The sequence below is a fragment of the Phoenix dactylifera genome, chromosome 10, assembly GCF_009389715.1.
Source record: "Phoenix dactylifera cultivar Barhee BC4 chromosome 10, palm_55x_up_171113_PBpolish2nd_filt_p, whole genome shotgun sequence".
In the NCBI taxonomy this organism is placed as follows: Eukaryota; Viridiplantae; Streptophyta; class Magnoliopsida; order Arecales; family Arecaceae; genus Phoenix; species Phoenix dactylifera.
The window spans coordinates 11,960,757-12,104,935 of NC_052401.1; the positions used below are offsets into that span (position 1 = coordinate 11,960,757).

Consider the following 144,179-nt stretch of genomic DNA (forward strand, 5'->3'; position numbering starts at 1 on the left):
AATCAGGAATCTTCTATACGTGCGACCTCATAGGTTCGAATCTAAGCCGGTAGTATAGGAACGACTTCCTACACTAATCAATGTGACCATCTAGCAATGGTACCCGATATTCGTATAGGCCGAATATATGCAAAGCAAATATTCTGGAACCCTGAACTATGGTTACTGTATAATTCAATCCCTTTGACTCCTAATGCCAGGATGACTTAGAGCTCACTGTCAACTCTATAATTAGTACATCCATTATGTGATTAACTTTAGATATCCTGTGACTCCTCACTGGGATTATCCTGGCCAAGATTTTGCTAAATTAATCACAAGACATTATCTCTAGTTTTCAGGAGGAGTCAATTCCATCTTGACTCACAACTAACTACGCAAGTACTTGACTGCACCTAGTGACCTTCCGTCACTGAATTAGAAATCCAGATAGTCTGGTACCAAAGTACAGTGAGTTGCTTGCTAGTCACAGGTTGCGGTCTCAGGTTAGAGAGCTAAACTTATACCCATATCCATTCGGAACATCTCTCGACAGTAGAGCGTTCCAGAATTGGTCACGTTCAGTGAAATGTACTCCTACACTTCACCTGTGTGGCATACCAGTGTCTCCACACTCTTTGGTTAAGAGGACAACCAATGTATATATCACACAACGACCTAATCTCGATAATGCTATCGTCCCAGTAACAACATATCATTTGGTCGCGAATCAGTTTAAAGACTCCAAGATAAATCCTCCTTTATCATAACATAAGTCCTAAGGACTTCATCATATAAGAGTTTATTTGAAGATGAAATGATGAATAATGCCAAATAACACTTTATTAATTTGTCAATTCATTTACAAAATTCAATCATCAACATGCTGACGATTGACATTTAGGATACAATTTTCAACATAAGTGTAGTCCTGTTTCTGGCCCGTCCACAGGGTATAAGTGTGGTCGTAGTTAAAGATTGTTGAGTTGAATGTGATTTGTCTCGAATTGGATTTATGATTATGTATATGGATATTTGAAAGATACGGATTTCAATAAAATTGTGTTTGAAAAGAAATTGATTATGTCATTATGCTGATTTGTCGTAATTTATATTTTATTTTATGTTATTATATGGATTGTCTAGTTATGGTATTTATTACTTACTGGGTTGTCTAGCTCATTATACAATTTTTTGTTGTTTTACATATTCCGAGAACTAACCTATCGAGGTTCAAAATGGAAGAGCGACTAGAAGGATAGTAGCACCAGCTATTTTAAATTAGAATTTATTTAGGTTGAACTGTCACCTTGGACAATTATTATGATTGGTAGACATTGCAATTTTTTGTTATTTAAAGAACTAAGTTTTGTATGTTGCTAAATTTATTATTCCGCTGCGTATTTAGAACTGTGAGATTTTATGACTTGAGTTAGTCAATGGAATAAGATTGCATTTATTTAGTTGAATTATTTTATATATTGAGATATTTAGTTAAGATGCCTTGCATGCTCGTAGGAAGAGTATCCTACAGATGTGCGGCAGTTGGCGCGGACCTCTGGCTCGCGATCCCGGGCGGGGGGTGTGACATTTAACCTTTTTGAAAAACCATTCAAAGAATAACTTAACCAACCATCATTGCACAATCTTTGGTTTAGGACGCTATTATGGTTGACCCGTTTCTAAGCAACCAAAAGTTCTTTACATAAACATTAAATCTTTGGATAAGAATATTATATGTAATATGACATTAAAATTTAATCATCTTATAACCATATTATCCTATGATACTCAGGTATTATGTCACTATGAAGTAACATATAATGATGTATTTGTGACAAGTTCTCAGGAACAATACTTTCAACCTTTTCCAAAACTCTTCCACTAGATGAGAACGTGTAATCTTCTGCATTCTCTACAATATCATGATTTGTTTGAGGTTGATTGAATGCAATCTTTATACCTTCAAGATAATTTTTAAACAAAATGTCAAACACTCTTCGACAATATATCTATTGTGGTTCAAATTTGGCCCCAGGGTGACCATGCCGGAGGAGTCGGGGGAGCTATCGGTCGAGATGGAAGAAGGACGTTGCTTCATGCATGCCGGCGGACCTGCACAAAGTCTCACCGGTGGAATTCTGATGAGAGCCCTCCGATGATTAAGTTAGGGTGGGTCTTAGCTGGTCCAGTCAAAAAAAGGTCCTCAGACGTTACCTGATGGGACTATTTATAGTCTTCGTGGAGGTGCCCAAGTGGCGGAGGTATGGCCCGTCCTCATTATGGGAGAGAATGGCATAGGCCAGGTGGCGCATGACCACGGCTTGCTTGGGGCATAGGTTTTGGATCGTTCTTGTGCATGGTATGGCATTGCGGGCGTTAGCAGGGTATAGCCCTTGGCAACAAAGTATGGCCCCCGGTCATTATGTCGTAGAATGGTCAGCAAGCAAAGCATGGCGCGGTGAGGTTGTAATATACAGCCACGTATACGGACGTAGGGGCGTGCATAGGTGCGCTCGTGGATGCGGCCGTGGGTGAGGTCGGACTCGCTTGGAGGCTGCAGCATTTACTTGGTGAAGTCAGCTTGGTGAGTACTGAGGTCAAGCCAACTTATGGGCCACGACATATATTCTGTAAGGTCGGTTCGGCAGACGCTGGAGTCGGCCTAGCTCGGAGGTCAGCTTGGCAGGGCGCCTCGAGCTCGACCGGTGTGTCATTACGGATACTTGCGATTGGCGGGGCCTCTTCAGCTTTTAGTCGATCCTGTAGGGCGCCCCGAGCTCGGGCCCGGGATGTCGTTATATTACAGGCGGTCGATGGGGCCTCTTCAGCTCTTGATCGATCATGCGGGCTCATGGCGACGAAGAGATCTGGCCGAGGTCGGCTTGGCCTTTGGGGAGGTCCGAGGTCGGACTAGCGCTCAGCAGGACCGAGGTCTGACCTACTTGGTGCTGAGGTCTATTTGGCTGAAACTGGGTGGTCCCACGCTGAGGGAGGATGATCCATTTTGCCTTCCATCAATATCCTTCTACAGTCAAGCCCTTAAGATTGGCTGTATTGCGTACATAATCTTTTAAGCACACAAGATACCTTCAAAAATTAAACAATTTTTGAAACATCAATATTAGTATGACATTGTAGAAGCTAAAAGTTTCTAAATTGTAACTATAGAGTTTAGCACCATTACTTTTCAATAGGATACATCCATCCACAGTGTATCGGTCTACCAAGTTTAGATTTCGGAGCTAAGTGAATGAGTAGATGAACCATAATAGTAAAAAATTTAGAAGAAAAGATCTTTTCTATATGACAAAATACAAGGACAACACAAGACTCTAATTGATCAAGCTCTTGAAGATTAAGGACTTTGCAACATAATACCTTAAAAATAATGATAATTGAGAAACAATTGCAATAACTTATTTTGGCATTGACGATCTTAAAGGCAGTGGAAAGATATCTTGTATCAAAATATGACCATTATAACTTTTAAGATTTAAAAATTTTCGCTCTTTGAAATTTACATGTTGTAAAATATTTGATGTATACATATTAGGAGCCTTGATATTTTTTAGAAATATTAGAACAAGATCTTTTCTCTCGAATACACATTGTGACACATGTAAAAGGTATATAAATCCATTCAAAACGATGCTACCGAACAAGAAGAAAATCCATTCTAAGTGGTGCTACGAAACAAACACCCATCACCAACAGCCATTAGAAATTAATAAATAGAGGCGGCCTTGGCGAGCTTCAACCGCGGAAAGCCCCCAATTCAAGCATGTGACCGTGGACTACGTGGTTACTTACACGTCAATCATACACCAAAGTGTGTTGTCTCAAGCTACCATTTCCAACTTTACTCCTTTTTCTGTTTCTCCTGAGTTTTTTTTTTTTTTTTTGCTGAAAACGGGTATTTCATACAATACATATACGAATACATCCAAGAAAGTCAAAATACAACAACTCACGGAGAGCCTGTGGAAGCTCCCCCTCCCCTGCCCAAAGAGTGTACCCTGAGTGGCGGGCCGCATGGGCCGCCACCCAGTCGGCCGCCCCAATAGCTTTCCTAAACACATGCTTAGCCAGAAAGGCCCTCCCATCTCCCATCATCATCCCTATATCACGGATCAAGGAATGGTCTGTACCATCAGCCGTCACCCCCCTCTGGATCCACCCGATGACCGTGGCCGAGTTGCCCTCCAAGATGATCGAACTAGCCTGCAGGACCATCCTCGCATGGCGCATGCCCGCCCAGGCAGCTCGGAGCTCTGCCTCTGGAACCGATATGTCAAACAGTTGGCAGCCGCCTGCTGCCACTACCCTAGAGTGCGGGCCTCGTATGATAAAGCCTGCACCGCCCCGCGTGCCACCATCCAGCACCGACCCATCAAAATTAACCTTGAGGAAACTCGGGGGTGGGGGCTCCCAGGTGAAAAACACCATCTGGTGAACTACCGAAGCAGAAGGGGGGCCCCAGGTGTCCTGAGTTATCAAAGGCCTATCTGAAGAGTGGGTGGGCATAATCTCTGAAGTCCGTACCCGAGCTAGCTCCGCAGCAAATCTCGGTGACACCCTGCGCCCACCGAGAGTACGAGCGTTCCTTGCCAGCCAAATCTGATGCGCTGTGCAAGTCGCTCTAATGGCCTCCTGACACGTCCTCGTACTGGCTAGCCACTGTCGTATCGTGTGAAGAAACTGTAGCCTCTCACTCCGGGCCTCCTGCGGGACCCCGGCCCACTGCCATGTTAGCCTCGCCCATATACACTGGAAGAGCACATGGTCCACTGACTCCGCGGCTCCACATGTCTCACACTCTGCGGGGATCACCCATCCATGCCTGCTCAGTGCTGCTCTCGTCGGAAGGCGGTCCAAGAATACCTTCCATAAGAAGAGGGCTGCCCGCTTGTGGAGACCGTACCTCCAGATCCAAGCACAATCCGGCCCCCTCTCCTGCTCTGGCTGGATGACACGGGTAAGGTCTCCCAGCCTGACCCTGGCCCGGCTCGAAGTACCCCATACCCTAACATCCGGCCCTGCACATCCTGGTAACGGGAGGGACCGGATCCTCGTTGCTAGATGTACCCCAAATAGCTGTCGAAGTCTGGCATCATCCCACTCTGCTCCACCTGCTGCCAAAAGGTCGCAAACCCGTAGTCCCTCTGCTGCCCCTACACCAACCATGGTCGGCCAACTCCTCAATGGAAGGGTGTCCACCCACGGCTCACTGGTCACATCAATGCTCCTGCCATCACCTATCAGCCACCTGGTGTTCGCTGATGCAGTCGGCAGATACCTCCCAATCTCGCGCCACATGAAAGAGGCTCGGCGACCCCTCCATGCTCCCTCTAGGCCCCCCTTGGCCATATCTGGTTGCCATTACCTGACTCCAAAGGCTGTGTGGCTCAAGCAGAAACCGAACCGCATGCCGAGCGATGAGAGCCTCACGCCTCCCCATCAGGGACTGCACCCCCAGGCCACCCTCACTAGTAGGACGACAAACCTGCTCCCAAGCCACCAAATGCATGCCATGGCCCCCACCGTGTGATCCCCATAAGAAGCTCCGAAGAAGACGCTCGATCCTCAACAGAGTCATCTTTGGCATCACAGTGTTAGCCATGAGGTACAATGGTATGGAACCCAATACTGATCTGATCAAAGTCAGTCTCCCCATCATGGATAGGGAAGACGCTCTCCATCCCTCAAGCCTGCTCTGGACCCGCTGTACCAGGCTCGAGCACTCTGCCACTCGTGGCCGCCGGCCACTGATGGGGACTCCCAGGTAGGTCAGCGTCCCCTCCTGCTCTGGTGTCTGCAGTATCCCCCAGATATCCTGTCGGATTCGGATCTCCATGCTGGGACTGAAAGTGATAGCTGACTTCAGGAAGTTCACTCTCTGGCCAGACGCCATGCAGTAGTCCGTCACCACCCTGCAAAGAATCCGTGCCTTCGTCACTCGTGCCCTGGTCAGAAGAAGGCAATCATCAGCGAAAAATAAATATGAGAGAGGTCGAGCCCACGGTGCTGGACTGTACGCCTCCAGCTCCCGGTCGGCGCAAACTCTCTGTAGAGAGGTCGAGCCCACGGTGCTGGACTGTACGCCTCCAGCTCCCGGTCGGCGCAAACTCTCTGTAGAGTTCGTGATAAGATATCAGCACAAATAATAAACAGATATGGGGATAAAGGACATCCCAGCCGCAATCCCAAAGTGGACTCGAAGAACAGTGTGGGTGTGCCATTGACCAAGATAGAAAACTTTGGTCCCCGAATGCACCCCATGACCCATCCAATCCACTGCCTGTGAAAACCGTACGCCTCCAGTGCTCGCTCGAGAAAGCTCCACCTGATCCTGTCGTAAGCCCTCTCCATATCCAGCTTGATGGCCATTAAGCTGCGCCTCTTCGATGCTTTTTGAAGATCCCACATCATTTTCTAAGCTAATAAAATATTATGTGAGATGTTTTTACCAGCTACAAATGCCTTCTGCTTATGGCTGACGATACAAGGTAAAAGGGGTTTTATTCTGCCTTTTCGACCTTCGGCATGGCGGAGGAGTGCTGCTGTTCAGGCCTTCGCGGGAGACTGGGAGAGCGACGGGTTTGTTTGTTGATACAAAATATATTAACCAACAAAGATATAATACGCAAGCTGACGAGCGTTGCACGGAACCTTTCCCAAAACGTAGCATCAAAAGAAAACCACGGAAGAGCTGCCCCAGCCGTGCACCCTTCACATGCAACCCTGGTCCACCGCACTGAAGACAACGGGAGCACCGAGGATGACCTCATCAAAATCTTTCCGACCGTTGGATCTCTGTACCGTTGGCAATTTGGCATAGGCACAGGAATTTAAAAGTGACTTACTGTGGCTCATGTACCAAAGAGAGGCTATCTGGGACACCATCGTCTTTTTCCTCTCGTATTTTGCTGCTCGGATCTGGGCAATCAGAGCGAACTAGCGGGCCCCACAGTATTTTTATATTTGCACGACGCCATGAGCCACGTTTTGGTTTTGGCGTACAAGTTGCACAAGGAAACCTCAAGCAACAAGGCAGGCAATACAGATATTTCCAAAGAGATAAGGACACGTGGCAATCATCCTGTGGTCCAAAACCCTCCAACCAAAGCCCGCAGTTGAAGATATAATGGGAATGGGGGGGGGGGAAGACCGCTCGGCTCCAGAGAGAGAGAGAGAGAGAGAGAGGGAGAGGGAGAGAGACGTACCGCAGATGGATCGCCGTTTCCTCTCCCTTCTCCTCCTCGTCGTTGTTGCACTCTCCTCCCCCGTGGCGTCCTCATCGTCGGCCGACGATGACCCGCTAATCCTCCAGGTGGTCCCGGACGCCGAGGACGACGAGCTGATGCTGAACACGGAAGCCCACTTCTCGAGCTTCCTCCGGCGATTCGGGAAGTCGTATGCGGACGAGAAGGAGCACGCGTACCGGTTCTCGGTGTTCAAGGCGAACCTGCGGCGGGCGAGGCGGCATCAGAGGCTGGACCCCACCGCCGTGCACGGCATCACCAAGTTCTCCGATCTCACCCCTGCCGAGTTCCGGCGTAACTACCTCGGTCTCCGCGGTGGACGGCGCCTCCGGCGGGCGCTGGCGGCGTCCCACGAGGCGCCCATCCTCCCCACCAACGACCTCCCCACCGACATCGACTGGAGGGACCACGGCGCCGTCACCGCCGTCAAGGATCAGGTTCGGCTCTTGCCCTTCGCCTGGCCCCTCAGTTCTGCTCTTTTTCTGGTTTGATTTTTTTTTGTGTGGTGATTTTGGGCTTTTTAGGGTTCTTGTGGATCGTGCTGGTCTTTCAGTGCTGCGGGGGCTCTGGAAGGTGCGAACTTTCTGGCCACTGGAAAGCTGGAAAGTCTTAGTGAGCAGCAGCTCGTCGATTGCGACCATGAGGTTTGACATCTCCTCCCTACAACCCATCTCGCGCTCCCTTTTTTTCTTTCGATTCTCTTAATTAGATATAATCTGGAGGGTTTTTTTTTAATTATATTTTGATGTTCAGTTAGATTGGGTTTTTTCCTTGTTTTTTCTTTTTTTTAATTATTCCTTCCTTTTTAACAAATGGTTTCGATTTATTCCTTCACTCTGGCTATAATATTGTGAAATTTTGTTTAAATAATTGTCTAATTGGCAGACTATGAGATGCCATCATCTGGTGGAGAAAGGATTTTTTTTTTTAAAAAAAAGAATCAACATCAATAAATGGACTTGGCAGTTCGTTTATGAAGCTAGGGTTTCTTTTTGTGGACCGGAGGTTCAAGGATGTAAGAAGAAAAGTGCATATTATTATGAGGTGGGGTAGTGTTTTAGCAGGCAAATGAGAGTGGGGAAATACAGGCTTTGTAGTTATGAAAATAACTTGCCATGGAGACTGGCTCACCAGTAAGTGCAGTTCGGTTAATTAGTTTACAAATGGTCTTCGATGTTGGACAAACTATTATTCGAGCCAGACTTGCTCTTTCTTTTAATTTAGTTTCCTCTTTAAGAAAAAACAGAAACCAATGCTGTTTAGATGGGCAGTCATTTTTGTTGGGCTGATATTGGCCGTGCTTGTTAGTTACTCAAGTTCACATATCTGGACCTTAAACAGATCCAAGTCAGGTCCTGTATCATGATTTCAAATAACTTTGGGTGAAGAAAAGAAAGCTAAACTGGTGATACTTGATGACTGCTGATCCATTCACTAAGTAATTAGTTGCTTCTAGTTTGCAAATCCTTGTTCTTTGAGTCAAATGCCCATTTCAGTTTTATTTGTTAGTCTTAGTTCTTGATGCAGATCTTTTTGATATCATAAAGCGATTACTGACATCTATTCTTCCAAATACTTGCTTCAGAAGTCAGTCGTACTAGGGTGCTAGTTCCAGATCCAAGAGTATGTGTTGACATATGTCACAATTTAGACATGCATATGATAAATAGATACTTCTCAAATTTTTTAGTTGCATATTCTAAAGGGTGCTGAATAATTGGATTCTTTCAGCAATTACTCTGATATTGTTCTCAGGAATTTTCTACCATAATGGCATTAGAATGAGCAACTTGATTGAGGATGGGTGTATCAAAATTCTTTGAATAACTCCATATATGTTGTATACATTAGTTCAGTTTGTAATTTGGATGATGAACATGGGTTTTTATAACAATACTATTGGTAAGCTGTATGGTGCTAAGCTTTTATCCCAAGACCTGCAGTACCAGTACTGCCACCTATGCCATTTGGCCAGCAGTATGGTATGGCATGCTCCTGTGCCGCGCCGTTCCAGCACGAATCAATAGGAAAACTGGCAATTGTGGGAGAGAGGGAGAAGGAGAGGAAAAAAGAGGGATGGAGCAGAAGAGGGAGAGGGAGGGACAGAGCTACAGGGGCGGCAAAGAGAGAGAGAGAGAGGGAGGGAGGTGGAGGGAGGGGGAGGGAGGGGGAGAGCGACAGGGAGGGAGATGGAGACGAAAGAAGGGAGTGGGAGAGAGGGAGAGGGTAGCGGTGCCGGAACAAGGCTAAGGGAGGGGGAAGCCCAAAGCCCTCTCTTCTCCGTGCGTTAGAATTGGGGAGTGCCCTTTTTTCGAAAGGAAACGGGGGCGTTGGCCCCTTTTATATTTTTTTGAATTTTTTTAAGTAATGTCGGAGCTACTGCCGACTTCGCTTTTTTTTTAATTATTATTTTTAAGTAAAGTTGTCACCTATGGTTACTTCGAGCTTCAATCAAAATCTGCCGGCCTAAGAATATATTTTGGATGATTTTGAAATTTTCTGATCATTTTTCTTTGATTCTTTGTTGTATTTCATGTAATTTCTAACAAAAAAGACTGAAAAGAACAAACTGAATTTGCTGAGAACATTTTGGATAAGATACTTTCGTGCTTGATAAATGTACTTTGGCTCAGCTGGAGGCCATCGTGAGGAGATATTTTGACACATAACAGTGCTATAAATGAACTCTGTGGTCAAGTTCTATGATGAATTGCACTCTCATACATGACATTGCTAATTATTTTGTAGTGTGATTCGTCCGAACCTGATTCATGTGACTCGGGATGCAATGGTGGGTTGATGACAACTGCCTTCGAGTATTTACTAAAAACTGGCGGGCTTGAGAGTGAGGAAGATTATCCTTATACTGGGACAGACCGTGGTGGCTGCAAATTCGACAAGTCCAAGATTGCTGCTTCAGTTAGAAACTTCAGTGTTGTCTCCACGGATGAAGATCAAATTGGTGCTAATCTTGTGAAACATGGCCCTCTTGCAGGTGGGTAGTAGTTTCTCGAAGTCTCTTCTTAAAAGCTTTGTTCATTAGATAGCATCCTTGCATTATTTTTTATTTAACAACTAGGAAAGATGAAAGATTAAGTTGCATGTAAACCTGATAAACAGACACACACACCCACACGCACGCGCACACACACACCCACACGCACGCGCGCATGCGTGCGCACACACACACACAGAGAGAGAGAGAGAGAGAGAGAGAGAGAGAGAGAGAGAGAGAGAAACTGTCTTCTGCTTGTGCTTACTATTTTTAATTCTATGACTTTACTTTCTATCAAAGGTATAGGGATTCGTAGTAGATAAATTAAATTCAGACAGCTGAATTCATATCGGGCGCTGATACATAGAGAAAGCTAAAAAAAAAAAAAATCAGAGTGGCATAAATTTGGTGGGTTAAAGTTGGCTATGTGATATGTCTAAGGGATGGCATATGGGATGTGAACTGCTCTGAATGTGCTAGGCTGTAGAAAATATTATCCTCTGGTGTTTCATCTGGTAACAGAATGGCTGCTGATCTCGTAATCACTTTGCATGCAGTGGGCATCAATGCGGTCTTTATGCAGACATATATTGGTGGTGTCTCATGCCCTTACATATGTGGAAGGCATTTGGATCATGGGGTGCTGCTGGTGGGTTATGGATCCGCTGGTTATGCTCCTATTCGTTTCAAGGATAAGCCATACTGGATCATAAAGAACTCTTGGGGTGAAAATTGGGGAGAGGATGGATACTATAAGATCTGCAGGGGTCATAACATCTGTGGGGTTGAGTCCATGGTCTCTACTGTTACAGCTATTCGCGCCTGATAAGAGGCTCTTCCATAACATTCCTTAGCCCCTGTGCTTAGTGTGATACTTGTATTGCTTGCCCAGCAGCAGATACATGTATTCTGTTATGTTGTGAGATTGAACATTCTCGCTTGTCATATGATATTTGGGAACTGGATATCATCATTGTAAGGTGTCTGACTTTGCCTAGGTCTATATGCTGATAACTGTATACTGCATATGGTTATTGAAACGTTATCATCTGCCTTTGATATGTACAGTGCCTGTAAGCTACTTGTACGAGTGATAATTTAATTTTTATAGCTTTCATTTTGCTCAGCCTTGCTTCTATAATACTTCGGATTTTGAAAGAAACTTGATGATTTTAAACTGCATGTCAGTGTCATCCTTTTGCTCATCCTATACTTGCATTATATCACTAGATGAAGCAAAGTTGGTAAATTATTCGTAAGGTAAAATGCTATATTTGCAAGCATATCTAAGGAAAAACTCTATGCATGCTTTATGAAGCACGGCCTGTCTGGTTTGTACCCTCGTGGCAAGATGTGAGGCCTGTGCTATAATTGGTTTTCAGATGGCTCACAATATGTTAAGGGGACCTTTGTGGACATCCAGCTTCTCTCTATTGTTATTATGTCCTTCTGATTCTTTTTCTCTTCTTGTTCTTGCTCATCTTTATGTTACTGTATCAGTTCTCTTTTCTCTCTTTTCCCTGACAAGAAGCTCGGCCTGCTGTATTGTTATTAAAGTGGGTATTTGTCTGCCCAATTTAGATTTGCCTGATCATAACTAATATTACAATATTTCATTATCTAAATTATCATCAAGTCAACCATGTTTCAGATGTTCGAATGGCACTTCAAGTGGGTTCTATATTTCAACCTATCAAATGCAAGGTTCCTTTTCTAGTGGGGTTGGCGTGCAGCAACCTGCTGCAGTAGGAAATGGTGCGGAGAATATTTGAAGATTGCCCTTTTTATTTTCCGTGACTCGTAAATGGGCGAAGGAAAAACCATTGAATTATCATTCCAAGGAAAAGGGGGACTAATAACTTGAGGCGCTGTTAAACAGGTTAAGGTCCCTGTTGAAGTTGAAGTGGTGTTGGGTACCTGGTAACTGCCTTATTGTGGATAAGAGATGAATAAAAAATGAACGGAAGAAAAGAACAAGGGGGATAAGATTTGGTCAGGTGCATTTAATTCTAACATTTTACGAGTGTGATGGCTAAAAGACTAAAGAAGTCTTTGAAGGCCATAAAACTTTATCCTAACCATGGAATTTATATCTTATTAACTCTTTATTCGTAAATAATCTTTTATTAAAAATATGTGCATGACCCCGTGCATTCTAACTCATACGGAAGAAGGCTAAATGGACAAAAAAAACTCCCAAAAAGAAGGTAGCCCTCTTAGAAATACCCTAACCTTTCAAATATTGGTGACGATGAGATTTGAACCCGTCTCCCTCTAAGTCTATAGTAAGGTCCCATCGCGAAAATTTACCAAATGAGCACCAGTTTCTATCGTACGCATCTCTATGATATAGATTATGTAAAGGATTCCAACTCCTGTTGAGCTAGTGGGGTATTATGAAAGCGAAAAAGAATTTTTATGGCGCTGGGGAATGTATAAACACTCTCTTTAAGGTGATGTTTGCCCCAACTTGAATGAGCTTGCTACTGAGATTGTAGCAAATCACCTCGAAGATATGAGAAAGCCCCAAGAAATCGCTAGACAGCAATTCTGAGTTTCCACTTTGACAACTTCTCTAGGAAACTGCGCACTTGACTATGAAAGAAGAGAGAAGGAGATGAAGAATGAGTGAGTGCTCTGAAATTTGTGATCAAGAGCCTCTATTCATAGATGTTGACACACCTATTCATGAAACAACATGACTGTTTGGAAATATTTATTCATGAAATAATATGACTATTCATATTGAATTAATACTAGTTATTTAAGAATTATATACCAATAGTCACATTCATTCCTAATAGTCACATTGTTTCCCAAGAGTCATGGTGGTTGCCAATTTCACATTGGTTCCCAAGAGTCATATTGTTTTCCAGGAGTCAAATTGGTTCCCAATAGTCTCATTGATTAATTGAACCATTGTGTCTCTTTACTAAAATGAATAATTAAATATTGAATATTCAATCATCATCACACCCATTCACTTTCATAAATTAATATTGGAATCTATAAATTATTTCAACAATCCCCATTTAGATTGTAATATTAATTTTTCAAGTCAAATACTAAAAGGTTTCAAAAATACAAGAAGGTATTTTTCGATTTAAACCTTCAATTAGTGTAAGTATTTCAAAGTTCTAATGAAATCATTGGTGTCCTAAGCTTAAGCCATGATTTCTATATATTAGAACTAGAAATACCACACACATGATTTTATCTAGTTTCAATGAGAAGCTCACTAAAAATTTTAGCACTATTTTGGCCTTCTGCTGCATATTGTTTTCATGAACATTTATACAAGTAAATCCCAAAAGTTATGCTCGTGCGACACCACTTGTTATGTTCATATAGGTGAAGTTCCCTTTTTAGTGTCCTTGTAATTACAAGCAATTATATAATTTTGAACATCATTAAGAGTATACTAATCCTAAAAGAACATAATGGTTAGCACCGATTCTCCTAAAATGGTACAATTAAACTATAAATTTTAGTGCTAGGGCAATCACCTATCAATAATTTGTTGTCACCCATTCAAACTTTTAGCTAGTGGTCGTACTAGAAAAGGCTGGGCCCATTACTGGTGAGAGAGGTTTCAAACCTATTTAAATTGATTTAATTTTCACCATACCTCTCAGGAATCCCTTAGTAAATGGATCTGCCAAGTTATTACCTAACTTTACGTACACAATGATGACTATTTCTTTCAGTATCAACTGTCTGACATAATATATCTCAAACAGATATGTCTAGACTTACCATTATATATTTCACTAAATGCTCTAAATATAGTTGTTTCACTATCACAATGCAAAGACATGGCTGGTTTTGATTGTGGCTACAACTTTATATTGAATAATAAATTTCTGAGCCATTCCATCCCTTTGCATACTACTGCCAATGCTAGAAACTTAGCTTTCATTGTGGAAATCATAACATATGTTTGTTTCTTAGAAGCCCATAAAACTGCTCCTCTACCTAAGGTAAATACCCATCTAGACATAGACTTGTTATCCTTGGACTAGTTATCCTACCAGCATCATTGTAACCATCTAGTACTATAGAAAAATTGTTATAAAAAAGCCAAAATTTATAGTTCTTTTAAGATATGCAAGAACTCTTCCAATGGCTTCCCCATGATTAATACTAGGATTGCTTGTGTACCTAGAAAGTTGGCAAACTGCAAAATGCAAATTGCAGCATCTGGCCTAGTTCAATGCATGGCATACATCAAGCTCCCAATTGCACTAGTGCATTCAATTTAAGCAATTGATCTACTATAATTTTTAGTTAATTTACATGAAACATCAAATTGGGTACTTACTTCTTTAATTCCTAAATGTTAAAATTTAAGAATCGCTTTCTCAATGTAATGAGACTGATATAAAGCATAACCCCAACTAAATTTCTTTACTTTGACACCTATATAAGACAATATCCACTTCATTTAGATCCTTCATTTTGAACTTTGAAATTAGATACTCCATTTAAAAAGGAAGTTTTGACATCCATTTGATGTACATATTAATTATAAATTGATGCTAATGCCAAAAGTACTCTAATGGATGTTAATCTAACCATTGGTGCATATGTATCAAAATAATTCATACCCTCCATTTGCTTAAATCCTTTATCTACAAACCTGGCTTAAAATTTGAATGGATTAATTTGCATTGTATTTTTCTAACCTCAGGGCAAATCTACTAAGGTCCAAGTATAATTTGATAATACTGAATCCATCGCATCGTTTATTGTATGTTTCCAAAATGCCAAATCTCTAGAAGCCATAGCTTCTTTACATGTCTTTGGATTATCTTCTACGTTCTATAAGATGGGTATCTTATTAAGTATAGTAGTAATATTACCTTCAACAAGATAAACAATAGCTTGGGAAGATGCAAATTCAAGATCCAAGTGCTTTTCTTTTCCAACTCTTTGACTTCTCCTTGGTTTAGTAAGAGGTCCTAGCATTTTCTTTTTAATGCTAGAAGAGAGGCTAGGATTTGAATTAGTTTCCTATGTTTCAATAGGATCTAAAATAGAAGTGGAATCATTGCAAAATTTATTTTCAATAAATCCATGTCTTTTGATTCGACAATGACATTAGAGTCCAAATCCAATAATCTATAGGCTTTGGAATTTTCAGCATATCCTATAAAAACACTTCTAAGAGCTAAGTTTTGCATTTAAAATCATAACATTTACCATATTAACAAAAGTTCCATTATCCATTTGGTTCAGGGGTATGTGGAGAACTAGTTTGGAGTATAAAACAATTTTCTTCAAAATAAGAAGAAAACTCAGTGGAAAGATACTCACCACAAAGATATTCACCACCACTATCACTATGCAAAATTTTCATCTTCTTTTCTTTTCGATTTTCAACAATAGATTTATAGCAATTGAACATATTAAAAGCTTCATCTTTACTTTTTATTAAACACACACACACACACACACACACACACACACACACACACACACACATATATATATATATATATATATATATATATATATATATCTAGAATAATCATCAATAAAACTAATAAAATACCTTTTTCCACCTCTAGTTGAAATTCCATTTAGTCTACAAATATCAGAATGTACAAGTTCGAGCAACTCAGAATTTTTCTCTACATTAAGAAAAGGTTTCTTAGTCATTTTTATTAGAATGCAGATTTCATATTTTCTTTATCATCATGACTATATAAAATCAAACCATATTTAGCCATAAATCACAACGATCTAAAAATTTACATTTGCTAAATGACGATGCTATAGAGAAAAACAAGAAGTGATGCAGGATGAATGCGAGGGATTTAAACATAAGGATTATCAGTAAGTTATGTTGATTAACTAGCCTAATAGCAGCAGGAAATTCAGTCACATATGGGATAAGAAAACATTAACATGAGCATAGTAATTTCAAGACTAGTTACCCGCATGTACTAATTCATTTAGGACTTAGAAGAATGGACCGTTGTGGTTGAGAAACCACTTGATTAGGACACTTCCTTCAATAAATCAGACCTAGAGTTGAGGTTTACCAAACATTGAACTTCTGGAATTTTTTTTTGGAGGAGGATCCTTGATCTTACTCTCGAAGGTTGATGATTGGATGACCAAGCTTCATCTTCCGTTGCAACAGGGCCCTTTTGCTATTGGTTTGGAAGGAGAATTGACCCAATGACATAGAGTACTTTAAGGACCTGGAACAAGGGCCTCACGCCCAACCTTCTCTCAAGGTGACGAAGCAAGATTGCTAAGGAAGAAAGAAGCACTTTTTATTCATTCATCAATTGACATTACAAGATGTCATGAGGAGGTATTTATAGACTTTCCTCATGATTTGAAATTTAAACACATAATGAATGGCGCCCCACATTTGAAGGCTTGATTGCTAGAGAAAAGGAAGGAAAGTTGGCCAGCTTTAAGGGGAAGGTTTGAAGAGTTGTTGACTCCCATTTGAAATTTTCTTGCATTTGAATTGTGGCCGACCTCTTGGACTTTGAATTTGGGTGACGTGTCAACTTGTATGAGGTGGCGTCCCAATAGGTGGCACATAGCATGTTGCATAGGGATTGGTTCTTCTGATGAGGTGGTGTGACGTTGCATTGGTTCCTTTGATGAGATGGCATGATGTGGTCGGCTCCTTATGCTTGACTTCATCCTGGTTGGCGTGCTTCCATTGGTTGGAGTAGTGGTGAGGTGGCTAGCTGATGTTGATGTGGATGCCGAGGTGGTGCTCCAAGGGTGTGCAAAGGTGGTGGTAGAAACCTGACTTGGCTTGCTTTCTGACTCAATGATTTTATTTACAGGACTCGATCAAATTTAAATTAGCCACAGTGACCTTGAGTTAATTGATTGGAGTCTTTTCCGAATTCTAGTGCCCGCACCAATTCTCCCGGGGTGGGAAGAATTCGACTCTGTCGAACAGGGGTTGGTTTGGCTGTGGTACTTTTCTAGTAGATTTGGGTTGAGTCTCTATAGGTCCTCTCGAGTAATCCATGAATCATCAGATTCGGGTCGACCCTCCCAGTGAACCAAATAGCGTTGGTACCCTTTGTTCCGGGTGGTGATAGCTTGATCATCCAAGACATGTTCAACCCTATCTCTCGGTTCTGGAAATGTGGCTGGAGGGCACTTAGGTGTGGGTTCACTCTCAATGGGAACATGATCAAAAGGTTCACTAGGTATCAATGTTGGTCCCTTATACTCTATAAGGTCTGAGATGTTGAAGGTCGAGCTAATACCAAAATCAAGGGGTAAGTCAACCACATAAGCGTTAGGTTCAATTTTCTTTAGTATCCTAAATGGACCTGCACTGCGGGCATGCAATTTTTTCATAGTTCCCGGGGGAAACCTTTCAGGTTTTAGTCTAATCATTACATAGTCTCCTTCAATGAATTCCTTAGCCCGTTTGTAACGATTAGCTGCTTGCGCATAAGCTTTGTTACTCATGTCAATTTTCTTACTGATTTCCTTATATAAATCTCTGACATGTTGTGCATATGATTCTGCTGTCTCTGAGACTCGTGCATGTGATGGTAATGGAATAAGATCTACAGGTTTCCTAGGTTTATATCCATGGACAATCTCAAAAGGACTCTTTTCTGTGGATCTATTAACTGAGCTGTTATAAGCGAATTCAGCGCGTGATAATAGGAGATCCCAGTTTCCTAGGTTATCACCGACAAGGCATCTCAATAAGTTCCCTAGACTCCGATTAACGACTTCAGTCTGACCATCAGTTTGAGGGTGGTAGGCAGTGGAGAATTTGAATTTGGTTCCTAGCATATGCCAAAGGGTCTTCCAGAAATAGCTAGTGAACTTAACGTCTCTATCTGATACGATGGTCTTGGGTAAACCATGTAGCCTAACCACTTCATTTAGAAAAAGTTTAGCTATTTTTGAGACATCATAAGTCTGGGAACAAGGTATGAAGTGTGCCATTTTGGAGAATCGGTCTACCACGACATATACTGAATTATGTTTTCTCAGAGTTTTGGGTAATCCTAACATAAAGTCCATGCTAATATCTTGCCAAGGGCATTCGGGGACTGGTAGGGGAGTGTATAGACCGGTGTTTTGTCGTTGTTGCTTTGCTGTGGTGCAGGTTCGACATCGGGCTACTATTTGGGCAACGTTTTTCTTTAGACCTGGCCAAAAGAACTGGTCTTCGACTTCTAAGATGGTTTTGTTCCTACCAAAATGACCAGCTAGGCCTCCTGCGTGGATTTCCCAAACTAGAAAGTCTCGGGTGGAGGTGCGGGGAATGCACAACTTATTTTCTTTGAAGAGGAATCCATCGTGAATGGTAAAATCGGGAAATTGGCTCGAAGGTCCTTGACGGATTGATTGGTAGGTTTCCTTAAAGTCGGGGCAATGTTTATACTCCTCCTTGAGCCTTTCAAAACCTATGGCTTCGGTACTAACAGAAGTGAGGAGCATATATCGTCTACTAAGGGCGTCGGCAACACGATTTTCTTTTCCAGCCTTATGTTTCAGGACGAAGGTATAGGTCTGGATGTACTCTACCCATTTCGTATGTCTAGGGTTCAACTTTTTCTGAGAGTTGAGGAAACGTAGGGCTTCATGATCGGAGTATAGGACAAACTCTAGTGGCAGAAGGTAATGTCTCCAGTACCTTAGGGCTTGGACCACTGCATACAACTCTCTATCGTAGGTAGAATACCTTAGCTTGCCGTCGTTTAATTTCTCACTAAAGAATGCTACTGGGTGGTTTTCCTGACTTAGAACGCCTCCAATCCCGACTCCTGATGCGTCACAGGCAACCTCGAAAACTTTGGAAAAGTCGGATAATCTCAATATAGGTGCTTGTGTCATCTTGTCTTTAATCTCTCTAAAGGCTTTCTCAGCTGCCTTGGTCCACTCAAAATTTCCTCTCTTAAGGCAATCAGTAATGGGGGCGACAATTGTGCTGAATCCTCTAATGAATCTCCTGTAGAATGTGGCTAGACCATGAAAGCTACGAATGTCATGAATGTTTTTAGGTACTGGCCACTCAACTATGGATTTGACCTTTTCGGGATCGGCAGATACTCCTTCAGTGGTCACGACAAATCCTAAAAAGATAATCCTAGGTGTCATGAATTCACATTTCTTTCGATTAGCATAGAGGCTATCTTGTCTAAGTGATTGACAAACTTGTCTAAGGTGATTCAAGTGGTCATCTTTTATCTTGCTATATATGAGAATGTCATCAAAATAGACTACCACAAACTTTCCAATGAATGTCCTTAAAATTTGGGTCATGATCCTCATAAAGGTACTAGGTGCGTTGGATAAACCGAAAGGCATCACTACCCATTCAAATAAGCCGTCTTTAGTCTTAAAGGCAGTTTTCTATTCATCCTCCGGCCTAATTCTTACTTGATGATAGCCACTCTTAAGATCGATTTTGGAGAATACCGTGGCTCCGGCCATCATATCTAACATGTCGTCTAGACGGAGAATAGGAAAATGGTATTTGACGGTAATCTTATTGATGGCACGACTATCTACACACATTCTCCAAGTGCCATCTTTCTTAGGGGTCAGAAGGGCAGGTACTGCACAAGGACATAAACTCTCCCTAATGAATCCTTTCCTAAGTAACTCGCCAACTTGCTTTTGCAATTCTTGGTGCTCCGAAGGATTCATCCTATAATGGGGTAGATTGGGCAAGGTGGCTCCTAGAACTAGGTCTATGGCATGCTGAATGTCCCTTAAAGGTGGTAGGTTGTCAGGAAGGTCTTTAGAAAATACATCTTTGAACTCTTCTAAGATTTCAACCACTTCTTGAGGGTGTGCTACTGGGATTTGGTATTGGGTCTCCTTAACAGTCAACATCCAAATGGGTGAACCCTTATTGATCTCTTGCTCTAATTCCTTAGCATTGATTAGGTTCAATCCAGGTTTCGTTTCCTTCAGACTACTACTAGCTCCCCTCTTAACGTTGTCCTTAGATGGGGTAGGGTGAACTACAATTTTCTTTCCATTATGATTGAAGGAACATGAATTTGATCGTCCAAACAGGGTAGCATCATGATCGTATAGCCATGGTCTGCCTAGGATAATGCTACTTACTCCCATAGGAAGGACATCACACCATACCTTCTCCTGATAGGATTGAAATTGTATCTGGACTTGGCATCTAAGTTTAATGGGTAGTGAGGTCGAATTTATCCAAGATACTTTATAGGGATGGGGATGGGGTACGGTAGGCAACCCTAAACTCTTGATGGTGTTGGTTGATATGGCATTGACACAACTTCCACCATCTAAGATGATTTTGCAGGCTTTTTCTCCTATTTTGATAAAGGTTTGTAGGATGTTGGTCCTACGCCAATCTTCTTGTTCTTTAGCCTGGGTCAATATACATCTCACAAATCCTAGAAATTCAGACGTCTCAATGATTTCTTCCTCTTCTTCATATTCATCTACCAAATTGGTCTCTGCTTCGTAGACTTCTTCTCCATAATTCTCTAGGGTCTCAGGATCTTCTTCTTCTACTTCTCCTATGTGTAACGCTCTAGTGGGGCATTGGCTTGCATAATGTCCTATTTTATGACACCTAAAACAAGGGACATTGTTTTTCTTTCTACCTTCAGGGGCTTTTCCTTTGTCGTCCCTACGAGCCTGTGGAGTGATAGGATTGGGTCTGTGTAATGGGTTTGAACTTGGGTTTGGCCTGCTTCCAGAGTTGCAAATCCTATAGGGTTCAAGTCGTCGAAAAATGGGTCCCCTCTGGAATCGTTCGCAGTCTCTGGCAATCTGGTAGGCTTGGTCTAAATCATGAATTTTCCTTAAGAACAATTCCCTTTGAATGTCCTCCTTAAGACCAGCTCTAAACCTAGATAGGGTTACGGCTTCTGACTCAACTATGTTGCACCTCATAGCGAACTCATCAAATTTGGCAATGTACTCAGATACAGTTTTCCCTCCTTGATTTAATCTTTGCCATTGATCTAGTAATCTCTGTTCATAGGATAATGGGACGTATTTCTCTCTTAGCTTAATTTTCATCTGTCTCCATGTATTGATAGGTAGTTCTTCTCTTTGCCTAGTGATCCTCTCAATATTTTCCCAGTATAACCTTGCATGTCGTGTCAACCTAAGTTTGGCAAATTTGAATTTTCTTTCTTCCGACATTTCATACCACTCAAAATATTGATCCATGTCATTTTCCCAATCAATGTATACCTTAGGGTCTAGACTTCCTTCGAAGGAGGGTGCATCAAGTCTGATACTCCTAAGGGCTCGTTCATCCTGGTCTACATGATCCTGATGTGGTCGTCGCTGATTATGTTCAGGAGTGAAAAGGTGGCGATGGGGTTGGGGTGTCAATTCAGGTTCCACGTGGGTCTGTTGATTTTTCTCTAGGGTTCCTAGCCTCTCCTCAACTTGATCAAACCTATTGTTCAATTGTTTGAACTGCTCAGTCATAGTCCTTAGGATGGTCTCAAGATTGGGGTCCATGGCTTCAATGGGTTGTGTATGTGATGGGTTGTAGGGTGATCCTGATCTAGTTGTCATACAAGGCTCAAGACAAAACAAAATGACTAGCCTATGCTAGGGTTTGCTAAATCTAAATCAAAGACTTATCTAATCAAAATTGGTTCACCACTTGCCCAGGCCAGTTGGACCAAGAGTTCGTGTAACCGCCATTAACCATACTTAGCTGATACCAACCGCTTAACGGGGCTGGGCAGATAAGATGGTAGCCACGACCCTGATCGAAACTTTTCTAGACAGCAAGAAATTAGCCAAATTCAATTAGCCTAAAGACTCGTTGTGGTTTCTAAGTTAAGTTGGCTCGTTGAGTTTTAAATTAGGCTTGGGTTCTAGATTTATGAGGGTGGTTGTTTTGGGCTAAGGAAAGGTGATGAAATCCTTCCCTTATGTTGCAATTAGAGTGCCCTTAATATGATTTATGATGGATGCAACTATTTTAAATGTCCACACAAGTTGAGATTTAAAATTTCAAATTTCAAATTTCGAATTTAAACTTTTGAATTTTGAATTTCAGATTTGAATTTTAGTTTTCAGCTTTTGAATTTCAAATTTCAAATTTCAAGTTTAAATTTCAAATTTAAATTTTGAATCTCAAATTTTTTTTTGGTTTCAATTTAAGTTCCCACTTTTAATTTGAATTTTGAATTTCAAATTTGGATTTCAGATCTAATGTTTCAAAATTTCAAGTTTTGAAATTCGAATGCAAAATTCATATTGAAAATTTCAGATTTGGAAATTTTAGATTTGGAAATTTCAGATTTGGAGCCCAAACCTAGAATTTCAAATTTAACTTTGAAATTGTTAACTTCAAATCCTAAATTTGTGGAGATCAGATCTCAACTTTAATAACTAAAATTTGGAATTAAAATTTGAAATATTCAAATTTAATTCATAAACTTAATAAGGCATGCAAACTAGGATTTTGGCATCAATGGACATCAGGAAAGTGCAGAAATTTCAGCATAATCAATGTGTGTGTCCTAATTAACCATGCTCTGATACCAAAAATGATGCGGGATGAATGCGAGGGATTTAAACATAAGGATTATCAGTAAGTTATGTTGATTAACTAGCCTAATAGCAGCAGAAAATTCAGTCACATATGGGATAAGAAAACATTAACATGAGCATAGTAATTTCAAGACTAGTTACCCGCATGTACTAATTCATTTAGGACTTAGAAGAATGGACCGTTGTGGTTGAGAAACCACTTGATTAGGACACTTCCTTCAATAAATCAGACCTAGAGTTGAGGTTTACCAAACATTGAACTTCTGAAATTTTTTTGGAGGAGGATCCTTGATCTTACTCTCGAAGGTTGATGATTGGATGACCAAGCTTCATTTTCCGTTGCAACAGGGCCCTTTTGCTATTGGTTTGGAAGGATAATTGACCCAATGACATGGAATACTTTAAGGACCTGGAACAAGGGCCTCACGCCCAACCTTCTCTCAAGGTGACGAAGCAAGATTGCTAAGGAAGAAAGAAGCACTTTTTATTCATTCATCAATTGAAATTACAAGATATCATGAGGAGGTATTTATAGACTTTCCTCATGATTTGAAATTTAAACACATAATGAATGGCGCCCCACATTTGAAGGCTTGATTGCTAGAGAAAAGGAAGGAAAGTTGGCCGGCTTTAAGGGGAAGGTTTGAAGAGTTGTTGACTCCCATTTGAAATTTTCTTGCATTTGAATTGTGGCCGACCTCTTGGACTTTGAATTTGGGTGACGTGTCAACTTGTATGAGGTGGCGTCCCAATAGGTGGCACATAGCATGTTGCATAGGGATTGGTTCTTCTGATGAGGTGGTGTGACGTTGCATTGGTTCCTTTGATGAGATGGCATGATGTGGTCGGCTCCTTATGCTTGACTTCATCCTGGTTGGCGTGCTTCCATTGATTGGAGTAGTGGTGAGGTGGCTAGCTGATGTGGATGTGGATGCCGAGGTGGTGCTCCAAGGGTGTGCAAAGGTGGTGGTAGAAACCTGATTTGGCTTGCTTTCTGACTCAATGATTTTATTTACAGGACTCGATCAAATTTAAATTAGCCACAGTGACCTTGAGTTAATTGATTGGAGTCTTTTCCGGATTCTGGTGCCCGCACCAAGAAGACTCAACAATATAATCAGAATATTGGATTTTATTAATACTATACTTAAACATTCCCTCATAAGAGTACACATTCCAAACAAGCACTCTCTTCTTGTACAACATCCACTTATCAAACTCTAGTACAGCTTTTATGCCCTTCTTGCACAACAGATTTGCGAACACATGAATTTTTCTAATTTCTTGGATATGAAGAACATTGACAAGAGCAAGCTTCTTCCCAGAAGTAATTTGAAGTTCAACACTCCCTTTTCAAATTAAGAACTTTTGCAGTATTATGATTCCCCATAAGCACTTCCTGTCCTTCTGTAGCATCTTTATATTTCTTAAATTGAGACTTGTTGTTGCAATTATGAACAGTTGCACTAGAATCATACCGCCAGTCAGAAGACTTGAGTACTCCTACCATGTACAGCACAATAACCGAGCCAATATGCATATCATAAATCATTGCAACAAGTTCGCAGATTTCTTTTTCTACTATGTTGGCATTATTAGCATCCTCTCTTTTTTGTTTCTTCCTGTATTTGCATTCATGCTTGAGGTGTCCTTCTTTCCATAATGATAGCAAGTTATGGCTTTTTTTTTTTCATTTTGGAGTTGTAGGCATCAGAGTACTTCCACTTGTTTCCTCCTAGATTCTTTTGGGACTTACTCTAATCAACATAATTCACTTTCAAGCCAAAATGAATAATATGATTCTTTTCATGAATTTGAGTTTTCTCTTCAATTTGCAAATGTTTCTAGATTTGCTCTAAAGTGAAATCCTCTGTGGTGTGTAGGAGATTTTTCCTGTAATGATTTCAACTAGGAGGAAGTTTAGCAATTATAGCCCCTACTTTCAATAATTCAGGAACCTTTACTTTTAAATCTTGAAGTTTAAACACTAGAATTTCCAATTCATGAACTTGATCCATAATGGAAACATTATCAATCATAGCAAATTCGAAATATTTCATACTTCAAAATTTGTCCGCACCTTGCTTTTCTATGTGGTATTTGAACTCTAAAGCCTTCCAGATTTCCCTCGGGGACTTGATTCATGCGAAGAGATTATAAGGACGATCTGATAATGAGTTGAGAATATGCCCTCTACAGAACAATTCATTCTTCACGTTTCTTGCATTCCGTCTTCACTTGATCAGTATCATCTAATTTCGATGTTAGAATCTCCAGCATATTAGGATCAAGGACATAGGAGATTTTTGGTGTAGTCAGTAAAAATAGCATCTTGTCCTTTCACCGAGAAAAATTCGTCCCATCAAATCTATAAAATTCGACAAAGTTTGGATTCATCACTTCGAAAGCAGCTTCTGATCTCAACTCCACTGCGAACATCACCTTTAACTTGTTCAGGCAATGGGATATTATGAAAATGAATCAAGGAACTTTGTAGCTTGGAGGAGTGCATAAATACTCTCTTTAGGTGATGTTTGCCCCCACTCGAATGAGCTTCAGAGCTTGCTTCCGGGTTTGCAGCAAATCAGCTTCAGGATACAATAAAGCCACCAAAAATCTACCGACAGCAATTTTGAAGTTCCCTCTTTAGTACTTCTCTAGGAAATTGTGTATTGACTATAAAAGAAGAGAGAGGGGTAGAATGAGTAAATGATCTGGAATTCGTGATTAACAGCCTTTATTTATAGATGTTGACATATCTATTCAGGAAACAACATGACTGTTTGGAAACATTTATTCAAGAAACAATGTGACTGTTCATATTGAATTAATAGTTATTTAATTATCATACACCAAGAGTCACATTGGTTCCTAAGCGTCATATGGCTTCTCAAGAGTCACATTGCTTCCCAATGGTCCCATTGTTTTCCAAGAGTCACATTGGTTCCCACTAGTAGTCATAAAAAAATTTCCAATCATGGTCACATCCATTTACTTTCATAAGTTAATATTGCAACCTATAAATTATTTCAACAACTCCACCAGTCAGACGTTCCCCGCGTGGGGTTGGTATGCATAATCGTTGATAAATAGGAAGGAGAATTCGCAACAAGATGGAGCCAAAATGACAATGAGATGCATCCACTAAAATAAAGACAATAGTGATGCGTATCCAATCCGGTTGAATATACCAAAGGAATCCACGCCTATCCAAAATTTAACTTGCACAAAGTACTAGAATTAACATGAACATTGATAAAGAGGAAGGAGAATTCGTGACAAGATGGAGCCAAAATGACAATGAGATGCATCCATTAAGATAAAGACAATAGTGATGCGTATCCAATCCAGTTGGATATACCAAAATATCCACGCCTATCCAAAATTTAACTTGCACAAAGTACCAGAATTAATACGAACGTTGATAAAGAGGAAGGAGAATTTGCGACAAGATGGAGCCAAAATGACAATGAAATGCATCCACTAAGATAAAGACAATAGTGATGCATATCCAATCCGGTTGGATATACCAAGGAATCCACGCCTATCCAAAATTTAACTTGCACAAAGTACCAGAATTAACACGAAAGTTGATAAAGAGGAAGGAGAATTTGCGACAAGATGAAGCCAAAATGACAATGAGATGCATCCACTAAGATAAAGATAATAGTGATGCATATCCAATCTGGTTGGATATACCAAGGAATCCACGCCTATCCAAAATTAAACTTGCATAAAGTACGAAGGCCCACGCTTAGATAATCTCCCCTCTTGTCAAAGCCAGTTTCACACTCTCCCATCAAAACAATACCAGACAACGCGAGTTCTTCAGCCATGTCCAGGTACCTAGCCTCTTTATCACCGCCGGCCGCATCCACTATAAGTAACACCCGACGCTAATCCTACCTTCCCCTCCTCTCCTCTCCTCCATTTCCTTACATTCGTCGTCGTCTTCTTCTTCTTCTTCTTCTTCTTCCTCCTCCTCCCTGAGGTCCTTAGTCTGAACCATGTCGAACATGAGCAAGGACGGTGTGCTGAAACTCGTCCACCCCGGCAAGTTCGTGGAGATCCACTGCAGGCCCGTGTCCGCATCCCAAGTCATGGCCAAGAATCCTAGGCACTTTGTGACATGCCCCGACGTGTTCAAGTTCCCATGGATTGTAGTCCGGCCCGAGTCCCTGCTGAAGCCTGGGAGCATCTTCTTCATTGTCCCCTACCACACTCTCTATCGCCTGCTGCGCTCCTCCAACTCACCCCACAGAGCTCTCGTACCACTGCCATGCCATAACTTTCCCACAGATCCCTGCCACTACGAGTGGTTGAGGGTGGCAGCAGTTGATCCAAGAGCAGCGGATCCGGTTACGTATTCAGATGTAGAGATGTTTGTTCCCAGAGAGGCTCCGGCGGAGATCGAGCTAGTTGGCCAAGCCGATAAAGAAAAGTGTTTGAAGTCATGCTTGAAGGAGGGAAGCTCCGCGAGATCACGAGACCGGCGAGTGGTATTTAAGCTGCCTGAAGATTAAAACAAGAATGGAAGACGGGGACTGTTGATGGTGGGCGGTGATCGGTGACTCGTATTCCTGGTTGTCAGTCATTAGAGCTAAGCGTGTATATTGTCAACTAACCGTGTATTTCAAAGAAGTTGTATTAGTCATCATAAGGAATGTGACCATGTCTTGCTTAACATACATCATAGTAGTAGTGTGATGGCCTAAGATGGGGGATGGGAGTTTCCTCCCCCGTCTTCCTTCCTTTTCTTCCTCGATGTGCCATTTGGCTGCCTTTCAAAATCCCGCCATCTTTCTCCTTCTTGTATTCCCCTATTTCCATGGTTGTCACATCCGTTTCTCTATTTCTCCCTTCCTCTGTCTCAAATATTCTATTAGTAGATTTCATCTTTCATTCCGCCTTCTCTTTGTTCCTTTTCGAGTCATCGGGTAGGTGCCAGAGATCCTCTCTATTGATCTTGGGGTTGTTGATCAACGACCAAGCAATTCCCCTAATTTTGAGATCCGAATCCCCTATTCGAAGAACAAGGACCGTCTTATTTTGAAGCAAGGCGAGCCCCCTTCTCTTTCCCTCTTCTCTCTCTCTCTCTCATCCTAGGTGCTGCTTGCAAAGCAGCCGACGAGCTCGTCGGGCATGGCCGCTTGCTGGGTTGCCAAGTCGAGTTCTTCTCCCCACATCACACTTCATAGTCGAGACCTCTGATTTGCAGCCATGAATCCATCTTCTTTCTTTTCAGATATGGGCCTCGTACCTCTCGTATCGTCCCTCCCCTTTCTCGGGTGAGACCCTACTCCTGATCGAGATCTCTTTTTTTTTTTTCTCTAGCCTTGAGATCCCCTGTTTCATCTCCCCTTCTTTTCTAGCCTTGAGATCTCGCTCTCCCCTCTATTAACCCTCCACCACTCGATCTACACATGATTCTAGGCGATCGAGCGATCAATGACCCTGATCATTATCCTACAGTACTCCATCTTCACTTGAATTTAGTTGATCAAGCGATCAACGACCCTGATCATATTGCTCCGCCTCTTATTGGAATTGCCCTCAATCATGCTGGTTACTTCATAAATCTCCACAGGATTCTGCTTAAAAGATATGGCCTTGGTAAATCGAGCCATCAACAACCTTGCTTAAAAGATGTTGCTCAGATTCGATCCTTACCCATGAGCACATTGGATGTCCCCTAGATCTAATCGAATTTGGGATGCTGGGCGTCCCCATCTAGCTGATCTTATCCCTTCCCCCTCTTGTGATTTATTTATTTTCTAATTTAGTGATCTCAATTTTGTAGGGGTTCAGCCGAAGCTATTTAGTGTAGGTTCTATACTCATATTCTTAGTTTATGGTAAAATTATGATATCCTTTTTAGTTAATTTTTATTGATATTGGATTTTTTAGAAATTGTTATGGGCATAGTTGGATTGGTAGGTGTGTTTTAGCTTTTTTGTCAGTTGGAGTGATTTTTTTGTGCTTTATGAGTTGAGCTGCAAATATCTCTACTCTAGCATCTTTTTATATGCATAATATACTTTATATGTATTGAGATTTGATTACGAATATGATTCATCCATCTGTATATTATATGTTGTATTCTATACATAGCGTATGCTCTACATAAATATTCAATTCTAAAATTATATGATTCAGCATGAAGCAATTTATTGAGATGCAAATATGCATCATTGTTGCATCAGGATATGTTGATTTTCCGTCATTGTGATGATTTGCTCTCTAGCCTAACTATGATCACATGGGTTAGGATCTAGTGTCCTTTCATCCCTCCAATAGAGCGATCACTAGTGTATGTCAATTGACAGCATGTTGTAGTAAGGCGGTAGTTTCCTTCCAAGCTATGCCAGTGGGATGATCACTAGCACATGCCTTTGTAAGTATATTTTTCCATGCGACTTTGGAGCTAGTCTTCTTCCGAGCCTTTAGTGGGGCAATCATTAGTGCATCTCAATTGGCGACATGTTGTAGTCCGGAGCTAATCTTTTCGGAGATTGCCACAGGCTGATCATGGCCATAGTCGTAAAGGCTAGGTGAGAGTGTGAATGGTTAAATATATCAATTTGGAATTTCATTTTTGATCAGATATTTTAAATATATTTAAAAATATATATTTTATATTCTTCAGCATTGTTTTAATTATAACCGTGACTCTTATTTATGGGCACTAGTTTTCTATGCATATTATGCTTGATTGAACTAGAGATCGTGGTGGCTTACTGGGAGTTTAACTTACTTTTCTTCCATTTACTCTTTTCCAGATGCTAACAGTTAGTCTAGATGGGATCATCGGCGGCAAACGAGAGGAGTAGGACCTAGAAGTGATCCTTTTTGAAGTAAAAGTTATATAGCTAACATGAATCATGTTTGAAAATAATGTGGTTATTGTTTATCATTTTAAGAAGTTATATGTTTCCTAGTTTACATGCACTAATATTAAGTGAAAATTTTTTCGTAGGCCTTGCATATCCTATGGGTCAAACCCTATAGGATATATATGCAGCCGTCTATCACGTGCTCACTCATGCTAGTGGAATAGGACATGGCAAGTAGGAGCTAGTTTAATCCCTTGAGTCCATTGCTAGCCTGGTGGAGCCAGAATTTTGATCAAGGGTGGACAAGACAAGGAATAGTTAATAGTAAACTATTTGTGAAGGTAAATTTTGTGTCCTTGGGATTTGTTTGAAGTATCATGGGTGCCTATTTCTTGCCATTCTGGTGGAACTATGATTAACTACAATTTTTGATATGGAATATCTCCAATTATATTGTTAATGATCCTTTAACCCATCCTAAATTAGTTACAAACATGTATGACGTGTATATGTATATGTATGCTTGTATGCAATTGTATGAGTGGACAAAAAACATAAAAAATTAGAAATTTTTGTATGTATATCCTACTAAATATATAAAATTATATGAATACCTTTATAAAATTACTATTTGCATGTATATCTTTCTTTTTTTTCTTTTTTGCATATATACCCGTACCATTTAATGCCGTTAAAAAATAAACAGCTTAAAACTAAAATGATTGAAATACCCTTATAGATAGATATACAAAAAAAGTTATAAGGACATACACGTAAATGGCAACTTTATGAGGGCATTCATATAATTTTTTATATTTAGAAGGGTATACATTCAAAATATCTATTAAAAAAGATCAAAACTCAGCTGAAATTTTTTAAGTCTTTTATCATTCAGTTGGATCAATCAGTCAAAAAAATATTGAGCCATATTGTCATTTTTTTTTAAGATCATAACTCGGCCAAGTTGAAATATTAGGCGATCATTTTGGTAATGCTATTCTCTATTTAATTTTGATATAATTACCATTATTTAATCTATGACATCTATATATTCTTCATTATTTTTAAGAGATTAAAGCATATTAAATTTAAATTAATTATAGATGCTTATATTAGTAAAATATTTTTTAGTGATTTGTAAATGTTGAGTTTATTTTTGAGGCAACAATTTTGCAAAAGCAATATAATTTATTCTATAGGAATTGATATTAATATGAGATCACGTGACATGATAATATTATTTTTTTTTGCCAGCCGTTATTATTAAGAGCAACTGAATTATCTTTACTAAATTTTAATCATTTTTATTAAAAAAAATTTGTGTATACCCTCGTAAATATGAGTAATTGCATGATTACCTTTGCAAAGTTGTTATTTGCATGTGTATCCTTATAATTTTTTTTTTGCATCTACCTATAATGATATTTTAGTTATTTTAAATTTAAATTATTTATTTTTTAATGATGTTAGATGGTATGGGTACATATATAAAAAAATAAAAAAGGTATACATGCAAAATAAGTATTTTATGAGGGTGTACATATAAATAACAATTTTATAAGGGTATTCATATAATTGTATATATTTTGGAGGGTATGCATGAAAAAAGCCCAAAAAATTATATATCATGCATTCACAAATTATATACATAAAATACCATCTATGGTACATGCTCCCCTTAATAGCTAAAAGGTTTTCATCTTTGAGTAGGCCTATGATTTCAACTACTCGTGACCAGAGTGATAGAATTCAAGACTTGATGTGTCTCTATATTATGTGCAGAAATTGCTTCATTTTTATGTGAATAAAATAACACCCAAGTGAATCTTGAAAAATCATCGATCATGACAAAACTAAAATATTTGCCACCGAGACTTGAAGTTATTGTTAGACTATATAAATCCATATGCAAAAGCTCCAAAGGCCAAGAAGTTGAAACCATGTTTTAGATTTAATTGAAACTATAGTTTATTTTTCTAGTTGACAAGCATCACACATATTATCTTTTTCAAAACTCAATTTAGGCAAGCCTATGACTACATCTTTTCTAGCTAGTTTAGAAATAAGGTCCATATTAGCATGAGCTAATCTATGATATCATAACCAACTAGTCTCACTAATTTTGGCATTCATGGTAGCCAAGCATTACATATTATTCATGGATAAATGGTCAAGATTGACCAAGTATATTACCATGCCCATGCCCTATAAACTTAATGCCATTATTATTGGGACTTGAAATGATACATTTAGAAGATTTAAAAATAATTTTAAAACCTTTATTACATAATTGACTAATTCTTTATAGATTATGCTTAAGACCATCTACTAACAAAACACTTTCAGTAAATGTAAGGGAGAGATACTAATTTTATGAATTCAAATGATCTTTTCTTTGCCATTTTCGCCAAAGGTGACCTCCCCTCCTTTTCTTTTGAAAAAAATGAATTGAATTTCATCTATTGTCATGTCTGGAGCACCCACTGTCCAAGTACCCTTTTGTTTGATCCATGGGCTGCTAGACACACCAAATCCTCATGAACCACAAGGCATAAGTTTGTTATTTCTTGGTTCTCATCTTCTGAGCTTGATTCGTCGCTATCACTCCATGTGGCAATGATTGCTTTCTTCTCTTGCTTTTTTTGAGCTTTCTTCAGTAGTGGACAGATTGTTTTATAATGGCCTAGTTTTTTGTATTTATAGCACACTAGCGACTGCTCTTTCTCTTTTTCTTTACTTTGCTCCCCTTTAGCCAAAGGCCTTCTTTCTTGCCTTCTCATAAATCTTCTAAATTTTTTTTGTTATCAGAGCCATTTCTTCATCCCCTTTAAGTAGTCAGATTTTTTGCTTTCTTCTTCTTATTGAGTTGTGGGCTTGAGAGCAATCTCCTTTTCTTTGACCCTTTTTCTTTATGGTTCTCCTTCATTGATAGCTCATGAGTCATGAGAGAATCTAACAGTTCTTTTAGGAGTAGAGTGCTTAGGTCTTTAGCTTCTTCAATGGCTATGACTTTCGCCTCGCAAGCTCTTGGTAATGACTTGAGAATCTTTCTTATCAAATTACTGTTAGTATATGATTTACCCAGACTTTTAAGATCATTAATAATATTTGTAAAGCGAGTAAATATATCAAAAATAGATTCACTAAACTCTATTTTAAATTGCTTATATTTATGTACAAGCATATTGATTTTAGACTCTTTAACATGGTTATTGCCTTTGTGAGTTACTTCTAGCCTATCCTAGATTTATTTAGTGGAAAAGAAAGTAGATATTCGATTAAATTTATTGGCATCTAATGAATAATATAGAACAGTCAAGGCCTTAGCATTCAGTTGTGCCATTTTTTTATCAAATCCATCCTATTCTTCTTTAGGTTTGGAAAGAGACATACCATCAATAATCTTTGTGGGTATGTGAGATCCATTAACCATGACACTCCATAAGTCATAGTCTAGTGCCTAAATAAAAATGTGCATTCCTACTTTTCAATAAGTATAATTTGTGCCATAAAATAGTGAAAGTTTGTTAGTCGCTTGATCCTCGACAAGAGAGGTTCCAACTGGGCCTACCATAGATCTTAAACTCATTGATGGTTAGGTCAATGAGAGGCTCAAGTACTCGGCTCTAATACTATTTGTTGCCTAGCTACGCAGCCCAAGAGAGAGGTGAATATAGTTTTTCAAAAACTTTAAACTAAATGCAACAAAATTTAAAGCTTGATAGATGGATAAAAATTTCAATAGCCAACAAATAAGTAAATACACTAAAGATAAATGCAAGCAGAACAAGCAGCATAAAAATATAAAAATTATAGTAGTTTGGTGCCAACCCTGTACCTACGTCTACTTTTCAAGACTTTCTTCCTTAAAATTTTACTATAATCTTTTTGAGATTATAGCCCAATTGTTTTACACAGGATCATAATCAATCGAGTTAATTTTTTCAGGCTATAAGCCAAAACCTACACCAATTGTTTTACTTAGGCTAGCAATCAATCTAATTAATTTTTTTAGAAAATCAACCAAAACCATCACAATCTAATTTAAGATTTGGATGGACCTTTTTCTCAAGTTTTAATCTTTGAAACTTGTTATAGCAAGGTATCGAAGGAATAAGCTTTAAGCATACTAAAGTACAACTCCTAAACAATAAATACAAAGAAGTAAATGGAGCTTAACTCGGTCGGTTGGCTTGATTGAACTTGAATGTGCTTCACCAACTCTCAGTTAAAGAAGATGAGATCTTTTAGCTCATAATGAATGCTCTTAAAGATATTCTCTTTGAGGCTCTCTCTTTTTGTTTTCTCTTTCTTGCTCTCGTAGGTTTTTCTTTGTAGTGCTTGAGCTCTCTTCATCCTTTGACCCTTGTCACTCTATCTTTCTTCGGTGACACTTGCGAAATCAGCTCTCTCAGTTCGGGGGTCGACTTGTCTGATGACAAGGGTCGACTTCTTTGGGGGTCGACTCTTGAATGAACTATGTTTTGAAATAAATATGCTTATATTTTGAAAAATGTATCTATATCATAATACTCTTAATCTAAGTGACTTAAGTTGCACTAAAATTTGAAACAAGGAAAGCTAAATTAAGTTGAATTCCAATGTATATAAAACACATATCTCAAATCATTAAATCTAGTTTAATTGAAACTTTAAAAGGAATGATCAGTTAAGGGGGAGAAAGAGAACTTAAGAAGGAGGTACCATATGGAACTTCATTACATAAATTAAAGACTTCTGCAAAAGTGGGAGAAAAAATGCTAACATGTGAAGTAATGAAAAGTAATTAGTGATCTTAATGAAAAGTGATTGTCTCCAATAAGCCTCTTCTGATACACTTTGTAAATCTTGAAGCTTGCTATTTGGTTGATACATCATGTGCTTCAATCATAAATCAAATTGTAACTTTCATATTTGATATTTTTTAGCACCAACAAAATTTATCATGAATAGCTCTAATTTAATGAAAAAGAGAAAAAAAAAGCTAACTATTGATCAGTCTAAATTTTTTGAAAATTAACTCTTGAACCCAAAGTGGTCTCATACATCAAATTTGAATGACTAAAAGTGTTGAATCTTATCTTTCTTGCTTGCATCCTTAAGCTCTTTAATTGCTCTAAAATTTGATTGGGATAAACTTGTAGGTGCCATAATTTTTGCTACATTCTCTAAAATTTAGAATTTAACTTTTTGATGCTGTTGGAAAAGGGGAGAGAACAAGTACTGAGCATATGCTTAATTGAATATATATTAGCTTGAGTTAATCTTAATATTTTATGAAGCATTCATGAAGCATGTTCTTAAGGCATATGTTTGTTTACTTCATGTTTACATGAATGAATTAATTATGCATAAATTCTACAAACACAACATGCTTTATTTTGTAAATATTCAAAGTTTTGTCACCATCAAAAAGAGAAAAAATATTGTCCCAATGGATTGATTTTGATGAGGACAAAATGTACGAGTACGATACTAATGATTTTGTATTCTTAGAGTAGTTAATCTATCCTATAGGGAGCTTACTGAGTTTAAAGAAGCATGGAAAAGCCTAGAAGAAAAAATCTCAAAGTTGGAGAAGAATTTGAAGTATTTTGATGGCTCTGTAATGGAGGAGTCAACCCCAGGTGAAAAGAGTCCACCCCAGAACCTCAAGAGTCAACCCAAGATTTGCAGAGTCGTTTCCAGAAAGCCATAGGCCAAAGATAGAAAACTATTTTCAGGCACTTTAGGAGTTAACCCTAGGATTTTAAGTGTCGACACTAGGATTTCAGCATTTGACCCCTCTACATGTGACAGCTTTAATAACTAGTATTTCTATGAGCACAAAATGTACAAAATGGGTTCCAACGGCTATTTCTCCTCTCCAATTGCTGGAAATGGCTCTCCAACAACTTTTTAAGTGATAAATATTTTCAAATTGAATTAGAAAAAAGGGGATTAATGAGGAAAAGAAGAAGGAATACAAGTCAACCACCACTTTTAGAGCTTTAACTTGAAAATAAATTTGAGAAGTGACCATTCAAGACCTCCACCTACTTCAAAGAGAGCTTCCAAATATTTAAAGAGAGCTTTAATTTCCAATAATTTAGTTCCACAACAACTTCAAGATCAAGCAAGAAAAAAAAAGGAAAAGAGTTGAATTCTACTCACCAAGATCCCAACTTTCAGAGCAATCAAACTTGAGCTACAATGATATATATCCAACCTTTGTAAAGGTTATTTTATATTCTATTTTCTATGTTAATTTTGTGATGAGATTAGGGAATGAGGTTTTTTGTGTCGCTGCCACTATGAAAAATTAGCTACTTTGTAAGGTTTGGATGTACCCAAGAAATAGCTAGGTTAAGGTCGATTGTCCTGAAAAATCGATTAAATTTTGCTGAACTTGGAAATCAGTAAGAAGTTCACAAGTGTTAGAACTTGGGGTGGTCTAGTTACACCAGCAAGAGTACCTGTTACCAAAACTCGATTATATAATATGTATATTATAAAATTTTATAAAACATATCTATTGTGAGGAGACTTGAACCCAAAAACTCAAAGACATCAAATCTCTACCTTACCACTAAGATAAAAAGTCATTTGTATTTAGATTGTTTACCAATTTTTTTATACTTACTTTTAGTTGATATTATTCCCCCTTTTAATTTCTGGTCGAGTCCCAACCAAACCCAAATAACATGATCTGAGTAAAGATTAATCGGGTGGGTTTGAGTACCTGATGGATTTACCATTTTTTAATAGAATGGGTTTGGGATTTTTTGGCATATTTTTAATTGAGTTTGGGATGGCTTAAGGTAGTAGAATTGAGTTTTTGTTTGCAATTAAGACATCATATTATATTTTAAATCATGCTTTGATATGACCTATTTTAACCAAAATTCTTATGGGCTTTGGAAAGAAAGAAAACTTTTGTGTTAAATGATGGAAACGATAGGCAAGAAAAATTTGATGAAGCCATCTTTCATGGATACTCTTGAACTAGCAAAGCTTATAGAGTTTTAACAAAAGAACTCTAGTGGTATAGGAATCCATCCATGTAGTTTCTGATGAAACTAACTATCTTCCATCAAAGAAGAAAGATGTTTGGGATGATGTTGTTTTAATAGAAAAGGAGATAGAGGCACTTACCTTAAAGGAGACTTTAACACGAAATAATGAAGATAAGGAAAGTGATCATGAGGATGAAGGAGAAGACAAGCAAGATCCACCAAATGTTAAGGTAAACATGATTTACCCAAGGAGTGGAGGTATGCTCATAATCATCCTAAAAATTTAATTATAGATAATCCATCTCATGCTGTTAGAACTAAATCACCACTTAGAGATATTTGTAATCATCTAGTTTTTGTCTTACAAATAGAGCCTAAAATAATAAATAAAGCCAAACAAGATCATAATTGGTAAATGCAATGCAAGAAGGACTAAATCAATTTGAAAGAAATAAAATATGGAACTTAGTTAAAAGACCTATAGATTATCTTGGAATTGAAACTAAATAGGTATTTAGAAATAAGTTATATGAAAATGATAATGTTGTAAGAAACAAAGCAAGATTAGTTGCACAAGGTTATAATTAAGAAGGTATTAATTTTGATAAAACTTATGCATCTGTAGCATGATTAGAAGCAATTAGATTTTTACTTGCTTTTTCATGTTTCATAAACTTCAAACTATTTCAAATAGATGTAAGAAATGTGTTTTTAAATGGTAACATTGTTGAGGAAGTATAGATTGAACAATCTTCTGGTTGTGAAAATCACAAATATCCAAATCATGTTTTCAAACTGAATAAGACTTTGTATGGTCTAAAACAAGCACTCCATACTTGGTATGAAAGATTAAGCAAATTTTTTACTTTAAAATAATTTTTTAAGAAAAAATATGACCACTACATTATTTATAAAAAGAAAGAACAATGATCTTGAGGATGATAGTGTTATTTTGATGATTAACACAACCATTGAAGAAATATCTAATTAAATACTACAAGTTAACATGATACAACATTACTGAGTTCGACACTCTCGATACATTAGAAGAACGAGATCAAGATGTCTTTCAATGATTAATAATGAGATAAAATTTGCGATAGAAAAGGGATAGTGAATTCTAAATTCTAATTCAGCAAAGTTTCAAGTGAAACGTATTCTTAAGGGCACAATAGTAATTTTCATTGCTAAGAGTATGTAGCACTACCATGGCATACATTCAAAATTGCTTGAAGTATATTACATTGATTGTATGGATGAGTCTAACCTTAAGATGCAGCAAAGTGTGGAATGAGTCGACCCCAACAAAGGTGGAGTCGACCCTGGCACATCATGGAACCATCAGGCACACCTCTGCGAAAATGGCATGGATGAAGAGTAGTGGAGTCGACCCCAAGTATGCTTGAGTCGACCCTAGCTTCAATCCTCAAGAAAACAAGTCTCTAGAATTTACTGAGAGGGTCGACCCCAACTTTTCTTGAGCCGATCCCAGATGGAGCCGATCCTAGGAATGCTTGAGTCGACCCCAATGGAGTCGACCCCAACTGAACATGAGTCGACCCCAAGGCTATGTCGTTCAAAACTGTGTCTCTGGAATCCCTTAAAGGGTCGACTCCAATGGAACTTGAGTCGATCCTACTGTAGCTTGAGTCGACCCCAAAAAAGAGTTGAGTCGACCCCAGTAAAAAAAAAAAGCTGAAAGACAAGGTTCTGTGATCCCTGAGAAGGTCGACCCCACTGTAGCAGGAGTCGACCCCAGTGAAAGTTGGGTCGACCCTACTGGAAGTTGAGTCAACCCCAAGTCTGATGAACAGTGGTTTGAGTCGACTCCAGAAAAGTTTGGGTCGACCCCAGCATGGGCAGAAGCATAACGGCTAGTTCTACAGAGATACTTTTTGACCTTCCAACGGCTAGTAACGGATAGTTTTTCAAATCTAACCAATGGAGAGTAACCTAAAGATGTGGAAAAGTATTTATAATGATACTATTCATCAGAGCAAATTATCCTTTTGCAAAATATCGAAGCTCACCCAAGAAAGACAAAAGCTCTAATTTTCTTCAATCAAGGTGCTTCATTCAAGAGTCAAAAGAAAGTAGTTGAGCAGATCAAAAAGAGACATTAAGAGCTCCACCAACCTTTGAAGAGTGAAGCATTCCTTGACAAAGAAGAGAAGAACCATATCAAAGCGATAACTATATTCTAACTCTTCTTTGTAGCTTACATTTGTTATATCTCCTCATCTAGGAGTTTCAACCTTCTTCTTCTTCTTAAGATCTTGTAAAGGTATGTTGGTGAGCCCGTAAAACCAACGATGTAGGTTTGTTAGTGAACCCGTAAAACCAACGGTGAAGGTTAGTTGGTGAGCCCGTAAACCAACATAGGTTTTTGGTGATCCCGAAAAACCAAGTGTAAAGGTTTTTGGATTGTAAGCCCGGAAAACAATCCAACTGTAATCCGCGAGATTATAGTGAATTTCCAAGGGATCGCTTGGGGAGTGGACGTAGGTGCATAGGAGAGCACCGAACCACTATACTTCTTGTTGTTTGTATTGTGAATTGTTCTAAATCACTTACTCATCAATTAACATAATTAAGAAATCGAAAATTAACAAAAACCAATTCACCCTCCCCTCTTGGCTTGTCACCTTGGGCAACAAGTGGTATTAGAGCGAGGTGCTCTCATAGTATTTCTTGATCTTACGATCAAGAGTCAAAGATCATGACAACCCAAGTAGGATGTTCTATTAGCGAGGGACAATCCACAAATAGACCATCCTTGTTTAATGACACTAATTATACTTATTGGAAAGCTAGGTTAAGGATATTCATTCAAGTACTAGACTATGACATGTGGAACATCGTAACTAGGAGGCCACACACACCCACAATTAGTATAGAGGGCACAATCATTCCTAAGCCTGAAACGGATTGGAATGAGAGTGATAGAAGACTTGCACAATTAAATGCTAAAGCAATTAATTGACTTACTGCTCACTAGATATAAGTGAATTCAATAGAATATCCACATGCATCTCTGCTAAAGAAATTTGGGATAAACTAGAGGTCACACATGAAGGAACTAATCAAGTCAAAGAGTCAAAAATAAATATATTAGTACATAAGTATGAATTGTTTAAAATGGAATCCACTGAGTCCATAACTGAAATGTTCACTCGATTCATTGAAATCATAAATGGACTAAAGAGTTTGGAAAAGTCTTATGCTAACTCTGAACTAGTGCGAAAAATTCTCAGATCTCTACCAAAAGTTTGGGAGGCCAAAGTAACTGCAATACAAGAAGCAAAGGATCTCAATACACTGCAATTGGAAGAACTTCTAGGATCACTCATGACCTATGAGCTGACTATGAAACAAAACTCAGAAGAGGAGGTTAAGAAAAGGAAGACCATTGCCTTGAAATCCATAGCTCCAAAGCAGGAAACTGCATCAGAGGAGTCCGATGATGAGGAGGAATATGATGAGAAGGAATGGCAATGCTTGCAAGAAAATTCAGAAAATTCATGAAAGGTAAAAAGAAATTCCATAAAAGAAAACCTTTCGTAAGAGGTAGCTCAAGCCGGGAAAAAGAAAAAGAAAAAAAAAAGGAAAAAGAAGTGTCAATATGCTATGAGTGTAACAAGCCCGGGCACTTCAAGTTAGATTGCCCGGAATTGAAATGGATGGCAAGAAAGCTTAAAAAGGGGAACCTCATGGCTGAATGGAGTGAAAGCGAAGAGTCAAGTTCGGAAGAGGAAGATCAACAAGAGATCGCTCAAATCTGCTACATGGCCAATGACGATGAGGTAGATTCTGAACTTGAATGTGATTTTTCGGTAGAAGAGTTACATGATGCATTTTTAGAACTGATGGAAGAACACAAGAAGCTAATTCATAAAAATAAAGTTCTAAAAGATGAAAATCAATCTCTTATCAAAGATAAGCTGAAACTATCTAATAACTATGAAACATTAAGTAGGAGGTTCACAAATGAAACCAAGAATCTAATTGCTGAAAATATCAAGCTAAAAAAAGATACAGAAAAATACAAATTCTTAGTGGACAAGTTTACACTTAGTTCAACTAAATTAAATATGATTCTTGATAGTCAAAAAGCGGTATATGATAAGGCTGGTTTGGGATATAAAACAAATAGGAAGCAAAAATACTTAAAGAACATATTTGTGAAAGCCAAAACTGAAAATATAACTTGTCATTGCTGCAATAAAGTATGACACAAAGCATATGAATGGAATCTTAGAAATTCTAGCTATAACAAATTGAGTGATAAAAGTAAGCTAAAGTCGAAGAAAATTTGGGTTCCAAAAGGAACATCAAGTACTACCCTTAAAGGACCCAACATGGTTTGGGTACCTAAAGTACATTCTTAACTTTGATTGCAAGAGTGTTTTATAGCTAATAAGAAGGATAAAAGATGGTATCTAGATAGCGGCTGTTCAAGACACATGACAGGTGACATAGAATAATTTGTCACTTTGGAATCTAAGGAGGGTGGAGTGGTAACCTCTGGAGACAATGGAAAAGGACTTATCATTGAAAATGATAAAATCTATATTACTCCATCCACATTTATAGAAAATATTTTATTAGTTGATAGTCTGAAACATAACTTGCTTAGCATAAGTCAATTTTGTGATAAAGGTCTTAAAGTCACATTTGAAGCTTCAGTATGCATAATTATAAATCCAAAAGATAATAGCATTGTACTTGTGGGACATAGGCATGGAAATATTTATATGGTAGATCTTCATGATTTAGGCAAAAAAATGGATTATGTTTAATTACTAATGAAGAAAGAAAAAGTGAAACAAGTTGGCTTTGGCACCGTAGACTAGGACATGCTAGTATGGACTTAATATCAAAACTAGTCAAGAAGGATCTGATAAAAGATGTGCCAAAATTAATTTTGAGAAGGACAAAATCTGTGGACCATGCTCATTGGAAAAGCAAACAAAATCATCTTTCAAATCAAAGAATATAGTATCAACCACTAGGCCCTTTGAACTCATACAAATGGATCTATTTGGGCCTACTAGAACTGCAAGTCTAGGAGGAAAAAAAGATGGACTAGTCATAGTAGATGATTTCTCAAGATACACATGGGTTTCATTTCTTGTACATAAAAGTGAAGAATTTTCAGCATTCTTGAAATATTATAAAAATATCATAACTGAAAAGAAGCTCACCTTAATTGTAATTCGAAGTGATCATAGAACTGAATTTGAAAATCAACACTTTGAAGAATTTTGTAATGAAAATGGTATCTCCCATCAATTTTCAGTACCTAGAATGCCTCAACAAAATGGGATTGTTGAAAGAAAAAATAGCTTGGCAGAAATGGCACGCACGATGTTGTGTGAGTCAAATCTTCCAAAGTACTTTTGGGCTGAAGCTGTAAGTACTGCTTGCCATATTTTAAATCGTGTTTTAATAAGACCTATAACCAAGAAAACTCCTTATGAACTTTGGAAGAATAGGAAGCCAACTGCTAAATATCTTAGAGTATTTGGATGTAGATGTTTCATTTTAAACAATGGCAAGGAGGATCTAAGTAAATTTGATGCCAAGTCAGATGAAGGTATCTTTTTAGGATACTCTACATCTAGCAGGAAATACAGAGTATTCAACAAAAGAACACTTGTAGTTGAAGAGTCAATTCATATCATTTTTGATGAGTCTGATAGCGAGTCTCCTAGAAGAAAAAATAATTCTGATGATAATGCAGGAATTCTTGAGTTGGAAAAATTGAGTTTTAATGACGTACCAAATCAAGATAAAGAGGATGATCATGTACCACCACACTCTCAAGACTTGCAAAAGGGATCACTACAAAAAAATGGGGTTTTACCGACCCTTTTCTGCCGACGCTTTTTACAAGCGTCGGCGATTTTCCGTCCAACCCCAACATATGCCGACGCTTTCTAAAAGCGTCGGCCATAGACGACGCTAATTAGCGTCGTGGTAGATTATGGCCTAAGACGACAAAAAAGCGTCGTCAGAACTCAAATTCACAACAAAAAACAAGCGGGCCGTTCTTCCTTCTCATTCTGCATCCCGATCTCAAGCCCTAGCTCGTCTCCTCGTTCCTCCTCTCCGGCGACGAAATGCCACGACGCAGCCCACGTCACCCTCTGTGTTTGGTGCGCCCGTCGTTCGCCCCTGCAAGCAAAGAGGGGCACCCTCTCGGTCATAAGCATTCTATGGTCGGTGGGAACTCAAACCACCTTCTGAAGAACGGATAAAGAGAAAAGGAGGAGGAAATATCTCAGCCGATAAGGAATCGAAAAAGACCGGAGCGGAGCCCTAGAAGATCCAAGAAGAAGAAACCGTAGGAGAGGCTCACAGAAGGAGAAACAAGGTCACAAGAAGCAGGAGAGTAGCAGAAATGACAGAGCCAGAGAGGTAAGAAATCCGGTTCTTGTTTCAGTGATTTCGATTCCATCATCATCTTTGCTCAAGATTTACTTTCTTTTTTCTTATCCTTTGTGATCTCGAATTAGGGTTTGGGTTCCCTCTTTCTCATCGTCACCTAGTAATTATTTCGATAGTTTTTGTCTGGGATTTGGGTACCGGTTCTTGTTGTGTCTCCGGACACCTTCGACGGGGAAATTCTGGCACCCAGTCGATGCAAATTTGGGGGAAGTATTGCCGGAGGGTTTCTTGGAGAGGACCGGAGAAAGGGGATTGGTGTGGCCAAGTTGGGTGCCGCAGAAGGAGATATTAGCTCACGAGGCGGTCGGGGGATTCGTGACGCATTGCGGGTGGAACTCGACCCTGGAGAGCTTGTGGTTCGGGGTGCCGATGCTTGGATGGCCGCTGTATGCGGAGCAGCACCTGAATGCTTTTGAGATGGAGAGGATGCTTGGGGTGGCTGTGCAGCTCAAGGTGGACAGAAGGGGAGGGGGATACGTTGGGGCCGAGGAGTTGGAAAGGGGAGTTAGGTGTTTGATGGGGGACTCTGAGGACGGGAAGAAAGTGAGGGCGAAGGCTGAAGAGATCAGACTGGCAATCAAGAATGCCATAGGGAAAGATGGGTCGTCGTATAATTATTTGGAGCAACTAGCTGAGGACATGAGCAAAGGAGGGGCTTCAAACAAATATTAATCTGGTATGAAGATGTTGTACTTTTTTCCTTTTGAGCACTCCCTTGCCTGGTGAAATGCATGACCTGTTGAATTATTAGCTTACCGTGTAGGTTAATGGCTATGGCTGGCATGCGAGGCTAGTGGATTACAATTTTAGTTCAACCTGTCTTTAAATGCATTTTGCATCTATCGCTGAGTTCAAGGGTCGCATGCATTTTAAGGCCAGGTCTCAAATACTTTTAGTCAGATTTTAGATCAAAATTAATTTTAGTATTTTTTGTGTCCAAATCTGGCCATGATCAACTCTAGTCTCAAAACATTTACAGTCCGTACAAACTTCATTTTTTGCTAATTTACATGGCCAACCCACTGTTAGAAGTATATATATTATATATATATAGACACACATAAGTATTATTGCAGGACCGCGTTAATGTTTTGTCTCTATGCTTGAATATGGGAGGGGGTCATTTGTTCATGCTAAATTCACATGGTCAGTGTGATCGCACGCTTTTGCTGTTATGAAAAAACTTAGAAAATTGGGGATCTGTTTTTTGAATGCAAGGATTTATTGATTCGAAATATGAAGTTCTATATTTTAGAGTGCCCCCAAGCCGGTATAGCTTTAGTTGACTGGACTATATTTCCTCCTCTAGTACTGAGACTATATTTCCTTTTTGTTCCCCAGTAAACGAAGAGGAACACCAGAAATGACTGCTCTCCCTCCATCAATTAAAAGTCATGGTTCAGCATATTCAAATCCAAAATACTCACACTCAAGCAGCTCGGAGCAAGGTGCTGGAGTTCATAAAAGGGCATCAGCCATTCCATCAGAGAGTTCTCTAGAAGAGAAACAAGTAAATAAATTAATTTACATATATGGTTTTCTAGTGGTTTTTGACGTTTTGTTTGCTTTTCAGGCTGATTGCCCTGAGCGTTTTAGCTCTGCAACTCCTTCTAAAGCTTAAAAGATATTTAAACATTGTGTATGGTTTAAATGATGCCTAGTGCCACGTCTGTTCTTTCTTAACTTAGTAGTCATTTCTTGCCTGTTCTTTGCTGCAGTGCATGTACATTTAATTATCTCAAGCCAGTTAATGAAATCTACATTTCTTTCCAAATTAGGCATTTTGCCTAAAGGAATCCAAAGCCTGGAGAGATGCTATCTAAGCAAAATATTCCCTTCAACATCCATGGTGCTCCTATCATTTTGCCTACTTCCTATGAAGATATGGTTCAAAAATACCAGGTTTGCCACTGAAACTTTAGATTTCTTAATTTACACCGTGTTTCTGCACTGCTAATATAATCTCACATTTTTCACCATGAAGTGTTTGGATCTTCTGGACATTTGGTTGTCGTTTCTCCTATCTTATGTTGAAAACCTGTTTTGTCGGACATACATCTATCAGCAATTTGGTCAGCCTTTAACTTCACATCAAAGTAAATATGCTTCCATTTTATTGGCTAATGAATCATATAACTATAGAGCAACACTTGGCTGAAAACATTTCATGTTGTATTTCCCTTTACTTCCCAACCATAGCCCTATTATTGACTGTTTTAGAGGTTAAAATCTATCATCCTATTAGTGTTTAGCATTTTCTCGTGCCCCTGACAATATAAAATTTCCATATTGCACTAATTCATAATATGATATTGTAATGCAGGAGTTCAAGAGGTTGTTTAGGGAAGATGCTATGGATTATGCTACGTGCACAGCTAATGTCAAGAGGAAACGACCTACTCCAAAAAGTTTGAGAGGTGGAAAAGCCCCATGGGATAAAGGTGAAGATGATGAGGATGGAGAAGATGATGACGATGACTGTATGGGAGGGCCACGAAGGCTCGATTTTAGAAACCAAAAAGAGCAATGGTAGCAGGGTTACCAGACAACAACAATTGTAATTATAACTTGTGCAACATTACTGTACATTATATGATTATAGTGAGAGGGAAGGATTGGTGCGGGAATTGTTCAATAGTAGTGACAAAGTAGTTTGATTATATGACAATTTAAATATTTTGAATGATTTGAATGTTTGTGTCAATGTAAATGTAATATAGGTTTATATTGTTATAATGTGTTTTTATAATTTACATTCGTATTTTTATTTTTTTAAAAACAATAGCAATCCCGACGCTTTAAAGCGTTGGTAAATAAAAGTTGTGGCACGCCTACGCCGACGCTTTAAAGCGTCGGTAAACTAAAGGCCTATGCCGATGCTACAAAAGCGTCGGCAAAAACGATATTTACCGACGCTTTAAAGCGTCGGCGAAAATCCAGAACTGGACATCCTTTGGGCTTTCCTGACGCTTTAAAGCGTCGGCGAATGTCGTTTTTGCCGACGCTTTTGTAGCGTCGGGAAAGCCCTATTTTTGCCGACGCTTTCTCTTAGCGTCGGCAAAAACTTTTGCCACTTCGGTATCGCCAACGCTTTTGCGACGCTTCTGTTTGCGTTGCGGAAACTTTAGCCGACGCTTATAAGCGTCGGTAAAGATTATAAAAAGCGTCGGGAAAGATGAGTTTTCTTGTAGTGGATGGAGGTACGTACATGGGCATCCTAAAGACTTAATCATTGGTGATCCATCTCAAGGGGTAAGAACTCGATCCTCTCTTAGAAATATAAATGACTATCTTGCTTTTGTTTCACAAATAGAATCTAAGAATTATGAAGAAGCTGAAAAAGACGTAAATTGGATAAATGCTATGCAAGAAGAATTAAATCAATTCAAAAGAAGTAATGTATGGACATTAACTGAGACACAAAAGCATAATTCTGTTATTGGAATAAAATGGATCTTTAGAAATAAATTAGATGAAAATGGGGTAGTTATAAGAAACAAAGCTAGACTTGTATCTAAGGGATACAATCAAGAAGAAGGGATAGATTTTGTGGAAATATTTGCTCCCGTAGCCAAATTAGAAGCTATCAGATTACTTCTAGCTTTTGCATACTTCATAGATTTCAAACTGTATCAAATGAATGTAAAAAGTGCCTTCTTAAATGGTTATATAGAGGAAGAAGTATATGCAGAGCAACCTCATGGTTTTGAGAATCATGAATTGCCAAATCATGTGTTTAGATTATATAAGGCATTATATGGATTGAAACAAGCACCTAGGGCTTGGTATGATCGATTAAGCAAATTTCTGCTAAATAATGATTTCAGTAGAGAAAATGTAGATAAAACACTCTTTCTCAAAAGAAAAGACAAAAATTTGCTAGTAGTACAAATATATGTAGATGACATAATCTTTGGTGCCACTAATAATAATCTTTGCAAAGAGTTTGCTAAATTAATGCAAGGAGAATTCGAGATGAGTATGATGGAAGAACTAAATTTTTTTCTTGGATTACAAATCAAGCAAATTAAGGAAGGCATCTTTATTCATCAAACTAAGTACACAAAGGAAATACTAAAGAAGTTTGGGAATGAAAATCACAAGGGGATAGGCACTCCTATGAACCCCACTAGTAAACTAGACAAAGATGAAAAAGAAAAAAGTATAGATATGAAGCTCTATAGAGGATTAATTGGATCTTTGCTTTACCTAACTGCCAGTAGGCCAGACATAGTTTTTAGTGTAGGAATATGTGCTAGATACCAATCAAATCCTAAGGAATCACATCTAAGTGCTGTTAAAAGAATCCTTAGATATTTGAGAGAAACCACAAATATAGGATTATGGTACTCTAGAGACTCCTGTACTGATTTGCTTGCATATTCTGATGCTGATTTTGCTGGATGCAAATTAGATAGGAAAAGCACCAATGGAACATGTCAATTCTTAGGAAATAACTTAGTATCATGGTTTAGCAAAAAGCAGAATTCAGTGGCATTATCAACGGCTGAGGCAGAGTATATAGCTGCCGGTAGTTGCTGTGCTCAAGTACTATGGCTCAAGCAACAACTAGAGGACTATGGAATTAAATTAGACAACATTCCTATAAAGTGTGATAACACTAGTGCCACTAATCTTACCAAAAATTCGGTTCAGCACTCTAAAGCTAAGCACATTGAAATAAGGTATCATTTCATTAGAGATCATGTGCAAAATGGAAACATATGTATTGAGCATGTATGTACTAAGAAACAATTAGCTGACATATTCACAAAACCTTTAAGTGAAGATAGATTTTGCATGCTTAGGAGGGAATTAGGCATATGTGATCCTTTTGATTGAAGAGATATAAAAGGAACAAGTTATCTCATGATATCATCCTCTTATTTCGAAAAATCCATGAAACATTAGTCAAACTAGCCATTTATAGATTCCTTATTCATGTATCATTGTCCCATAAAGAATTTGTAAGGATTGGAGGAAAGGAAGAATTTAAAAAAAAAAAAATTTCTGAACTGGGGCCGACCCGAGCCAGAATGGGGTCGACCCCACGTTGAGTCGACCCAACGGCGGGACCCTGTTTTTAAAGAGGGACCCGTGAGCTATTTTTAGGGCACTATTTCATCTTGTCCTCTTCCTAAAACCCTATTTCCACTTTTCAATCCTTTCCAATCATCTCCAAACAGTGCTAGATCGCCTCTCTACACCATTAGATCAAGACCTAAGGAAGGATTTTGTGAAAATGGGACCCAAGCGAGTCGTTGCTAAGAGATCTGAGAGAGTCTCACGCCCAACTATTTTAGATAGACATGCTAGAGACTCTTCTACAGTACCCCCACAAGGTGAGACACGTGTATTGCCTCCTCCTCCTCCCTCCCCTTCAGTTCAACTTGCAAAATATGTGGAGAGACCGGTTACCATGGGGAGAAGGATCCACTCCGAATTTTTGGATCAAGAAGGATTCCGTTTGGGGGATTGGATCTGAAGGCAAAGATGGGAGTATCTTTGCTCCCTAGATTTGATGACCTATCCGGGCTTGGTTCGTGAGTTCTACGCCTTCCTAAAAGTTGGACCGGGAGGGCTTGTGTCTGAAGTCCAAGGAGTAAGGGTTAAGGTCTCGAAAGAAAGTTTGAGTGAGTCCAGTAAAGCGAACAAGTCGTCTCCAGTAAAGCACGAGTCGACTCCAGTAACAGTCGAGTCAACTTCAGATCGCACGAGTCGACTCCGATCCCAACGGATACAATGTCAGACTGTGCAGATGGGTTAGAACGACTCCAAATCACTCTCTAACGGCTAGTTTTCAAAAGGAATTAATTAAATAGCCAGAGTGAATAGTAGTAGACAACAAGAGAGCTATTCCATCTGAGCATTAAAGCATTTCTACCACCAAGAGCTTCTGAAGAGTGAATCCAAGAAAAAGAAGGAAGAAGTGCATTCAACTCAAACCAAAAAGTACTTCCTTTGCAATCAAGGCTCTACTACTGTCCTCCATCCTTTGGCACATTCAAGAGGAGACTCAGAAATCGAGAAGCCCTCACTTCATCATCTAAAATTTGTTTGAGGGCCTCTAACTCAACTTTGTTTATATTGTCTCACCTTGCTTTTTTAGAAGCTTTCTTGTGAACTATAAACTCTCATTTTGTATACTTGATTCAATCAGGGGATTGAATCAAGAGTTGTAAGGTTTGTTGATGAGCCAAAGACAAAACCAACGGTGTAAGATTGTGGTTGATGAACCAGAAAAAATCAACTGGGTTTGATTGTAAATCCGAAAAAACAATTGAGTGGTTCTAGTCGGTGAGCCTGTCAAAACCGACTGAGTTCGTTGTTACCTCGTGAAAACAACAAGTTAGGTTGTGAGCTTGAAAAACAACCAGCTGTAATCCTAGAGATTATAGTGAACTTCCAAGTGCGACTTGGGAAGTGGACGTAGGAGCAAGAGTTGGCTCCGAACCACTATAAATCTTTCAGTGTTTGTATTGCACCTTGTCTCTTGCACTCTCTACACTCATTGCATCTAGTGATCTAACTAATTCATTTGCAATATATTTAGTTAATCACTAACCTTATTTTTAATTGATCAATATTTGATTAAAACCCAATTCACCCCCCCCCCCCCTTTTGGGTTGTCTTCTTGGGCAACAATATAATTAGCTAGATTTTCTTCCCCAAGATTGGGAGATTTGATTTTGTGTCCAAAAGGGACATTATCATGATGCTTCACATGCTTAGGGAGTATCCCCTGAACATACCCGTATTGATATTCTAATAGATGCATGGGGCAGTGAGTAGGTCGAAGGTTTCACTACCTTAGGCCATGATCTCGACCTTAGTATTCAGGAAACATGAAGTCAAGTTGGAGGGGGAGATTTCAAGGGAACTGATGTACACCGACACCTACAATAACCGCTCACTACATCAGATAGGATATAACAAGGTTGACGGTCATTAAGAAAGAAGAGGTACTAGTAGATAAAATGAGCCTAGATGTGATGATGAGCAAGCACAGCTAGAGGCTGGACCTAGTGGCTGATAGTTCCTACCAATTAGGGTACCAAGCTATCTGCCTCCATAGAGATTTTAAAGTAAACAACAGAGCTAGATATTCCATTCGAGCATGGAGGAGGAGACTTTGCTATAGTTTTTGCTGTCCAATCTTAGCCACAACATCCAAAGAGCAACACCGGTTAGAAGATTAACCTAGATGAGGAGAAGTTGAGAATTATTATGAAGCAGGTTATGGCTGGATTGATTGCATTTGAAGCACATAGACAAGCAGAGAGTAGTAGAGAGGATCACTAGAGAGCCCTTGAGTCACCACGTGGCACACTTTTTACGAATTAGAGACTTGAGCCTCATATATCTTCATTGATTCAGATGGTGGCAGAGTTGAGGCGAGACATCTCAAACATCTATTATTTGGTGATGAGCTAGCTTCAAAGGATCGAAGATATCGAGGGGAAGATGAGGACTCTACAGAACCCTGTGCAGTATGACATTATAAACTTTACTACTGAGTCGTGAAAGCTAGAAGCTCAGGTTCCGAATTGCCTTAGAAAGGTTCGGAACAAGTCAAGAAGACTGATAGAGTCTCTTACTTCATTAGTTTCTACCCTCATCGACTTGATTGGACATCTTGTCCCGAAACTTGGGACCACTTGACCTTTCTATCATCGATATACTGAGCTTGGAACCTCTGGACCCTCCATTTCAGCCTCTAGATCTTCTCTTAACCATCATCATCCTTATCAGAGCTCATCATCATCCTCCGAGTTTAAAACATCTAGGAGTTTTCCTTATAGTGTATTAGATACTTTTCCCTAGAGGCCTCAGATGTTTGTTTTGTTACTATGATGTACTGATCTTTTCTATTTTGAATGTCGTATTTCTCAATTGTACATATTTACTTTCAAATCTCATGAGGCTACTTACTTTCCTTATATTGTACATGTTTACTTGCTTCATTCTTTAATTTAATACATGCTTCCTTTTGAAAATGACAAAAAGGGAGAGAAATAGTAAGGAGAAATAATAAGAGATGATTAAGAGAAATTTGAAGAATTCATAAGAATTGATTAAGAGAAATATAAATAGTAAGTTGAAATCGTAATAGATGATTAAGACAAATTTTAAGAATTAATAAAAATTGATTAAGAGAAATAAAAATTTTATTAGGAGAAAAGACATGATCATAATCATAAAAAACATGAACAACAATATAAAAGGACTTGATCATAATCAAGAACAATCAAAGAAGGAAATGAACTTATTAGGATATGATAAATTTTTTTAACAGTGGTGACATTAGTTATTTTTATCTTAGCACACACACTATTTACTCTTGATACTTAAAGGTTTTATCATCATCAAAAATAGGGGATATCATTGATCCGAAAGCTTTAATTTTGATGACACAAAATATTTTAGTAAAAAGATTACAAATTGTTCTTTTGGAGTACCTAAGAATGCATACAAGCGGTAAAGATAATCTCAAAATGACCTAAATATATGAAGAAGAATTTAACCTAAAATTCTTGAGTTGGAAAGGAAGTTATAAGTTTTTATGAAGTTATGTACAAGAGGAGTTGACCCTAGGTCATGAGAAGCCAACCCCTGAACGTCCGTAGGCTTAGATAGATGACTTTATTTCTAAAGGGATTCAGGAGTCAACTGCAGAGGTACACGAGTTGACCTTGGCATAATGGAGCAGACTGGCATACCTTTATGAGTTAATCCCTAGACTAGCTGAGTCAACCTCATAATAGTCTCTAGCGGAAGATAGAATACAGTAAAAACAACTCCTCTATAAATCTACCCAAGCAGCTCAGGAGTCGACTCTTGCCTAGCACGAGTTGACCCTAGGAAAAATAGAGTCTACTCCAGAATAGCTATAGATGAAAGACAGAACATAGTAAAAATCAACACATTCTTGAATCAACCCAAGAAGAAGAGTTGACCCTTGAAGATCATGAGTTGATCTATAAAGAAGTCAAGTCAACTCCTTTACATTTGACACCCATAATGGCTAGTTTTTTTTGCAAACTTGGAATGACTTTATTCACTCTCAACAACTCTTTTTACCTCTCAAAGGGCTATAAACAATTATCCAACAATTTTTTGAGATATAAATAAATTGGAACACTAAAAGATAACAATAAGAAGATAGAAGGAAAAAGAAAAAGAAAAGGAAAAGGGCCATTAAGTGAGAGCATTCATGATTGCATCCTCCACACTTCAGAGCATTAAGAGCAAGCTTTCAGGCATTAATCAAGGGCAAACATTGCTTCCACAAGTGCTTCATTGGATTATAATCAACTCATCAAGGAGCTTTGTCTTTTTGAATTATGTCCACATGTGCTCTAGAAGTGATGGTTGATTTGTATGTCACCTTTTCTTTTCCTCATCCCCTCATTCTATTTACTCCACACCTTCTCCAATTTAATTTGGAAGTTTTTATAGTTTGAAAATATGTTAGAGATTCCTTTCTAGCTATTGGAGAGGTGAAACTAGTTGTTGGTAGTGAGAAAATCCATTTTAAGCTCACAGAGAAACTAGCTGGTTGAAGTATCAGACATAGAGGGATTGACTCGAGTGTTTCAGAGGTCGACTTTTTTTCTTCTCAGGTTAAACTTGAGAAAGCATTAAATTTCACTGCGTTTTGTCTTTCATATGAGATCATTGATTTGGCTAATTCTGGGGTCGGCTCGTACTCCACAAAGGTTGATTCTTAGTTACTTGAGTCGTCGACTCATAGAAAAGGTGTTTTTCGCCCCATTCTATTTTTTATCTAGGATTATTCTAGGGCCAACTTGGATGAATCTGGGGTTGACTCTTGAAAACATACTAATTTTCTCTACTATGCCGGGGCCGACTTATGGATCGACCCTAGAAATACTTCGAAATCAAGGTCTTTTATTTAAGCCTGTGGGTACTCAGGGGTTGTCTGCTAGGATTTTGTGATTGACTCCTCTAATGCAAAAGCTCCCAAAGCAGTTCAAATAATTTTCCAACTTTGGAATTTGTTATTACTTCTCTAATGTGGCTATGCATGATGAGACTTGTTAGATTGTCTGCTTTTCTCAACTCTGTGTTTCCGATATTGTGTATCATATTGGTATATTTTATCCCACATTGGTTAAAATGTGTGGCTGTTAACCAACAAGTTCAAGATCCAAAATCCAAATCCTTATTCTAGTATTTATTATATATTTAGTTTGATGTTATTATTTAAAAATAAAAGCTATATACGCGTCACACTTGCCATGCTCTAGTGATTGTAATATGAAAACATATATAAATTATTTAGATATTTTTTTACACTTCAGCTGGAAATACAAACTTTATGTAATTTTTTTTGACGATATGACAAAATTAAAAATATCTTAACATGAATTGCGGAGAAATTTAGGCAAGCCAAACCAAGCGATCCTGAGCGTACCTCGAGACAGGGTGGCGCACCCGTTGTGAATCTGAGAAATATCCCATTCAACTTATACGACAACAGAGAAACCTAGAAAATTATAATATAATATTTAAAATAAAAAACATTAGTTTTATTATATTTATAATTATTGAAAAACGTAAAGGTTGAGATTCCCCCATCCCAAGTCCCACATCTCCCTCACTTCCCTCCTCTTCCCGCGTGTGCGCTCCGATGGACGAGGTCGACGGTGCCCTCCCTCCCTACTACCCTCACGGCGGCGGGTCTTCCTTCGCGAGGAAGGTAATGTTCTCCTCCGCTTCCCCCTCCTCCGCCTCGGAGTGCGGCCCCGTCGTCTTCCCTCACTTAGTGGGCGGCCGTGCTCCCGCCGCATCCGCGCCTTCTCCCGCCGAACCCGTCCGGAGAAAGCGGGGGAGGCCGAGGAAATACGGCGCGTCGCCCTTTCCTTCTCCTCCCTCTCTCGTATCTTCTGTCAAGAAGCCTTCGGTTCAGCTACCATCATCGCGGTCGTCGTCTTCTTCACGGAAGAAGGAAGCCTCTTCCTCTTCTTCCAAGAAAGCTCAGCTTGCAGCTCTCGGTCAGTACTTCTCTGTTTCCCATGCTTTTGGGTTGCTTTTTCTGTAATTTTAGAGCGCAATGCATGATAGTTTTCATTTTTAGAACCCGAAATAAGAGACTCTGAATTATCACATTGATTTATGTGACTTATCTATATTTTGAAGCTTCGACTTGAATGCATTTTTGTAATGTTTCTTGGCCTTTTCTTTTCTTCTTTATTTTTATGTCCTTTATTACTCTTTGTCTTGGCTCTTTTTTTTTTTCGTTATTTTTTTTGGGTTTCTTAAGGTTGTAGTGTATCATATTCTAATCAAAATGTGCATATTCCATATAATATCTATAAATGACATGCATAATATTCAGTAAATTTATTTTTCATTCCAAATACAATTTCATAAAATTGATAAATCCCACGTAAATTGATTTTTAAGTTATTTGATGCCAAAAATTTATATTAATTAATTAACAAGTCTAGAAAATGTTAGAAAATTTTCTAACATTGCGTGCACATAGAAAATTTGAAGTAAATTTTGAAAATGTTTCTTTAAAAGCATTGATTTAAGGACTATTTTGTAATAATGTCTTGTTGGACTTCTTGTCTAGATGATTGCACTCTACACAGAATCAATCCCAACAATTAGAAAAGTAACGGATAATTGTAGAAAAATAGGAGGAAGAGTTGAAGGAATCAGGGTTGGCAGTTGGTGATGTCTGGTGATCTGGGTTAGTCCGATCTAGTAATCTAACCGGTCAAATCATAAAATGAGTCAGATTCAGATAGTGATGCATAACAGGAGATTGACGATGATGGGGTCTGGTGATGCCCAGTGAGAGTTGGGGTGGGGGATGACATATTGAGTGGGCACTAGACATTGTTTAGGACTTCTTTGTCGGGGTCGACCATGAACATAAGGAAGGCACTCTTTGTTGGGTCCACAATTATACGAGAGAGAGAAAGAGAGAAGAAGAGAGAAAGTGACAAAGATTAGAGAGAAGGGGGAGAAGAAAATAGTGGTTCATGTGCTGATGGTGGGGTGGTTTGCAACTCTCGGCAGAGGAGCTATGATCAGCTCTTGTGAGCAATACAGTGAGTGTCAGATAGTTGACAATCTATGGTGATGGTTAATGACGACGAACGATCAATTGAAAAGGAACAAAAAGGAGAGAGGGAAACAAAGCTTAGCATTGAACCAAACCTCAGCTCGCTTGTCAGAGGTTGTGGGTTTTGACGTAACTGTTGAGGAGTGATGGCCGGAGAGAGGACGCTTGCAGCTGGCTTCAAAAACAAAGGAAAAGATCGGCGAGTAATGAAATAGAGAAGGGATGCTTGTGGTGAAATCCGAGCTTTTCTAGTGAATACTTGGCTGGCGGCGATGGCTCAAAGAAGGGATTCAAAGGGAAGAGTGCTTAGAAGGGACAAAGGTGTTGATTACCTTACCTTCGGCGAGATTTAGCGGCGACCATATTGATGGTGGCAGATGGCACAAAAACCAGAGATAGTGTGTGAAGAAGAAGAAAAAAATTCACAGTGCGGTCTCATAGGAGATTGGTGAGGTCTTATTGCCGGTGGAGGCTAGGGTTTCCTAGCCTCCTTTAGTGACCAAGAAGGAGGGGGGGATTTAACCTCCTTCATCGAGTTGGAACAAGGGCTTTGCTCCACTTAATTTTTGGGAGTGGGCCGTTTCGGGCCATGCTTCGACAGTAGGTCATACCAAACGTTAGGCCTCATATGGGCTAGGTCGGTTAGTGGACTAGGTCCATATTGACTTAGGCCAACTATTTGGACAGGCCTTACTATTCCTTCCTTTATAAAATTTCATCCATGATATTTTCTTATGAGTAGAGTCGGCGGAACCGGTACCAGGTACCATACCGGTTGTCCGGCAAGATGAATCGGTACAGGCCCACACCGTACCATGTCGGGCCCATACCGACATAGTAAAAGAGTTAGGGGAGAGGAAGAACGAGAGAGAAAAAGAGAGAGAGAAGGGGAGGCTGATGGAGAGCCAGTAGAGGGCTGGAGAGCCGTCGGCGGAGGAGGCAGAGGCCGAGAGCCGTTAGGAAGCCACGGAAGAAGGGCTTCCAGTTTCCTATTTCATTTGAAATAAGGGCCGACGGGGGCTCTTTTATTTTTGAGGTTTTTAAGTGAAAGTCGGCAATGGGTTTGTTGATTTTCAATTAAAATCTTAAAAAATAAAAGGAGCCCCTTTGGGCCCTATTTTGAACGAATAGGGGACCGAAGCGAGCCTCTCTTCTATGGCTCCCTCCTCTGCGTGACGGCTCTTCGGTGTCCGCCGGCCGGCCTCGACCTTCCTTTCTCTTCCTTCCTCTCCCTCTCCCTCTCTCTCTCTCTCTCTTTTTCTCTTTTTTCTTCGTCTTCTCCCTCTCTGGTGCAGATCTCGTTTTCATCACCAAAATCGTTTTAGTCTGTAGCCGGTACAGCTCGGAACGCCCTGAACCGGGTGGTTCGGGACGGTTCTGCCGACCTTGCTTACGAGTCTTCAAAAAGTTGGATATACTTTCTCCTTATTTCATCCTCTAGTTTCCAAATGGCTTCTCTTTCTGGATGATGGCTCTGTTGCACTTTAACATAATGAATGATACGACGTTGCAATACTTGATCTTTATGGTCCACAGTTTGTAAAGGGTGCTCCTCATTTGCCAAGTCCTTTATAAGACAAGGATTTGAGCTTTATGACATGTCTCAGGTCTAGCACATACTTCTTTAACATGGAAACATGAAAGACATCATCATCATGTATACTAGCTAATGAAGGCGACAAAGCAACTCTATAAGCTATCTAACTAATCCTTTTTGGTATCTCAAATGGGCCAATAGACCTAAGACTCAACTTGCCTTGGATTCGAACCTCACAATTCCCACTTTAAGAAATACATGATCACCTACTTGAAACTCTGGGTCCCGTTTCCTTAAATCTGCATAGCTCTTTTATCTTCTCTAAATTGCATGAATTCCCTCTTTGATTAATTGTATCTTCTCCACTATTTGTTGTACAATCTTTGCTCCTAATAATCTTATATCACCAACATCCACTCAACAAATGAGCGATTGACATTTTCTACCGTATAATGCCTTATAAGGTGCCATCTGGATGTTAGCCTGGTGATTATTATTAATAAGTGAATCCACCCAAGTTAGATGCTCTTCCCTTTATCCTTTCATATCAAGAACACAAGCTCAAAATATATCTTCTGAGATTTGAATTGTCCTTTCTAACTGACCATCAATTTTGGGAGGAAAGCAGTATTGAAGTTCAGCTTAGTCCCTAAGGCCTTATGCAAACTCTTCCAAAATTGCAATACAAATCTAGTGCCTCTATTTGATACAATGGTTACAAGAATTCCATTCAACCTCACAATTTCTTTCGTATGTAATCGAGCTAGCTTTCCTAGAAAAGGCAACTTTAATAGGTAGAAAGTGTACAAGTTTCTTTGCCAATTTCTTTACTAATTTGTTTCTAGGTTCTTTGCAATTTCCTTAGCTTTGACTAGACATGAGAACATTCTCATTTTTCTCTTCATTCATTTCCCTCCACCAATTTACTTGTCCTTCCTTTCATTTTCTTTTCACCACCAAACAAAGCCTTAAGAAGCACAGAAGTTGAAAAATCTGTACCTTTCCTAAATTTAGATCATTTTTGAAGAATATTGGTCATTGAAAGTAATGGTGATTTGTGGTGACCAAAGTTGATTGAATGGTTATGGTTAAAGATTTCAATGTTCTGTCTATGCATATGAATTAAACCTTGCAGAAGCATGGAAAATCCACATGCAAAAATTCATCAATATAGGGATGACATCAAGGGGAAGAACAGGATATGCTCATGGATTAAAGTGCTGGTTACGATGGCATGACATGCATGATACTTATTGTGTTAGTGTCTTATCGGCACATAGCACTGGCATGATACAGGTTGCATGCGAATACTTGGTATGCTACCATTCTAGTGAATTCTAAGGGTGCCAAACTTTTGCATGGCTCACCTTGTAGGGAGCGGTACTTTATTCTTTGACATTGCTTCCTAAAATGAAGGAAGAATTCAATGTTTAAAACTCTCAAGAGAACACATGCAAAGCTAATGTAACCACAATGGAATATGATTTTGTGGCCTACTCCAATTTGTTGCATGATGATTATTCATCTGAGGTTTGTATAGCTTTGCTTGGCTGCTTGGTCTTCACATTTTCATGGGACAAGGGGAAGTCTTCATAGCAGAGAAACCACCATAAGCTTGTCACACGAAATTAACTTCTTAAATGAAGATTACATATCTTAATCCTGTGTTTGGACTGATTAACACAATGTGACCTCATGCACAGCCTAGAAGGAATTTTCTTCTGATTAAAAATATCAAGAAACTTTGTAGCTTAAGGTCATTAGATCATTGTCTAGAAAGGGTATCTTAGTGCATGAGGCTCTTGCCACTATGGGGTTTGGGGAGGGTCAGATTTATGTAGCCTTACCCACATGCATGGAAAGGTTTTTTCATATTTCGAACTCGTGGTGGTAAAGTCATAATGGAGCTACCTTACCATTGCACCAAGGCTTGCCATCTCATGCAATCATGGAAATCGCAATGCAATTTTTTCCTTGCATTAAAGATTTAGTGCTTAAATGGCATTTTCTTCTGATTGATAATATTCAAAAACTTTGTAGCTTAAGGTCATGCAGTCATGGTAATCATGATGCAATTTTTCCTTGGATTAAAGATTTAATGATGAAATCTTGGATGATGAGAAGGAGAAGTATGAATAACAATGAAGTGGAGATTAGCGATGCCATAATCTCTTCTATAAAATCAGGTGGGGTTTCCTGAGTTTGAGCCATTGCCAATCATGACTTGAGGGACTACTTTGTCATTATTTATACTGTGGATAACCGTTTAGAATTGAAGGAAGGTTAAAATTGTAGCATATTTCTGGGTGAAGGTGATGCTATATCTTGTTTGGTTGCTCCATAAACTATCATATATATGCTCCAAAATTACTCAAATAATTAAGCTAGGTTTGCATCCATTACTCTTTTTATACCCAGCCTAATTTCTTGCCTTGCTCCCCGGACTTGTTCCCATAGAGCACCTCTTTTGTCCCAGCTTCCCATCCATGGTGATGCACGGGAGCTAGACTACACATTAACTTTGCTAAGGACTGATATATAATTCCTCCTAGTGTTTATTCTGTCTCAATATTTCACCACATTTCTTTTTCAATGTCTGTGAAAGAGAGTTCCCTGTATTTTTTGGTAAATCTTTCAACAAAGTTGAAGCTTGTATAGCCCAATACTTCAACTGTACAACCTTTCCTCCGGGTTGAAACAAGTTCTTTCAAGATTAAGCTAAGCAATTCTTCTAGATTCTTGAATTTCTCATTAATCTGTTAAAAGGCCTTCTATCTTCAATGCCAAACACTAGAACATCATCAGCAAATATTAGATGGATAAACTTATATTCTCTCTTTTCACTTATGGTGGAAAATGTCCATTGAATTGTGCAAGCTCAAAGAAAGTTGTTATGGCATCCATGTTACAGTAACAAGGTGACATACAATCACCTGGCCTCATTTATTAGAAAAGATCAGCAGCCCTTCTAATAAAATATATTTATAAAATGGCAGACCAATATATTCAAAAGTCCAAGTAATTTTACCAGCCCAGTAATTCAATTCTTCCTCGATTTTTCTATTAACTGTGTAATAAGCCATCTTGATTCCCCTTTTAAGCAAACTTGGACCCTCATCTTTTCTTCAACTTTCGAAGAATTTCATCGACTAGTAGGATATTGTTGCAGATTTTCTTTTGATAAAATCTTAATTAACTTAAGGTGAAAATATCTATTAACTAGTACTGAAAAGAAGTCATAAGGGTGTGCTGGAAGCTATGATCTCCCTCATCTCTCAATAGAATGGGCAGGAACTTCACCTCTTCTTTCTTGAAAAGGAAAGCTTGTAGCCTAGAAGTGACTAACTTGGTATTTGGACTTGTAAATATTGCAACAGTGTATGGCCCGAACTTACCAGTAACATTGTCATTTAATTTCTTTTTGTATCAAACTAAGAAGGTACGACTAATATACTTAAAAAATTTCTGTGATTCAAAAAAATTGGAAATTTTTGACAAAAACCTTGCTATAAACAATCAATCAAGAACACATCTGGACTGGGTGCTTTCAGAATATTGCCTCCATAAGAGCATCCGCTATTGACTGCACAGAAAACTGGTTTTCACTACTAGATTTCTTATTCATCAGAAAGCAGTCGCTTTTGGTTGCCTCCTGATTGTCGAGATCAGGCTTCAAATGTTGGAGTGGTACATAAGTAAATTCCTTTTTAATTTTGTGTGGATCTAAAGTCATCAATTTGCATCTCTTCTCTTCTAAACCACCTTATCATGTTCTGATTTATGCAGATCTTTAAAAACAGCACAAAAAACATTTGAAGTTCCTACAAGACTTTAGGATCCATTTAGTCTTGTTTTGCAAGCATACTTCTACTAGACCCTCTGTCCTTACAAATGCCTTCTTGACTCCCTTTTTGGGTCTAAAAATCTGGTTATGATCTTAATTTTGCTAGTATTTTTAAGATGTTCCATGCTCCTTCCTAATTTCTTTTAGCTATGTATTCTTAAGACTCAACAATAGGTATGCCATACTGATCCAAATTGGGCGATACAGGGCGTATCGTACTACCGGTATCCGGTACGGATGGCGTACCAATATTTGGTATATCAAAAAATTCTGTACCGTACCGTACCGACACTGTGCTAGTGTGGCACTGGTACGAGGTCAGGTACTGAGACGGCGAACCTTGCTCAACACAATATGCATTATTACTATAATTTCATAGGGCCTCTTATATATTCCTAAGCTTCTCCTCACAAAAAAGAAAAGCCGGAATCCTATTTTCTTTTATAGGTAGGTTTCTGTGCCTCCAACAAAACTTTGAGAAAATTTGGATTTCTTCCACTATATATCAATCTTGAAAAAGGTCTAGCCATTTAGTGTCTATTAGAGCTTTGCATAACTTTTTTTGGGATGCCGATCCTAGGATCTTGGCTGCAAACTTTTATGTGTAAGCGTATCATTTTGGTTCTAAGATATTGTAACCTTAAGATTAAATTATAATTAGATAAGTAACTAGGTTCCAGCCAAGGTCTGTCGAACCGGGTCGAATCGTCCTGTTCGGCCTGTACCGAGTCAACCTGGTAGGGAACTGGGTTGGTTCACTTATTTTATTCGAGCTAGGTCCTGAACTGGCCGAAACCGGTCCCAAATCGGTCCGAACTGGCTGCTTCTGTTCGAAATCGGTGCGAATCGGATGTTCGCACCGAGTTGGACCGGTTCTGAACTGGCCCGCCTCGCCCTCTACTTTTGTTATAAAAGGGCGTTGGAAAGGCCTAAGAAGTTTCTCGGGCGTTTCCAATGTTCATTTTGTTCCCCACTTCCCCTTCCCCCCATGATAAAAATTACACCGATTCAGTATGAGTGAAGAAGGATCCAATCCTAAATAAGGTGTGCTTCCTCTCTCCTACTTCATTTTCTGTTTTTTTGGGGCTCCAAAAAATAGCTCAAAATTTGCAAAATAAGAAAAGATCATGCTAAATTTTTTGATTTTAGCTTGATTTTTATTTTGATTTTATGCCAAAATTTTGGATTTTGTTACCGGCTTATTCGGATGGGCCCCTTCACAGTCGTATTATTGGCCAAAGGACATCTCTTAGAGATAGAGCTTCAGCGAGAGTGCTTATAACCCAGAGTGTTCCTTATGGGATGAATATATAAAACTATAACACTGCTTAGTTAGAGGGGTGGGCTGATATGCCCTCTGACTATATTAATGATCTGCATATCTGTGAGAGGCATCGCCACTTGTTGAGATTTTAGATATCGGTATGTATATTGTACTTTAAATATATGTAATTGATTGTATTATTTTATATTTTTTACCTCACTAGTTGATTTTAGGATATTTCATATTGTTTCTTGTAGCATAGAACATCTAACTAATCATTTTATGTTTTGTCTCACTTTAAAACAACAAAATGCATCATTTAGGTTAAATCGGGATCATAGAAATATTAAAAAATATTAAATTATACTTAAAATTATTGAAAAATTAGAAATATTAATTAATCAAACTTGAAAAACTTACAAAAAATTTGGGCTTGTGTCGGTATGGTACTGAACCCATACCATACCGACTCTCCCGCTGAATGGTATAGGTTCCGGTACCGTTTTGGCGGATTGCAATTTCATTTCCGATTGCAATTCATTGTCGCTGGAATTATTTTTGAAAATCTAAATGCTTTTCCAAAGTAAACTTCCTAAGCATTCATTTTAGCCGTGCATAAATTATTATATGCTCTTTTGAGCTTGCAAGTTCCAGAAAGAAGATTTTGGGCTCCATATGATGCCAGACAACAGGGGAAGAGAAGAAAGAGAGAAGAAGAAAGAAGAAGAAATAGAGAATGAGTGAGGAGGGAGGAGGAAGAAAGAACTAGGCTTCGCACCTAGCCCTGTTTAGGGTTTCACGCTAGAGCTAAAAGAAAGAAATCACAATTTCTTCATAGCATACCCTAAACGATGTACGGTCCAACATATTTATAAGACCTAGAAAATGCAAAAAGACTTCTAAAAAGAAATTAATTTCATAAAGACCTTCAAAGATAACAAAATACCAAAATAAGCCCTAAAGGCTATCAAATAACAAAATATCCTAATAAGCCCAAATAAAATAAAGGATTTTTTGCACGAATACCCTTCTATTAAGTGTTTTGCTAGAAAAGCTTAACTCGACCGATGAGCTTCATTCTGGCAAACTGGACCTTCTTTTCTTCAGATAAATTATATCATCCAAAAAGTGGTCCATTTTGTGCAACTAGTTTGAGAAGACCTTTGGGTCAAGGCAACCATCAAATGTGGGGACTTCAATCCGAATGCCTTTCATTACATCTTCATCATGGTCACGAGGCTCTGTAGGTTCTATATTGTGCTGATAACTCCTATCGACATCAGGGACTGGCATCGGTCCTTTATGACGAGGGTAGGTTGGAGGGCGGCCTGGAAAGGGATTAGGGTCAAAGTGGCCATGTCGAACAGATCCTAGATGGTCTAGGGTTTCATCCTTGACCTCTGGGCCTTCCAAATGAGAGGCACTATCTTCTGTGGATCCCATAATCCTCTGAAGGGAAGCCTCAATTGAGTCTAATCGGGCGTTGGCCTAGGTGGACACTGTGGTCAAGTTTTGGACAGCCTTTAGCAAGGCTTCGTTGTTGGGATTCATGACAACTTGGGATTCTAACTGGAAGACAATACGACCACTACGAAGGTGCATATAATGAGTGTGCAAAGTTGTCAGTGGCCCTACAAAGCTAAGACAGTGGTAGTTCTTAGGCAGACCTAATGCATGAAAATGATGCCTGGCACTTACTATATATGCTCAATATAAACGGAAAGCTGATCTTTAGTAAATAAAATCAAGTAGGGGATCACGTAATAAATGCAAGCAAGTAATTGCAATCAAATAGTGCTAGTATTCTGTGTGTTGCAGGGTATCACGGAGCCTCAAAGAACTTCTAAAGATTAGGCAGCCCTGCAATTAATAACAAGATGGGCCACTATAAGGGTTTCTTAGGTTGTTTGGGTGTATGTGTTGAATTCACAGTAAGATAAGTCAACGGAGCACACAAGAGTTCATAGATGCTGAAATTTAGACAAACAAATAGATTTTTAGGAAGAGAAGAAATCTGACCTGGGCTGTGGACGACAATTAGAAGCGCGGTCGTAGCAAACGGACTCTTCAAATGGTTCAAATCGAGTCTGATCACAGCAACTCGTTGGGCCTGATGGGCCTGCTGGGCCCGTAGGGGATGCGGTGGGCCTTGGCCAGGCAGGCTGGCGGATGAGAAAGGGGCGCAGGGTGCAAAACAGGCTCGAGGAAGGGAGGGGTCGAGGAGAGGGGGTCGGGAATCGGGAAGGTGGCTGTGGAGCGGATTGAGTTGGGTTTGTTGGCCCCGAACGCGAGATGATGAGAAGGGGTTCGAGGAAGGAGTACATGGACTTGATGTGGTGTGAAAAAGGGTTTCAATGCCGAAACCTTGGAGAGAATGAGGGGAAGGGAGGGGCGATCGGGGAAGATGAAGGAGGGGGCGAAGCGCGGTGGAAGGGGGCAGGCCTGTGAGGGGTAGCGGGGAGGCGGCGGAACTCGGGGTTGCTTCCCCTTGCGTTCAGAGCAAAGGGGCGGGTGTGGAGGGTGTGGTGGACGCAGCCGTGGGAGCAACTGGGACGAGGGAGGCGGGGCGGAGATGGAAGCGACGATGGTGGAGGTGGAAATGGCGACGTCGGAGGTGGGGGCGGCAAGGGTGGTGCGGCTCTGCGGGCGGTCGCGGAGGAAGATGAATAGTAAGTTCTTTCCCCCCTTTTTTTTCCTTTTTTTTTTTCCAGCGAAACAGACTCGGGTTAACGGGCACGACCACTCCAGTGACCCGTTCCTATTTCGGCTCCTTCGTGGAGGCTTTGAGGGGGAGGAGTTGCAGGTGGTTACCTGCTTTCGTGGCGACGGTGGTGAGGCGTGATGACGTTTGCTGAAGGACAAGGCGGCGACGGGCGCTCTGGAGCGGCGCGTGGTTCTTCGTTGGCCGTCTCAGGCTTCCTCTTTCTTTCTTTTTTTTAATGCGATCCGCTGCAAACAGGAATGCATGGGGAGAAGAGAGGGCTTACGGCTTTGGAAAGAAAGAAGAAAACCACGTGAAGAAAACCCGCTTGGGATCCCCACGCGAAAGAACAACACCCACGTGAAGAACTTTTTTTTTTTGTTTACCGAGCTCTAATACCAATGCTGATGCCAGACAGCAGGGGAAGAAAAGAAAGAGAGAAGAAGAAATAGAGGAGAGAGGAGGGAGGAGGAAGAAAGAACTAGGCTTCGCACCTAGCCCTGCTTAGGGTTTCACGCCAGAGCTAAAAGAAAGGAATCACAATTTCATTCATAGTATACCCTAAACGATGTACGGTCAACATATGTATTAGACTCAGAAAATGCAAAAAGATCCCTAAAAGGAAATTAATCTTACAAAGATCCTCAAAGATAACAAAGTATCAAAATAAGCCCTAAAAACTATCAAATAACAAAATACTCTAATAAGCCCAAATAAAATAAAATCACTCTAACCACAATGAAACTAGCTGAACCATCTTCCTGCGGCGACTATCGACCCGAATGACGGGTGATCTGGCACTGGTGTCTGCACCACCATATGATGATTATTCTCTCTTTCCATTTGCATTACATATGAATAAAGTTAATATTTGATGAAAACCTTTGCAACTTAGATATTGAGATATTGATTAATATGCTTGAAATTGAATAATAATACAATTTAGACCTTTTCTCATTGATTCCTTGACTCATGTATTAATTCATGCAATAAAAATAAACAGCAACATAATATCGGATTCTGCATGGAAGAATGTCTCGTCATATTACAAGCATGGCACACAGAATGCATTGATAAAGGTTGATGCACTGATTTAGTCCTATTTACAAAAGAGACAATTTCTTAAACATTATAATAACACTTTATTAAGAATGACTAGATGTTAAGCAATACTTGTTCATTTTGATAGAGTTGGAAAAAGTAGTTGTTAAGCAAATATTGGTTTCATTTGCTTTTGCATCCATACATGTGTTTGAATGATTAGCCTGTTATGCCATGGCACAATATACATGTTCCAGACAAAATTGTAAGGGCATGCTGAAGTAATATATTTGGCTACACTTGTGCGAGGTCAAGATATACACACAGATACTATTATACAAATATATATTTGTATGAAATCGTACACACCCACATACATATATACATATATATTTAATGCTTTATGCAGGTAATGTTGGACAAGGATTTACACCGCATGTCCTTACTATTGCTTCTGGAGAGGTGCGTTATATTACTCTTAAATATCTGAAATTTTGTGTAAATGAAAACATACAATTGTATAAATATATATTTGTTGTTGTAAGCACATTGCGAAGTATTATTTGCAACTGTGGAACCTTTTTTCAGCCATTTGAGCATATATTCATTTCGATATCTTTTCAAATAAAGTAAAAAAGCATATTTTTATGCATATAATGTTCAAATATGTTGAGTAGATACCATGAGCATGATGCATTTGATATTACAAAGTTGTCCCTGTTTCTTTTTCTCCATGGTAATTAAGGTCTGCTCAACTACATATGCTTCTCATGATGATAAACTAGATAATCATTGTATGAGGGACGGGGAAGTGCCACTGCGATATTTGTAATAATTTACAATAATGAGCTGATATTTTTAATCAAGCACCACTTCTTAGATCCAATTGACTATAAGCCAAAAGTTCCAACTTTCAATAAGTTCTTGCAGTTTATCAAGCCCCTTGTGAATATTGAGAAGAAAGTGCTGCCAAAATTATCCAACAGGAGCATTATGTGGAGAATTGGCAATGGATTCCATCACCAAGTTTGAGAGATTCAATGATGGGATCAAGGACATGGCACCAACCAGAGGATCACAAGAAGTGGTCAAGCATAATGGATGTGAACTGAAGAAAAGGACCGTCTCAATCAAGCTTTTGTTGGTTCCCTGAGCATTCAATCAAAGATGGCTTTTACTAGGCCCTTTGCTTGGGATGCAAGTTATCATATTCTGTTTTGTTTTATTAAATTTGTCAAATAGGAATCTTTTAGGAAACTTTAGGTGTCCGGATTTGAGAGGTTTTCTAGATTGACTGTAGAGTCATGAAAAAGGACTCCAGAAAAGGAGGATCAAGTATGAAGGCAATTGCTGGCTGAATGGTCTAAATTAGGTTTGATCTTGGCCGTTCATTTTGGAATTTAGTTTTAGAGTCCTAATTAGGAAAGGATGGGGACTGTTTATGTCTATTGAAGGTCATTAATGGACTGCAATACAGTTGATGATGATAGTATTCAAAATTTGGGATTGAATGTAAAGGCCATAGGCCTCGTTTTTTTCTTCTCTCTTCTCCATATCTTCTTGCTTCCCCCCTCATTCTCTCGTTTTTCCCTCATCCTTCTACTTGTGTTCAATTTGCATCAAATTTTTGCTGTTACTAGCGGATTTCTTACCAAAAGTGACCGAGGATGTTGGCAGCAGCCATTAAAGACCTATAAAAGGCATCCTAGGCTGGTTTTATTGCTCAAGCCTTGATTTGGATGATGTAGGGCTCCCTTGTTACCTTGCTTAGGGTCGATTAGTCATTATAATATCTTAATTTTATGTTTCTCAGCAGGATGATAATGTTGTTTCAGTTTTATTAACATTTTCTTAAATTTTTAGAGTCAGTTTTTTTTGTAATTTTTCAGATTTTCTGGACATGGGCTGTCATATGTCTTATAGGTTGTATGTTAGGTATATTTATGTTTTTGGGCTTTATTTTTGATCTTTAGTTGGGTTTTATTAGGCAAAATTATAGAATTGCTATTTGGAGTCCTAGTAGGAGTATTAGAACTATGGTATGCCATACCGGTCCGAATCGGACAGTATAGGGTGTACTGTACCGTATCGGTTCGCTACCGATATCCGATATGGGTGGCATACCGATACTCAGTACGCCAAAAAATCCCATATCGTACTGTACCAATATTGTGCTAGTTTGGCACCAATAGGGGGTCTGGTATCAAGACGACGAACCTTGATTAGAACTCTATAAACAAGCTGTAGTTTTTAATGGCAGTCAAAAATTCATAGATTTTTCCTAAGTAATTATTATTTCTTTTCGAGTTGTGTGATGCAATTCTAACTCTAGGTGTGATGCCTATGGGATTCTAGGTGTAATGCCTAGAAAATATCACTTTTCTTCTTCTTTTTCTTTAATTACAGCATTGTATAATCTCAAATTCGGATCTGATTCCATCTCCATTGAACCCTAGCAACCAAAAGCATAAACCCATAGCCACCCATCCAAAAATTAGCTTTCACATTCACAACACAAACAAAATTTTTATTTCCGTTTTTTTACTTCCAGCTCACCTAAAAGCCTCAAAACTTCATCCTTTTGTCTCTATTTTTCCCCCAAATCACTCTCTATCCATATACCAAAATAAAACCTAGCTTCTCACACAATTCTGTACCCTTTTAGCCCAAAATAACCCATTAAGCATCCCTGAATTTTTCCTAATCAAGGCTGTCCTACATCAAAATGTCCTTTCCGAGTTAGGCTTGCTTTCTTGCAACCAATCCAACTGTGGAGAAGACTGCGATAAAGCTCAGATCAAATCAGATTTGAACCATAACTTAGCGCAAGCTTCGGTTGTTGCTACAGCAGACTAGGTACTCAAGGCTCCGCCCTAGCATGAGAAGGAAATCTAACACTAGAAGACCTCTCACCCAATCTATGACTTTGGCCTTTGACCTTCAGACTCTCATGTTGGAATTGGGTCATGGTTGGGTGCCTATGATAGGCTGACTTGACTCGACCCTTTTTGATTTTAAACGAGGAAGAGAGAGGGGAACAATTTTGGGCAGTTCGGAAGCCACGCAAAACCATTCAATGCAATTAAAACATGCCTCTCTTTTTGGATCTTTGGGACTAGAAATAGAGAAACAAAGAGGAGACCTCCATTTGCCCTAGGAAGACAGTTCTTGCATGCGACTAGAGAGAGTTTTCCATTCCTGTGATTGTTCTTTGACCTGTGCAACTCTTGAGAGCCAAAACAGACCAATGATTCAACGCAAGGTTTCATTCACACTTCCACAAGATATGCACTTTCCTTGTTCTTGTTATCTTTCATTGGTATTAGAGCAATTTTTTGGTTGTTTGCTTGTTTTGTTTCTCTTAAAACATAGAATAAACTCGAGGATTACATTGAACTCATCATCGGTGAGGGAGGGTGCGGTGGTGGTGCTCGTTGTCACCGTGCTCCTCCCTCTCTCCCTTTCTTCTTTTCTTTGCTAACTTTCTTTCGTTCACTTCTTTTTGTGGTGGTGGTGTTGCTGGGCCTTGCTCCTCCCTCATTTATTATGAATTAGAGGCATGATTTGCCTTACCGGCCCGAACTGGGCGGTACGGGGCATACCATACCGTATCAGTTTGGTACCAGTACCTAGAAAGGGTGGCGTATCGACACTTGTTACAGCAAAAAAAATTCCATACCGTACTGTACAAAGTACCAACTGAAGGGTTTTAGCATGTTATAATGCGCAGCGGAAGCTAGGGATTTTAAAAATTTCTTAATAAAGTCCCTATGCATGAAACCTTTTTAAGCCTAGATCACCTTAATGATTACAATCAAATGATATAAAATAAATGCAGAATTAGTAGAATATCTCAAACGCTAATCCAAAGTGTACAATCTCCACGAGGCGTCCAAGTGTCCGTCCTCACTAGAAGCAATGCTAGAAAGAAAGAAACTAATATAAGAAAGAAAGAAGAGAGGAGTGGGGTGGAATTGGAATGATGAAGCCCATGGAGTGCTAACCTATTTATAATAGGTGTAGGGATGCATCTTCAAGGGATGCATCCCATCCACACATCCTCTCATGAAAGGGCATCATCTAAAGGGCCATATCAAATAAGAGGAGGTGCAGATCAAGTGAGGAGGTGTATCAAATGATATGTCCTTTCATGTGGTGCCATATTTTGACCAAGTCAACATCACATGCTAATCACATGTTTATCACGCCTCACCTCTTGATCTTTCATGATGATGATCCAAGGGCTCCAATGCAAGGCGCCATTCACTTGACCCATTATGTCTTCATCCAATGATGGGATTAAGATTTAAATAGGTGATGATCATGGATTCTAATTAGGTCGTATTACAAGCACATGCACGTCAATCGATCAATTGGTCTTCAACTCTTGAATTGGTTCTAAGCCTCCTTGATTCGATCCTTGATCAACTCTTGATCCCATCGCCATCAACCACTTAGATCGCCGTTCATCTCATGCCTTGTCTTCAATTTGATCGTTGACGTACATCACATCACAGAAATACAACCAGATGTAAAATAAAAATAATAATAAATTACATCCCCTTTTAGGAGGCACGTAGGCCTCTCAAAACATCAAATAAGATGCATGCAAGCATCTGAAAAATTACATGACATTACAGATCACATCGGAGGTCATTACATTTGATACCAAAAGGGTTTGAATCCTATGATTATCACCACATGCAGCAATTATAATTTTCAGATCCGAAATCTAACTGATTATCTCATGACATAAGTTGCTGATCATGCTAATCATGATTCTAAACTTTGTAATCCCATTAACAATGCAATTAGAATCATCCTTTTATCACATAAAAATCAGCATGCAAAAATCAGCACCCTAGAAAAAATCTGCATGCAGAAAATTTTCAGCATGCATAATCATTTAAATTTCAGATCTAATAAGCCTATTAATAATTAATCCTTATCTTAATCTACGATGCCTAGGCTCTGATACCACTGTTGGGAACCCGCCCATGCCGCAGAAAAATTTCAAAAATTTCAGATGTAGCGGAAGAGGCATGCGCGGGATCAACCGTTCATCGCATGAACGTTGTTTAAAACCGTTCGTAGATAGATAAGGATTAAAAAACTTTTTAAAACATTAGAAGATCAGATCTTCACCTTGTGCGGGTAGATGATCACTGCAAACTGATGATCGTGGTTTTTGGATGAAGGTTCGCTTGAAACCGTTCAAGTGCCTGGCCTCTACGGGTATCCACACGAAGCAGGAACCGATCCAAGTTTTCTATCTCTCCGGGGTGCTAGCTCCCTTGCAGAGATAACTTTTGATGGCTGATGTCCTCCCTTTTAATCAACCCTTGATTGTGCTTGGGAGGAGGAAGAAGGATGAAGATAGGAAGAAGATCAAAGCCCCTGCAGCCTTCTTTCTTTTCCTTGCGTTGGAAGGAAGAAGGGAGGATGAAGGGGCCACCTTTCTTTTTCTTCCTTTGCTTGCGGCTGAACCAAGGAAAGGGGAGGAGAGGGGGCCACGAATTGGAGAGGGAGAGGGCTTCAATGATGCCCTAGGTCAGCCCCCACGCCTCCTCTTAAATAGCATGTGGAGCTCCTACAAGTAGGAGCTCCTTGATAAACTTCCAAGAGGGGCGCCGACCCCTCTTCTTTGCCGCACCAAGCCAGGAAAAGGAGGAGGGGCGTGTGCCCCTCCTTCATGGTTTTAAGGAGGATTAGGAAGGTCACTCATGGTTAGGTCCTAATCTAATTAGGCTTGGACCAAGGGTGAACCAATTTGGGTTTAATCTAGGTAAGTCCTAATCTAATTAGAACTTAATGAACCATGACTCAATTGACCCCTTCAATCCTAATCCAATTAGGAGTCTTGTTGATTCATTAGATTAATAATTAATTAGGACTTAAGAAATCCTAATCCAATTAGGACTTATTTAATTTTGGTCCTAATCCAGTTAGGACTCTAATTTGAATCCGAAGTCCTAATCCGATTAGGACTCTAGGAATCCTATTCCAAGTAGGAATCCAATTTTAATTCAAAACTCCTAATCTCATTAGGATTGTAGGAATCCTACTCCAAGTAGGAATCCCAGTCCTATTCCAACTTGGATTCCCAGTCCTAATCCAATTAGGACTCTAGGAATCCTACTCGAAGTAGGTTTTGTGTTTAAGTCCAATTAATTAATTCCATTGTTCCTTCTTCAACTGATTATCAATCGAATTGATTACTTGTGATTTCTAATCACGATTCAACCATCGGATCGGTCAATACTTCTAATGTGTGTGACCCCATAGGTTCTATTCTGACTGGTGGTGAGATATATTATGATCTCTATCACAATATCGTTGAAAACTCCTTTCAATGGATTGGAACGATTCCAACTCTACTCATTAGGATTTATCGATCATCGAGATAATCCCTATGAGTCCCACCATCCACCAGTAACACCTAGCAGCATGTAGTGGCTATCCAGTAGAATAGAATGATGATCCTCTAGGTGCAGTTATCGTGTGATACAGTCCTTCTATCATGGATCCCTACAAGACGGAGGTCATGGATAACTCGTCAAACCCCTTCGTCTGTCATATGTCAAGATTTATTCGACTTAAGTTCGAGAGTGGAAAACTCTTTTTCCACTATGCAATCTGCCCCGGCCGAGGTCTTACGAACTCAGTCTTATAAATCACATAGGATCTCTCCTTTTCTATCAAGGTCGATAGATTCCTTGTAGATGCATACCCTACTCCTACAGTGAACCTACTGCAGCCAATCTACACTGCATGGACCCATATGGCTAGAGACCATGTATTTGTGCAGTCAAACTACAATAACCTCACTGTGAGTAGCCGAAGCATCGCAGGTCAAAGGACTAGTCACACTACTGCAACATCAAGCAAGTCACTGACGAGTGGATAGACATCCAAGTGACTTCTTGTGTTGGTCACTCTCAGTACCCTTGTTCTCTAACAAGCACCTGCACTATTACTTCAGTGTCGCCACACTGTGGACTCGAGTCTCGTCCATCCATAAGGAAAGCAATGTGTGCACTGATCGGATCGATCACCGTCCTTGTGATGATCCATTGATCAGGAGCATTCAGAAATTAATCACCAATGATGCATGGGTCAAATTCTTAACTCTTAAAAATACGCATCATCATCTTATTAATTCTTGGACGATTCATAGACACATAAATAATATGAATAGAAAGATGCCTTTATTTATTCAATAATAAATAGGCAAGTACAAAATTATGTCCCTAGAATTAATAATGTGTCAGCCAAAATTGGCTTCTAGGGCATACATCTAACAGAGAGGAGTGGGGTGGAATTGGAATGATGAAGCCCATGGAGTGCTAACCTATTTATAATAGGTGTAGGGATGCATCTTCAAGGGATGCATCCCATCCACACATCCTCTCATGAAAGGGCATCATCTAAAGGGCCATATCAAATAAGAGGAGGTGCAGATCAAGTAAGGAGGTGTATCAAATGATATGTCCTTTCATGTGGTGCCATATTTTGACCAAGTCAACATCACATGCTAATCACATGTCCATCACGCCTCACCTCTTGATCTTTCATGATGATGATCCAAGGGCTCCAATGCAAGGCGCCATTCACTTGACCCATTATGTCTTCATCCAATGGTGGGATTAAGATTCAATGGTCAATTATGGTAGCCATCCTCTAACCCAATTCAATTGGGTTAAACTAACTCTCCATTATGTCTTCATCCAACGGTAAATCAAGATCTAACGGTCTAAATTGAATGATTTATTAAATCTAATCCAATTAGACTCAAACCAAGCCAATTAGGTGCCAACTCTTGGCTAACCCATATTAGAATATGATCTAATCAAATTAGATCAATTAAGAATCAGATTCGAATCCAATTCGAATCGGATTCGAATCCAATTCGAATCAGATTCGAATCCAATTCGAATCAGATTCGAATCCAATTCGAATTAGGAGCTAAGGTTTGCAACACCTGCTAGGATGTTTATCTTGCGAACATGATCTAATCCAATTAGACCCTTGATAAGTTTCCTTGTGTGTGATCCATTGGGTTCCATACTTAGCCAGCAATAGGTGTGAGTGCGAGTTGACCCAACTTGATTAGAACTCTTCTAATCGATTTAAGTCCAAACTGCGCGAACCCGAACTTAACAATTAGAATCCTTTCTAATTGGTGATCGAATTAAACTCTTTAATTTGATCAAACCTATAAAACAAAATTGACGTCTAGCAACGTGTCATGTCTACCCGAAAAATATGGAATTTGGTGGAAATACCAAAAATACCCTTCAGTGGCAAATTACCATGCAATTCAATCCTTTAATCAAACTGCATCCCAAATATGTATATGAGTATGAATATATGTCAAACTCAATTTCATATTCATATTTTTCTCAATCTTTTAATGATAATTCAAATAATGAAATATTAGAAACTCTTTCTAATTTTCATTCTGCTTTGATCAAAGGCTTCCTGAATTATCATATGATTAGAATAAATAGGATGCTATCTTCTCTTACTAGAAGTGATTAATTCTTTGTTGACCTACTCATAATCTTCGTACATAATTCACCATATCCAGAAGACCTCGTACATAACTTATTGTCATGAATGAGTGTAAACCAAAATATGGGTTCATGTGCACAAGATACCATGGTGATCTCAGGTCATAGGATCAGTTGCACAACTCCCACTAAGAGAATCATCTTTTGACATGTAAGTAAGACTTCATAAGATTTCTCTTTGTAGGTCAATTCAGTGAACTCATTCCTCTAATGAGCACCCACATCTTTGTATTAGTGTCTCCACACAAATGATTGTGAGATCAATCATCCTCTGCATCGAGCATACATAAGACATGCCAGTCTTTCCGGTAATCATTGATCCCCGACTCAATGTACCAATAACTGGAAATATTTAAGATTAGGATTTTAGAATTTTAAGTCTCACTAGTATGATCTCATCATAGTCTTAAAACCATTGTCCTAATCTAAGGAGTTTATCATAAATATAATCAACAGCATATGATAAAACATAACGCCTTTATTCATATTTAAATGTCATGTACATGATTTGGATAAATCAAAAGAAAAAACCTTTCGCAATACATATTGCGATTGGCTTGTAGGGCATCTACTCTTTCACCAACACTGTGCTAGAGTGGCACTGGTATGGTATTTGATACTAAGACTACGAATCTTGATTAGAAGGTTCATAAACCCTTAGGAGATCATGACTGGGTTTTTGAAGATGGTTATGGGGGAAGAGAAGAGAATAAGGTGTTGGCTTTGGAAATGGCAGAGGGCTGGATCTACTGTGTGGAGACGAAAACTAACTCCAAGTATTTCATCTCTGAAGGGGGAAGTCACCATGATGGTTTCCATATGGTTTCCAATCTGAATCCTATTAAAAATGATCTGCTAAAGTCCACTACTCGAGCTGTGCATCCCTTTCTCCTTTCTTCCAGTCCATCGCACTCCCTACTCGGTTTTGTAATGGGATCTGAAGGCAGAGCATAAATCCCAATTGGCCTCATAATAGGATTGGAAAGCTGAGCATAAGAAAAAGAGAAGGGGGTGAGCATAAGTTCCAATTGGCATCATAATGGGATTTGAATAACAAGCATAACAAAAAGAGAGAAAGGGGCATGCGGCTTGGTCACGTGCTACATTGTTTTGATTAAATTATTATTTTAAATTTATAATAAAAGAAACACGAGAGGGGGTGCTAGCTTAGTCAGCTAGTGCGTGGTTCTCATAGTTGTTATCTTGAGGTCGACAGTTCGTGCCTTAGCCATAGGCACCATCATATTTTTTTTTAAAAAATTAATAAATTTACTTTAAAATGGAAATGGAAATAAAAAGATTAGGGGGAGGAGAAAAATAAATGCAGTCGGCACATATGGCTAGTGCGTCAGTCTATTATCTTGAGATTGAGAGTTTGGGCCTCTCTAATCCCATGAATTTCTGGTTATATTATTCCTTTTTTTGAAAATTCATAAAAAAGTGTAAAACTAGGATTAATATGTTTTTTGTTTTAAAAATGTTCTGATTTTGTGCCCAATACTACTGGAATGAATCTAATGATAGATTATTGTGAGCTATCAAAAATAAATAAAAAATATATATGTATGCTCATACCCAATATGTTTTTGAAAATATAGTTATAATGGTCATGATATTGGACTTCATGACTTAAAAGATGAATGCAAAACATACAATGAATCGATGCATATGGTTAATGTGGGATATGATATTTGACCTTAGAGATGAGGGTATCATCCTCAGCAAAGAGGAGCCAATTCTTGGCTTGATTAACTCCTTGCAAGAGTCTTGGAATACAGTGAAGCTCACTCTACGACAGAATGGGGACATCAAACCTTTTATGGATGTTGCATGTGAGCTTGAGTTAGAGGAGGAGCGCCAGGTTCTAACAAGCTTAAAACAAATCATAGAGCTATTAACATTCCCTAACCTTCGCAACATTAGGCATTTGGGTTTCAGCTCAAGTGATAAATGACTTTGGCTAGATAGGGGACCAAGAATTCGTTGTAAAAAAAGAGGGAGACAAAAATGCAATAAAAAAGAATACAAAATTGAAGCAAGACATAGCAACACGAAGGCATGTCATAAGAAATATAAGATTTAGCAAAACTTGCTAATTGTACAGTGTTTAGTTTCATATTTATGTATTGAATTTTTGTATTCTTTTTGTGAATATTATTGGCATGTTACCTTGTATATATATATATTTTGAATAATAGCATATGATTGAATGCATTTAATTGAACAATAGCATATGTATGGGTGCATTTAGTGCTATCCAAGATGAAATTATACAATTTTAGTAACATGCTCTAGAGCAAGATATGCCGTACCGGTACCGGTAAGCGTACCTGTCTCGTAACGGACCAGTTTGTACCAGTTCCGAACCGGTCTGCCGCAGGACCGCGTGCCCACGCGGTTTCCAGCTTGTGTGGGCGTGCTGCCTAGTGTGGAAAATCGTGTGTTGGTGCGGTTCCTAGCGCGGGCAACTGCCTACGGCGTGCTGGGCAGCGCGCGAGGGCGCGTGTATGGGTGCGACCGGTCCGCTTCACACCGGTATGCGACCGTACCGATCGATTCCGGTCCTAGAGAGGGGTTGGAACCATTTTCCACGCTTGAATTGGACTGGTTAGGGATCGGACCGGTCTGCTACGTGCTGAATCGGCCGGTACAGGCCGATTCAACATACCATATTTTAGAGTCTTATTTTGAGTAGGAATTTTGAGGTTGGTAGGATTTAAAGTTATTCTCACCTAGAACTGAAATTTTGTGCAATTGGACTAAGTTTATGATAATTAGATGTTTGTATCATGAAATATGATTAGGAATATAGTGAATTTTTGATTCTGTGTCTTATATTAGATTTTCATTAACTTAGTTCATTATTTCTGCAAAACAATTGTGTGTTGTCTAGTATAATTTTTCATTTTCATGTCTCTATGTAGTAACAATTAACCATGGGTTCAGCTTCTAAGAATATTGGAGCTGATTTGAACAAGGTTGAAAAACTAAATGTGACAAGTTTGACATATGGCTCCAAAAAGTTTAGGACATCCTAGAAGAGAAAGAGGTCCATGAGACCCTTAACCATACCGTGGCTGAAACTGAGAATGAAACTTACCGCTCCACACATGAGGGATCTAGAGGCTTGCTAAGCTTTGGAAAAAAAGAAGAATAGCATACTTGCATCACATTGCTGAGCAATATGCAAGATGATCTCATCTCATGTGTGAGTTCGAGGAGTATCCTATGACTTTGGAGTTGTGGGCAGCCTTGAAGTATAATTTTGGAGATACCTCCATGCAAGGTTCGCCGAACTGTGACCGAACCGAACCGGTTGAGAGTGCTGGTTCACGGACCGGCACGCTCTAAGTTTTATTTTTCTGTAGTTCTCTCTTTTTTCGAACTTTTTCTATGAATTTAAGTCTAATTTGATGTTTTTTTGACGTTTTCTTGATTTGTTTTGATGTTTTTTGATGTTTCTATGATCCTGGTTTAAGCTAGATGATGTATCTTATTGCTTGTACGAGTCTACCGGAACTCGTGCTTTTATTCGACAAACCTGTTCAATAGCTGCCTCTGCTTCTTTCGCCGCGCCGCTAGCCGGGATAGGATCCCAATGATACAAATCATAAAATGAACAATATAAAATATTCTCAAATCAAGATACAATCAATATAAAATGAACAACATAAATAATTTTATACATGCTTCTATTTCTTAAAACAAGAAAACTCCTGTACATAATAAATTATTTCAACATTAAAATAATATGGAGAGAATAAAGAAAGGAGAAAATTGCTGTAGAAGCTTGCAAGAAGTTGAGACTGATGCATGTATGGAAGAAAGAAAGAGAAGAGGGAAACATAATTGGAGAGGAGGTGCTAGCATTGGTTTCTCACAAAAAAGAGAGAGATATCGTAGGGAAGGGGATGTGGGATTAAAGGGTAGAGGCCCTTCTAAACTGAGTAGAACTTGATTTCCCAAATAAGCAAATCTGAGAGAGAGAGAGAGAGAGAGTGGGCATGGTGGCCTCCTTTTCCTAAACCGAGTGGAACTTTTTTTCCTTCTTCTCATGCAGGCACTGTTGATTTTTCTTGTTCGATTAGGAAGAGCATCAAGGCCCCTCACCTAAATTAAGTAGAACTTGGTATTGTGCCCCCCTTCTTGCTTAAATTTGTAACTAATGTTGTCCTCCACCCTCCCCCCCTCCTGCCTAAACCAAGTAAGACATAGTTAGGTGCTGTGTATTACAATGGGTCCTCAGAGAGCTACATGTTCAATCATCCCCTTTTACGTTTTGAGCTTGATACCTGTACCATGTCTGTATTACTGTTGGCATTATGGTCAATTAAGAATAGATACTCTTGGAATCTCATTCTTTCTTAATCTTATTGTGCATAAGATTTGTAGGTCGTGATTTAGCTTGCCTCTTACTAGAAGCACTTGCTAGGTTAACCATAGTTAATGGCCCAAGATAGCAACTTAATGCATTTAGGTATTCTTGTTTCTAATTCCCCCCTTTCTTTGGGACAATGTTCATATGGTTAGTCTCTGGACTTCTGTTTATTTCTGCAGCTATGAATATTTTCAGTTATGGTTTACACTACAGTTTAGAATTATAATTTTTTTAATAAGCCATCTATTAACATCTGGCAATTAATATTTCTGGAAAGGATCTATCCCAGAAAATTATGTCATTCGTGCAACAGCACAGGCGTGCATTTTGTATTCTCTCAGCATCTGGTTCTATTTCTAGTGCATCCCTTATCCAGCCAGCCATGTATGGGGGATGCATAACATATGAGGTAGACAACCCTTAAACCTTATTCTGGTCTCTTTCTTTTATCTGCTCTGAAGTTCCAAAATGAAATGAGAGACTGTTAGGGAATATCAGAATAAATGCTCAATCTCAGTTTACTTTGGTTTTGCATGTCTGGCATTTTCTTTTACATGATGCCTTCAGATTCAGTAATTCTGTTGCTACAGCATAAAATGATAAATTATGTTTTGTACTTTGCTACAGTACCTTCCGTCATCTCTTCTTTTAATCTGTTATGAAATTTAATAGCTAAAGAGAGATGATATGAGACAGTTAAAATAGTTGCTTAGTCATAATCTACAGTCATGCTTTTGTACTATCACTTGCTACAATATGGGCCTTAATTTTATTTTTGACTGTTTTATTCTATGAATATTCTGGATGTTTGGTTTTCGGTTGATTGGGTATCAATTTTTATGTCATGGTTTTATCTATGCCATGCTTAGCCAGTATAAATTGTATTTCCAGTTGTTTATGCTCCTATTTTTCTGTGTTTTTTGGACTTCTTCAAGCATGGTATTTGTGAATCTTAATTGCTGGAAGCAGATCTAGTGCGGGTACAGAGAAGCTGGTCTCTTAAAAATTATCTTAATAAGAAACACTTAGAAAGTGGTGAGGGGATGAGTTTCTGAGGAGACTCGGGAGCATGTGTGCCACCCTAAACAGAAGATTCCTATTACTAAGGTGCAGATACATAGTCTCTTCATTTATGATCTAAAACAGGACATCAGATACATCTTTATTCTCTTGGTGCAATGCCGATACTGATGTCATGGGTTTCACAAACTGAGCTTTAGTTTTATTGTCATAAAGAGCTTTGCTGCTTGATGGGTACATGCAGGCTGAATCTTATGCTTGTTAGCTACTCGTTGATCTGCTTTGCTATTCGCATCTGTTTAGTTTTACCTGTACCTCTCTCTTTAGGTCTTCATAATTTGAGCTTCTTAGGTTAGTTAAGAAAAACTGTGGCATAATTATACCTTCCAGAGCATGCACTGTGGACTTCATTGTTGCTTTGTATAGATATGGTAGGTTGTTAAATATTTGATGAAACATTATTTGGTTGTGAGCCTGAACAGCAAATATCTAACACAGTGCAACTTCTTGCATTGGAATTCATCATGGAAAAAAGCAACCATTGAACCAGAATAAACCATAAAATGTTGGATTTTGTGATAACATTACCTTGAATATCTATATTATACTGATGAAGCTCAAAAGCTTTCCTATTTACTGTATATTCCTAAACCCATTTGTGTTGTTATGATTGGCCCTTTAGGCCCCTAGATGGAACTTCTAGGATTCTAGGTTAGGTTTTGGTGTGAAGGCATATGCTAATTTTTCAACTCAAATGCCAGATCGTTGCTTCTTTAGTGAAATTCCTGGAGGACGGTAAAATTATCTGGGTTAGATACTAGCTAAATCAGTGTTGCTGCAGGTGGCCTCCTAGACCACCTAGGCTGGTTCTTTAAGGAGTATGGGGGGCGCAAATACTCAGCCGGCTATTGTTTTGGTTGCAAAATCCTGAGGGTTGTCTGAACATTTTTTGTTAAACCAACAAGCTGTGGAAACAATATTGTAGGTCATTCCATCCCCAAACTGGGACTGTCTTTGTGGTATTTGTGATACATTTAGAATTAATTGTTGTTGGTTTTGATTGGATTATTTTTCCATTCAATTAAACTACGTATGCTCTTTGGTTTTTGCCCCAGACCAAGATAATTATTTTTATAGATTTCCTTAATTAAGTTCTTGCTCTCTATTTCCCCTATGCAGTGATCAAGCAAACTGGTTGTGCCTCTTGCTTGGGCATTGGGCCCAGTAAATTTAGCCCGCTATTATGTGATTCTCTTGGTGAGTAAAATATTTCTGGTTCCAGTCTAGTGTACCGCATATTCCTTGGAAATTGGGTAAAGACTATGACTGGACTATTAATCAATAACTAATAATAAGGTTGTGACAACCTATATGGATCTGCATCTGAGTTGCCAGTGATATGCAAAAGTCATATGTGACACAAATATCACATTTAGTTCCCTTCATCATAAGAATAAATCTTTTCCATTTCTAGAATGTCTGCTTAAAAAGTGAAACATAAAAGGTACACCTTATGTGATTGCCATTTTCGTCCTCTGAATTATTTTTAGGGTTTGGTCAGACACTGAACTACTTAGGAAAACACTTAATAAAGAATTGGTAAATTGTATTTTAATTAAAAGTATTTATCAAACTGATTTTACAAGCCATCCTTGCTTAACTATATGATCATTTTTCTTCACCGAATCTAGTAATTATCCCATGTTGGCAAGTGTGTTCCTTATTGGGCATCCCAAATGTCTGTGATTACAATCATGGATAACAGCCCATCCTATAATTAGGAAAGTACATATATAGCTCTGAAAATGAATCAGTTTGCTGATGTGCTAAGAATTGTTTAGTGCGATAATATGTAATGTGTTTTAGAGACTAATGCATAGGACTTATTTTTATTGGACTTATGGGTTTTAACCATGGTATGCAGTACCATTATATATCCTCTGGATAGGTGGTTCATGTAATCTCATCTAGAATTATAATGAGGATATATATGGACCCATAGCTGGATGGCATATTAGTGTATTCATACGAATTAGTGATAAGGAGAATCTAGCTAGGTAATATGTGTGTCTTCATTTGGATTTACAAATGAGAATATATATGAAAACTTGGCCAAGTAGTATGACTAGGCCTTGGAGATAATGAGTGGCCTCATTTGTACTAGCAACAAGGATAATGAGTGGGCTTTTTGTATTATGGTGAGAATATAAGTGGCTTTGGTTGCATTAGCCCTGAGGATATGATAGGCCTTGAGGGTGTAAGTGAACCTTATAAGAAAATGTGAAACTATGTGAAAAATGAGAGCTTTTCTAGAATGTAAAGTATTTTTTTTATTATTTTACAATATGTTCTTATTAGAAAATTTGATTTTTGATAATTTTTATTATCAAATTTTTTCATGAACCACGCCTGAACTTTTGAAGAATTATTCAGCTTAAGATCTTAAAATAATTATTTGGTCTCTTCTTTAAGATAGACTAGTGCATAAGTGTATTTTTGTCAAAGAGTTATACAAGTTATAATATATTTTTAACTATACTTTCTTCAATGATATGTTTTCTTTCTAGGATGTTAAATTCTAAATAGTATTTTGAGCAATATGATGGTCATACCTCAAGATTCTAGACAACTTTAAGTCTTGGGTTGTGACATAATGTACATCCAATTGTTAGATATCTTTAATATGGACATGGATATAGATTAGTATACCATGTTGGCAAAGAGAAAGGGAGAGAATATCTTTTTAAAGTGATTGGAAAACATATGGAAAGGTCGGTTACCAATGTTTTATTTTAAACCTAGGAGAATTTAAACAATGGAGCAAGAAAGACATGTGCCGACCATGCCCATGATCCTTAAATGAACTAATGCTTGGTTGCCTTGCTCCTTAAAACAAAAGCTGGATGGAAGGTTAAAAAATAATAATAGATGGACATAATCATTTGTTATGTGATTAACAGCTAGGATGCTAAACAAATTATTTGTTGTTAATTTAAGGGGCACAGTTTTATCTTATGCCCAATTCCACATGCTCTCTGCATCATTCCTACACCATGAAGCTTCTTGCATTTCTTTTCCTTGAGTCTTCTCCAACCATCCTAGTCTTTTAAACCGTGACACCCATTTTTCAAAGTAAAACAAGAGTGCCTATAAAAGGGAGACGTTGGGAAGTTGGGAGTGAGAGAGAGAAACCACTAAAAGATGAAACCAAAGAAGAAGAAAGGAGGAGAGCTGAAATGAGTTAACGGGCATCACATGTTAAGATTGTAAGAACATTTGTTAGGTACATATCCCTTTGGGCCCCTTTCCGAAGTCTAATATGTTCTTCAAGAAAACACCCAGCTTAGATCGATGGAGTAGATTAGCTCAACATGTTTTGTGGTGGTTCACTTATAAACAATTTGAGGCATTGAATGTGAAGGCTTGAGTTTGTTACTACATCCTTCTGGTATGGGTTACTTTAAATCCTCGAATGATAAAAGACTGTTTTCAAGATGATGGCTTTCTGGTATAGTTTAGCTTAAACCCTCAAACGAAAATGTGTAAATCATGGCCATTATCTTTTGAATGCAGAAAAAATAATGGCCACTGCTTTTGGGTATGACAAAACCTGCAAAAAGATGAAAATTTGGGTTCATTACCATTATCTTTGTGCATAGTCTGACTTAATAGAAGATAAGTTAATGTTATGGCCTTTCAGAATGACCAAATCTTCATTGGTGAAGATTTAGGTTGAGGATCATTGATTTTTGGGATGATTCAGATTAGTGGTAATAAAGAGGGTCTTTACCTTTGGGTATGACCTAATCATCAAAAGACAAGGACTTGGAGATATGGCTTTATCTCTAAAGCAAAGGGCTTACGGTCCGATCTGAAACAACTAAAACTAAAGTGCATGGCCAATGTTTCCAGTATGGCCTAAATTGAATGAGAAGTAAAAGAATTAGAGTTTGACCTTGCCTTCTAGTAACTTTAAAAACATTAAAACTTAAAGAAGTAAGACCTAGTTTACGGCCTTGGCTTTTGGGTATATCTTATCAAAGAATTAGGAATTAAAGAATATCGTGACCACATTTGCATATGGACTCATTATGACGCATGGTATAAGACATAGTATTTGGGCAAGTGTGGCCTAACTCCAAAGAAGCTAAAGACAAAAGACAAATCCTTATCTTTATCTTGGTCCAAATGTGCATCCATCTATTAATCTTGCTCCAATGTAATTGAAGAAAGGAGTATATGGCCTTCACATTTGGGTTGATTTTTCTCTGAAACAATAGAAAATTGTGAAAATTGTCTACGGCATTAAAGCATTAAAGCTATTTGGTTTTGCATTTTCTACCCTTATGAAATTTGAATCTTCAAACCAAATAAAAGGAACAGTTGATATCTAGTTGGTGACCCTTTTCTATATGCAATTAGGCTTAGTTCTTTGAGCCATCGAAATTACATTGAGTTTGGTCCTCTAAATGCAACCAAACTAAATTGGGTTTTCTAAGCCTAATTAAATCAAAATGGAAAACTATGTCACTAAATCTAACAAGTCAAATGCTAAAATATGTGTAATTCTTTAAACAGAATTTCATCCTCCTAGTTTATACTCGTAGTTTATACTCTTCGGCTTTTGTGTATGTATATTTCTTCACCTATCCAATTGCATGGATCTAGGGTTATGTCACTAGTTAAGGCATGCAAAGACCAATTTAACATTTACAAGATTATGTTACATCTAGTCTTTGTTAAGTTCTTAGTTGCGGCCTTTCATTTGGAGGTGTTTGGACATTGGGATGATAATGAACAATTTGCTTTTGAGATTAAAGGAAGCTATCGACCCACATCAGCAAGTGGCCTTTCCATTACGGAATTTGATGGGATCGATTCAGATGCATACGTTGCAAATTGCTCATCCCCAAGGAGATTCTTTTTCTTTCCAAGGAGAAGATCATGATTGCAAACCAATAGATCATTAAGATCAATCTTGTGAATTTATCTGTAATTTGGTTGTCAAAGTCTCAACACATTGATGCTGTGTATATTGACACCTCAGATCAGCAACGTGCAAAGATCATTACATGGTGAGACATTCTCTCCTAATAGTGTAGGTTCAACTAAACATGCTCTGAGTTCAGGTTTTCGGTGTGTGACGACACCATCAAGTGATATTGTGAAGTTGTCATACTAGCAACTAAAAAGATGGCCACTGTCTTATGCTCTCCCTAGACATATTTTAGCCATATGAATTGAGTCATAATTCCTAGCTGTGACTAATTTAAGGTACAAAGAATGATGCTTCATCCTCCCTCGATAATCTAAAGTTTCCTACCATGTGACAACTTATGCTGATCTAACTAATAACAATTATGCATGAAATATGCCATCATATCGATGCTGAATTGAGAATCTCATATATCAAAAAAGGATTTGTTAGTGCATCACTTCCAACACTCTATGAGTGGACCGACTTTGTTGGCTTAATCTATCATAAAATTTAAGAATTTTGTTCCAAAAGAGCAGACATTGTATATATTTTGAATCTCCTCACATCATATCCTACTATGTTACTCCTATAGCATTTGTCATATTTTAGTTTTTTATGTATTTTTTTTTTATTTTAGTAGTTCATTGAAATTCTTTATACTTAATGCATTACAATTTCTATTTAATCAATTAGCATGTCAGGTTTTCAGATATCACTATGTCTAATGCTTATTTAAGCATTGAGATATTTGTGTTTCAGACATGTGCAGTATATTCATTTTCTTTATCTTGCATATGTGCTTAATTATGAACGCTTGCTTATAGAGAAACGTAATGACTGCTTGTGGTTAGTGTCATATCTATGTAACCTAATTTACTATAGTTTGTGAAGTGGGAACTAATATGAATATTTCTTCAAATAATTCCTAAATGCTCTATATATATAGATATTACATTATATCCTAACTTTCTTCAAAATTGTTGTTGTATAAATTTTGTATCAATTATGGAATTACTTCTCATCATCAAAAAATTTTGTATAAATTAAAATAATATTTGATATGAAAATATTATGGACCAATAAAAGGAATCTTTTCATCCCACCCTGAAAAAACCTAATTCATGATGGAAGAGTGAATTGCAAATCATGAACTTGAACCAAGAGAACCAACTACATGAGATTGCTATATTTTTGCTGTGGTAAGTTGTGCAGGACATAAATCTGTACCAGTAGCCATGTCTGTACCTTACTAGTATGGTACTGTACCATACCAGTGCAAGATACGCCCCTCATTTCCGGGAAAACCATGTGTCAGTAGAGTAGCAAAATAGGGGTGTACTGGTACTGGCACTTACTGGTATGATTTGGTATGAGTGGTATGGACTATTACACACTAATATTTTATAGTTTATTTTGGTCTTTCATTTACTATTGTTTTCTCTATCTTATATGCTACTTATGTTAATTGTTGCTTTATGAGTTATGATGTTTGAGTCCTGACTAAATTCTGAACCAAATTTTGTTTTCTCCAAATTTGATAAATTGGTTCAAATTAGCTAGTCAGTTACCTCCTAGAAGAGTACTAGTTTGGGCTATATAGATTTGAAGTATGGAAGAACCAAATTTAGCCAAACTAATACTGACTCTGCAATCTAAGACCCTATACTCTGACTTACTTTCCTACTATAATTCTTAAAAATTGTCACTGTTCTCAGGGAAGGTTTGAGATTCTTTCACTTTCTGGATCTTTTCTGCATACTGAAACTGGTGGGGCATCCTCAAGAACTGGCGGACTAAGTATATGCCTTTCTGGTGCGGATGGTCGTGTAATTGGGGGTGGAGTTGGAGGGCCTTTATTAGCTACTGGCCCTGTGCAGGTACACTGTGCACAATTGATTTCATATTAAGAATTGCTTGGTTTCCTTCACATTTTGCCATGAGAGAATCTTATCTGCCAATGTAATGCAGGTAATTGCTTGTTCCTTCTTAATTGATACTGACAGAGAAATCAGTTCTGCCAAAACAGTGGAAAATTCTGCCAGCATACCATCTATTACAACCCAAGCTGGAACTACCGTCACAACCATCAATTTCAAATCCACAGAAGAATCGAATTTGAGAACTACAACCAGCAGGGGGAGTGATGATCATCAAACTATTGGTGCAAGTGCAAGCAGTTATATGCTAAAATCTCGAGCAATGCATATGGTGCCACCATTCTCATCAATGGAATGGAGAGGTGTGTTTTCTTTACTAAATTCTATAAGCCAAGTAAGCATTGCATTCAAGGATGATATTGCATATTTGGTGTGGGAGTTTGTGTTTAAGATACTAATATGTGCAAAGCACATAATGATTCAAGAGTAGTACTTAGCAGATGGCTATGATACCATTGACCAGTGAAACATTTGATAATACATCTAATTTTTAGTCATCAAATTTATTCCTTTTATATATATATATATATATGATGTAATCTATTGCCTCTAAATTGCTTACACATAAAAATTATGTGATTTGGGGACCCCTAGCCTATGCATCAATTTGTCAAATTTTTTATATTATTTAAATTGTCCAATTTTTGACCACTTGATGCATAACTAGGAGTCACCAAATCACATTATTTTTTGTGTGTAAGCAAATTAGAAGTAGTATATCATACCAAATGACTTGAATCATTGACGTAGGATCTCCGTCATCCAATCCAGAAAAGGGTGTAACTCTATAAAAGTTATATTAGTGTAACTTGAACCTGATCCTATATATCGCATTTTTGATCGATGTCCATATTTTTCTTTGTAAAATGTTTTCTGAAGAAAGGGAGAGTCATAACAGTAAATGGTAAAGAAGGTAATAATAAGGGAATGCATTATTTAGAGAGGGTTTAGGGCAAAGCTGGATTTGCCCAAGGCTCTTGTGCTATGCATAGTATAGATAAAAAACTATTAGGAATTTTTCAAGTGGTTGAGGGACCCCATTGCTTCTATGTAACGTAGATGTGCATACGCAATTGGCATTTAGTAAGTACCAAAAAATTTGAAATTAAAATAATAACAAGAATAACATCATCAGCATTACTACAACAATTAGTACTGACGACTTATATACCATAGCCATAGGTGTAACATTAAAAACAAGGTCTGCATCCAGCTTTTCTGAAACCCACAGCTAGCTCAACTACCTGCCCAACATCTGCCAACTGTTCCAACCCTCTCCCCCTAATATGTCTCAGCAAATGTTTCAGCATAAAAGTAGGCTGCATATGCAGCCACATACACAATCTCTATATTGGGAATGTGGGGCCATTAGGACATCCACATATGCACCTGCATACACTAATTTTTAAAACAATGATTATTAGACATTTGGCTGCTTTTTTATAAGGTAACATGATTTATTAAAATTTCTTAAATATTTTCATGCTAGAAGGTTTGACAAAGTAATTGAACAATTGGTCTGTGTATTTAACTGATTTACAAGAACGATTCACATAGTTTCAGAAAAACAAAAATAAAATGTGTCAAGCATCATTAGACTCTTGGTATCCATGTGCTGAAACCACTGGTCTTTCCTTATGTTTTGCTTCAAAGATGGTCTCTCCACTTGACATCCCCTAGCTGACTTATGCACTCCTATTGTTGAATCAATCTGTTCAGATAATATTAGTCTGTTCTTCACCTGATCTTTTTCAATAATTATTCCACATTATTCTTTTGATCATTGATTCAATCTTGTGAATTTTCAATTTAATTGCTTCATTCTACTTCATGAGCAAAATTGACCTCAAGCTTCCAAAAGAATCAGCTAGCTACTTAGTTATGTGACCTTCTGTGGCATTAGTCATGGCTTGAATTCATTAACCCTTACATGTTTTGATCTCTTTATAGTCATTGCTTCTTTTAAAACTGCAGTAGAAATCAGTCATGGGTTTCTTGGATAAAACTTTCTCGATTTTGCGTGGATCAACCATAGGTACCCTTCCTCATATTGCAGAATTATAGAATTTCTGACAGCACTCATTGGATCCTTGTGTAGAATTTTTTCTTTTTCATCAACCAAATATTTTCTCTTTCTTCATGTAATTACCTCCTCAATATTGTTCCTTTTGCAAGTACCTGAGATCTTCAACTCTGTTTGCTCATGAACTTTTTGTTTGTCCCTTTTAAGGAGATAACCATAAAAATTGCACCTTTCTTTTAGCCTTAAATTTTCTTAAGAGAACATCTGGGGATATATATATATATATATATATATATATATATATATATATATATATATATATATATATATATATATATATATACATTTAAATTTGTTGTGCTTAGAAGACAATAAATGATCTTCATTGGGTTAAGAGTGTTAGGGTGTTAGTATATCATAAACTCATTTTTATTCGGCTTTCTAGAGGCTTGCTGTTCTCTGGAATAAACAAATTAACAAGTATAGCATGGATCCTCCACCAGAATCACATATACAGCAAATAAAGTTCTTATATTTGTCAAATTTAATCCAAATTTTCAAAATGGGATGATCATATTATTTTTCTCATGCAAATTCTTATCGGTATATATTTAGTATGTTAATCATCTTATATGCTATGAAGTTCATTCTTTTACTTTATGATATACATACTTTGTAAACTCACACCTGATTTGGAAAGGTGTGAGATTTTTTTATAACCTTAACTTGCATTATATATGCTTGCAAGTTTATTTTCCCTTTGATATGAATTATTTATCTGTTCATTCATTTGGTTGAGGAAGTAGGGCTTCTGAATCCTTCATGAAGTTTTGGTGCTTGGCCATGGTGTCTACTCAAACTAAGCTCTGATCCCAAAAACAATGCAGTAAAGTGGCGTATCCTGCCTTGTCCCACGGGCCTGATAACCATTCAAGCTTAAGATCATATATGAAAATCGATGTAGTAAAGGGTTGTATATCTAATAGTTTATTTGTGATCTAACCTTTGAATAGTCAAAAGGATTAATTGAATACTATATTTAGAAGATTTAAGGGTAATTGTCTAGGCTCAAGCTGTAGGTGTTTGGATGACTTGATCATGCTGGAAGGGGAAACTATATGAAAACAAGATATTTAGAGTCCATGGTTTAGATCCATAGATGGATATTTTCATTTGCAAGGTTTAGTTATCAAAAGTTTGCTAAAGATTGGTGGATTGTTTCTCCATTACATGAAATTTGACAAAAAAGAATGATAGTGGGTTGGCCGTCCTATTTTAAACATAAGACCTTGTTATAAGCTTCAAAGGTCTAAAATTGAGATTGGTTTGATAAATAGTTATTAGAAATATTTGAAAATATATATTAACAATGATTGAAAACCTAGGGGTAGGGCAAAAGTACATGTAATCTCCTATTGTCTTGAAAAAAGCTTGATAAGGTGCCAAGAAAGGTGCTTTGGTGGGCTTTAAGAAGGGTTCCCCAACACGGTACATCGAAGTTACTGAAGATATGTACAAAGATGTTTTAAACGGTTTAGAACTTTAGAAGTTACTTTGGTACAACAAATGTATTTGTAGTCGCAACGAAACTTCAAGAATCAACAAGGTCCTATAATTTTAAATTAATTATAGATAAGCTTATGGATAATATTCAAGAAGATGTTTCATGGTGTATATTGTTTGCAAATAATATTATTGTAGATTGATGAGAAAAGAAGTGGACTAAAAGTTATATTAGTTTTATAGAAGAATTTTTTAGAGGATATAGGAATAAAACTTACTAGAAAAATGACACAGTATCTAACAGTAAAATCAAAAATAAATATGAGGTCCTGATAACAATGATTGACTTGATACACTACAGACTGATAGGTTTCTTTGTTTGGGATCTATTACACAAAATAACGGAGAGATAGATCAGATATATGTCATACGATTAAAGCTGGTTGGGTGAAGTAGAGAGGTACTTTTGGTGCATATTATTTGCTCAATGCGTATCTTGGAATTTGAAGTGAAACTTTCTAGAACAACAATAAGTCTTATAATGTTGTATGGGTAATGCTATGGTGCACTCATTTTGTGCACAAGGAATGCTTTCTGTGCCACGTGTCATAAGGCAATCACTGTAACTCCTAAAAATTGGTTCCAAATATTGGAGTGCTTGACTTTTGTGCTACCAAGCTAGCAAAGTATGTGCCTATTGAACTTTTGATATGCGCTAGTGGCCACCACAAGCTACTTTCCATCTTGTATGGATCAAAATGTTGGACAATAAAGAGGGTTCATGAAAACAAGGTAAGAGTGGCATGTTGAGAAATTAATGTCTTGGAGGAGTTGTTGGAGTTACAAAAATCGGGATAAAGTGATAGAAAATCAGTTCAGATGGCATGTTCATGTACAACAAATATCTTAGGGAGATCCTGTAAAAATAGCTGCTATAATTTGTGTTGAAGGCTATAGGAGAATGGGTACATCTAGGGGTGTTTGAGTGTGGAATAGATTTTGGAAGGGATATCCCTTGTACTTTTGAAGGGAAAGACCTACTTCATGGAATAGGTGGATTTTGGCTTTTGGTGAAAGGAATAAATGCGGGGAATAGGAGGGAGTAAAATATATTTAATGCATATTGAACTTTACGATAGTATGGATTTTATCACAAAGACCAAATAGTAGATAAGGGTAAAATGATAATCGGAGGGACTAGGGCCAAGCCTATTCCGTGAAATGTCTATTCCACCATTTTGAAGGAGTAGACATACTGTGTGGGCCCACTTATACCCCCACATGGTATAAGTCTTTATTCCATGGCCCATTTTGGTGTTTGGCAAAGATATCCCCCCTTTGGGGTGATATCTTCCCACTTATTCTGCAGCCAAACACCCACTAAGGTAATGTTGATAGAAGTTTTGGGAAAAGATATGGAAAAACTTGAAATAATACCAAAAGTGGTTCTAGATAGGAATTCTTTGCAAATAAGGATATTAAAGCCAACCGTAGGGCTTGATGGTTATGGTTATGGTAGATGTTCACGACTGAAGCTTAGGACATAACAATTATCACAGATATAACTATTCTCTTTTACAATTTCCTTGAAGCAGCTGACATACAATGGGTAGAAAGAATCATCAGTTTCTATCATTGAGGTAAGTAGAGAGATTTGAAACTTATTCAAATCTGAGTCATTTTGTCTGCTTTATTTTATGGAAAATTCTAAAATGCAGCTTGGATTTAACTGGACAATTATCTCGTTAATCACTTAGAACTCCTGCTTTTTCTCTTCTCTTGACAACTTAAACAGTCACAAGTCAGATCACAGAAATTATATCAAAATCAGATCCAGCTGTTACAGTAAAAAAATTGAAAAAGAATACAAACCTAAACTGCACTTGATCTTCATGAAAATCTGTATCCTGTATGCTGTAGATATAATAGACACTAGGACAGAGGCATAGGTTTTTTTAGGCTGATTAATCAAATCGATAGATGTCCTTTTCCTAGATAATGGTTATCTGCCTTAGTCAGACAGCTTATTGACCAATCCCTTCTTATGATTGTCAATTAATGCAAAACAGTCATTTTTCATTTACTCTTATTAAATTTTCGCTTAATGACATTTGGTAGGTAGTGAATCCAATCTCTCTTCTCGAGTCTAATAACTTGATCCATGAATGTTTCGCTGTACCTCTTCTCCTTTTCTACCTTTTCCTTGTATAATCATTCACACAAGGCTTGGAAAGTATTTTTAGTTGAGATGAGGCTAACAAGTTTTAATTGCTTATGGAGTAACGGCGGCAGATTTTTAGATCGCTAGCTCAAGTCTTCGTGTCCTATTTGCTGATTCTGCAATATGGTGCATTCAAATAGTTCTGGTCGCAAGGGACTCTTCATATTTTCATTCAATGCCCATATCAACTGTAATACTGGGCCCGACCCATTTGATTGGCCTATTGGATTTGGCCCAACAGAAAAAAAATTGCATGTGCTGCGCACATGCGATCAGGGAAGAGACTCTCAATGGGAGTCTTCTTCCTCCCAATTTTGTCGGATGGAATCCGACTCTGGGTTGGATATCGATCACGACCGAGGCTATTTAAAGCCCCTGCCGGCGTTCTCTTCGTTTTTTTTCTCTTCGAACGCCGATCACCATTTGTACCATCGCCATGGCCAAATGCCGCCGGAAAACAGGTAAAGAACCTACCACCTTCAATCTACCCTTCCTTTTCTTTTGGACCCTTTGAGTACCCTAATTTCCGTTGGTGATTACCAGATTTTATGTCAAGAATGGATGCTTTATTGTTTTCTATTTTTATTTGAATTTTTTCGATCTCATTCTTTCTTTCTGGCGGTTAATGCCACTAGAGCTTGTCGTCGAGGTCTTCGCCCGATTCCTCATGATGCTTTGTAGCTGTTGCAGGGGCCCGACTGTCGGGATGCCTCGGTTATATGATGTAAGGGGTAGAGACCCTTGTTTTCGAGTCGGTTTCCGCTGCCAGCCACCTGCTACCACCGGCCGCCGACCTTCAATTTGTCGGTCGTGGTTCCTCGGGCCTACCAGCAACCACCTCTCCTCTTCCTAGTTAGAGGGCTCTATTCTCTCCTCTCCCCCACGGTTGGATTTAGTAAGGATGTCTCTTAGTGACTTTTGGATTGGCTCTAGTGAAGGATCCTGATCTAGGATCGTCGGATAGTTGCCAATCTCCACCCTAACCCTCGCCAGACCTTGTTAGATTGGCCACCCTTGATTATTTATTGAACCACCTGATTCTAGTTCGAACATGATCAAAGGAGTTTTGTCTTGATTAGACCGACTGGGGTGTCGGGCACTCCCGCTTGGTCAACCTTGTGGGGTGGTGGAATTAGAATTTTTATTTTTTAAAATAATTATGCTAAAATTTTAATAAAAAATATAAGTTTTGAATCTTAGGTTCTAAGAGGGATTATCAAAATTATTTGGACCTATAGTTTGATTTCGCTTGCAAGATAAGTGATGGTTTGCCTTTTCTAGATTTTTTTATTTATATAATATTATTTTTACATCGAATAATTTGTTAATCAATTTAAATGTGATTTATGAATTTTATTAGATGGTGTTTAAATAAACATAGATATATAATTTGAAGCAAGATTTTTCGGGCTTTAATTATACTGTTTACTGATCTTACATCATATATGTATATTTTGATTGGATTATGATATATATGTTATTGTGTGAAAGAAAATTTGATATTTATCAAATTTGAACTCTCACTATATTCTAGACTGCCAATTGGGGGTTATGCATTGGTACTTTGACTATTATTGAGCTCATTAATTCTACTTCTGGCCCCATAATAGGGTATAAATGTGATATTCTAGCCCACTCCATAGGATGTAAGTGCAGTATTCTGGCCTGCTTCGTAGGATATAAGTATGGCATAGTTAAAAGCTGTTAAATTGAATATGATTTGTTTCAAATCGGATTTATGAATTCGTATATGAATATTTGAAAGATACATATTTTAATGGATTTGCGTTTTATAGCAAAATTGGTTATGTCTTTACATTGATTCATGGTAATGTTATTGCATGAATTATTAAGTTAAGGTATTCATTACTTATTGAGTTGTCTAGTTCATTATACAACTTTTTTTATAGATTTAGAGAACTAGTATGACTAGGGTTTCAATATAGGAGAGTGACTAGCAGAACTTTGGCACAAATTATCTTAGAATGGAGTTTATTTAAATTGACGTATTACCAGAGAATATTGTTAGAATTATTAGACTGTTAAATTTTGAGTTACTTATAGAAATAAAGTTTGCATATGAGTATATCATATTGAGATGCCTTGCATGCTTGTGCGAAGGGTTCTCTATGAGTATGCAGTGGCTGTCACGGCCTCGACTCGCGATCTCGGATTGGGGGCATGATAATTAATATATGTCAGAGCATAAATAGATAAATTATGATATAGAATCAGACATAGGATGAGTGTAGGAGGGTAGACACTAGGGATATTGGGATATAAATCTATATTGATTATAGAATAAGTTATTTGAAGAATTGAGACATCCTATTCAAGGATTTCTAAATAAAGAGAAAAAAATTATGCATTATCAATTTGATACTTTATGGTCTTTTTATTAAAAGACATTTCATGAATCTAGAGAATATTGGTAGTTTAAATTATAGTTGCGCAATGAAAGCATAGTGAACGGAAATATTTTGAAATTGGTCAAATACGATAATATTGATTTGAGAAGTGTTATGATTTGATTTGGAAGAAGTCTCCTTAAATTTTGAAGACTCCGCTAAAAAAATTTCGTGGACGAAATTTATTAAGGGGAAGGGAAAATGTAATATTTAGTAACTGGGTCTAGAGGATTTGGCCTAACAGAAAAAAGAAAAGAAAAAAAAATTTGCACGTGTCGTGTACGTGCGAGGAGGGAATAGACTCCCGATGGGAGTCTTCTTCCCTCCGATTTTGTCGGACGGAATCTGACTCTGGGTCAGATTCTGGTCATGACCAAGGCTATTTAGAGCCCCTCCATAGTCCCTCTTCCACTCCACTAGAATTTCAGCCTCAATTGATGCTTAATGCCTGCATTCGTTCGTTTTTTCTCTCCGAACGTCGATTTTTTTTCGCACCATCGCCACTGCCAAATGCTGCCGGGAAACAGGTAAGGACCCTGCCATCTTCAATTTACCCTTCTTCCCTTTCTTGACCCTTTAAGAGCCCTAATTATGGTCGGTGATCGTTGGATTTTCTATCAAGAAAGGGTGCTCTGTTTTTCCATATTTTTCTTTGGATTTTTCCAATCTCATTCTTTCATTCTGCCCATTAACGCCGTCGAAGCTTGTCACTGAGGTTTCTGCTTGGTTCCTCATGTTGGTTTGTAGCCGTGGTCGGGGCTTTGACTACCGAGATGCCTCGGTTACATGATGTAAGGGGTAGAAACCTTTGTTTTCAAGTGGGTTTTCGTCGTCGGCTGCCTGCTACCACGGCCGCCGACTATCAATTGGCCGGTCGTGGTTCCTTGGGTCTCTAGCCCCCACCCTGGCCCTTGCAAGACACAATTAGATTTGGCCATCCTTGATTTTTTTGTTGAACGACCTGTATCCTAGTTCGAACATGATTAGATGAGTTTCGCCTTGATTAGACTGACTGAAGTGTCGGGCACTTTTGCTTGGTTAGCCCTGTGAGGATGCTGGAATTAGGGTTTTTATTTTTTTAAAATAATATTGATGAAATTTTAACAAAAAGTATAATTTTTGAATCTTAGGTTTTAAGAGGGATTATCGAAATTATTTGCACCTATAGTTTAGTTTCACTCGCAAGGTAAGTAATGATCTGTCTTTTCTAGATTCTTTATTTTTATAATATTATTTTTATATCGAATAAATTATTAATTGATTTATATGTGATTTATGAATTTTATGAGATGATATTTTGAATGGAAAATAGATATCTAATTCGGAGGAATATTTTTCGGACTATTATTATATTGTTTACTGATCTTACATCATATATGCATATTTTGATTGGATTATGATATATATATTATTTTGTAAAAAGAACTTACATCAAATTTGAACTCTCGACCTATGTTCTGGATCCTACCATTTGAGGGTATGCACTGTCACTCTGACTATTATTGAACCTCATTGATTGTGCTTTTGGCCCCACTATAGGTATAAATGTGGTTCTGATCCACTTCACAAGGTATAAGTGCGGTATTCTAGCCCATTCTGCAAGTTATAAGTGCAGTTCTATTTCTGTCCTAGCCACAGGATATAAGTGTGACCATGGTTAAAGGCTATTGAGTTGAATGTGATTTGTTTGGGATCGAATTTATGAATACATATATGAATATTTGAAATATATTGATTTTAATGAATTTATGTTTTAAAGCGAAATTGGTTATGTTTTTACATTGATTTGTGGTAATTTCGGTTTTACTATTATATCTTATGTTATTACATGAATTATCTAGTTAAGGTATTTATTATTTATAGGGCTGTTTAGCTCATTATACGACTTCTTATTTATTTATTTATTTATTTTACAAATTTAGAGAACTAATCTAAACGGGCTTTCAATATGGAAGAGCGACTAGTAGAATTTTGGCATAGATTATCTTAGTTTAGAGTTTATTTAAGTTGATGTATTACTTTAGAATTTTGTTATAATTGTAAGATTTTTAAATTTTGAGTGAGTTATTGAAATAAAGTTTGCATATTATCATTTAAGATTGTTTCATTGTATGTTTATGATATCATGTTGAGTTGCTTTGCATGCTTGTGGGAAGGATTTCTTATAAGTATGCGGTGATTGCCGTGACCCCGACTCGCAATCTCGAGTTGGGGGCATGGCATCAACTCATTCAATTTTCAACTTTTTTATGTACCTTGCCTCCATCTTTACAAACTGCATCTGCGAGTTGGCCACGTGACATCAACTCATTCAGTTATCAACTTTTTCATGTACCTTGCCTCCATCTTTACAACTCCATGTCTAATATATTCATTCGCGGTTCATGTTATCCTCATGAAAAGCATCAAATTCACAGCATGCTTTGTTTTTGGTTTATGTTTTTTATGTTCTTTTGAATAATGTCATATCATAAATATAACAGGATAGTTTTTCCAACTTACTGTTATATTATCAACCAAGGCTCCTCAAAATAATCTTATAACAGACATTTACTGTTTTACCTAAAAATCGTGGGTAGATTTTCTTGGAACCTCTTCAACAGAAACAATGATCTTGTATGGAGTTGGTTCTTCACCAAGAGAAGGAAGCATCACTACAATTTAGTTTTGTGACATGTCTTAGTAAACTTTGATTATCAGGGAAGATCTGAATCATCATTCTTGGGGCTAGTCTCTTGCAGCATTTGAGTATAATACTTGCAGGTAACTAACGTCCAGGGTGCAGTCTCATTGACTGTAAAATATCTTTGCAAGTCAGCATAGTTGCTTCTTGATACTTGTATCTTGTGCCATATAAAGAAAGGACGCATTCATTAGCTTTCTCTAAATTTTCTATCTCTACAATTGCATGACCTTCTGTTTTTTGCAGGAAGGCAAGATGGTGTGCATGGAGCATGTCAGTCACCAGATGATGACAATGAAAATATTCAAGATTAGCCGCAGTTGGGAGCGGAAGGTCTTACAAGTTCTGTTCATAGCTTTGTGTGTTTCTTGGTTAGAAAATCATATGGGCCTTAGAAAATGGATAATGGATACAAAAACCTTTATATGACACAAAATTCTCCATGAGGTCTGTATAATGATCTCCTACACTAGATTTGAAATAGTGATACCCCTTTTTTGTGCATAAAGGGTATGTGGCACATAGATGGGTTGAGATGACCATGCTTCTCCTCATCATATCAAATCCTCCTTATATAGCAATTTTTGTTAACTCTCATCTTTGCCACAGAATGTACATATAAAATGCTCTTCTGACAGATTTTTAATGATTACTGAAGAGATACTGGTTGCCAACCTTATTTGTTTTCTAGTAAGAGTCCACGAAAAAAAAAGGGGAAAATCGCATGTACTTGCTGGCTTGGTAGGAGGTTTATGCTATTTAGTGGAACCTCTCCTTGTCTCTTTGTAGGAGTATAATACTTGCAGGTACTAATCAAAAGGGTAATAGTGTAAGTTTAAATTTATAAAAGTTATTAACATTGCCATTAAAAAAAATAATAAATTGGGTATTATGCCAAATACAAGATGATTTGAAGGTATTACGTGTTACATTGCCATTAAAAAAAATAATAAATTGGGTATTATGCCAAATACAAGATGATTTGAAGGTATTACGTGTAAATAGTGATTTTAGGATGGTAAATATGAAATATGCAGTGGTGCATATGCAAAAATTTCTTACATTTTTTCACCAAATTTACTTCCTGATCTTTGTTGCTTACCTTGTATTTTATACAATGTTTTAGCGGGACAGGCGAGGGGCTATAATGGGACTTATTGAAGGATTAGATACACAGACTTTAGGTGGCTTCTTTGAACCTAGATATTGTTGAAGCAATACTGGCAACATAGCAGGCATCTTGTTTGTGGCATTGAAGTAGCTATGATATTGTATAGTATCTATGTTTAAATTTATAATTGGATTTTAATTCAAGAGTTCCCGGTTATATATGTTTATCATTTGAACTTTTGATTGAGGCTAGCCCAAGCTGTTGGGGTAACTTGACTCAGGATCTACAGTGATTCCTAACTGGCTGTTAACGAGGCCCAAGAAGATTGTGATGCCCAAGATCCTGTGATGGTGAAGTAGTTAAGGAGATCTAACTTTTGACATTTAAAATTTAGCAGATACCTTGGAAAAAGAATATGAAGGTGGATGTTTTATCCAAATTAGCCAGCTCAGAACTCTTCGACTTGAGCAGAACATCTTACTTTGATGTATTTGACAAACCCAGCATTGATGAAAATTATGGCCAAGTACTCCAAGTGGAAGACGAGCTGAGTTGGATAGATCCCATCGTCCACTATCTTAAGGAGGGATAACTTTCCACCAACCAGAAGAAGGTTCGTTAGCTTAAGCATGACTATTTGGTATACTATGATCAGCGATCGACTATACAAGAGGTCCTTCGCTTTGCCACACCTCAAACACCTGCGACCTATTGGAGCTGAGTACACCTTCCGAGAAATCCATAAAGGCATATACAGAAATTACTTGGGAGGCAGGACCGTGGCACACAAAGCACTAAGTTAGTGGTATTATTAGTCCACTCTACAAAAAGATGTTGCTCGGTCTATGAAGAAATGCAATCATTGCCCAAGACATGCTAATATTCAACACTAGCCAATCTAGAGCTAACTCCAATTAGTGCCCTATGGTGGTTCGCCTAGTGGGGGATGGATATTCTCGATCCTTTTCTGCATACTAGCAGGCAGAGAAAGTTTCTCATCATGACCGTTGACTACATCACAAAATGGGTCAAGATGAAACCTTTAGCTCGGATCACCAAGGAGAATGTATGAAACTTCATTTGAAAATCTATCATTTGCTAGTTCGGAATCCCATGGGTCCTCATCACCGACAATGACCAACAATTTGATAGTGCCTAATTTAAAGAATTCTGTTCCGAACTTAGCATCGACCACCAATTTACCTCGGTTAGTCATCCTCAAGCCAATGGAGAAGCTGAGGTAACTAACTATACTATTTTATAGGGCTTGAAGAGTAGGCTTAATCGAGAGAAGGGTCTTTGGGTAGAGAGCTGTCTAGCATTTTGTAGGCCTATCAGACAACCCATCAGATCCCAACCAGAGAAATTTCTTTCAATCTTGCCTTTGGAATTGAAGTTATCATTGTTGTGGAGATCGGATATTTGTCCTATCAGATGGAGATGTATGACGACCAAGTAAATGCCGAGAATCTTTGCACAAACTTGGATTTGTTGGACAAAGCCAAGAAATGAGCTCAAATCAGGACGACGACTACTTATTAGCAATGGGCAATCTGATACTGCAACTCCCAAGTCAAGAAAAAGTTTTTTCGAGTAGAGGATGATCTTTGGGTCAACTTATGAATGGCCAAACAATATTTCTTTCAAATTGATTAAGTTCCTCTTGCATTGCATTTATCCAAGTATGATCCTTTTCAGCTTCATTTATGGTCTTTGGTCTTCTTCTCCTTCTTGTTTTTCTTCATCTCATTCTTCTTTTATCTTTTTCTTCTACTCTTATTCTTCTTCCTCTGCTCCTTCTACTTCTCCTTCTCCTTCTTCCCCTTATTCTTCTCCTTCTCCTTCTCCACCTTCTTCTTATTCTTCTTCTCCTAATTTTTGCCTCTCCTTTCTCTTCCTCTTCTTACCCATCTCCTACTTCTTCCTCTCCTTCCCCTTCTTCTTCTTCATCTTACTCTTCCACTTCTCCTTCTTCTTCTTCTTCCTCCTCTTCTTCTTTCTCCTCTTCTTCTCCTTCTCCTTTTTCTTCTTCTTCTGCTTCTCCTTTTTCTACTACTTCTCCTTCTTCCCCTTGTTGTGCTTCTCCTTCTCCTTCTTCTTCTCCTTCTCGTTCTTCTCCAACTTCTTCTTCTCCTCCTCCTTCTCCTTTTGCTTCTTCCTCTCCTCCTCCTCCTTCTTCTTCTACTTCTACCTCCTCCACCTCCTCTTCTCCTTCTTCTTCTTTTTCTCCATATTCTCATTCTTCTTCTTCTCCTCCTTGTCCTTCTTGTTCTTGTTCTCCTATTTCAACTTCTCCGTCTTCTTCTTCCCGCAATTCCTCTTCTCCTACTTCTTCTTCTTCCCCTAATTCTGCTTCTCCTTCTTGTTCTTCTCCTAATTTTGCTTCTCCTCCTTATTCATCTTCTTCTTCTCGCCTTCTTCTTCATCATCTTCTTCTACTGCTACTTCTTTTTCTTCTTCTCCATCTTCTTCCACTTCTTCTTCGTCTTCCCCTCCTTCTATTTCTCCTACTTCTTCCTCTCTTTCTTCTCCTTATTCTTCTTCTTCTACTACTTCTACTACTACTTCTTCTCTTTCTTCTTCTCTCCTTCTCCTTCTGATCCTTTTTCTTCTTCTTCTACTTTCACCTTCTTCTCCTTCTCCTTCTGATCCTTTTTCTTCTTCTTCTACTTTCACCTTCTTCTCCTTCTTCTCCTCCCCCTCCTCCTCTTTCTTCTCCTTCTTTTTCTTCTTCTCCTTCTTCTTCTCCATTTGCTTCCCTTCATCTTTGTTTTCTCCTCCTCCTCCTCCTCCTTCAACTTCTCCTCCTTCTTCTTCATCTTCTTCCCCGTCTTCTCCATTTCCTTTTTTCTTTCTTCTCCTTCTTCTCTCCTTCCCCTTGTTCTTCTTCTTCTACTTCTTCTTGTCCTTCTTCTTCTTCCTCTGCTTCTCCTTCTTCTTCTTCTTCTTTTACCTTCTTCTCCTTTTCCTTCTACTGCATCTTCATCTTCTCTTTTTTCTCATTCTTCTTCTTCTTCCTCTCCTAATTTCTACATCTCCATCTTCTTCTCCCCTACTTCCGCTTCTCCATCTTCCTCTTCCTCTTCTCCTCTTATGCTTCCTCTTCTTCTACTACTACTACAACTACTACTACTTCCCTTTCTTTTACTTTCTTTTCTACTTTGCCTTCTTCTTCCTCTTCAACTTCTCCTTCTTTCTCTCCTTCTTCCTTCACCTCCTCCTTCTCCTCCTTCTTCTTCCCCTCCATCTTCTACTTCTTCTTCTTCACCGTCTTCTCCTTCATTTTCTTCCTCTACTTCCTCTCCTTCTTCAACTTCTTTTTCTCCCTCTTCTTCTCCCTCTTCCCCTCCTTTTTCTCTTGCTGCTTCCACTCCTTCTTCCCCTCCTCCTCCTTCCTCTCCTCCTCCTCCTCCTCCTCCTTCTTCTTCATCTTCTTCTTCTACTTCTACTCCTGCTTCTCCATCTCATTCGTCCTCTCCTTCTTCTTCTTTCTCTACTTCTTTTCCTTTTTCTTTTTCTCCTTGTTCTTCTTCTTGTTCTCATTCTTACTAGTCTTTTTCTTCTACTTCTCATTCTTCTTCCTCTGTTACTTCTACTTCTCCTCCTGCTTCTTCCTGCTTCTTCTACTTCTTCACCTTCTTCTTATTCTTCTTCTCCTAATTCTGCCTCTCCTATCTTGTTCTCTTCTTATCCATCTCCTTCTGCTTCAAATTCTCCTTCTTCTTCCTCTCCTTCCCCTTCTTCTTCATCTTCTTCTTCTTCTACTTCTCCTTCTGTTCTTCTTCCTCCTCTACTTCTCCTTCTTCTCCTTCTCCTTCTTATTCTACTTTTTCTACTACTTCTTCCCTTTCTTGTGCTTCTCCTTCTCCTTCTTTTTCTCTCCTCCTCCTCCTTCACCTTCTTCTTCTCCTCCTCCATCTTCTTCTTCTTCTCCTTTTGCTTCCTCCTCTCCTCCTCCTCCTCCTTTTTCTTCTTCTTCTTCTACTTCTACCTCCTCCACCTTCTCTTCTCCTTCTTTTGCTCCATCTTCTCATTCTTCTTCTTCTTCTCCTTGTCCTTCTTGTTCTTCTTCTTCTAGGAACCCCGAGCATATCTAGAGAGAAGAAAAAGGAGAGAAAAGAGAATCTTAGCTCGAGTCTGGATTTAGTCTGATCCTGGTCTTGGGCTCAATCCAAGTGGTTCGGATCAACTATTAGGAGAAAGGTTTAGATCTAGTCAAAATATGGGCTTGTTTAGAGAGAGAGGTACACGATATAAGGCTAGTTGAGTTTTTGGGCCTGATCCACTTAGTTTCGAGCCTAATCCCCTTGGTTAGGTCCAATTAGAGGTTTGGCATATTCAGTCCAGTTTGACCAAAGTAGGAAAAGAGAGATTTGGCCTGGGTCAACTTGGATCAATCAATGTATCTAGTTCACAAGTTAAATAGAGAGTGACAAAGAGGGTTTCCCTACTCTCTCTCTCTTCTAATCTCTTGGCCCAAAATGAACGGGCACGGCCGAAAATGGATGAACAGGGCCCAAAATTGGTACGTCCCAAAAGGGATGAATAGGGTCCGACAAGGCCCAAAAGGAATACAACCTACAATGTACATGGCCCAATAGGGTGAACAGGGCCCGAACATGGCCCACAATGGACATAGCCCAACAGGGTGAACAGGGCCCAAACTTGGCCTCCAATGGACACGATCCAATAGGGCCCAAAATAACTAAACTAGGCCCAAATTTGGCCCATAATGGGCACAGCCCAAGAGACTGAGCAAAGTCCAAACTCGGCCCACAATGGTCATGGCCCAATATGGCCCAAAATAACTAAACTAGGCCTAAATTTGGCCGACAATAGCCACGGCCCAATTGGGCTTAAAATGGATGAACATGACCTAAGTAGATGAAACAGCCTAACATAGCCCAAATGGATCGACTCGGCCCAAGTAGATGAAACGGCCCAACACGGACCAAATGGATGAACTCATCGCAAGAAGATGGAATGACCAACATGACCCAAATGGATAAACTTGACCCAAGTAGTTGAAACGGCCCAACATGGCCCAAATGGATGAACTCGGCCCAAGTAGATGGAACATCCCAACAATGGTCTAGAGTGGAGAAACAGAGGGAAGAGAGTTCACCGAGGCACCTGCAGTGGCGGTGGTTCTTGCGGCGGCAGCGGAGCAACTTCCGACGAAGAAAGGAGTCGTAAAACAGAGCAAGTAGGAGATCAGATAGAAGAGGAGGCTTTGGGTGGTGGTGCTCAGCCGGGTGGCAGACTGGCCACCAGAGAAGAAGAAGAATTTTGGTTGAGGACAACTCGGTCGGCGAGCTGGCTATTGCGGCACTCGAAACAAGGAGAGGGAGAAATAGGTTCGTCGGTGGTCTTAGAGGAAAAGGAGGAGACTCTAGCGGCAGCGCTTGGCCGAGGCGGCACCCTGGTCGCCGGAGAAGAAGGTAGAAGGGGATGAAAATGATGGTGACTCGGTGGCAGAGAAAGAGAATTTATAAGCAGTTTTCGAATGGCTGTAGCTCGTTCACCGCCATGATTGTCACGGCGGTTGAGCAGAATCGGCGGCCATTCAAGAGGCCGTAGGGTTGGCACAGAGCTACCACGGTGTCTTCATCCCCATAATGCACAAGCAGAGGATCGTGATCGTGATCCTCTGTTATATAATTTTTTTTTGGGCCCTAGGCTAAAGTTGTTTGGGCCTGCCGACTTCAGCCTTTTTTGGGCCTATTCTCATATTATGTCTGCTGAGCAGGATACTAATGATACTAATTGTGGGGTAAATATTGGGTCTATCTATTGATGAGAGGGTACAAAAGATGGCTCTTTGTTTCATTGACTTCTTGGACCATAAGTCAAGAGGAAACTCTTTAAATTTTATGTTTAGATTAGAACTTTCAGAGAGTTAGGAAAAGAAAGTAGTAATATGGATCTTAATTTCAGCATCTATGGTCTGCAAATTACCCATTTAGACCTGCATCAAGACCATTTTAGTAGCAATGCAAATAAAAAAATATTTGCAGGATCTGCGGTATATGTTGAGTTGGTTTCATCTGGTCACTTGTAACTCTGTTGTAGAGGATTGATCGCTTTCCACCTTACCAAAAAGAAAAAAAGTTCTTGTCAATCATTGCTAGCGGGTCTAAACCCTTATCTTTTACCACGTAGCTCATAGTTAATTGCACATATGGTATCCACAATGAACTTCAAAAGATTATTGTATATACCTCATCGCTTACAAATGGGGATCAGGTTTCAAGTCATGAAGTGATCACCCTAAAGATTTCATCCAAACTAATTATATTAGGGTGGGGCTGGGGAGGACTGACCGGTTGTCAGATGCAAGTAGGACATCTCCCTCCAGAGCTGTTGGATAATATTCAGCAAAATTGGGCTGGAAATCTTGTTGGATTCATAGATGAGTAGTCTATTTAGGTGGGCGCATATCAACCCAGCACCCCAACCAGAGATTATCTTTTACCTATTTAGTGCATACAAACAACTACAAAAATACATCAGAGTATAAAAGACTATGAAGAGTATCCTGTAGGCACTTATATAGTGAATGCAAACAAGTAGAAAAGACATGAGAATGTCAGAGACCGTTACCCAAACAAAAGCAGAAGGATCACAGTCAACATAATAGACCACAAGGTGATGGAAGTTGGAACTCTACCCTTGTCTCTTCTTATTATGATCCCTTCAAGCACTGGATAGCTGATGAGCAGTATAAAACACGAGATGTAAAGCTGTCCAAACAAATCATGGAGGCTTTTCTGCACGATCACACGACATCCCCCTCCAATCAATGTAGCCACATTTAGGATGCTGAGGGTTGTCAGTGGGATGAGTAACAGTGACGTTCCTTCAAAATCAAAAATCCCATTCTCATACATTTGGATTTGCGTCTCCCTCACTGCTTTGTTTGTAAGATCGAAGTTGATTACTCCCTTCATGCCAACCAACTTCATGATTATATTTAAACATGCAAAGAGATGGGCTGTTACAGAAATTATCATCCAAAATCTCAGCTCATTCCACCATGTCCTTAGAGATCCTTTGGAGTAAAGGACCTCCCTTAGATGTTGAGACAAGGAAGATAGATGCACCGCCACGAAGGCAGCAAACCATGGGCTGGAAACCTAGAGCAGCAGGTCAAGTAGTTAAAGAGAAATGCCAAATACAGCTTGGAAAGTGGAGATATTTTTTTTCCTTTACCTCAGGAAACAAGGAGATGCCATTCAAGAAGCACAACTGGGGGATGATGCCATAGCACAACAGAGAAAATGAGTCTAAGGGCTGGAATGCCTGCCAGGCATAGCACATGTTCTGAAGCATACAAGTTGCACTTGAAATACCAAAAGTGAGAGGGCAAAATCTTGAGAATCCCACTTCGAGCAATCCATACATCCATCTCTTTCTCTGGATCAGAGTGTCACTGAAGCTAGTGGGAACGCTGCCAAGAAATGCAGGGCTTGGAGGGATATAGTAGGCTGAGTTCCAACCTCGGCAGTGCAAATGAAAGCCTGTGAAGTAGTCCTCAACTACTGAACCATACAAGAATCCCATCTGGGGACAGAGATATGCAATGAGATAGATATGAAGTCATTAATAGCATCTTTACGTATCATTTGCCAGAGACTTGCCTGTTCACCCCATTGAGTATCAATCTCATATGTACAAGAAGCCAGAAGTGTGGCTTCTTGTGAGCATGCGTATGTTGTTGCTCTGTTGTCAAGATCATTTCTTCTGTTATGAAGAAACGATGCGATAAACTCATTGGAGGAACCAAAACTTTGTTTGAGTTCTGCTATCTCGGTCGAGTTGAACCCTGTAAAATAACATCTGATCTTTAGTGCAGAGTAATGGAAGCATGTAATGGTTAATGGTCATCCAGGCTTCTTTGCATCAAAATGTCTAATATCACCTTCTCTTGTTGACTTTTGGCCTGGTCTGGCTCCATACAATGCATTTCTTTTGATGTAGAAGCCTGTGCCAGAGAGTATTGGCCCCTTGAGCCCATCACAGCCCTTCCATTGAATCTGCAAAGAAACTCACTTTCCTTCTTGTTATCAAAACCTTTTAAGAAAAACACATGCCATTCTTCTTGGTTGGATATGTACCTCGAAAACCGACCTCAATTCAGCACAATATATGTCATTCTTGCTAATATTGTGGAAATTTTGAGGGAATTGAACAAAAGCTAACGAAGGGGATAAATGGGGATCAAGGTGGAAGCACATTGCCTGTCGTACAGATGCTGGGTTGTTGGTGTACATGTCACAGTCTAATACTAATATATAAGGAGAATTGCTTATTATGCCTGAGATGCGAAGCTGCAACGAAGATAACGTTGACCATTATTGTTCTCAGAGACTATAAGAGAGAGAATATAAAGAGGTGAGAAAGAAAGCTCACAAGGACATTCAATGCACCAGCCTTGAAGTGGTGAGGATGGTTCTTTCTTTTCTCACGGGAGACATAGACTAGTAGTGGTATCTCTGCTTGTTTCTCAAAGGAGGTACTCATTTCTTGGTCGCCTTTGATTATCTAAGTGCAAGCCAAAATGTTCTTAGATTCCACGAATCAAATTGTTTAACAGGAAAGTGGTTGATTTCCCTATTACATGGATGGCGAACTTGGAGTAAACTACCAAAACTTAAATTTGAGCAAAAAGGGAAAAGGATTAATGGATCAAAATATTAGCCTAGTCATATTACAGAATCTGTCATAGTATGATTCTAATTAAAAATAAACCAATAACATTAATCAACCTTTGGCACTTAAAACCTAATCTATCACACTTTTTGTACAGATAATATGACAAGGGGCCCAAACTTTTCAGACCAATAAAATTGTATGTGTAAATAATTATAATTAACTAGATGAAGTCAAATTAAAAATTCAGTTATTGTTTTTTGTTTTCTTGAAAAGGAAAGTGAGAGTAATCTACTGACTCCGAATCAATAATTTGATAAATTGAATCTGGCTCCAGCTCATTTCCTCCAAAAAAAAAAAGCAAAACAAAAAGACAATAAATGAAAATTGATTTGTTGTTCATTAAAATTAGCAAAACTAATAGAGCTCATCTTAGTTATAGTTCTATAGCCAATTAAGGCCACCTTACTGCATGCCTTAAGAAAATTGCTAACATATCTCTTGCTTCATATATGAATAAATTATGAAAGGGACGATTAGTCTATCATCTAATAAGACCTGCTTCATTTTTTATTTTTGTAGATTTAGGTCATTTTTTTCACAAATTGTAAAAGTTTCAATGAAAAAACATTTCAAGAACACATTTGATTTTGTTCTCCAAAGAATGTCTTCTAAAATGATGCTTAATAACACTTAGCACTTCAATAGACAAATATATTTTGATGCACACAAGTACACAGATATATATTTTCCAAGTTATTGGTAGGTCTTTTTAGATGACTCTAATTAGTCTTTACTAGGTTGATTTACTATATTTTTCATCAAATCTAATTGTTTTGAAACTTGAAGCATTAAAAATGAATATCATTATCTAGAAAAGAAATTTTAGTAGGTTACATGTTGCCATTGAGATTTGGATGGTACATATTTTATTTCCATACCTTATCTAGCTGTACCTAAAGTGGCTTAAGTGGTCCATAAAGGTCTAGAAGACCCTCCTAGATAACAAGTATTATAGTTAAATTCCTATTGGACTTGTTTAATGGTTTGATAGATTTTAATGAGACTCTTTGAAATTTTTTTAGAGAATTTGTAGGAAAAATTAAAGCTATAAAGGGAGTTTTCTAAAATGTAGCTTAAGAAGTAATCTATAACTTAGCTATGATTAGCTTGATGGTTGAAGGCAAATTTAAAAGGTAACAAGCAAATACCTATGCTCTCTATCAAGTACAAGAAATTGGCAGCTTGTCAGAAGAAGACTATAATCTTATGAAACTTTACTTGTAGTTATTGGTCAAAAGAACACGGAGAGTTAATATATTTGTAAGCCGACCATTGTTCATGATGCTATTGTAGTAGTCGAATTTACCTCAATACAAGAAGGTTGATCTTGAACTCTTTTGGTCATAACTTGAGTACTTTTAGTCTTGTCCTTTTCCTTCTCCACATTTTTCTTAAAGGACTCATACAAAAGCTGCATTAATCAACATATATCATTGATTATTATTAGTTATACTTTATCCATAAATATCTTAAAATTTATAAAGACAATTATCATTTGTATCCTTCAAAAAGTAGTTATGTATTAATGCAAGGGATATGAAGAGTTATATAGTCTCCACATTAAGTCAAATAAACAAAATGAATAAAGAACTAAAAATTGGAGAGTTTATTCCTAAGATTATAACAGTTGATTCTACTTGAAATTTCCCTTCTTCTACTATCTTCCCCTCCATCCAAATCTCTCTTCCTCATTTTTTTGTAAATGCCCACAATTTTGACATTAGCTATTATCAGGGAATCATTTCAATCTATCATCCTTTTATCCTATTTCTCTTTTTGAAAATGCATCTCCTTTCCAACATTATGGTATAAAAAGATGTAAATGATGAACTTCTTAAAGATCATAAGAGGTTACTTCACTTATATGAAGATGTCTTGTCCAGAACCAAAAGGAAGGATATAGATGGAGGATTCAAAAAAATGAGCATATAAGCTTAAAGAACAAACAAGAAATTTTCAACATATTCTTGAGAAACTTCAATCCATGCTGCTTCATTCCATTACACAACTAAGATTTCTTCAAATGATTGACCATTATTAGATTGTCATTTGTTCGATACAAAGTCAATATCCACAAAAAGGAAAAGAGACAATTAGCAAGATTGATGAACTTGGAACTTCATCTCAAATTTCTATTAATGTTGTGACGATAAGTATTGTTAGTATCATTTTAACACTCTCACATCCTATCCTCCAGCTCCTAAAACCCACACAATTATTGCACGACCTAATTATGCCTATATATCATTAATCCAGTCAACTCTATACCATTAGCATTTGATTTGAAAGGACCAGAACTTAACATTTTAGATCCTTAGGGCATAATTGAACTCAAAATTTGATTTAATGTTTTAATTTTAACAAAAAATGTTTCAAGAAATCCTTTTGTTTGGAACTAAAAGAATCTTTTCGCGATATATTTAAATATCCTTATTTCTCTATAAAACACCAAGGTCATTTGTTCTTGGATTGCATCATCTACATTCAATAAAATGCAAATTATTTAGTGGACGTCGTACAAAGTTATGGGATCGAAGACATGGAATTCTAGAGAAATGATATAGAGAAATGATAATAAAAGAAATTAATCAAGGATGAGTTTATAAGATAGAGATGCCTAAGATAGGAGCAATGTAACAAACATATCATATTAGTCTATCTTAGACCTCCCATATGATTGTTCGATATTATAAGTCAGTAGGTTGAAGTCTAGTCAAATTGTAATCATTAGTTATCTATAATTAGTTGTCATTAAGCTTTAATTAAGTGTTCCTAAATATTTTAGAATTTCAAAGCATCATTTTAATCATAGTTCATGCATATCTCCTAGAGTTTATAAGGTAATTATTTGATCTAGGAGGATAATTGGACTTGTCATGAATTGATTTGACCATTTTTGGTAGGTCTAAATAGAGTTTAGAGCAAGATCTACTACATCTAGGGCTAGTTCATGTAGTAAAATGTATGAACTACAAACTTTCATATAACTTGTTTGTTTCTAGCTTTTTCCTTTTTTTTTTTTTGGGGGGGGGGGGGGGGGGGGGGCGCACGGATGCAGGAAATGGATACTTCTTGAGATCTATGATGTGGTGAGTAGTTGACAAGCTTGCCGAGTTCAAGATGACCCCATTTCGAGACCATTGAGATTTCCAAAATACTCAATCGAATTACATTTAATGACTGAAAAACTTTTAACTATCATATCTTCAATCTGTGAGGAATTAGGTAACATGACACACCATAAATTTTATGGAGAAGTTGAGATCTAGATCCAAAAGGATTTTAGCTTTTCAATGATTATTTCCACCGGTCACTTACTATTTTAGAAGAAATATAACCTTCTTTAATTAGAAGATGAACCAAACCTGGATTTGGGGACTCGGACATCATTATTATAGATAAAGTTACTATTATAATGCTATTAAAAATGAGTGAAAACAAAAGAGATCTAAAACTCTACTTTCAAAATTTGTATTATTTTACTATTATCATTTAGGGAGAGTTCTGAGTTAAATGGATTGGAAGAATTGCTTTCTTCACTCTCCAGTTAGATCCAAGTAGTATCAAAGTCTATGGTTATAACTTTGTGGAGCCCTAGCGGATGGTCTATATAAATGGATGGAAAAAAGGCTTTTGATGCTCGATGCACATTGGAGGATAGACAAGGACAATGGCTTCTACCACAAGAGATGATGATGAGAAGACTCATCTCGATCTTCTATATGAGGAGAAGATCACACAATGAATAGAGCTCTTCTCTCCACTAAGCCTTTAGGTCTAAACCAAAACTCCATTGTGAAGCTATCTCCAATATTTGGTGATGACCATCAATCATCCAATGAAGTGGAGAATCAACATATCTGTGCTCAAAATATCCCCGTTCAACCTCTAAAAGTCAAAAGATTGAATCAAGATACTTGTGCATAACGGAGTTGCTGATACAAAAAAGTTGGAGAACTAGTTGGATTATCTAAAGACTAATTTTATAAAATATGGATACATCGATGTTCAAAAGTTGCTTTTGCCTACCCAAACTTTTCCATCCATGTCTCTATTTGGTGAAATTCCTTCCTAAGGAACAATGATGTTTCTAATTTGATAGGGAGTAAATTCAAAACTTTGATGAAAAAGTTATACTCGGTCATGAAGAAAATCTTTATATTTGGTTGCAGTACCTTCATTAAAAGTATGATCAATTTGTCCATGACCATACCACCTAATTCCACAAATAACCTATTTCTTGGGGTATTCTAAAAATAATTGTTGTTAACCCTAAAAAATTGATTTTGATAATGCAAAACAATTGATTCAAAAGTTGACTAATTTACTACTTCGAGTTTAATTGATCAATTTCAAAAAGCAAGAAGAAGGCCTTCAACCACTCTCAAGTAAAGATCATCTATTTCAAGCTCCACATCAAGAAACTGAATTCCAAAAGGCTATAAAAATATTTCTTGAAAGCTCACATACAAAAGTTTGCAACGAGTCGACCCAGGCACACGATCGCTAACTGATAAGCCTTCATGAGCTGACTCCAGTAGATTGCGAGTGTACCTCAAAACAGTCTCAAGGATAGATAGAAAGCCATAAAAATTAATCATATTGATGAGTCGACTCATGAAGTACTCAAGCCGATTCTAATTTAGCAAGAGTCGACCCTAGACAAAAGCGAGTCGACCCCAAAATGGGCACAGAGAAAAGATAGAGACTTGAGAAAATCATCGCGTTGGCGAGTTGACCCATAAAATTCACGAGCCGACTCCAGTCAAATTAGCGTCGGCCTCAAAAATAGTCAAGCCGACCCTAGAACAGCCAGAGTGGAAAGATATAAAGTAGCAAAACTTAGTCGTTGAAGAGTCGACCCCCAAAAGCAATGAGTCGACCTTAGTCATCTAACGAGTCAACTCTTAAACTAAGAAAGCCGACTGTACAAGTGCCACAGAAGAAAGACAAAATGCAGAAAAAACAAAAGTAAGCTCGAGATGACTCCTGAAGATCACGAGTTGACTTTTAAAAATCCCAAGTTGATCCTAAAAAATGGCGTGTTGCTCTCTACGCCTGACAACAATAATGCCAATTTTTCTGTGAATCAAAATGGTTGTTTTTGTCTCACAATGGCTCTATTAATTGTCTAACAGCTAGAAAAATTTTCCAACCATCTCTAAAGAGTATAAATGTATGAGAACACCAAAGAAAAATAAGAGCTCAAGCACTATGAAGGAAAATCCACTAAGAGCAAGAAAAGAAAAGAAAAAGAAGAGAACCTCAACGAGAAAATTATTCAAGAGCATTTTGAGTTGAACGATCAAATCTTATACGCCAAAGAGTTGGTCAAGCGCCATCAAGAGCAACATGTTCGCATTCATTGTTTAGGAGCTGTACTTTACTGTGCTTTAATTCTTTCATATTTTGTTGTAACTAGTTTCAAAAATTGAAACTTAGAAAAAGGTCCATCCAACTTTGAATTGGATTGTGTTGTGGCTGGGTTCGAAGAAGATTTTGGTTGATAGCCTGAAAAATTAATTGAGTTGATTGTGAATCCGAAAAACAATCAGTTGAAGATTTTGGTTAATTAACCTGAGAAAATCAATTGGGTTTAGTTGTAAACCCGAAAGATAATTGGGTTGTACTTTGGATTATAAATTATAGTGAAACTCTTCAGAAGAAAGTTTTGGGGGAGTGGACATAGGCGTAGGAAGAATGGCACCAAACCACTATAAATATCTTGTGTTTGTGTTGATTATTTTACTTGCATTTATCTTTAGCATATCTGTTTATTAGTTTACTGCAAAAATTTATCTTCTTCCATCAAGTATTTAATTCCGCTGCAATTACTTAAAGTTTTTGAAAAACTCAATTCACCCCCTCCTCTTGGGCTACATAGCTAGGCAACAAGTGGTATAAAGCCTGGTATTCAAGTCTGTCATTGACCTAACTGTCAACGAGTTAAAAATCTATGGCAGCCCTTATTGGGACCTCTTTAGCCAAGGGACAATCCACGAATAGACCTCCACTTTTCAATGGCTTGAATTATACTTATTGGAAAGTACGCATGCATATTTTAATTAAAGCACTAGACTATGATATGTTGAGTGTTATAGTTAATCGACCTCACATACCTACAGATTATTGATGGTGTGTCTCTTCCCAATCTTGAAGGAAAATGGGAAAAATTAGATAAAAAGATGGCATAGTTAAATGCTAAGGATGTGTTTTTCAATGATCTTGATTGCGAACAAATATTTTTAAATATATAATTTTATTTTGATATTAGAAAAAATTATTGTGTTTCTTGCATACATTGCTGTGAAACTATGACTAAGAAATTGAATTTTATAAATATACACTTGAATGATCTTTTATATATTTTTCTTCTGTATAATTATGTGCTTCTATCATTAAAAGAAAAAGTTATTTTTAAATGAGGGTGAATGATCCTAAAGCTAGAAATATTTCAAATCACTCAAATAATTCTTAAAGAAAAAATGTAATTGCTTTTGAAAAAAATTTGAGCTTCAAAAGAATTATTTTCTGATTAATATTTTAGTGCATATTCTCAAAAATTAAGAGGAAGCATAACTTGCACTTAAAAGATTAAAAAGAGTGATCGGTATAAATTTTGAAAAACTTTAGATCACTTTACATTCTTGATATTATAGAATTTTAGTTTTATTCACACTTAGCATCAAAATCTAAAATTTAATAAAAGAAAAGAATATTTAAAGAAGAATGCATCTATTGAGGGGGAGCTTTAGATATTCAATCTCTTTGCATTCTGCATCTTATTCAAAAGTCGCTTTCATTTGATGCATACCTTGAATGTTTTATCTTTGATTCATGATCATTCTTGTCAATTTCTGAATTTAACTGTTTTACTTACAAAACATGAATTGATATCAAGAGCCTTACATAAATGAAAGAGAAATGAATGTTCTTAAAGCTAAATCATTAAAGGGTACTCTATGTAAATTTGGCAAAGAACTTTTAGTATACTTTTAATGTCTAATTGGTTTAAAATTGATACCAATTTAAGCATATTTTGGTATCAGACTTTGTGCTTCATTGAATATCTTTTGGAAGTTGGATTTTCATGGGTACTTAATTGGTAAATCATTTATTTTGAAAACTAATTGAAAAGGATTTCATTTGTCTTAGTATCAGAAATTTACTTTGGAATCTACTAATGAGTTCTTATTGGCTTGAGCTTTAAAGTTTCAATCCTGTGCCAATTCATTTTTATATATATCAATAGATGTTCCTCTTTAAAGGAGTAAAAGAAAATTTTTAAAAGAGCTCTAAAAGAACTTTCAAAGTTTTGGATTTTATGTATACTCTAAGATGTATCACAATTTGCATGAATTAATGTTTTGGTATCTGCGCCTTAATGCTTTTATATCATAGAAGAACTTTGAGCCTTAATGCTTTTATATCATAGAAGAACTTTGAAGTCATTAAGAATTAATGATTCAACATGATCTTATGTTTTTCGAGTATATGAGTTTTGATCTTTATCTGCTATTATACTATACTCTGAAAATTAATTAGATTGCTCTCATGTTGCTATATACTTAATATATCAGAAAAAAAAAATGAAAAAGCTTTAATATGTTATTAAAGATCTTTCAAAAAAAAGAAAAGAGGTTGGATTTCATTCATGCTTTCTTTGAATATCATTCTTGATATTCCTTAAAATAACTTGAAAAAGATTCCATCTATATTTGATTTGAAAACTATCTTTGAAATCTATATTTAGAGATCTCTTCTGGCTCATATCTCAAATGTCGCAAAGTCAAACTTTTCATCCTTGATTTTGATGATATTTGTTACCTTTGAAATTATTTCAGGTTTACTCTTTTGAAAGAGAGGTAAAAAAACTTTAAAAGAATGTTAAAATCATCAAATTTGATGTGATCTCATCATAATTCGCTTTGATATCTCTGAAATTATCTTAATTGGCTCTAATCTCTACTCATTATCTTGTTCTGACTTTATTGCCTTGAGTTACATGATTCATATTCTTGCAATAATTTGACATACATTGAATGAAAAAGGAGGAGAAATATTTTGCAACCTTTTTGTTGTTGCTTTGTGCTTATGTTTCATTATTTTACAACCTTTTTGCTGCTATCAAAAAGAGGATGAAATATCTGAGTATATTTTCACAATGCTTTATATTTTGAATTGAATATAAATCAGCTTAGATTGAAATATGTTGATTATGTTATGCTGATTAACTCTAAAGCATTATCATGATGTTCTTGAAGTTACATGTAATTACATCATGAAACTTAGCTATGTATTTGTCCTTAGACACATTCTATTTTTTCACTTGCATATACTTAAAGTTTTGTGGTCTATCCTAGAATTGATTTTGATGATCCCAAAATTTTGTGGTGCAATTTCTAATGTTGGTGTTGCAAAAAGAAAGATAATTTGTTTTGTAAAGAACATAGCAAGTTGGAAGGATACAAGAAAGCCTCAAAAGTTCTCAAGAAAAGTTAGAAGAAAGCTACACTTCATTGGTCCAAGTTTCAAGTTCAAAGGATTCAAGTTGGAGGAGCAATTCAAAGAAAAATCCAAAGAAACAGTCTAGGAGATGACCAGGATATAGCTCCTGCAGAGCGCGAGACAGCTCCTGCAGAAGCGCGAGATGGCTCCTGCAGAAGCACAAGACGTCTCCTACAGGCATGAGATGCCTCGTAGAAAGATAGAAGCCTATTTTTTGGTAAATCCATATGCGAGATGACTTCTAGACTGGCCGATACGACTCCAACTCTGCTGGAAGTGACAACGACTAGTTTTTTATGAAAAAGTTCAAGGAAAACCACTTTCTAACGGCTAGTTTTTGTCTCTAACGGCTAGAATCAAGTTCCTACCACATCAAAGGCTATAAATACAAGAAAACTACCTCAGATTGAAATGAGCTCAACTACCCAACATTCAAATCATTAAAGAGCCCCCAAAACCAGAGCATAGGAGTAAGCAACCAAGTGAAATCCTTAAAATTTTTATTGCAAGCATTCAACATTCCACAGCTCTGAAAGTTGGTGAAGCACCCACGACATCATTCAAACCACCCACAACTTTCTTGTGCTCTCTTGTAACATAATCAACATATTTTTATTTATTGAGCAATAGTATTTGTACTTTAATTCTTTCAATACTTATTTTGTAACAAGTTTCAGCTGCTGGAACTTTTGGGAAGGTTTGGTCCAAACCTTAATTGAATTTTGTAAGGATTTTGGTTGGTGAGCCTGTGAAAACCAACTTGGATTCATTGTGATTCTGGAAAAACAACGAGTTGGGTTGTGAACTCGGAAAACAACCACACTATAATCAGGGGGATTATAGTGAAATTTCCAAGAGAGCTTGGGGAGTGGATGTAGGTGCAGTTGGCACCGAACCACTATACTTTCGTGTGTTTGTAATGCTTATTTAGCTTACTTGCCTATTCATTCAGTTGCAATTCTAGTTAAAATTGTTTAGCTAGTTCTAACTTGCTTAATCTTTATCTAGCTAACTTTGATTAGAACTGTACTCTTGATTGTATTAAGTTAGTTCCTCTGTTTAGATTATCTCTCCGCTATGCTTAACTCCATAAGTTGAATTCTCTGTTGTATGTTCTAATAAGTTGAAAGTTTTTGACTTATTGTTGTGTTTGTGTTGCTTCTTTTTATTATTTGATTTCCTCACTTATTTACTTAGACAAATGTCTGATTGAATTGCTTACTTAACTCTTATTCGCACATCGTTTAGTTACAAGTATATTCAAATTATTTAACGAAGTTTCACTTGATAAAACTGCACCAAGATTCATTATATTGAATTGCATGCTTGAGGAAACTTAGACTAATCTTTTATTGAGCTCATTTATCTGTTGCTTAATAGTTTTAATCTTGATTAGATTAGAATTAATCAATTGCTAAGTTTAAGTTTCGTTGCGCATCCATATAACTTTGTTTAATTAACTCAAAAGTTTAGAATTAATTAAAAGTTTTAAAAGCCCCAATTCACCCCACCTCTTATGCTGCCACCGGCCAACATACAGGAATTACTTGAGAGTAAGCAACAGCTTGTGATCGTTTATCAAGGTTGTTTCCGTAGACATAATGCAAATTAGAAATCTGTAGGAGAGCAAGAGAGTTACCATACCTTGATTCTCTGCCGTTCCTCCTGAAACTCCGGGCTTCCTACACTTTCAACATTAGATCCAGAGAAGTAGGCTGCTGGATACCGTGTCTCGATCTTGTACCTCCTACAGAAAGGAACCCATGATCTGGCAAAATCGTAGGCCAGCCTAGTAGCAGACAGAGTGATCGGTGATCCTCCGTCATCGGAGAGGTAGACGTGGAGCTTGCTGGTAGGATAATCAAGGGACATGATGGAAATGAGTGTGTTCATCACCTCGACGGTCGGCTCTTTGTCAGGGTCAGCCGTGACGATGAAAACATCGATGGGCGGGAGGCTTCCATCTTCCGGCAGTCTCTCAGGAAACACGGTCCGGGAGATGGGTCGCCATCGGTAAGCCTGAGCGAGGATCCACAGGAAAAATAGCAAGAGCTCGGAGCCGATGAGGAGAATCCATGCCAGTGTGGTGAAGGAGAGTTGGAGGAGAAGTGGCAACCGTGAAACTCTGTAGTAGAGCACGGCGAGGGTGACCGAGACATGGACGAGGATGTGGAATCGGTTAAGGGTAGCAAAGGGTTGATCCACCCGGTTCTCGTGAAGTGGCCGATCATTCTCTTTCCTCATTTTTGTTTCGGGCTTTGTTCAGCGCATTGTTCCTTCGGTCCCCAAATTTCTATTTTCACTCATGCTCTCTGGAGATAAGAGCGGACACTGCCACAGATATTATTGCCGCATTCACCGTTCTCGATAAGGTTCAGACTGAAAAAAAAAAAAAAAGAAAATTACATAAATACCCACCTAAATATTTGATTTTACATGAATACCCTTCCAAATTAATATTTACATGTATATCCTCGTAAAACACTTATTTTGCCATTGTACTTTTTCTTTATTTTTATTTTTGCATATGTGTCCATGCTATCTAACGACGTTAAAAAATTAACGGTTTCAAATTAAAATGACTAAAATACCCTTAATGGGTAGACATGCAAATAGATTGCGATCCCGATAGTAGAAAAAGAAGACAGAAATAATAGCGTAATTTTAAAATTTTATTTTATTTTTAATTAATATAAATATGATTTTTTTAACACCGTTAGAAGAACCATTATATTACGGGCATTTGTACAATAATAGAGTTTTACAAGGGTATGCATGCAAATATCGATTTTGGAAGGATATTCATGCAAAATTCGATATTTAGAAGGGTATCCATACAAAAAAAACCCCAATAAAAAATTGCTTTCGTAACTCAATTGTGCCCCTCAAAAAGTCCGTTCAGTTAGGTTCCTATCCTAGTCCAATGTTTTAAAACAGAAGAAAAGTTTCTTTCACTTATTCATTGAGTTCAGTAATTATTTGATGCATATTGATGGGGTCCATGTACGACGAGCCTTTGGAAAAATTTAAAATCCAAAAAAAAATAAATTTTTAGCAGGAATCTAAATGAGAGAAAAAGAAAAAGGCCGAGCCCCGATGGTCGAACCTCCAATGTCCAACAAATAGTCAAGATCCGACGACCGAGCCCCCAATGGCCAAACTCCAGATGACCGATCCCCGAAGGCCAAACATCCGATGTCCAACAAACTCCAGATAGTCGAGCCTCCAAATTACCAAACTCCAGATGGTCGAACCTCCTTTTCATTTTTGATGAAATCAAACGTTTTGATTGCGTCATCGAAACGAGTGTTCCAACTTCGAGATGCTTGCTTTAGTCCATAAATGGACCTTTGCAGCTTGCAGACCTTGTGATCTCCATCACTGGAAGTGAAACCTAGAGGTTGTTCCATATAGATATCTTCTTCAAGATATCCATTTAGGAAAGCAGTTTTCACATCCATCTGCCAGATTTCATAATCATGAAATGCTGCAATGGCAAGCAATGTTCGGATGGATTTCAGCATGGCTACAGGTGAAAAGGTCTCCTGATAGTCAATGCTTTCGCGTTGACTATACCCTTTCGCCATCAGCCTTGCCTTAAAGGTCTCTACCTTTCCATCCGAACTTATTTTCCTTTTGTAGATCCATTTGCATCCAATAGGTACAATACCTTCTGGTGGATCTACTAAGGTCCAGACTTGGTTGGAACGCATGGAGTCTAACTCTGATTTCATGGCTTCCAACCATTTCTCGGAATCGATATCAGATATCGCCTTGTTGTAGGTTTTGAGATCCTGTATGTGATCCCTATCTCCCACTAGGAACATTTTCTCGGTATCCTCTTCTAGTACACCTAAGTATCTATCGGGAGGATGGGAGATCCTACTAGATCTGCGAGGTGGTTGAGGGACATCGTGTACTGGCTCTGTATTAATGGGTTCTATAGGATCCATGACTCGTTGCTTTTCAGAGACTTTCTCTTCAAGCTCAATTTTCCTCCCACTGCCTCTATCAAGGATAAACTGGTTTTCCAAGAAGATGGCATGACGGCTCACAAACACATTGTGATCCTCTGAGACGTAAAAATTGTATCCTAATGACTCTTTAGGATATCCTATAAAACGAGCACTTATGGTCCTAGCCTCTAGTTTGTCCGCCTGTAGTCTTTTGACGTAGGCTGGACATCCCCAAATCTTGAGATGACCAAGACTTGGTTTCTTACCATGCCATATCTCATACGGTGTGGTTGGAACGGATTTAGAGGGAACTCTATTAAGTAGATATACTGCGGTAAGTAAGGCATCTCCCCAAAGAAATATCGGTAAATCAGTGAAGCTCATCATGGACCGGACCATATCCAATAGAGTCCGATTTCTCCTCTCTGACACCCCGTTGAGTTGAGGTGTACCCGAAGGAGTCTATTGTGAGACTATGCCATTGTCTTTGAGATAGTCCCGGAATTCTCCACTAAGGTATTCTCCTCCTCGATCTGATCGAAGAGCCTTAAGAGGTTTTCCAGTTTGTTTTTCTACTTCATTTCTGAACTCTTTGAACTTTTCGAAAGATTCAGATTTGTGTCTCATAAGATACATATACCCATATCGTGAATAATCATCGGTAAAGGTAATGAAGTATGAATAACGTCCCCTGGCTTGCACATCGAATGGGCCACACACATCTGAGTGTATCAGGGTAAGTATTTCAGTGGTCCTCTCCCCATGTCCTACGAAGGGCAATCTAGCCATTTTTTCTTGAAGACAGGACTCGCAAACTAGATATGACTCGGAAGTCAATGAGCCGAGAAGCCCATCTTTATCCATTTTGTTCATTCTGTCCTCTCAAATATGGCCAATCCTGAGATGCCACAAATATTTTTGGTTTATCTCATCCCTGGATCTCTTGGATCCTTTGGCATTCACTTTTTGCTCAGACACATTTACAGATACATCCATATGCAAATGATAGAGATTGTCAATCATAAAACCACGTGCGACTATTTTATTTCTGAAATAAATAGAATAGCAGTCTTTGTCAAATGTAAAAATATGACCTTCCTGTGCTAGACATGAAACAGAAATCAAATTTCTGCTAGCAGCAAGTACATAATAGCAGTCTCTAAGTAATAAACTAAAACCAGACGGTAGTCGCAGATGGTAGGTGCCCACAGCCACAGCAGCAACTTTTGCTCCGTTGCCAACCCGAAGGGTTACCGTACCTTCCGCCAGCTTTCTACTTTCCTTTAGATCTTGCATGGTAGTGCACAGATGAGCACTAGTACCAGAATCTATAACCCAACTAGAAGTAGAAGAAACTGTTAGATTAGTTTCAATTATGAGCAAGTCTATACCTTCTGAAGGTGTGTCACCTTTCTTGTTCTTCAGGCTCTCGAGGTATGAAGGACAGTTCCTCTTCCAGTGGCCATCGACATTACAGTGGAAATATTTTCCTTTGTCATTGGCCTTTTTCTTTTGAACTTCCTTCTTTGGCTTCTTGTCTTTCTTCTGCTTCTTCGCAGGCTTCTTTTTCTTCCAAGTAGACTTTCTCTTGGAACCAGAAGTCAACTCAGCAGCAAGGACATTGCCCCTTGAACCTTTCAAGGCTCCCTCAGCAGTTACCAACATATTTATTAGTTCAGTCTTAGTGCATTCAATCTTATTCATGTGGTAGTTTACTATAAACTGTCCAAATGAATCAGGAAGGGATTGAAGGATCAGATCTACTTGCAATTCCTTGTGCATGTTTATACTGAGCTTCTCAAGCTCCTCAAGGTCCTTGATTATAGTTAGACCGTGATCATGGACGGACTGCCCCTCGTGCATCTTTGTTTTGAAGAGCCTCTTGGATACTTCAAAATGAGCTGTGCGACTCTGCTCACCATACAACTCTTGCAGGTGTACCAGTATATCCCTAGCAGTCTTCATATTTTCATGCTGGCATTGTAGTTCATTGAACATGGATGCCATGATATAGCACTTGACTCTGATGTCATCATCCGTCCACTTTTGATGCGTCACACGCTGATCATCAGTAGGACGTGCTGGTAGTCTAGGGATATTATTTTGAGTATGTAGCCCAGTTTCTCACAGTTCAAAACAATTTTGAGGTTTCTTAGCCAGTCCTTGTAATTGGTTCCAGTCAATCGGTTGGTCTCAAGAATACGGGTCAAAGGGTTTGAGGCTGACATTATGATCTGCAGAGAGTAAAGATTCTAGTTAGATTTTTGTACTTGATCCTTAATCTGTTCTAAGGTCTTTTAGAACAAATGTACCTTCCACTATTTTCTCGAATCCCTTACACTCCTCTGGTAAGAAAACGGAAATCCTACACGACTAGGGTTTCTAGTGGGTACTGCGGTCCCACCGATTTACATGCCACCTCACCTAACAGTTATTGGTGACACATAAACAGATGAGTGTACAACTCTTGTACAATGCTTCTCAAGCATGTTGCAGTGCTTCTTGGTCTCTAAGCCATGAAGACCTCACCTAACAGTTATTGGTCCCATTTCTTAGTTAAGTTAGACCCACCGTATAAGCGTAGGAATAAAGTCGTTATTGGGCCCTCACCTAACAGTTATTGGTGCCCAACCCCACCTTTATCCTACAACATCTCATGTCTATAGAGAGGTCCAGCTCTCCGATGCAACTTGACCACTGTATCCAGCTGAGACAAATCAACATCAGAAAGACCTTAGCAGCTCTACTACAGTGGAAGACCTATTGACTTAATATTGGTTAATCAGGTCTTAGTGTTTGCAACTTGAGCTCTTCATAAGAGGTAATCGAACAATTGGCCAGGTAAGCAGGTGGGAGGCTCCCCTTACTCAGAGAGTAAGGTCCTAATTAAGTAACCACCTTTCATGCTTTTCTAGACACCAATTAGATCAATTAATCTAATATGACTTGCTCATGTCGGTTCACTCTCGATTTGATTGAGGAGGTTTTAGTTTAGGTCTAATTGGGTTTGCTACATCACATGTAAACCTATCTACCCGACTCTCATTCACATCACATGCAAACGGCACATTGCAGGCAGTTATAATCGCAGCATTAAGTAAAACTAAACTTTAAATAGGTGATGATCATGGCTTCTAATTAGGTTATTATTACAAGCACATGCACGTCAATCGATCAACTGGTCTTCAACTCTTGAATTGGTTCCAAGCCTCCTTGATTCGATCCTTGACCAACTCTTGATCCAATCGCCATCAACCGCTTAGACCCCTGTTCATCTCATGCCTTGTCTTCAACTTGATCGTTGACGTACATCACATCACAGAAATACAACCAGATGTAAAATAAAAATAATAATAAATTACATCTTCTTTTAGGAGGCATGCAGGCCTCTCAAAACATCAAATAAGATGCATGCAAGCATCTGAAAAATTACATGACATTGCAGATCACATCGCAGGTCTTTACATTTAATACCAAAAGGGTTTGAATCCTATGATCATCACCATATGCAGCAATTATAATTTTTAGATCTGAGAATTAATTGATTATGTTATGACATAGGTTGCTGATCATGCTAATCATGATTCTAAACTTTGTAATCTCATTAACAATGCAATTAGAATCATCATCTTATCACATAAAAATCAGCATGCAAAAATTCAGCAACCTTGAAAAATCTGCATGCAGAAATTTTCAGCACACATAATCCTTCAATTTTCAGATCTAAGATGCCTTTAGATAATTAATTCTTACCTTAATCTACGAAGCCTAGGCTCTGATACCACTGTTGGAAACCAGCCCATGCCGCAGAAAATTTAAAAAAAAATTAAGATGGCAGCGGAATCGGCATGCGTGGGATCGACGTTCATCGCATGAACGTATTTCAAGAACCGTTCGTAGATAGATAAGGATTAAAACCTTTTAAAAACTTTAGGAAGATCAGATCTTCACCTTGTGCGGGTAGATGATCACCGCAAACTGATGATCGTGGTTTTTGGATGAAGGTTCGCTTGAAGCCGTTCAAGTACCCGGCCTCTACGGATATCCACACGAAGCAGAGGACCAATCCAAGCTGTCTATCTTCCCGAGGTGCTAGCTCCCTTGCAGAGATTACTTTGATGGCTGATCACTTCCCTTTACTTCAACTCTTGAATGATAGAGGGAGGAGGAAGAAGATGAAGGGATCAAGGGAGAAGATCCAAAAGGCTAGATGCAGCCTTTTCTTTTTCTTGTGTTGAATCCCAAATGAAGGAGAAAGAAGAAGACTATCAAGGCCCTTTTCTTTCTTGCTTGCGGCTGATCCAAGAGGAGAGAAGGGTGGCCACGAATTGGAGAGGAGGAGGGCTTCTTATGATTCCCTAGGTCAGCCGCCCACCTCCCTTTTTAAAGTCATGAAGGGCTCCTACAAGTTAGGAGCCCTTGACTTATTTCCAAGAGGGGGCGCCGGCCCCCTCTCTTCATGCCGCACCAATCAAGAGGAGAGGGGCTCATGCCCCTCTTACTTGGTTACAAGGAGGATTAGGTGTCCTTCTCATGGTTTAGTCTTAATCTAATTAGGATTAACCAAATCATGAATCAATCGGGTTCAATCTATGCTAGTCCTAATCCAATTAGAACTTGAATGAACCATGACTCTATTGAACTCTTCAATCCTAATCCAATTAGGAGTCATGTTGATTCATTAGATTAATAATTAATTATGACTTAAGAAATCCTAATCCAATTAGGACTTGTTTAATTCTAGTCCTAATCCAATTAGGACTCTTATTTGAATTCGAAGTCCTAATCTGATTAGGACTCTAGGAATCCTATTCTAAGTAGGAATCCAATTTTAATTCAAATCTTCTAATCTAATTAGGATTTTGGGAATCCTACTCCAAGAAGGAATCCCAGTCCTACTCCAATTAGGATTCCTAGTCCTAATCCAATTAGGACTCTAGGAATCCTACTCGAAGTAGGATTCGTGTTTTAAGTCTAATTAATCAATTCCCATTCCTTCTTCAACTTATTATCAATCGAATTGATTACTCGTGATTCATAATCACTTTCCAACCATCGGATCGGTCAATACTTCTAGTGTGACTGGTAGTGAGATATATTGTGATCTCTATCACAATATCATTGAAAACTCCTTTCAATGGGTCGGAACGATTCCAACTCTACTCATTAGGGTTTATCGATCATCAAGATAATCCCTATGAGTTCCACCATCCACCAGTGACACCTAACAGCATGTAGTGGCTACCCAGCAGAATAGAATGATGAACCTCTAGGTGCAGTTATCATGTGATACAGTCCTGCTATCGTGGATCCCTACAGGGCGGAGGTCATGGAAAACTCGTCAAACCCCATCGCCTGTCATATGTCAAGATTTATTCGACTTAAGTTCGAGAGCAGAGAACTCTTTCTCCACTGTGCAATCTGTGATCGGTTCTTTCAATTTCAAAAGTAAACCACGCAATAGCACGTATCCCGTAGGATAGTGATTACGGGTGTCGGTCCACAGGGATTGAAGAATAAGTTATTTTTCTTTTAAAAATAAATCAAGAAGAAGGATGTGCTAACTCGATTTAACTAAATTAATCTATGAGTATGAATTGAAATTTATCAAAGTAAATGGATCTAGGATTTGGAATCCACCGCGTAGCATGGCATTAGGGATTGTGTTCTTAATTTTTATCTTTTGGAGAGGCATGCAATTTGGCTACAAGCCTTTTTAAAATAAAAGCATAAAGAGTTTTAGGAAGATCCATCTCAGGCATAGCAAAAAGTGTCTACCAAATTATGCTAACCTAGAGTGCAACACACCTCATCTTTCTAGGCATGGATCATCTTAGACTACTTTAGCAGACATGAATAATAAATAGCATGCTTAAAGTTTAAACATCGTAAAAGGATTTTTCATTGATAATAAGAATTTAAACAAGCTCCAAAAAATTAAAAGAGTAAGAACTACAATGCCCTGATACATTGCTAGGGCTTCATCCAGCCCTAGACTAGGTGTTTGGCCAAGCATGGCTTCCGGACGACCTCCCATCTTCAAATGAAAGCCTTCACCTCCCATTATTCCCAATATATCACAAAATATTCTCCTTCCCCCCCTTTTCTCTCCTTTTTTAATTTCTTTTTCTCTCTTTTCTATTGGCTGGTGGCTTCTTTTTCTCTCCGTTTTTTTTTTCTTCTTTTTATAGATCGCCGACGACCAGTGATGGATCCCGAGAGAGGAGGAGGGCGTGATGCTGGGAATGATCTCGCGGAGGCTTGATTGTTGCATGCGGGATCGCTGGAGAAGGGCGTGAATCCGTGGGAATGGCTGAATCTCGCATTCCTTGATGGCTAGAAACGGAAGGAGGTGGCTCCGGATGAAGGGCGCCGCGGGATCGCTGGGAGGCTAATGTGGAATGTTTGGATCTCGGGGAAGATGGGGACGGAGCTAGAGATGAATGCTGCACTGGGTTACCGGCTGCTGGGAGCCGATCATGGACAACGAAAGGCTGAGATGCCGATTTGGTGCGGTTCCTTGATGGCGAGAAACGGAATAATTGAAAGCCTGCGGGATCACTGGGAGAATGGCTGATCTGCTGCGGAGGATGGCTTGGAGGTGTCATGGACGGCGGGATGGCTGGGCGTGATGCTTGGATCCCGCTTGCAGTTGGACGGGCGTGGGAGGTTGCTGGATTACGGCGTTCACCGCGTGCGGGCTGTTGATGGCCTCATCGCGATGAAGCTTGGAATGGGCTGGGGTTGGCACGGGCAGCGAATCGATGCGGGATCGACGGGAAGAAGGTGAACGGCCCGGATGCACTGCGGGGGAGGGGGGAAGAAGATAAATAGTGGAGTTATATATATATATATATATATATATATATTTTTGTAACACTGTTCATATGAACAGTGTTTTCACGGGACACTGTTCATATGAACAGTGAATCCAGTGATTCTCCCCGAAATTATTTTTATTTATTTTATTATATTCATTATTTTCTTTTTTCTTGTTTTAAATTTATAAATTTTATATGAAAGCAGGTAAGGAATTGGTTGGAAATTGACTTTGGGTTTGAGGTGGGTCATGATCGTTGATTTGCTTGAACTTACTCTCGAGCCCAATATCGTTTAAATTTAATTCTTGCTAAACTGCTTCAGACCGGACTCAACAAGGCTAAGAGCAGGACCGTGACTTAATAAAAAAGGTCAATCAAACCTTTTTCCTCATACAAGAATAATTATCTAATCAGGATCAAAATCTATTTAATCATAGCCTTAGCTTGATTACAACTCCATCAGGTTACTAAACTGGGTCAACACAATCTCCTCCTTATATGTTTTCATGAAAGATTACAACCAGGAGAGAGACAAGTTTAGAGTCTGTTTTGAGAAAAGAATTATTTACCTTTTATCATATTTTAAATTCATTTCAATGTTTATTCAATTTCATGGTAAAATATGTATTTATCAGTTTAAAAACATTGATAAGTGCTATGAAAAGATAACTAAATTATAAATTATTAAGCACTTATCACACCCCCAAACCTATGTTTTGCTAGTCCTCGAGCAAAATAAAATTAGAGAAGAAAAACTCTAACTCACTTTCAGAGGCATCGCGATTGCATTTACCATATGCAACAAGGCTTTAAACCCCTAGGTTATCCTAGTGAACGAGTTATAGTCTCGTGAGAGTTTTCAGTGAAGATACCCACAAACTTCAATAAATTATTTATTATTATTGTTATTTTTTTATTTATTATTTTTTTTAGATCGATTGACCTATGAAGTGAAAATCGAATTCCAAATGCATACTAGTAAAGAATTTCAAAAACTCTTTTTTTTTAATTAAAATCTAATTTAAGATACATAAATGATAAGAATTTCAAAGCACACACGGTTTTATTTACTAAGTTAGCCCAAATCCTAGGTCAAGATGCAATTCAAGTTGAAGTCATCAAGTTTCCGTTAGGGAAGTTGTAAGACTCATTTATACTGGAGTGCTCGGTGAAATCTGGACCGTTCACAAGCTAAGAGTTTGGATCTCCAAAATGTTGCTAATACCAGTAGTTTCCAAGGATTGGTCGAAAGAACCTGCTCACTGATTTAAAATCATCTTATCTGCAGGATTTCGAGAGTTGTGGATGTTTACTTTAGTACCTCATGGGCTTTATCTGTAATATTCCAGTTTACTCGACTTTTTACAATGACGGCTTTCACACTATTGTCTTTTTCAGGGTCAATATAGAGTTTTTTTTTAATAATAAAGACATATAAATTGTGCACTTTTACTCTTGTGGTGATTTCTCCGTGTAACGAGCAATCAGTCAACAACTCTCACACCAGTTGGCACAAGGTGTCAGGCATCAAGACTCCCCTACGGACTTATGCTCGGAGTTCTCATCACAAGCCCACTTGACCTTTGACAATAGGTAGCCCTTTTCGATGTTCCTCACTAAATCCATTATTATTGATGATATTTTTTTTTTTTTGGATTAGATAAGTATGGTTCATCAGGATCCAAGGTTGCTACTATACTATCAACATAAATCGAGCCTAGACCTTAGAAGTGTCGGCCAGTGTGTAGTGAAATTATGAAGTATTAATTAGCTTACAACTCCCTAAGAGAGACTTAATGAAAAGAACTTAAATTTGTATTACTTCCGACTAGTCATTGGGCTTTTCAGATTTTATATACCTTGTGTGTTTAGCATTCTCGCATTAATGTATAGAAATGAGGTTTTTAAAAACAAAAACTTTTTTTTAATTTATTATTATTATTATTATTTTATAAAAAATGAAAATGAACACATTTTTTTAAAAGATATTTTTTTTATTTTTTATTTATTTTGATAAACCTGGCATTATGAAGTAAAAACGAATGCAAGAGATGCAAACAAAACAAAAAATGATTAAAAATACTTAAAAATACCCCCAAACCTAAACCTAACATTGTCCTCAATGTTAAAGAGAATCTAAGAGAATTGCGTTGCCTCCCAACAAGCGCTAAGTTTATTGTCTTCAGCCAGACACAGTGCATCCTTAATTATTTTGATAAACAGGGTTCGTCAAATTAAGGGATTCGATCAATTGCCCATCGGTAACACAGTCCACATAAGGTTTTAACCTTTGACCATTGACTTTTAAAATATGTCCACCATTGAGGTGTTGGATCTCTACTGCACCATAAGAAAAAACCTTTTTCAGTACGAATGGTCCATCCCACCTAGAGCGAAGTTTACCCGGGAAGAGTCGCAACTTTGAATTGAATAGCCAAACCTTTTGACCAGGTTCGAAGGACTTACGGTTAATATTTTTATCATGAAAAGCCTTAGTCCTTGCTTTATAAATTTTAGCATTTTCATAAGCCTCATTGCGCAATTCTTCAAGTTCACTTAGTTGGAGTTTTCGGTGAGGACCAGCTACTGCCATATCTAAGTTAAACTTTTTGATAGCCCAGAAAGCTCTATGTTCAAGTTCTACCGGTAAGTGACAAGCTTTTCCAAAAACTAATCGGTAGGGAGACATGCCAATAGGAGTTTTGTAGGCAGTACGATAGGCCCAGAGTGCATCATTTATCCTTTGAGACCAATCTTTTCTATCGGGACGTACTGTTTTTTCTAAGATGTGTTTTAACTTCCTATTGGACACCTCGACTTGTCCACTCATTTGGGGATGATATGGGGTAGCAACTTTGTGGGTGAAAGCCAAAGCCTCGAAAGACCGGTTGCAAAAATGAGATCCCCCATCACTGATGATGGCTCGGGGTGTGCTAAAACGACAAAAGATGTTTTCATGTAAAAATTTAATCACAACCTTGTGGTCATTAGTTTTGGTGGCGACAGCTTCTACCCATCTTGAAACATAATCAACCCCTACAAGAATATATTTGAAACCATAGGATGGTGGGAAAGGGCCCATAAAGTCAAAACCCCAGACATCAAATATTTCTACAATTAAAATAGGATTGAGAGGCATCATATCTCTACGGGAGATGGTACCCATCCGTTGGCACCGTTCACAAGTTTGGCAAAAGTTATGGGCATCTTTGAAAAGAGTGGGCCAATAAAATCCACTCTGTAAAACTTTTGCTGCAGTTTTTCTATCCCCAAAATGTCCCCCACAAGCTTGTGAATGGCAGAATGAAAGAATACTTTGAAATTCGCATTCGGGGACACATCGACGGATTACTTGATCGGGACAATACTTGAATAGATCGGGATCATCCCAATAATAGAACTTTACTTGTGAAAAGAATCGGTTCTTGTCTTGAGTTGACCAATCATCAGGAATTCGTCCTATGGCAAGGTAATTTACTATGTTTGCAAACCATGGCATTTTCATTCCTTGTACCCCAAATAATTGTTCATCTGGGAAAGCATCATGTAAGGGTGAGGTATTCTTAGAGGGCTCAAGAAGAATCCTAGATAAGTGGTCTGCTACGACATTTGGAGTTCCTTTCTTGTCACGAATTTCTAGGTCAAATTCTTATAGTAAAAGAATCCATTGAATCAGACGGGGTTTGGTGTCCTTCTTTGCAAGAAGGTGTCGAAGGGCAGCATGATCAGTGAATACGGTAACCTTGGATCCTAATAGGTAAGATCGAAACTTGTCTAGCGCAAATACTACAGCTAGTAACTCTTTCTCAGTGGTGGTGTAGTTCAATTGTGCATCTGAGAGTGTTTTATTAGCGTAGTAGATGACATGAGGTACTTTATCTAGCCGTTACCCTAAAACTGCCCCAATTGCATAGTCGGATGCGTCACACATTAATTCAAATGGAAGGGTCCAATTAGGGGGCCGTATGATAGGTGCAGTGATCAATTTCGAGCGAAGATTTTCAAATGCCTCCTCGCATGCTTTATCAAAGACAAAGGGAGTGTCCTTGGCCAGAAGATTGCACAAGGGTTTGGAAATCTTACTGAAATCCTGAATGAAGCGACGGTAGAAACCAGCATGGCCAAGGAATGATCGGATTTGTTTCACAGTTTTGGGTGGAGGGAGATTGGAAATAAGATCGACTTTGGCTTTATCTACTTCAATGCCCCTCTTGGACACGACGTGTCCTAAAACTATGCCTTCTTGAACCATGAAATGGCTCTTTTTCCAACTTAATACTAGGTTGGTCTCCTTACATCTTTTCAACACTAAGGTCAAATTATCCAGACAATCGTCAAAAGATAGGCCAAAAACTGAGAAATCATCAATGAACACTTCTAGAAAGTTTTCCACCATATCTGAAAAAATGGCCATCATGCATCGTTGAAAAGTTGCGGGTGCATTGCATAATCCAAAAGGCATCCTCCTATATGCAAATGTCCCAAATGAGCAAGTAAAAGTGGTTTTGTCTTGATCGTCCGGATAAACAGGTACTTGATTATATCCAGAATAACCATCTAAGAAGCAGTAGAAACCTTGACCAGCCAACCATTCCAAAATTTGATCTATGAAAGGTAGAGGGAAATGGTCTTTCCTAGTCATCGAATTATGTTTTCTGTAGTCAATACACACGCGCCAACCCGTGGTTGTGCGTGTTTGTATCGATTCTCCTTCCGTATTTTCAACCACAGTGATACCTGATTTTTTTGGCACCACTTGTGTCGGACTTACCCACTTACTATCAGAAATCGGGTAGATGATTCCGGCATCTAGTAATTTCACCACTTCTTTCTTGACTACCTCTTTCATGTTAGGATTGAGTCTTCTTTGCATTTCTCGGGTGGGCTTTACATCATCTTCGAGGTGAATTCGATGCATGCATATGGAGGGGTCAACCCCTTTCAAATCGGCTACAGACCATCCTATGGCATGTTTATTCTCTTCTAGCGCCCTTAAAAGTTTAACTTCCTGTTCCGTAGATAAGTTGGCCGCGATGATTACAGGGAGAGTATCTTTTGTTCCTAGAAAAGCATACTTAAGAGTTGTCGGAAGTGGCTTCAACTCGAGTTTAGGTGAAGAATCAATGGAAGGACAAAGTGGTGCGCTGGCAATGGGGGAAAGAGGTTCAGATCGGATCTTCCAAGGAAGGGAACTCATAGAAGATTGATTATCGAGTAAGATGTTAACTTCTTCTATGGCCTTGTCTATATCAAAGTTGACAATGTCAAAATGGGCCAAACATGCCTCTAAGGGGTCATCTGCTAAGATATAGGGAAGGGCTTCCTCTACAAGATCATCCATTTCATCAATTAGGCAACACTCGTCTTCCCTCACATGTTGGTCAGCGGCATGAAACACATTCAACTTAATTTTCATGTTTCCAAATGATATATCCATTACCCCAGTTCTACAGTTGATACATGCATTGGCTGTAGCTAAAAAGGGACGACCAAGAATCACAGGGATTTATTTTTTTATGTTGGGCACATGTTCCATATCATGGACGATAAAATCTACTGAAAAATAGAATTTGTCTACCTTGACAAGAACATCTTCAATCATCCCCCGTGGTATCTTCACAGATCGATCGCCAATTGTAAGGACACCGAGGTAGGTTTTAATTCACCTAACCCAAATTTTTCATAGACTGAATAGGGTAGAAGATTCACACTTGCCCCTAGATCTAAAAGTGCTCGATCAATGGAGTTATCTCCTATGACACAGGAAATAGTGGGAGCGCCAGGGTCTTTGAATTTTGGAGGGGTGTTGTGTTGGAGAATGGAACTTACCTGTTCAATAAGTAGGACCTTTTTAGGCACATGTGTCCTAGATTTTCGCTTTTGGGTGCAAAGGTCTTTGAGAAATTTGGCATTAAACCTACTAAAAACAGAAAAACTAAACTTAACAAAAGAATTTGAAAAATATAAACCAATTGTTGTGAAGTTTACCTATAGCTTTGAAAAACTTGATATGATCCTTAATAGTCAAAGAGCTGTATTTAATAGAGCCGAATTAGGGTATAAGCCCAAGAACAAACAAAAACTTCTCAAAAACTTCTTTGTAAAAGCTGGTGAAAGTAAAACTAAAAATGTGACCTATTTTTGTTGTGGTAGAGTAGGACATAAAGCTAATATATGTAATCATAGAAAAACAAAAACTAAAAGAATGATTAAAAAGATTTGGGTTCCAAAAGGAACCAACATAACTAACCTTGAAGGACCCAAGAAAACTTGGGTACCTAAGACTGTATGATTTCTTTGTGTAGGAGTGTCTTGCAGCCAAGCTCAATAAACACTGTTGGTACTTGGATAGTGGCTGCTCAAGACACATGATAGGTGACAAGGAGCAATTCTTCACCCTAGAGTCTAAAAAGGAAGGTGCGGTGATTTTAGGAGACAATAACCAAGGTCACATCATTGGTATCGATAAAATGCAAATCACACCTTCAACCTTTGTTGATAATGTTCGGTTTGTAGATGGTCTTAAGCATAACTTACTTAGCATTAGTCAATTATGTGATAGAGATTTTGATGTTCTGTTTAAGTCATCTTTATGCATCATAACCAATTCAATTGACAATAGCTTAGTGTTCAAAGAACTAAGACGTGGCAATGTTTATGTAGTAGATCTTGAAGATCTTGCCAAAAATAGCCGCCGCTTAGTAGCTAGTGATACTAAGGTCAATGATGCAAGTTGGTTATGGCACCGTAAATTAGGTCATGCAAGTATGGATACACTATCTAAATTAGTTAAAAGGGACTCTGTGATTGGTTTGCCAAAGCTAACATTTGAAAAAAATAAAATTTGTAGAGCATGTCAATTTGGCAAACAATCTAGAAGTTCTTTTAAATCTATAAATTGTATCTCTACTACTAGACTCCTTGAGCTACTTCACATGGATCTTTTTGGACCAACTAGGACCACAAGCTTTGGTGGAAACAAGTATGGTCTTGTCATTGTAGATGATTTTTCTAGATACACATGGGTCATGTTCTTAGCTCATAAAGATGAAGCATTTTCAGTATTTAAGAAATTCCATAAGGAAGTGACTAATGCAAAAAATGTTTCAGTTATAACTATTAGAAGTGATCATGGAACAGAATTTGAAAATCATCTATTTGAAAAATTTTGTAGTAAAAACTCATATTTTTTCTACTCCTAGGACTCCACAATAAAATGGGGTAGTTGAAAGAAAGAATAGAACCCTAGAGAAAATGACTAGGACCATGTTATGTGAACGTGATCTCCCAAAGTACTTTTGGGGTGAGGCTATTAACACATCATGTTATATTCTAAATAGAGTTTTATTGAGACCAACTATAAAGAAAACATCCTATGAACTGTGGAGAGATAGAAAGCCCAAAGTAAATTACTTTCATGTCTTTGGTTGTAGGTGTTTTATTCATAACAATGGCAAAGATAATTTAGAAAAATTTGATTCCAAATCTGATGAAGGTATCTTTTTGGAATATTGTACATCAAGTAGGGCATATAGAGTGTTCAAAAAAAGAACCCTAGTTATTGAAGAATCTATTCATGTTGTTTTTGATGAGACTAATGATTCTTCCTCTAGCAAGAGAGTAGCTTTTGATGATGATGCAGGAATACTTGAGGAAAAGATGGATCACATGACTCTACAAGAGGATGAACCCAAGCAAGTTGAAGAAACTTCAACAAGCCAAGAGGTAATTGCCGAACATGGGCTTACAAAGGCTTGGAGGTATGCTCACGGTCATCCTAAAGAGTTAATCTTAGATGATCCATCTCAACTTGTTAGAACTAGAGCCTCTCTTAGAAACTTAAATAATCATCTTGCATTTGTTTCACATTTAGAACCTAAAAACATTGAAGAAGCTGAAAGTGATGTAAATTGGATAAATACTATGCAAGAGGAACTTAACCAATTTACAAGAAATAAAGTATGGAATTTAGTTGAAAGACCCAGTAAATACTCAATAATTGGAACTAAATGGATATACAAAAATAAACTTGATGAAAATGAGGTTGTAGTTAGGAACAAGGCTAGACTAGTAGCAAAGGGCTATAATCAAGAAGAAGGTATAGACTTTGATGAGACTTTTGCTCCTCTGGCTAGACTTGAGGCAATTAGATTGTTACTAGTATTTGCATGTTATAAAAATTTTTAATTATTTCAAATGGATGTAAAAAGTGCCTTCTTGAATGGGTATATTAATGAGGAGGTTTATGTAGAACAACCTCCTGGTTTTGAGAATCATCAATACCCCAATCATGTTTATAAACTAAATAAAGCACTCTATGGTCTAAAATAAGCCCCTAGAGCATGGTATGAAAGACTTAGCAAATTTCTATTAGACCATAAATTTTCTAGAGGAAATGTTGATACAACCCTATTTTTGAAAAAGAAAAACAAAGATATGTTAGTAGTGCAGATTTATGTAGATGATATTATTTTCGGTGCTACTAACAATCGTCTTTGCGAAGAGTTTGCTGAATTAATGTAGAGTGAATTTGAGATGAGCATGATGGAAGAATTGAACTACTTCCTCGGACTTCAAATCAAACAATCTAAGGAAGGAATTTTCATCAATCAAGCTAAATACATCAAGGAAATGCTAAAAAAGTTTGATATGGATGGAAACAATGATGACCCAAAGATTGATTTAAAGATTGATTTTGATGATCACAAAACCTTGAAGTATAAATACTAACGTTTGTGTTGCAAGGGATAACAGAACGTTGGATCACTCCCGACGGTTCTGAGTCGACTCCAAAGGATAACAGACAGAAAGACAGAACGTTGGATCTTAGACCCTGTTACCGAGTCGACTCCAGAAGGTTATGAGTCGACTCCGAAGTTTGGCGAGTCGACTCCTAGTTATGTCCGAGTCGACTCCCAGAGGAAAGCAGTCTGTAAGGCAGAGAACCAATCTGAGAGATCCTGTGAACAAGTCGACTCCAAGAGTTCCAGAGTCGACCCCCAAGTTAGCCGAGTCGACTCCAACAAGGTGCGAGTCGACTCCGAGGCAGTTCAGTTCAAGAGACAGAGAATCAGTTTTTCGGCCTCTAAGAACGAGACGTCTCCAGAAGATCTCGAGTCGCCTCTCAAGATAGCCGAGTCGACCCCAAGAAAACCCAAGTCGACTCTGTTAGATGTATGCCCTAGAAGCCAATCTGGCTGACACATTGTTAATTCTAGAGACATAATTTTGTACTTGACTATTTATTATTGAATAAATAAAAGGCATCTTTACATTCATATTATTTATGTGTCCATGAATCGTCCAAGAAATTAATAAGATGATGATGCATATTCTCAAGAGTTGAGAATTTGAGCCATGTATCATTGGTGATTAATTTCTAAATGCTCCTGATCAATGGATCATCACGAGGACGGTGATTGATCCGATCAGTGCACAGATCACTTTCCTTCTGGATGGACGAGACTTGAGTCCACACTGTAGGGACACTGAAGTGATAGTGCAGGTGCTTGTTAGAGAACAAGGGTACTGAGCGTGACCAAGACAAGAAGTCACTTGGATGTCTATCCACTCGTCAGTGACTTGCTTGATGTTGCAGTAGTATGACTGGTCCTTTGACCTACGGTGCTTCAGCTACTCACAGTGAGGTTATTGTAGTTTGACTATACGTATACATGGTCTTTAGTCATATGGGTCCTTGTAGTGTAGATTGGCTGCAGTAAGTTCACTGTAGGAGTAGGGTATGCACTTACATGGAATCTATCGACCTTGATAGAAGAGGAGTGATCCTATGTGATTTGTTAGACTGAGTTCCAAGACCTTGGCCAGGGCAATAATATAAAGTGGAAAAAGAGTTTTTCACTATCGAACTCGAGTCGAATAAATCTTGACATATGACAGACGAAGGGGTTTGACGAGTTATCCATGACCTCCGTCCTGTAGGGATCCACGATAGTAGGACTGTATCACACGATAACTACACCTAGAGGTTCATCATTCTATTCTACTGGATAGCCACTACATGCTGCTAGGTGTCACTGGTGGATGGTGGGACTCACAGGAATTATCTCGATGATCGATAAACCCTAATAAGTAGAGTTGGAATCGTTCCAATCCATTGAAAGGAGTTTTCAATGATATTATGATAGAGATCATAATATATCTCACTACCAGTCGGAGTAGAACCTATGGGGTCATACACACTAGAAGTATTGACCGATCCGATGGTTGAATCGTGATTAGGAATCACAAGTAATCAATTCGATTGATATTCAGTTGAAGAAGGAACAAAGGGAATTAATTAATTGGACTTGAAACAAGAGTCCTACTTCGATTAGGATTCCTAGAGTACTAATTGGATTAGGACTGGGAATCCTAGTTGGAGTAGGACTGGAATTTCTACTTGGAATAGGATTCCTACAATCCTAATAAGATTAGGAGTTTTGAATTAAAATCGGATTCCTACTTGGAGTAGGATTCCCAGAGTCCTAATCAGATTAGGACTTCGGATTCAAATAGAGTCCTAATTGGATTAGGACTAAAATTAAATAAGTCCTAATTGGATTAGAACTTCTTAAGTCCTAATTAATTATTAATCTAATGAATAATGATGACTCCTAATTTGATTGGGATTGAATGGTTCAATTAAGTCATGATTCAAACGAATCCTAATTGGATTAGAATTTGAAGGGAAACAAGTGCACCCAATCCTCTTTGGAAGAGGATTGAATCACCTTGAGTTAGGACCCACGCCCCACTTGATTAGATCAAGTGGGGGCATGCATGATGAGGGGTTAGGAAGAGGGCTTGGCCGAAATCCAAGAGAAAAGAAGAGGGGCGTGCGCCCCTCCTCTTGGTTCTTAAAAGGGAATATAATGAAGCTCCTAAAAGGTAGGAGCTTCATATGACTTTATAAGGACCAAAAGGCCAAACCCTAAGGGGTATTCCTCTTTTCCTCCTGCTTGTGCCGTGGCCCCTTCTTCCTCTTGGTCTTCAGCCGCAAGCAAGGGAGAGGGAGTCCAAGGTGTTGGCGGCCTCATCCTCTTCCCTTCCTTCTTCCAACGCAGGGAAGAAAAGAAAGGCTGCAGGGGCTTCGTTCCTCTTCCTCTTCTTCATCCTTCTTCTTCCTCCTCTCAAGCACATTCAAGAGTTGAAAGAAAGAGAGGAGATCAGCCATCAAAAGTTATCTCTGCAAGGGAGCTAGCACCCCGGTGAGATAGAGAGCTTGGATTGGATCCTGCTTCGTGTGGATACCCGTAGAGGCCGGACGTTTGAACGGCTTCAAACGAACCTTCATCCTAAAACCACGAACTTCAGTTTGCGGTGATCATCTACCTGCACAAGATGAAGATTTGATCTTCTAATATTTTTAAAAAGGTTTTTAATTCTTATCTATCTACGAACGGTTTTTGAATAACGTTCATGCGATGAACGGTTGATCCCGCGCATGCCTCTTCCGCTGCCATCAGATTTTTTTGAATTTTCTGCGGCATGATCGGGGTTTCTAACTGACTCGAGGATGAAAAATAGAAAGATGGATTTTTGGAATCCTGAGAACGAGCCGACTCCTAAGTGCCCGAGTCATCTCCAGAAGTTGGCGAGTCAACTCCAGTTTGGTCCGAGTCGACTCCAGGACGGGATAAGCACTTTAATTCAAATCCTGAACAGTGGACGAGTCGTCTCCTGTAAAGAGGAGTCGACTCCAACTATTTTGCTGGAGTCGACTCCAGATCGCACGAGTAAACTCCGATCCCAACGGATACATTGTCAGGATGTGCAGACGGGACAGAACAACTATGAATCAGTCTCTAACGGCTATTTTTCAAAGGGAACCACTTAAATAGCCAGAATGAACAGTAGTAGAAGATAAGAGAGCTATTCCATTCAAGCAAAAAGGCATTTCCACCTATCAAGAGCTTCTTCAGAGTAAATACAAGAAAAAGAAGGAAGAGGTGATTCAACTCAATCTGAGAAGTACTTCCTTCGCATTCAAGGCTCTACTACTGTCTTCCAATCTTCAATCCTTTCAAGAGGAGACTCAGAAATCGAGAAATCCCCTACTTCCCGAACTAAACTCTGTTTGAGGGCTTCTAACTTTACTTTGCATTTATTGTTTTCACATCTGCTTTTTTAGAAGCTTTGTTTGTGAAATCCCAAACTTTGTTTTTCTTACTTGATTCAATCAGGGGATTGAATCAAGGATTGTATGGTTTGTTGGTGAACCAAAGGAAAAACCAACGGTGTAAGGTTGTGGTTGGTGAACCGAGAAAAACCAACTGGATTTGATTGTGAACTCGCAAAAACAATCGGTTGGTTCTAGTCGGTGAGCTTGTGAAAACCGATCGAGTTCATTGTGATATCGTGAAAACAACAAGTTACGTTGTGAGCTTGTAAAACAATCGGCTGTAATCCTAGGAATTATAGTGAACTCCCAAGTGCGGCTTGGAGAGTGGACGTAGGAGCAAGAGTTGGCTCCGAACCACTATAAACTTTACTGTGTTTGTATTGGTTAATTGTATCTTTCTCTCACTTCACTCACTGCATCTAGTAATCTAACTATTCTGCTTGCATTAGATTTAGTTAATTACTCATTATACTTTTAATTGGTCAAGATTTAATTAAAACCCAATTCACCCCCCTCCCTCTTGGGTTGTCTCCTTGGGCAACACAAATGTAGCCCAAATTGAATCTAATTCAATTTGGCTTATTCAAAGCCTAATAATTCAATCAAATTGAGTTCATTAGCAATCTAATTGCCAATTATTCCTCCAATAATTCAATAATTATTTTACTGCAACATTCACTTATGGTAATTTGTCAATCGAATTGACTGATGTACCTCTAGACAATTCTTAATTATCAATCAGCCATTTGATCAACCCAAAAACTTCTATGCATGTGACCCCATAGGTTCGAACCTTAGCCGGTAGCACAGGAACAATTTCTTGTACTAATCGAAATGACTATCTAGCAATGGTACTCGATATCCGGATAGACCGAATGATTGCAAAGCAACATTCAAGAACCCTTCGACTATGGTTACCGTATAATTCATCCCTATTACTTCGAATGCATAGGATGACTTTAGAGTTCACTATCAACTCTTTTATCAGTTCATCCAAAATGTGCTTCAACTTTATAAATCTTGTGACTCCTCACAAGAACTACCCTCGCCAAGATTTTGCTGAATTGAACACAAAAGCATTATCTTCTGTCTCCAGGAGGGGTCAATACCATCTTGACTCAAACACCAACTTTGCAAGTACTTGACTGCATGTAGAAAACTTCTGTCACTAAATTAGAAATACAAATAGTCTGATACCAAATTATAGTGAGTTGCTTGCTAGTCACTGTGGTGATCTCAGATTGGAGGGACACTTATACGCATATCCACTCGAAACATCTCTTGTCAGCAGAGCGCTCCGGAATAGGTCACGTTTAGTGAAATATACTCCTACACTTCACCTATGTGGCATACTAATGTCTCCACACTCCTTGATTAACAGGACAACCAACAAATATGACACACGACAATTTATACTTGATAATGCCATTGTTCTAGTAATAGTATATCATTCGATCGTGAACAGGTTTAAGGACTCATAGACAAATCCTTCTTTATCATTTAAAAGAGTCCTAAGAACTTCATCACATCACATGAATTCATGGAGATGTATAAAATATGCGATGAAAAAACTGCCAAATAACTTTTATTATTTATTAATTCATATACACATCAATCATCAATAGATTGACGATTGAGCTATAGGACACATTTTTCAACAACTCCCACTTGGACTAAAGCCAATCGGTACAGTATCGTATACCCTTCTTCGACTTATAATTATTGAACTCCTAATTATTGTCGAGGACTTTAGTAAATGGGTCGGCCAGATTTTTCTTTCCTTCGATCTTCTGAAGATCTGTGTTACCTCATTCTATTATCTCACGAACAAAGTGATATCGATGCAGGATGTGCTTGGTTCGCTGATGTGCCTTTGGTTTTTGTGCTTGAGCAATGGCTCTAGTGCTATCACAGTAAAGTGGAGCTGGACCATCAATGGAGTGTGCCACTCCAAGCTCGGTGATGAACTTCCACAACCATACAGCTTCCTTGGCAGCATCGGATGCTGCGATGTACTCTGCCTCGCACACTGAATCAGCCACAATATGTTGTTTGGAACTTTTCCAGCAGACATCACCACCTTTTAGGGTAAAAACATAACCCGACACACTTTTACTATCATCTTGATCTGACTAAAAACTGGAATTAGTATATCCTACTAGTTTCAAGTCAGCATTTCCATAGACTAGCCACTGGTCCTTAGTATTTCTCAAATACTTAAGAATGATTTTCACAACCTTCCACTGGTTGCTACTTGGATCAGACTGGTATCTACTCACTACCTCTAGTGAGTATGCCACGTCTGGTCTGGTACATATCATAGCGTACATAATAGATTCCACTACCGAAGCATATGGAATCCTATTCATACATTCTCTCTCTTGGAGAGATGTCGAACAATCCTTTTTAGAGAGAAGAATCCCATAGCCTATCGGAAGATAGCCTTTCTTGGAATTCAACATGCTGAACCTTTTCAACATGATGTCGATGTATGTGGATTGGGACAATCCAAGTAACATTTTAGATCTATCTCTATAGATCTTCATCCCTAGGATGTAGGATGCTTCTCCCAAATTCTTCATGAAGAATTGTGATGAAAGCCAAACTTTTATTCTCTGTAATGCAGAGATGTCATTCCCGATTAAGAGAATATCAGCCTCATATAAAACAAGAAATACAATCACCGAACCGTTAGCCCATTTATATATGCAAGGTTCTTATTCATTCTTAATGAAGCCATACATTCTGATCATCTTATCAAAACGCATGTTCCATCTCCAAGAAGCTTGCTTTAATCCATATATGGACCTCTGAAGCTTGCACACTTTAGATTCATCTACAGATGTAAAACCTTCAAGTTGTATTATATACACCTCTTCTTTCAACTCTCCATTTAGAAAAGTGGTTTTCACATCCATCTACCAGATTTCATAATCTAAATGTGCCGCTAACGCAAGCATAATCCCAATGGATTTGAGCATTGCTACGGAAGAAAATATTTCGTTATAGTCAATACCATAACATTGACGATATCTCTTGGCAATCAGACGGGCTTTGTAGGTCTCCACCTTTCCGTCTGCGCCTCTTTTTCTTTTGAAAATCTATTTACACCCTATAGGTTTTATTCTTTCGGGTGGGTCAACCAATGTCCATACATCATTGACCTTCATGGACTCCATTTCAGACTTCATGGCTTCAAGCCATTTGTCGGAGTCGTACCTCTACATAGCATCCATATAGGTGACTAGATCCTCATCATTCTCATCAAGCTCAACAGGATCTCCGTCTCGGACTAAAAAACTATAGTATCTATCCGGCTAACGTGGTACTCTACTAGATTGCCTTAAGGATGCCTCTATAATGGGTTCTAGGTTTGATCTAATCAAATCAGACTCTAAATGTTTAGTGGATGGTCTTGGTTTTTCTACATGTTGAACTTCCTCAAGTTCAACTTTAGAGTCATTAGTTCCTTCTCCAAAGAATTCCTTCTCCAAGAAAACAACCCTATTGCTGACGAACAACTTTTGTTCTTCAGTAAGGTAGAAATAATATCCCTTGGTCTCTCTTGGATAGCCAATAAAAAAACATTTGTCAGACCTAGCTTCAAGTTTATTTACTTTCAAATGCTTGATGTAGGCCGGACAACCCTAAGGTGAGTGAGTACTGGTTTACATCTTGTCCACATCTCATGTGGTGTTTTAGTCACAGAGTTACTCGAAACTTTATTGAGAATATAACAAGCCGTTTTGAGTGCATATCCCCAAAAGGATATCGGCAGACTAGCAAAGTCCATCATGGATCAAACCATGTCTAATAAAGTTCAATTCCTCCTTTCTGACACTCCATTATATTGCGGTGTCCTAGGAGGGGTCCACTGAGATAGAATTTCATTCTCTCCTAGATATATCATGAATTTACTGGTAAGGTATTCACCTCCTCGGTCTGACCGAAGAGTTTTAATATTCTTTCTAGTTTGTTTCTCTACTTCATTATGAAATTGTTTGAACATTTCAAATGATTCAAACTTATGTTTCATAAGATAGACATACCCATACATAGATAGGTCGTCTGTAAATGTAATGAAATAGGAATATCTCTCCCTAGCTTTAGTGTTATGGGCCCGCATACATCAAAATGTACAAGGCTTAAAATATCATTGGCTCGTTCACCTTTTCCAGTAAAGAGTGACTTGGTCATCTTTCCAAGAAGACAGGACGCGCAGGTGGTCAATGATTCACAATCATCAACTTTGAGGATACCTTCTTGAGTTAACTTGTTTATCCTTTTCTTTTTAATGTGACCTAGCCTATAGTGCCAAAAGTAGACATTGGAGACACTATCTATTCTAGGGCGCTTCTTGATGTGTACATTACATTAACAAGTTGTGATAACATGTAGATACCATTGCTCTATCGTCCATTTATTACAGTAACACCATTCATAATGATATCACAATAATATTTCTTTATTGAAATTTTATAACCGTTCATGACCAAAAGGCCTACAGAAATCACATTCAATAAGAATGATGGACAATAGTGACAATCACTCAAGATAATTACATGAGAATTGAAAACAAGTTTGAGGCTTCCTAAAGCTAGAACTGGAATAGATCTTCCATCTCCAACATTTAGAAATCTTTCGATGTCTCCAAATATCTTATTGACCTGAAGTCCCTGCAACGAATTGCAAATATTAAACAGATTTTTAGTATCTAATATCTAGGTCGAATTAACACAAATAGAGAAATTACAAGGGGTTATCATATAAGTACCTTGATCAGCAACCGATTGCCCTTTTCTCTTGCTTGGTCTGTTCGGATCAAGTGAGGTAAGTTACTGAGGATAATTTCTCTTCCAATGCCCCTGCTTTTTGCAATAGAAGCATTCTGCCTGACTCTGGTCAACCTTGATCTTCTTGGTCTGACTCTGCTTAGATGTCCTAGCATGTTGCACCTTCTGTTTTTTAATTTTATTTTTCTTCTTCCCTTTTTAAAGGGACAATGCCCTCCCGAAGATCCTCCCACCATATTCACCGACTCCTTCTGGAGCTGATGATCCTTCTCAAAAGTCTGCAGTAATCCCAACAATCTGTGGTAATTCACTGCAGGCTTTGTCATTCTGAAATGAGTAAAGAAACGGGCGGTAAGATTCCGACAGAGAATTCAGTATCGCATCTTTCCTAGCTGATCGTGCAGGAGAAATCCGAGCATGTTCAGATGCTCAATCAACTCGATCATATACAGTACATGATCAGTAACTGAGGCCCCATCCCTCATTCGGGCGCTGAAAATGACACAACTAGTCTTGTGCCTTTCAACATCATCCGAAATGCCAAAAGACTCATTCAACATTTGTAGCATGTCTTCTGGCTGAGCGTTCTCAAATCTGCGACTGAACTCGTCGTTCATAGCTGCTAGCATAATTCAACGGACTGTGTTTTGGTCATTGAGCCACTTCTGGTAAGTGTCTCGAACCGTTCTCCAGACATTCTAAGCAAGCTGCTCAAGTATCGGATCTGTCAGAATGGACAATTTTTAGCTTTCTAAGCTAGTTATTTAAATTTGGTCTTGTTAACTTATCACTGTCTAATAGCGATCGGAGCGATAAATTTGTGGCCATTTCTGCATAAAAGGAAAAATATGACACTTATTAGTATACAAATTAATTAAACCTCAAGACTTGGACT

The 144,179-nt window shown here is 38.3% G+C and overlaps 5 protein-coding genes across 9 annotated transcripts; 4 read left to right on the plus strand and 1 right to left on the minus strand.

Annotated features, from left to right (window-relative positions):
* The first annotated feature begins 7,149 nt into the window (after positions 1-7,149).
* LOC103695678 (cysteine proteinase 1-like) lies at positions 7,150-11,365 on the plus strand. Its single transcript, XM_008777058.4, has 4 exons — positions 7,150-7,681; positions 7,769-7,888; positions 9,993-10,239; positions 10,797-11,365. Exons 1-4 carry the CDS (start codon positions 7,211-7,213, stop codon positions 11,063-11,065), a joined length of 1,107 nt encoding a protein of 368 aa, XP_008775280.1. The 5' UTR covers positions 7,150-7,210; the 3' UTR covers positions 11,066-11,365.
* Positions 11,366-43,111: 31,746 nt separating this feature from the next.
* On the plus strand, positions 43,112-44,068 carry LOC120112200 (UDP-glycosyltransferase 43-like; the record flags this gene model as incomplete). Its single annotated transcript, XM_039131017.1, has 1 exon — positions 43,112-44,068. A coding segment is annotated over one exon (606 nt), but the record flags the coding sequence as incomplete, so codon positions are not given.
* Positions 44,069-44,612: 544 nt separating this feature from the next.
* On the plus strand, positions 44,613-45,794 carry LOC120103944 (sister chromatid cohesion protein SCC2-like). The gene is made up of 2 exons (XM_039131016.1): positions 44,613-44,947; positions 45,369-45,794. The coding sequence occupies exons 1-2, from the start codon at positions 44,858-44,860 to the stop codon at positions 45,576-45,578; spliced, it is 300 nt and encodes a 99-aa protein (XP_038986944.1). The 5' UTR covers positions 44,613-44,857; the 3' UTR covers positions 45,579-45,794.
* A 7,846-nt stretch (positions 45,795-53,640) lies between these two features.
* Positions 53,641-97,935, plus strand: LOC103697600 (AT-hook motif nuclear-localized protein 14-like). Of its 3 annotated transcripts, XR_005513718.1 has the most exons (7): positions 53,641-54,063; positions 65,942-65,994; positions 78,761-78,892; positions 86,197-86,358; positions 86,450-86,720; positions 97,274-97,336; positions 97,503-97,935. XR_005513718.1 is itself a non-coding variant. In XM_039131018.1 (6 exons), exons 1-6 carry the CDS (start codon positions 53,700-53,702, stop codon positions 97,568-97,570), a joined length of 1,050 nt encoding a protein of 349 aa, XP_038986946.1. In that variant the 5' UTR covers positions 53,641-53,699; the 3' UTR covers positions 97,571-97,935. The 3 variants fall into 3 exon arrangements, 2 of the variants coding, with proteins under 2 accessions (XP_038986946.1, XP_038986947.1); XM_039131018.1 differs by lacking the exon at positions 97,274-97,336; XM_039131019.1 differs by lacking the exon at positions 97,274-97,336 and having other exon boundaries at positions 78,773-78,892.
* Positions 97,936-104,552: 6,617 nt separating this feature from the next.
* LOC103697601 (cellulose synthase-like protein G3) lies at positions 104,553-117,915 on the minus strand. 3 transcript variants are annotated; one of them, XM_026801300.2, is made up of 9 exons: positions 117,235-117,915; positions 108,389-108,493; positions 106,780-106,911; positions 106,485-106,697; positions 106,289-106,403; positions 106,008-106,192; positions 105,580-105,930; positions 104,971-105,503; positions 104,553-104,842 (listed from the first exon to the last, which is right to left on the minus strand). In XM_026801300.2, exons 1-9 carry the CDS (start codon positions 117,832-117,834, stop codon positions 104,839-104,841), a joined length of 2,238 nt encoding a protein of 745 aa, XP_026657101.2. In that variant the 5' UTR covers positions 117,835-117,915; the 3' UTR covers positions 104,553-104,838. The 3 variants fall into 3 exon arrangements, with proteins under 3 accessions (XP_026657101.2, XP_038986948.1, XP_038986949.1); XM_039131020.1 differs by lacking the exon at positions 108,389-108,493 and having other exon boundaries at positions 104,751-105,503; XM_039131021.1 differs by lacking the exons at positions 106,485-106,697; positions 106,780-106,911 and having other exon boundaries at positions 104,751-105,503; positions 117,235-117,914.
* Between the last annotated feature and the right edge of the window lie 26,264 nt (positions 117,916-144,179).

Coding starts and splice junctions, on each gene's coding strand:
- LOC103695678 (XM_008777058.4), top strand. CDS start 7,211: ATGGATCGCCGTTTCCTCTCCCTTCTCCTCCTCGTCGTTGTTGCACTC. Junction 7,682..7,768: donor TCACCGCCGTCAAGGATCAG/GTTCGGCTCTTG, acceptor TGGGCTTTTTAG/GGTTCTTGTGGATCGTGCTG. Junction 10,240..10,796: donor GAAACATGGCCCTCTTGCAG/GTGGGTAGTAGT, acceptor CTTTGCATGCAG/TGGGCATCAATGCGGTCTTT.
- LOC120103944 (XM_039131016.1), top strand. CDS start 44,858: ATGCTATCTAAGCAAAATATTCCCTTCAACATCCATGGTGCTCCTATC. Junction 44,948..45,368: donor ATATGGTTCAAAAATACCAG/GTTTGCCACTGA, acceptor ATTGTAATGCAG/GAGTTCAAGAGGTTGTTTAG.
- LOC103697600 (XM_039131018.1), top strand. CDS start 53,700: ATGGACGAGGTCGACGGTGCCCTCCCTCCCTACTACCCTCACGGCGGC. Junction 54,064..65,941: donor AGCTCAGCTTGCAGCTCTCG/GTCAGTACTTCT, acceptor TGCTTTATGCAG/GTAATGTTGGACAAGGATTT. Junction 65,995..78,760: donor TTACTATTGCTTCTGGAGAG/GTGCGTTATATT, acceptor ATTTCTGGAAAG/GATCTATCCCAGAAAATTAT.
- LOC103697601 (XM_026801300.2), bottom strand. CDS start 117,834: ATGAGGAAAGAGAATGATCGGCCACTTCACGAGAACCGGGTGGATCAA. Junction 108,494..117,234: donor AGGAACGGCAGAGAATCAAG/GTATGGTAACTC, acceptor TGATTAATGCAG/CTTTTGTATGAGTCCTTTAA. Junction 105,504..105,579: donor GCATCTCCTTGTTTCCTGAG/GTAAAGGAAAAA, acceptor CTGCTGCTCTAG/GTTTCCAGCCCATGGTTTGC.